Raw genomic sequence first — 128424 nt, 5'->3', positions numbered from 1 at the left:
CACTGTCTGTCCCACGCCGTCAGCGGGCAGCACCCCACGATGCTCATGGCAGGGCCACGGCACAGTCCCACCGGGAACTGAATCCAGAGCTACAGCAGTGCCTCCATGGGATGTCCCCAGAGGGGGACCAGAACCAGCCCCAAACCCTCGGCACCCAGCGCTGCCGGGGCGAGAGGCAGCAGGGAGCACAGGCAGGGGCTCACGGCGCAGGCAGGCAGCTGGCAGACGGGAAGCAGGGCAGGGCGCAGGATGCAAGGTGGGATGCAGGATGGGATGCAAGGTGGGATGCAGGGTGGGACGCAGGGTGGGACGCAGCGCGGGGTGTGGGATGCAGGTGGGATGCAGGGTGGGATGTGGGATGCAGGTGGGACGCAGAGCACTCAGGGCACACCCCGGAGCCTGTGCAGGGCAGAGCGGGGCTCCTCACGCCCCCGGCTCTCCTGCCGGCCGAGAGGCGCCTGCGCCTCGCCTTGCCCAGCCTCAGCACCAGCAGCCAGGCTCCCACCGGCAGGAATTATTTCAGGCTGGTGTGGACGTGTGTCTGAAGGCCCTGTCCTCACAAAACGAAGCCTGCAAAGGTACGTGAATAACATCAGCGCGTGGTGCATCCAAAAATCGATACGATGCTTCCCCAGTCTGCACACAAACTCTGCACCTAGCTAGCCTGCTAATCACTGCTGAGCTTCATTTCCCAGCCACGTGCGAGTCTGCTTGAGAAAGCCGTGGGGAGCTGCTGAGCTGCGGGCCTGTGGGGCAGGGGCAGGATCTGTGGGGCAGGGGCCCTGCCCGGCGTCCCGAGGGGCGTCTCGGGCTGGCGGCAGGCGGCAGAGCTCACGACAGCCCGCGGCTGCGGCCGCGCAGGGACGGGAATCCAACCAAGCGAAACCTCAAGTCACTTTTGATCAAAGTAATTTTGCTGCAGCTCCGCCAACAGGAAGAGCAAGGGACGGGGTGGCTTCTCGACGCCACTTCCAGGCTTATTTTCCATGCACGTGGTGACTGCGCCCTCCAGCCTGTGCCTGTCCCCCCAGACGGGCCCGTCGGTCCATCCACACAGCTCTGCCGAGCTCTGGGTGCAGATGCAGTGTGGCTGGGCTGCTGCGTGATAACCCCCAACTAAGCAGACAAAAAAGATTGTTGACGTGAGCTGGAGATGCTGAAGAAGCCTTTCCCCGTGCAGAAGGAAAACACAGCTCATTTCTCATCTCAGGCCGGCACTGAAATTGTAGACGAGAGCAGTTCACAGAAGGAAGAGGGGCAAGTAAGACTTCGGGAGGGAAATTCCAGAGGAGTTTCTTCTAGACCTGCCCACCCGTGGGTGCAATGGTGCATCGAGCCCCCCGCACTCACCCCACGGCCCCCCCGGGCTCCGCAACCTCCGCTCCTGCCCCGGAGCCCCGGGAGCCCGTGCTGGGACGGCGGGAGAGGGACGGCCCCTTGTGCCATTCAGCTCCCTGCTGCGAAGAGAAACTGAAACAAAGACATTTTTTGTTAAAGGCAGAAACCCCAGACTCAGGCGTTTTCTGAGACTTTGAACCCGTACGCGTTGCTTTCACCGATGGGTGAGCAGATTGGGGCTGGGGAGGGGTAAAGACAGACAGGAAGGAAATAATTAAAATATTTTATAACACCCAAAACAGGGTTATTTTCAGGTCGTGCTGCAAGTCTTTTCATACAGTTCTCCACAGCCATGTCTGAAAGGGAAACCGACAGGCACCTTGATGCCGGGACGGTGCCAGCCCTCAGAGCCCGGGGGCTCCCGGGCGTCCCAGTTCCCCCAGCTCGCCACAGGGCCAGCCCCGGGGGAGATCCCAGTCCGACCCCCAGAACTCACCCGCGGGGTTTTGCCCTGTAATAGAGCCCGGCTCTTTTCAGGCTCCCTTATCCCCCTCCTTTTGCTACCCTTTCAAATTTTACAGCTTATTTCCTTTCCCCGTTCGCCCCAACAGCAGGTTTTCTCCTCCCCGTTTCAAAGCTGCTGCCCAAATCCCTCCGGACTGGCTCAGACTGTTCACATCCACAGTCAGGGACCAGGAAATCCCACTTGGCCCCGAACACGCAGCGAGAGCCGGGGCCGCCACGTGCCCGCGGGCAGCAAAACCCTGCGGGTGCTGCGGGTGCCCGACTGTAGCATCCGGGAGAGCAGAACCACGGCCTTGAAACCAAGTTTGTGATAAAAATGATGGTTCCAGCTGGTGGCAGCAAAGCCTAAAAAATAAAGGCCGAGCAGGGACGTGCTCTGCCCGCAGCAGGGACCTTGTCTTGGGGGGCTTGGGACAGAAACGGGGCGCAGGCATGGGAAGCCCAGGGCCCCGGTGCTGTCCCCACACTGTCCCCGGGACAAACCTGCTCCTGGGGACAGGCTGAGCGCGGAACACGTCCGTGAGGGACGGCCGTGGGTCCTGCTGCGCTTGGAGACCAGCCCCAGGGACGGCCTTGGCTGGGGACACCGGTGGCACTGGGCTGCAGGCTGGGAACACACCAGTTTGCACACCCAGTTACACACCAGGTCACGCACCCGGCCTGGCCACTGCCCACAGCCCAGCTCATCCCAGCAGAGCCCAGCAAAGCCGGACCCAGGCACGGCCTCGCCGCAGGTCCCATCTCTTCACCATCAGATCCCGTGGTCCCACCCAGAGCATCGCCATTCCCTCCCTCACCCCCCTCACGAGCGACCGAACCCTCCCGTCTCGTACCGCTGCACGCGTTTATCTGTTAACAGCAAAGAGGTTTGAGAGGGGAGGGTCAGAGCTATCCCCAGTTTGGAAGAAATGATGCCATCAGAAGGGTTTAAGGGATTACCGTGTCCTCCCCTGCGCGGCTGGACAGCAGCGACTCATGGAAAATCAAAAATCATTTGTTAGTTGTGTCACCCCGCTACCTTTCTGACTCCTATTTCATGCTTTAAAAAAATAAAGAAACAACCACCAACATGCCAGAAGCCACCCGCGCCCCCCAGAAATCCATGGAGACTAATTGAAGGTTCATCGGGATGGAAGGGAAGCAGGCTTCACCCCGGCCGTCGGCAGATTGAGGACGGCTCCCGGCTCCCCTGGCCGGTCCCGGAGGAGGCAGAGCCCAGGGAGCAGCACTGGGGCCATCCCAGGACGGGCCGGTTTTGGGGTCTGCGCTGCGGTTTTGGTTTAACGCAGATGCGGGGCAGAACCCCCCACCCTGCGCAGGGGGGCTGGCTGAACCCCTGCCAGCCGCAGCCGGCACCGGGCTGGCAACGGCACATCTGCAAAGGCAGATGACCAAAGCACCGTGACAGCCTCAAACTGCAGTCCCCAGATGAAAAAAAATTAATAAAATATTACTTTGTGTACTAGAGGCACAGGTCTGTCCCACCTTGCTGCAAAGCAGACCTGCAACTCTGCAGAAAAATGAGGTGGTTTTTTCCCAGCAAAACAAGCTTCTGCAGCAGAGATCTGAGGCACAGGGGGCAGAGATCACCGAGCAGTCGCTGCCGTGCCCACGGCGGGTGCCCAGCCTGCTTTAAGGCATTTCCATCCCGGCTTTCCAGCTCTTCAACCCCTGCAGCAGCTGCTTTTATAGGGGACATGGGCCCAACCAGCACGGGGGAAGTGGCCGCCCAAGCCCCCTCCTCACCCCGGTCCCCAGGGAGCGCAGGGATGCTCCGTCCCCGGGGAGCGCGGGGATGCTCCATTCCCAGGGAGCACAGGGATGCTCCGTCCCCGCAGGAGCTCAGCCCAGCGACGGTGGGGTCGGTTGTCCCCAGCTGACTCCCAGCACAGCCCAAACCAGCTCGGTTAAACATCAAACCTCAGCATAAATAATTAATCCCTTGAAACCTAAACAAAGAGACTCCAAAATAACAAACGCCCGACACCGTTTCCTCACCGTGCTCTGAAAAATGCTCATTGAAAAACTGAGATGGGGGAAAGCCAGTAATAATAACAGTCCAATCCGTAATCTCAATCTTAAATCCTCTTTCCCAGAGACAGGCGGAGGCCCATCCTCTCCAGGAAAACGATGAAGATTAAGCACTTTTAAATCAGGTCATTGCAAGGGAAGTTTGTGCTCTGCCAAATCCCATGGTTACCGGCAGGTGTGTGCGGGCCCAGGGCGAGGAAACGCGGGGCTCTGCCTGCGGCTGGTGGCACCACACTCATGCCACTGGTTCTTCAGGTCCCCTTTATCGCCCTGCTCCTTCCCCGCTGCGATCAAGCCCCCCACGAACCACACCGGGCGTTTCTGTCTCCCGCAGATTCCTCCTCATCTACTTACCAGTGCCAGGCGCCATCCAAAGAAAATTCCCAAGGGTTCCCCAAAAGCCGCAAAGTCGGTGTCGCCCGCCGAGGAAGGCGCCCATGGGCGATGCTCATCCTCCCCCTCGCTCAAAGCCAGGCGCCCGCAGCCACACACTCGCTCCGTACGTCGTGTCAGGATTTCCACCATACCCAAAACATTTATTTCTCCAAAAACTATTGCTAATGACAATGGATACATTTTGTTGCCCCAGTATGGATTTAACATTTCCAACACATATAACTCCTAGTACTGTACAATACTGTACCAAAAGGAAAAAAAGGATGTACCTCCATATTGTACAGAGTTATATATACAAAGTACAATTTTACACAGTTTAATATATACACCATATATATATTGGTGTAGAAGACATGAAACAATGGAAACTGTTTTAGCAAGAACATTCCATCCCACCATTAAACAACTGCTGTTAATAAAAACCCAAACCCCAACACACCGTACCAGCCCGAGCCCACGACTGCAGGACTGAGGTTTCAGACCAACAGAGAAAACAACGATTTCTAGACTTTGCGACCGAACTTTCCCACGTTACAGCAGAACCACGACATCACTGCGATCCTTGAAAATGCGTCAAAGAGATGGTTTTTGATAATTGCCCTGTTTTGGCTACACGGAGCTGGTCTTTTGAAGAACCTGCTGCTCCCAAGTATTGCTCCAGCAGTTTGGCACACTCACGAGTCCAACCCCTTTGGACTTCGGTTATTCAAATTACAGGACTCTGCCCGGAGAGCAAGGCTGGTGAAGTCCGCTTCAGAAGTAAGGTTACTACAGTGCCTTTACAAGGAAGGGTCCATCTATTATTTCCATTGCAAACCGCTAAATATTTACCCTGTATGAAGCTTGGTAGATCAAGTATTAGTACAGTAGGGAGCTGCCCTCCCTTGCCGCCTTCACCTCTTTTTGGCCCATCGTTGAAAAACAACGCTCTCGTCTCAAACTACATTATAGGAAGCACAAAATATAAACGGGAAAAAAAACCCAAACCAACAAACCAAAACAAACCCCAAAACACCTTAAATTTTCCAAGCCTTGAATTGCTGTTTTGGCATCTCTAGATCCACCAAAATAGATTCCTAGAACCAAGCCTGGAAAATAATTCCTCTGCCTCTGGCGGGGCGGTCGGCAGAGACAGAGTGATTGAAACCTGCAGCCGCCGGAGCATCCCGGCCCCGTCCGAGCCCGGCGGGCACAAGGCAGTGGGTCAAGTATTTTTTTTATTTTTTCAAGTACCAGGTTGTCGGACACACACACAGAGACAAGCAGAAAGCTGATCCCGAGTGAGGATTATCTTCCGAAGTGATATGTAAGCTCAAACCCCAAAATTCAGTCCAGAGCACCCGTAAGTGCTTGGTGTTTTCCCAGAGCCGGAGAATGGGAGCATCCTGCAGGGAACAACGTTCATCCGGGAGAGAACATCACCCCCTTCCACAAAGTCCTCTAGTGCTACTGGGCTGCTAAAGGAACAGCTTATGTCTATAACTGCATTTGTGGGATGTTAGCCAAGGCCCGATAAACCCACAAAAAGGCTCATCAGTTTTGTGAAAATTAGAAATCTCAAAATAAATCAATCCCCAGCTTATTAAACTCATTTTTTTGCTCTGGGCAGGCTCCTTGGTGATGGGAGTGCCCAAACTTCTGTTTTCCTTTCAGTTTGTTGGTCTTTTTTTCAAGCAGTTTCCCTAGCCCGGGATAAATGTGTTTATATTCGCAGCACACCCCTCGCAGCCGGGGCTCGGTCCTGCCCAGCGCGGACATCCCCGAGCCCCCGACCTGCCCCCGCACCAGCAGCGCCCGCAGGGGAAGGGCCAGAGGCTGCTCCTCACCTCCAACAGGGGCCAGAGCGCTCAGCCTCTCACCCCGTCCATCAGATAATTGCCTCGATGGGTACTTTTCCACCATTACCATTGCCTTACCAGCAAACTACGCCCTGCTGAGAGCATAATCTCATTTAAGAATTCCCTCAACACATATTTCATCGGGCGCCAGAGCGTTCCCGTCTATCAGGTAACACGCATGTAAAGGATCTGACGTGCTAACTAGAGACATTTATCTCTATTGAAGGACACCTCTCAAATGCTTAACAAACCCCCAAACCTAGACAACGTTCAACCAAATTTGAGGTTTTGACACACAGAAGAGAAATAAGGCAGCAAACTCCATCTGCAGCGACCTCTTTTGGCTTAATATTGCTAGAGCTCTTCCAGGCGCGCAGGGAACCGCCGGGCGACGGCTCCCCCTGGACCAAGTGCAAGGTGGGGAACTGTAACAGATGGAATTTCTTGCCAAACTCCGAAGTGTTTTGATTCAGTAAATAAATTTATGAGAACTCGGTTACCTTAACCTACTTTTGTGCAAGAACAATCTTGCCTTTAAAAAAAAAAAAAAAAAAAAAGTAAAAAAAAAAGTCAACAAAAAGTCCCAAAACCCAACACATGAGGTATTCATCACAGGAAACCCAAAGACTCTTTTTGAACAGGTATCAAAATACATACATATACAACAATTTTTTTTCTGCTGTCACAGTGCACTCTAATTATTTAATCATTTTCATTGCCACAAAATATCCAGTACAGATAAAGTGAGAGAGTTTGCTCATGTCCCACTGCTTTGACATGAAGAACAAATTTACAATTTATAAACTGCGAGCCTTTGGATTACCTTAGAGAGGCAGAAATTTAAGCAATCGTTAAAGCACACTGCTCAATTCCCAACTAGGGAAATAAAACATAAAAGGTTAGAGCTTCAGAAACTATTAAGATTGATCACCTAAAATCGTATTTTATTTTAAAAGTTTTGCTTTGGATTATTTCAATCCAACATCTGATGAACAAGAACCCTTTGTTCATACAAAGCACTATCAAACAGACATACGTTATTCCAGTTATCAAACACTTCTTGTCTTTATATTTGACACAAACATTACATAAAAGTCATGAAAGAGGATTTCCATGGAAGAGCTAATCTTTCTTCTGAGTATGAAGATATGAAGTAACATTGATGCCTCCCCAAGCAAACCGCTGCGTCGTGCTCGCCCGCCCCACATCGCGCTCTCCCACACGATGCCCACTGGTTGTGCAGGGAGCGGCGCCGACATTTCCAGTTTCTCCTTCCCACCTCTCCTGCAACGACTGGTCGTCAAACACTCGTGGCAAACGTTCTCTCAGCCTTGTACGTTCACAGAGTGAAGCAGACAAGCTAGAATTTTCCTTTTTTGTCATTTTTGTATTCTCCCATGTGCGTGTGTGAATCCTCTGCTGGCTGGGCAGCCCCAGAGCAGGTGGAAGAGGAAGGACGATCTTCAGCCTGCCGTATTGCTTGCTGTTAAGTGTAAGTGTCAATCACAGTGCACACCAAAATTCCAGTTGAGTTGCTCAATATACAGGTTATCCAGCTAAGCATATTCCCCTCGCCAGCAGGATTGTCCCAGAGCTGTGGATGCTAGAGATAAGCACAGTAATTCAGATACAGACAGGTGCTGTTACAGTAACCTGAAGTCGTTTTTATCTCCCAAATTCCATTCGTACTTCAGTTCCTCGAAGGCAGAAAGGAGCATCTCCTCCAAATGTGCTGTGCGTGGCTGGACACTTATTCTTAGAAACATGAATGCTAGGCATAAAAATATAAAGAAAATAAGGCATTACGAATGAGTCGAAGAAAAGTTACAGAGATCCTGCTCTTGACACAGATTAGCTTTGGTCGTTCGTGACCAAAAAGAAAACAAAACCAAAAACTCCCTACTTAAAGTAAATGCCAGAAAATTCTGCCTGAGCAAAAAATTACAAGTTTAATTCTATTTTTCCCCAAAAGAACAAATGACTCCTTGGTGGTAGAAGTCCATCAGAACCTGAGAGCAAAGGTCGCCGGTCGCACTGTTGGGGATCTTCCCCTGCGAGAGGAACAGGGTAAGGTCCGGTGACAGTCACACACGTACCGCGGGGCTTCCCGGCGGGAACTGCTGCTACAGATCAGCGCAGGAAACAGAGATAGCAGCGTTCTCACTGAAATCTTTCCGGTGTTCCCCAGTTTTCATATGTTCTTAATTTAGGGCATAGAGAAAGTTGGTCTTTTCAAAAACCATCATTAATATGGATCTATTCCATGTGTAGAGATGGGGGTGTGCGCGTGGGGATGGACTGGGCCACAGAAGAACCCCACTCATTTCTCTGAGTAACATCCTAAACGAATCAGAAAAAGTACATTGAAGAAACTGTTCTTAGAAATGCAAGTTTTGTTTCTTCTTTTTTAATTACTAAGTGCCAATTAAAATGACAATGCAGTCTCAAAGGAAGCGAAGTGTGAGAAACCCACAAATTTAAAAGAAACTTGGCTAAACGGGAGAGGAAAATGACTTTTCTTATCTTGTCCATGCCTGAATTTATTTGATGAAAATGTAAGATGTGCAGCTTGTTTTTAAATGCCAGAAAAGTTTGGGAACAAGGTGAGCTGAGGGTCAGCCAGAGTCTCCTCTCCTGCAGGACCGCGAGATCTTCTCTACCGTTGTAAGTGGCACATGCCTTTTTTTTTTTTTTTTTTAATTAAATAAATGTTAGCATTGTGGAAAATTCTCAGTAGAGTACAAAAGAGTTCATGCAGCCTGCTAGCGGCTGAAGCATTTGCTGCCTACCATATAAACACAAATAACTAAGAATTCATTCACATCCGCGGAGTCCTACGGAGGCATGCCAGTCTACCGACGAACACGTAGGGAAGCCACTCCAGAAGCTGCATGCTGTCACATCCCTGTCCCCAGCAGTGGTTCCTACACCGCTCTATAAGAGCGGAGATCCCTAAAGCAGTTCACAGCGGTCACAGCCACCGACCGAAGCGTTTGCAACCAGAAAGAGGGAGAAGGTACAAAGTTTGAGAACTTCTGATTGAAGTTTTTTTACAGTGCTCGTAACTGGGATTTTGGTAAGGATCCATCTTGATACACGATGAAAACAAGAACGTGTGCGTTAGTAAATGAACTCCCATCAGAGTACACTCAGTTTTCAAAAGTTAGCTTGTTTTTACATTCGGTCTCCCGAGACTACACACCACATCATAGCCTATGGGCTGAAAATTACACTGAAAAACAATAAAGCCGTTTTTAAATATGGGAGAGCAAAGGGGGAAAACAGCTAGATTGTCCATAAGCAACAACCGGGCTCTTATGCTCCTAAACCTCAGGAACATGTTTGTTTATATTTGCACAGACACATATTACGTATAACTCCACAAAATCTAAGAGTGTTCCAGAGTAAACTATTTTTCATGACAAGTGTCGACTAAAGGATGAGGCTGGATGGCCAAGAGCTTTGGCCCCGGGGGGAGGAACAGGGGAGCAAACAAACAAAACCAGAGGATGTGATGGAAGTCGAGACAGACCCTTAACCACCGTGGCACCAGCGGGCGACGTCATAATAATAATAATGCACAAGAAACAGGCATGTCCAAGCTCCACGTAACCAGTGGCACCAAAACATGCAATAGACTAAAATCTATCCTATTGTTTCCCTGTGATAAATGGAACACAGAATATATAAGTCACTACACCAGTATTCAAAACATGATGCCACGAAATATTTCTTTCGGTGGCCAAACACTTGAACAAGGCATCAACTAGAAACCAAGATCCAACTCGTCGCTTGTTGTGTGTTTTCCTCCTCAGCTTCACAGTGACCCGATATTGGATTTCCTAAGTGTGGCACGAACTGTTTTGCCTTACGAACATCACTGATGGGGGTACATGGGACGAGGTTGTTACCGCTTAGTTTACTCCCAGGAAGTGCTCCCAGCAGTAAGTAGCAGTTCACACCTAACCTTCATCAGAAGTTCAAAAAATTAGTTAAATAGGAATTTTAATGTCTTTAACAGAGTCTCTTCATGTGAAACAATACAGTTATAACCACAGAGCAGCATCGAGTTTATCAGACAGTACAGGACTTGTCAGTAGGCTGCTGAGATGCAGAGGAGGCAACGCCGGGGCTCGTGGCATTTGTTTTGGGGAAAACTGTCGGCTTTGGCCGAGTTGCTGGAGGTTTCACCTGGGTGGCCATTTTGACCGACTTCACTGGCCTGAAGGTGCAGGGAATGTCGCCGGCTGTGCTAGCGCTGCGCTGGAAAGCTGGTTCAGTGTCCTTGAGGATCTGAGTGTGCAGAGGGCTGGAGGGTTCCGAGGTGGGGGCCACCACTGGAGATGTCTTCAAAGGCTCCAGGGTGTCGAGGACAACATCTGGCGTGTGCTTGACACTGCTTTGCCTCTCCAGCTCCCGCAGCTCATTCAGAGCAGAGTTCATAGTAGCTTCAATATCCTGCAAACACAAAAGAGAAACCGAGTGAGTAACAGAACCCAGACACATAAATACAGAGATAAAAGTCAGTCTTTGAGAACGATGTATTTGTTTTCAGCCCGTAAACACCAACACTCAAACCAACTGGCGGGTCAAGGACCTTTAGGTGCGGAAGTGAAACCCCCGCCAAACTACACAGCGTTACACGCTGAAGCCAATGAGCGGTAACATTTTCCATCAACAGGGAGCAAAATAATTGCTAGCACTTTCTCAATGCTAATCTGGTCCTTTGCTGGTCCTGATGCTGCTTGGACTTCAAAGACGAGTAAAATCCCAAAATGCAGCAACAAACAGAAAAACACGTGATTCAACGTATCAGGATCCATTCTTGCACTTTATTTAGCACGTGAGAGTGAGGAGAGTAAATTCTTGGAAAACATTGATGATTTTGACACCGGCTGATGGGCCACACACCGAATGCTGAAATCCTTGTGTTCTTGCTGCCTCACGGTTTTCCTGCCATCCAAGCAGTCTTCCCTTCTCAGAAAGGTATTACATGGGACTCAAAATTGTCATGTTTTAGAAAACACAGAAGACATCAGAAACGTACATAGAAATTCAAGTTGGCACTTCTCCTTCCTCTTATAAAATATTACAGTTATTAACAAATACATATAAAGAAACTTTGAGAGAAAAACGTGGCTTTTTTTGTTCTCAGCTGCAGCAGGACCTACATGTTTGCTACAGCCTGTGCTGCGGAGCCCACGGGGGCACGGAATTCGCTGGAGAGCAGCAGAGCTCAGCCTTTCTGTGACTCACAGCTTGGCTACAGCTTTTTAGCTTCCTTAGAGGTTTTTCAGGGGGTGGGGAAGGTAAATCAGTCAAGGAATGGTGGAGGAAACCAGAGACAGAAATCTGACACCTCCCAGTCTATCTTGAGGCCAGGCAGATTTTGCTTATGAAGTTAGGGAAAATATGTAAAATGCATGATGATTATTAGATGGTGTTTGAAGAGATACTACAGGGCAAAGAGAAACACTAATTTAACACAGCTTCCCCCCACTGTTCTCCCTCCCGCCCCCGCCCCTTTTCTTTTTTTCCCCAAACTCTTCTCCAGTGAAGACAATGGAGTTAACATTCTGGCAGAAAGAGGAGACAGAACAACTTCAGTTAGAGCTTAAATGAAAAAACAAAGAAACTGATTTATGTCAACCAAAGCCTTGGAAGGACAACGAAATATGAAGACAACAAGAACTGTATATTATAACTCCACTGGAATAAACGGGCTAAAGATATTCATAGTGGCAAAATGCAACTTTCCATCAGAGCGCGTATCAGATTTTTATTTGGACCTTATTCATTACTTGGTGTTGCTGTTTTGTCAATAAAAGCCATGTTTAATTTTCACATATCTTCCCCCAGCTCTTTAGAAAGCTGCGAGGTCCTGCAGCAGGCAGAGAAGTCAGGTCTCCCAGGGCTGGCTTTGTAATCGGAGCCCCCAGCATTCCTTGGCTTTAGATAGCCCCGTGGCACACTGACAGCCGTTGGCAGGGGCAACACACGTGTGCAGGAACATCTACCAGCTTGGAGAGGGAGAAAGGGACGGTCCTTCGTGGATGAGGGAAATCTGTAACATTTACATCATTTGGCCCACTAGTAGCTGCCACTTGTCCAAATCTAAGTCTGACTGTCTTGTTTTCTGTTCTGCTTGTGAAAGTTGAGATGTACGGATGCAAGACACTTAGGGTTTGGTTAACAGCAGCAGATGCTGTGGCAGCTCATGGTTCCTGACACCGGGACGGGACAGACCTCTGTGCATGGTGACACGGAGAACATGCAGAGATGAAAAATCTGTAATAAACTGGTCTGTGGCAAAACTAGCAAAGATGAAGAAAAATACTAAGGACACCCTTCCCTTTAAGCTGCACAGAAGGAATCTGAGCAGCCGGTTTCCTCGTTGCCTGGTTCAGTGTGTGGAGTTAGTCCCAAAGCGGAGCCAAAGCGCAGCCGCGTACGCACCAGGAGCCTGCCCCCATTTCACGGCACTTGTCTAAATAAATAACTAATGAAAACTAGCAGTATTATGTTCAAAGTCAGTTTGTAATCACACACTGAACCCTGTGAGCATATAAAGATGCCACTGTGAGCACAGTACAACTCAGCAGCCTGCTTGTATTTTGACTGCACTACTACATATGCTTCCAATGTCTAACCACAGGCAAGCTTGCAAGACTGACAGGAGAATGTTCAATTGACACTAAATACTTTACTTTTCTCATGTCTTGAAGTTATGATTGTTTAATTTTTTGCTGACAGCTTTGGAATCTGTGTAACTTTCTGAAAGGGACGTTTTTATTGTTGAAACCAAATTCTGAATAATGAACGGGGCCAAGTTTTTATGGAGGAAAGACCTGACTATCTTCACTCATGAAAGCAGCCTCAGTGACTGACACCAAGTGAGGCTGAGGGACTAGGCTCAAGCTGGGGAGTAAGTTAATATTGCACTGCGAGAAGGGACACGAGATTAAATCAGACTTTGCATTACAACATCTCATTGTATCCAACCTCCTTTAAGTTTCCAAAACAAATCTTTAAGGCAAAGCACTCCTCTTTACCTGTGCAATAACCTCAGGGTCCATGGGCCGGTGGTTGTTGAAGCTCTTGGACCTCCCTGCTGTCACAGTTTTCCGGATCTGCGGGCTGTCTATCCTGTTCTTCAGAGACGAGTGTCGGCTGATAGAATTGAGGCTGCCGTGGCCACTGATGGAGCATTTATCCGGCACCTCCTTAGGAAGACTTTGGCTCATAATGGGCTGAGATGAGGGTCTGGAACCGGCTATGGCTCCTGGGGAGGCTGGTTCTGCCATTGAACTACCTAGTCCGTGGCTGTCACTTTGACGGAAGGCTCTTCTGATGCTGCCTGACTCTGGTTTCTTTCTTTGCCTTCAGTCACAAAAGCAAAACAAGTCAATACAAGCAGGTACACATAACGGGCTGTAATTTGAAGATATCCCCCCAAAACAACACAGAGGACAATGGGAAGAGACATAAAGATACCCAGATTACAAATACACCCAGGATTTTAAGGCGTCATTGTGAAACAGTGAAATTATAAATCATTCCAGTTTAACACTTCTAACAACAAGACTGAGTTTCTGGCAGCTGTGCACATTCACAGCAAAACCAGAAAACTTGGATGGAATGTAATTAACTTGGTCAAGAAGAAAAGAATTTGTATTTGAACAAAAAAAACCCTCTGTGCCATCAACAGGTTTTGATGATGTGTTTTTATTACATGAGAAGAGCAGAGCTACAATTTTTGACTGGAGGACACAGTATAAGTCTACTAAGCTCCTGGCCCAAGGCATCAAGTTGTTATTTTCAGAGATTGGCAAGCAAAGAACCCCATACTTCGGGGTTAACGATCATTTCCAGTATTTGCTGGTGGTAATAGATGTTTCTTTTTCATTGCTTTAGCAGGACCATGGGGCATTATCTCTGTAGGGCTACAGATATACCAAAAGATGATGTCAAATGGATGAGCTGGTCCAAACAATTTAGTTTCTACCCCAGCACCATGCGGTCTGACAGCACGATTCCATTCAAATCGTATGAATGCAGCAGAATACTTTATGCCATAGGTCTGAAGCTTGGCATCCATTATACAGGGAAGGATCCGTTTATATATAGCACCAGCCCCATGAATAACTGCAAGAAAGTGTTAACTCCAGTAGGATTTTGGCATCCAAATAATAATTCAGTGGGTGGCACAACTGTCATTGCGAAACCATCTGATTTAATTTTGCTCAAGTCTGTTCACACATAGGTCAGAAGATTCATTCCTAAAGAAAAAACAACAAAATGAGTCTTATGCTACTATTGCTAAATATCAGTTTCCCTACTAAAGGGAAAAAAAAAACTGGAGTGGACATTACCCAGGCTTCTTACAAACACTACATACAACGCTACCAAAACCAGCAGATGGTGAAGCTCCAACATAGGTCGGATCATTATACAAATCTTTCCATAACCGGCAGAACAGCATACTTCAATGGCTCAGGCAATAAATATCATAAAAGAAAGCCCAGACCCCAAGGTGATGCAGATTAACATAGCGTCACTGGTATCAACGGAGCTCTGTTGACACCATAAAACTAAGGACCAGGCTCTGTGTGGGACATCAGCAGGTCCAAACCTTTAAAAAGGATGAATTTCTGCTAATGCCTTTCTACACTACGTTCTGTTAAATTAACTGAAGGTTAAAAATATTCACTCCCATAAAACTGTAATTATCATAGTAATACCTTCACTGCACAATAGAGAGACCTTGGGCTTTTTTTTTTTAATATGAAGGAAATCATCAGAAAGATAACGGGGATAAGTCTGCTCTAGAAGAATTAAATAACAGATAAAGAATTTTAGTCCGGTACTAGCTTAATTTCTCATTTTTTTTATTATGTCGAGTGTTGGCTAAAGCAATGATTTCTGGTTGAGGAGGTAAAGTCAGAGCAACAGGGAGGTGTGTTGTTTCACTGCAAGCATATGGTTAGTAACCTAAGGTGAGAAGTGCTGGAGAAATGAAAGAATGTTACAGGAGATGCCAGATGGTGGGACTTAAGATACGTCATTTAGCACAAAATGTGACACTAGTTTCTGAAGAAATTGTCCCCCACCCCATAAAACAAAACATCTTAAATGTAAACGAGACATAACAAATCACAGAACGTAACAAGGAATGGGAACACACAATTATAAGAACTCACTCCGCTATTCCCCTCCCTTTCTTTGTGTGCTTAGCTTATAAAATAGGACATATTTGGGAAAACGGGAACAGATGGCACCTTGGGGACAGGGAAGAGAAGCCAGTGGGATTTTAAATGAGCATTGGCCACACTGGTGACAGAGAGAGGACAGCAAAATGTGAGCAAGTTAGAAGAGAGGGAAGCAGAGAATAATGGTGGCAGCACTCATTAGTCAACCTTTTTCAGGGAAGGAAACATTATACTGGACTCATCACCAAGATCTTTACAGTTAAGTAAAATAATGCAAGGCTGTTCTTACTTGTTGATGTTTGCAAGGTAAATATCTGCGACGTGACCCCCACTTGGGCAACTGGCACCAGCTCTAGCAGTCACTTTTTCTTCTGGTGGCTCAGAATTTATTTCTATTTCAGACTTCGGACTGGATCTTTCAGAGATACCATCCTCACTAGGAAGGAGGAGGGAAGGAAATCACAACCAAAATAGGACCAACAGCACCGCATTTCACATACAGCACTGTGTACATAAACATACATACAGGACAACAGCACTGTGCTAGCACCTTTCTCTTAAGAATCATTACGTGTCTTTCAAATGAGAGCGCCTGATTTCTACAAGCATCCTGGAGATCCCAGCTCTGCCTCTTTAACAGGCTGGCAGCACCAGAACAGTTTTTATATCACGCCTCCACATTGGTGGACACCTACGCCTCTGCGGAGCTCTGCTTGTTTCAAGAGGACTCCCTTCTCGCAGGGAAGGTGGAAGGACGAACTCTCCCCACCTGGTGTCAGCACCTTGACGCAACCACTCCATTCCACACCTAAGTTTTAAGCAAGCCCATCTTGCAGATGGGCTTAAAGTGTAACATACGTGTCTTGAACGACGATATACTGATGAGGAATAAGGCCGTCAATTCCATTGTGGCGTCCCTCCCACCAGTCATCTGAGGCCCGCTGATAGAGTAAGAGAGAAGCTCCTTTTTTAAAGGACAGCTCTCGTGCAGTCCTGCCAATGTAGTCGAACTTCGCTATTGCTTCTATGGGCTCACACTCTAGGAGATAGAAGGGAATAAACAATAATTCACTAAACACTTGGGCTCAGGTAAGTATTCAACAGTTTAAACCTACCATAAAACAGCTTATGATGAGAGCATGGAAGAGGATGAAGTGTTGCTTCTTAAGGCAGCAGTAAGATTCAGAGGGGAACCCCTATAATACGAGGATGGTGCAATTTCAGCATTTACCTAATCTCTGCGTGGGGGACACATGCACGTTTCCCAAGTCATAAACCCACTTACGGCAATTCAAGTGTACAAAGATGGAAGTGGCAATGGCACAATTAGTCTCTCATTAAAATAAAAAAAAAAATGTCAAAGCTGGGGAGCAATCGTGTATGTTTCAGACAAAAATCTGCCTGTGGTACGCCTTCCTCAAGGCAGCTAACCTAAACCTCCTGGGCAGGCAGGCAGGAGTTGTTATTAGCATTTAGGGAGGGGAAACATCCTCTGATTCCACGCTGCTTCAGAAATAAAGCATCTATTCAGAAGGAAATTTCTGCTGCCTGTGAGGTTCACCTGACCCAGGAGACCGGATTCTGGCACTGTGGGAGGCCATGCTATTCATCCAACTGTCATGGAAGCTAACGAAAACATTCAGTGCCTCCACCGCTGCGGTTTGTGCAGCGATGGGGAGAGCCAGCAGCTCCCCCAGGGTCGGCAGAGCCGAGCACGGTGGCACGGCGCTTGGAGCTGCACAACATGCTCCAAAGCTGACTGCTCCCACTCAAAACGCTCACACAGGAACTACAGTCGTGCCGTGTCTGCAACCAGCTGCTAATCCGGGTCCATGTAGGACTCTGATGTTGTACAGAGGGACAATATGGGCATTTAGACACTCGGGAAAAATCAGTATGAAATTCACGTGGATTATTTTTTAAGACTCGGAAAAATCTGCCTTTGGTTGAGTCTAAAAATACGTTAAGCCAGCTCCCAATTCTAGGCAGACATCAGGGGAATGGAGATGAGCTCAGCCGCACGGCCCCAGTGGACTTCAGCCTCTAATTACTTTAAAGGAGCTTTAACTCAGCCAAGCAGTCCACAGAAATTGAGGCTTTTTCCTGGGGAAAAAGATTTGCAGTTCCTCTCCAGGACAAGGAAAGATAAATCATTTCACTCTGAGGTCTCCTCTGCATCATGGGAAGCTTCTGCAGTGCAACAGCCAGCCAAAAAGGACTGGGAGGCCAAATGTGAGCCACAGGTTCCACAATTATTCCTTGCGAGAGCAGACACTCGAGAATTAGGTCTCCAAGGCCGCCCGTAGGCAGGCAAGGTAGCAACTGGGCTTGAGAAAATCTATAGGGTAGGTCCATCCAAGCAAGCTGATGCTGCAGCACCACCTACCATCAGCTGGTCTGAGAGAGCAGAGCAGAAGCATCCCCCAGAGAGCCCCACCAGCATCTGGAGTCACAAAGTGACCATGCGCTGAGGGTAATCAGCAACAGGATCTGCTAGATAGACTCCCCAACAATTAATTTCTCCATTACTAAACCAGACAGCTCAGAATTCTGTCAAATCACACATTTCAGGTAAGGCTGTGGCCAGCCTCACACCAACCCCGTTATCAGCCCACAGCAACCAGTGGGATATTTCCAAGGGTGAGACACGCCTGGCCCATGTCTGAACTTGCGACAGCCACCGTGCTCCAGCCTCCCCAAAGCACATGGTTATCTGGTTTTGGCTCCTTCTTTCCTCTCTCATTTTGCCTCTGGAGCCAGCTTCTTCATAATACTAAAAACCCGATAATGCTGTTTTTTGGTGTCCCCCTCCATTTATGAAGGGGATGGGAGTGTGGTTTTGTAAATTCCATCTGTTTCATTAAGAAGTGTTTATTGTTCCAGATGAGTGCAGCACTCAGGTTTCTTATGTTTCCAATTTGCTTTTTAGGACTCTGGCTTTTGTCCAGAGAAGTGATTTTGGACTCTAATTTCCAGTAGCTTTTTCCTACTACACTTATGCTCACAGAAGAAAACTGTGCGAATAAAGAGAGCAATAAGGCTAAGCCAAACAATCACCCCTGCCAGTCTGACAGCCTGTGCAGGAAAGCAGCAGTTTAAAATCTTTCCACTCATACACATAACTTAATGAACACACGACCTGCTTGTCTTACAGCATTTCTGACCTCTTACGCCTGTCTCAAAGCGGAGTGTCCACTCACTCGCACGGCGAGGCTGGCGGTGAAGAGCAGGGGTGCTCTGCAAAACACCACCTCTCCGCCCACCCCAACACCGATTCCTTCCTTCAATGAAGATGAGGGGATGACAACTAACTTTGGGAGGATTAGTGCCAGCCTCACAGAAGAGCTAAGGGAGCAAGTGCTTGGTCCCATCTAGAGACTGAAGGAGTGAGAAAAACCTAAGAACATCCATCCCACTGAGTTGCGGAGCTGTGTGCTGCCTGTTTGACGAGTACGCCCGAGGGGTGACACTGCACAGCCCAATTAGAAGGATGTAAGACTCCGTAGTTAACCGAACCTTGCTCCTCCCTCAAAGAGATAGAGGCCCAGCTCCCTCCTCTGCTTTGGTGCCAAACGCTCCCTCCCAAATGCTTCCTATGGAATATTCCATGTAGGTTGCAGAACTCCATCCAAAACGCCTCCAAATTTTACCTTGCTCAGGGGCCCCAAGCAATCTAGTTCCAGAGGCTGTAAAACAGTGTCCTTCTTTAATCTCTTAACTGCTCATTTTCCCATCATTGTGCGCTCGCAGCTACACGAGCAATCTAAAAATCCCATACAGAAACAATGCAAGTATACTCCATGGTGTTTCAGCCCGTAGACTTTAGTCCCAGGCCTTACAGATGCGGATGAGTTAGCCTTTCCTTCACTACAGCAATGAAATTGCTCCTTCTTTAGGTACCAACTCAAAAAGGACACGTTTTCATGCATTTTTAAGAAGCTAACACTTTTCAGAAAGAGCACTTTTCTTGAGAGACAGCAAACTCATGGTTCACTCCCATATGCTTTAGGTTTCCTCCCAACAACCTTGGTGAGGAGTCGCCGTGACAGGGCTTGACCTTGCTGAGGGAGAACTGATTTTCCAGCGTTTCTGGCAGTGCTGAACATTTTTTACTTTGTTATTGGAGTATGAACATCATGAAGCCAACAGGACCACAGCGATGCCATGGGAAAGGTTGTTAGGCAACTGCTGGAGCAGAGAGAGCAAAAAGCGGCACAGGAGCACATGGCAGAGCCATTGAGTACATTACTAAAGATCAGCTCAAAATGGATGTCATCTAATTTTAAGGGACTGCTACCTTCTTCCCACCTTTACAACTGAGACCATTGCAAGTAACACCATCACAGAATGAACTCAGACAATTGCAAGGGGCCAAAACTCAAGAATAAAACCATATTCTGTTCTGTTTTGGTCGGTTTGCTTTACATGCTGGTCAGTATTCTGGGGATCACTGTTTCGCATCAGTAACGTAATCTTTTCATCTGCTCTGGATGGGGCTCCCACGAAGCTGTCTCCCATTGCAGAAAAAGTCGTTGGAACTATCCAGAACAGAAATTCAAAGACTGCAGTATCCCTTTTTCCTTAGGAAATATCGTGAAATTCTCAGTGTTGTCCCTTTTCACCATCAGACAAGAAATGTAATAGTTTCCCCAAAGAGATCCAAAAATTATCAATGAGAGAGGCCGCCAGGACCCTCTAGTCTAACAGCTGGTTCCCAGCAGAAGACAGTTTTTGATTTTATTTTGCTTGCCCCCTTAAAACAGAAGCACCGGGGCTTAAGGCACTCACAATTCCCTTGCCAAAGGTACCGGAAGGGGAAATGCCTGGCACAGGCAGAGGGGAGCGGGAATGCACGCTGAGATGTATCCAGTCTTTGGCTCCATGCTTCCCCCACGACGTCCAACTCTAAGATCCTTCTAGGGTACAGATGAGCTCAAACAGTCACGCAAGCGTGGAGTGTGTCCAGGCCTGCTGCTAAGATAAGACACCCTTGAAAATGGGATACTTCAAAAATAGTCAGGTACCTTCTAAAGATTCCTGCTGATCCCACACTTTTTTACTTATTGGCATCAAATGCTGCATGTGATGTTTCAAGTGACTATTCTGATCTAAACTCCACTTTGCATCTAACTTTGAACTTAAATTGCAAGGCACTATCTTCTCTGCCTCCCCCACAGCAGGTTGCACCAGTTAACCAAGGAGTTAATAGACTTTGCATACCATCATCACTGGTGTGGTGCTCAGCCATAACGTCCTGAACCGAGTCTTCTGTTGAGGCTCTCTCCCCGTGAGGACTTTCACTGCAACAAAAGGAAATGGAGAAGATGCTTTAAATTGGCAGAAACTGAGTTTCCTCATTTACAAAAATCAAAGATAACTTAACTAGGAACATCCCTATCGGAAGTCAATATCTAAGTTCTACTGTGACAGACACTCTGTGGATGCACTGACACATACTGAAGTCAGTATGCCTAAAAATCAAGCTAAGTTCTTATTTGATCAAGCAAACTGAACATCTTCGTTAACCTTCTTGTATGTTATCAGGAAAGTCCAACTTCAGATCTTATAACTCCAACCTGTGGAAATGTTCAGAAGTCAGATAGCAGCAGCATGTTGGGTCTAGCTCCTCTCTGCCATGCCAGAATTATTCCCTCAACTGTATTCTCCATTGCTCTAATTAGCTCATTAGATGACTGATGAGATAGCTGCCACTTCCTGGGGGAAATTATTTCTCAATTCATAATGATATTTCCAGGTCTGAGTTTGTCATCTCCCTCCTTCCCTTTTATCACAATCTTAAATTGTCCCATTCATTTCACTGAACGACTCCCATAACCAGATCAATCGCCTGGAATCTTTATTTACAGAGCACCTGGACCACCAAGAGTACTCAGTTATGTTTTGCGTGAAGAAAAGCTTGGAAAGGATCAATAGACAACAAGTGGCAACAAAGGTTGTGTTTCTGTAAGAAGCTAGGCGAGCAGTTCCTGCAGGACAGGAGCAGAAAGGAAACTGGCCAAGGACTCGCTGCCTCTCGCAGGCAGCTCCGCAGACCTGCTGCCAGCTGGCAGCGCTGCCTGCCCTGCCTGCTCACGCTCGAGGGAAAAAGCACTCGCTCCTCATCTTACCAGACGCCGCTGCTAAAGACAAAACGTGTTTGCTGCACTCTTACACCGTAACTCGTCGCCCTGGTTTGAGGGCCAGGACAAATCACCTCCTTAAAGGTGATTTTTAATTCTCTTCGCACAGTAATAACTTCATCCCTCGTTTTGGCCTTGCAATGGTTAAAGTGATCATGGATGTAACGCGCTCTCCCTTTGGTAATCTACCTCCTGTACTCTTTTAAAGGAGAGAAAAAAAAAAGAAAAAGGAGAAGGGGTAAAATGTTTAAATAAGTCTGGTGTCTCATTATGCTTAATCCACACGACACGAAGCTTCCCCACCATCTTCTGAGTCAGTACCTCAGGAATCAACCTTTCCCATCCTTTGCAAAGCCTTTATGCTACTTAATAAAGTTTACAGAAGAATTTGAAGCCAAATGGAGGTCCCAAGAGGAACACAGCATTGAGGGCTAAAGTTTCACGCAGACTGTGAAGTAATGTCGCGTCCAGCCAGCACTAAAGATCCAAATACTGCACAAAGACCACATGCCTCTTCCTACCCGTGCCTCCAACAGCACCTTCCACCAAAAAACCTGTCCTTGCTGCAGGCTCCGTCTCTCTGTCGTGCGAGCCCCGGGATGCTGCAGTGGGAAGCGTTAGGCTGCTGGGCTTCACCCCGAGGGCTCTGAAACCACCAGAGGAATGCAGTGCAAGTTGAGCATCTATAAGCTATATTCTTCCCTGCGATTCCTGTGTCTCACTTGTCAGCACGCAGGACTCCTGGCCTCTCCCCGTGCAGCCTCAGATGGACAGACAGATGCAGCACAGTCCCAGGCTTGACTCAGAGGCAGTATTTCAAATATGCCTGCAGCACAGCCCCGAATGTGTCATAACTCTGAACCCTGCCCTGCCCTCCTCTGCCCCGGGCTCCTCGGCAGCCGCCGACTCGAAGCGAGTGCCGGCAGGGAGGTGCAGAGCACGCGAGCCGTGGCTCCCAGCCCGGGCAGCCTCCACACCACAGCACCGTCTGCCAGGTCCCTGGCACGAAGACGACTCAGCCCCGTGAAGTGGCACCAGGAGATCACAAACGCAGCCGGCTCCATTCCCCCGACGAATCAGCCGAACGACAAGGATTCACTCCGCTGCTTGCACGCTTTGCGGCAAGGAGCCCTATGGGCAATAACTAACAACTAGCTAAATACCAGGGCTATGAGAAGGCCTGAATGGGAACCACATGCTTCTCCTGACTTTCAGCAGTCTGCCTTGCCTGCTTCTACCCTTCTCTGCTTAAGAGGGTCTCAGGTCAGGGTGGTTAGGAAGGGCAATGAAGAAAAAACAAATGCCTTCAGAAAATTGGTATTACCTTCCAGGAGATTTTGCCTCCTACATAGTCACGCGAAGCATCGCCTGTGCCACAGAGCGTGCTGAGCAGTTCACATTTTTATTCCCTTCACCTTAAGGGACAAAACCTCTTGTCAAAGTTAACGTGTTTCTCGAAGGTCAAAGATTCTTTGTGTGTTTTTTTTTTTTTTTCTTCTCTACAATTCTTTCACATATAACATCAGCTAAAAACATCAGAGTGAAGGGTAAAACTAAGAGAATTTCCAAGAGTGCCTCTGGCAAGTCTTCTGCAGACAGCAGTTAGTCCAGGGGAGCCTCTCCTCATCACATGTACGTGGAGAGAGCCGAGAGTTAAAGCTACTCTGAAACAAGTCGGGCAAACAAGGCTAGCTCTGTCACCAGAGTGACTTCACTTTTAAATCGTGTTTATTTTAGTATATGAAAATAATCATTTGCATTCCTGGGACACTGGAGGAGGGAAGGAAGGGGGGGTGAGAAGCAGGACACAATTTAACATTCCTCATTTTCAGAGGGAGAGATCAGCTTGGCCAGTAGGAAAGAAAACACCTCCTTTCCTTCCCCCACTCCCCAACCTTCCACCCCAGATGACAGGAGCCGCTCTGGCTGAATTGTTTCCAGATGTGGCTTTCAGACTGAACACGCGGACCGGCCTCTTGAGCTTTAAGCTGGATGGAAACGGTGATTTTGCATTCCTCCCTCTTCCCTCCCCCACCATCGGTGCTACCCTGAAAATTAAACCATGCCACAGCTTTCTAGGTTCAGTTGCAAGTGACCCCTGTGTCTGACGCAAAGGCACTCAAGACAAGCAGAAAAAAGGCAAAAGCAGGGAAAAAAAAGAAAGAAAAAAAGACAAAAACCAGATTGATTTTGGCAGCTACCACACCAGAACATGCAAGAAAATCCCCACACAACCTTGCCCTTCAAGAGAAGTGAGCTAGGTTTGACAACTGAATAGCTACTTTCTACCAGCTTATTTCTTTTGAGCTGATGAGTCTCCAGAGACACCAGAGCCATCTTCTCTACCATAAAACAGATTTTTGAAAGGCTGGGCCAGATGCTCAAATCCAGAATTAGACAACGCAGAACGCATGACTGTAGCATGCTAATCCATAAATAAATATCCACCCGTTCATTTTCTCCTCAGTGGTATCCATCATACCAGTAATCCTCGGTGTTTCCACCTCTGCTATAGACTGGACCCTCCAGCTCCCTGGGTCCTGGGAAGATGTTCTCATGTTGGATGATGATGGTTTTGATCAGTTCATTGACATGAGCTTGGCAAGAGACTTGATCATGACCTTCAGGCACAGACATCAGTGTTGGCCCAAAGCAGATGGCTAAATTGTAGGGATCCATCATGTTCTCTTCACTGAACTGAGATAAACTGCAAAAGACAGAAGTGGGGAGGAGGGTTAAGAGCAGAAAACATCATCATCATAATCATAATCTGCTGAAGAATGCACAGCTGAGCTGGGAAGCTTTGCTTTGGTCTTTTTGCCGTTCAAAGCTGATGGGCTGGCACAGAGATGTTCTGGGTCTGTGTAAAAAATGAAATACCAATGGCACTTAGAGAGAAATGAAATAGAAACCCCAAAGGGAGTTTGAAAGCAAGACTACAGGAAAAGTGCTGACTTCACAAAGGTAGGACATTCTTCTTTAATCTTCGTCTTTTATTCTTCTGTATTATTGTTGTTCATAGCCCACTTGCAGCCCAACACTCAATTCCAGAGTTACTGCGGCACCTGCTCCTCGCACTGTGGCTCAGATCACAGGCAGCAACATTAAGGCTGGTTCTGCCATCTATCACATTTACCCCACGTACTGCACAAGGCCACGGTGCTCTCAGGGATACTCACTGATTGAGGAACGCAAAGAGGTATCTCATTACAATCAGAGTGGTCTTCGGCAGGTTCAGGAGCACCTTCCGGATGTGGAGCGCCCGCTCTTGTAAATTATCCATTGCTGAAAGGAAGAAAGAGCAGAGTCATCATTATCATCATACCCACACCTCGCCACTGAGGCCAAATGCAACCAGTATACTATGATGGTTCCTGTGCGAAGTACCGAGAGGGGCAGGCAGCAGAGCAGCAGGAGGAAGGAAAAGGCAGCCCATTTTCCCGGATCCTCCAGCGCTGCCTGGCATGGGAACACAAGGGCGGCAGAACCTGCTGGCAAAGCCTTTGACAAAGAAGGTCCCTGAACACGTGAAACTTCTCTGCAAGTTCCTTCCTAGCGTGGGAGCACTCGATGTCATCTGTTTCAATAGTTCTGGCACAATAGCTCATTCAAGTTAGCTGAGAAAGGTGGGTGTTTAAGAAAGAAATTGTATAACACTCAAAGGAAAATTAACATAGTTAAAGGGTGAGGCAAAAAGCTCTGTGTGCAGCAGCCTACTGAGAAATAAGTGGGCAGCATAAATCATCTCGGAAGGGAGAGCTTATTTGGAAGCAGATTTTTCTTTTCATATAATGTGAATTCAACTCTGTAAATGCATTTATCAGGAGAAGAAAACCACGAGCCATTTTAGAAGCAGTTATCTTCTGCTTTACTTCAAAGGCTGCCACCGCAAAGGCCATTTCACTACTTGGACAATAGAATCATTCTTCGATGCTGAAGGACATGGCAATAGTCAGGCCATTTAAAATGAGGTTGCTCACGTACAAAAAACACAAACAACTCTCTGCCCACCAGAACCACCTTTAGAAACCATCAAAAATGTTAACAACTGGACTGTGACTGCCCTCGTATTCTTTAACAGGAGTCAACAGATGGCCTGTCGTGGTTATGAAGCTAAAAGGTGTATAACTGTTACCCCGGCAGCTAAAGAGCAAGCAGAAGCATGGCATCAACACACCGGCAGCATGTATCCATCAACGCCAGGGAAAGCAGGCAGGGAAAGAAACCCTGCTGGCGATTCCCGTTTCCGAGAGGGCATTTCTGACACCTTCTGATGAGACTGTTTTTCAGAAATGGAGGTTTTTGGTTTATTCTGTTTTAGAAGAATCCTGTCACGAAACACTGTCTCAGAAAAATCCACGACACAGCGCTTAAAATCTATTCATTTCTATCTCCTTGCTCATTCATTTAAAAATTGCTATGGGAATGAGCATGGCTGTAACCAGGGAAATGTCCAGACTCTGGCTAACAGAGACTAGGGTACCAATGCAACACAAACCCAACCAAAGTAACCATAAAAGGACTATTTTGGACCCAAGGAAAGGGGGAGGGGAGGAAAGTGGAAGGTAAGCCTGGAAAAAATAATCCTATTTCTTTTCAGATCTTTATATACTTACTGACACAGGCAATCAGATCATGAAAAATATCCTTGGGGAACAGAGGATGCTCCAACCCTCGGAAATAGAGCTTCAGAACTCCTGCTATTGAATCCATGTCATGGTCATTCTGGTCCCCAGCCAATGGATCTTCCCCTTCATGACAAGCAAAGAAAAACAGGTGAGAAAAAAAATCACAATACTGGAGAAAAGAATCAGACTGGAAGGATGCACCTCAGCTGGAGAAAAGGATTTATGCAGCACAAAATTAATCCCACCTACTCCAACTGTACTATAACCAGTGTGAGGTAGAGAGAGCTCTCTCCTGTGCACCGCAGGCGAGAAGGGACACCTCTGACAGCAACCCCAGGAGCCCTGGGACAGATTTCTGTCCAGCAGATCCCAGGGTGACACAGGAGCACCTGGCTCACGCCCACAGAGGATGGTGTTGCTCCTGAAGGGGTAGTAACACTTCCAGGCTCTAAACTCCAGATGTTTTGGTAGGGTGTGAACTCCACAGATCCACCACAGAGGTGAACATTACAGGAGTCCAGGAGCAGGTCTGACACTGAGGTGGATTCAGTCCCACCAAGAGGCCATTGCGCATCGTGCGCTTGGCTCCGCAGGATGCAGACGTCTTACACTGACTGGCTGGGGGGGGGGGGCGGGGGGGAGTGTAATAATTTGTCACCGCAGATATGCCACAGTTTGTCTGTATTACAGAAGAAAAGATGCCCACTTAAGGAGTTGTTCCCTAGGGAAAAGTCCCTATCACATATAATTAGATTTAATGATGGGGCAATCCTCAAATTGAAGCTATATATATCCATTATGTGACTGAAATTACCAAAGCTTGCCTATTATCTTAATAACACACAGGATAATAAATGGGCCACTACAAACCAGAGTATTATCCTTGATATTAACTGCCACCAAGGGTTCTGGATGAAGTAATAAACTGCAGAGACATTATTGTTAACTGTGTCACTTCTGTATATCATATGCTTTACAGAGACAAGTGAGATGAAGAAAAAAAACACAACAAAAAACCACAACCACCTTTTTATTTCTGCACAGTAGTGCTGGAACAACTGGCTGTTTTCCCAAGATGACTGGTATTTCCTTTATTTAAAAAAAGAGGTCTTTCATTCTGATGTCAAGCCTTACCTACAGCTTACGATACACATTTCTGTTTCCTCTGTTCTTGAGGATTTTAATTCTCAGGTAGATGGAGATGAAGACAGGTGAAATTAGATGCCATGTTTCATAGATGCTGCCCATGAAACTCCTGTCTTCCCCAAAGCAAAATAAACTTGCTATGCCTAAGTAATTACTGTTTGTCTCTTCCATCAGCAAGTGTAGAAACACACTAACTATACTCTTTTAGAGTGATGTATTCAGGGAATTAACACGAGCCATGTTGTTTCCAGTGACCCGAGCAAGAGTCGGGGGACGTGCTGCAGGGATTGCCTGCAGAGTCCTCTCCTCTGAACCTGCTCTGCTGGGGAGAACAGACAGCCAGAAGCTGATGAGTCAGGAGGCTCCCAGTTGCTCTTTGCCTCTGTATGGAACGGTTCTTCCCATAGAAAATCACATCTATTAAAAGCTATGTCGAGTTAACAGTGTCTTGAAATTTACTCTCTCACTTGCTGATATTTAGAATAACAGATAGCCAAGCTATGCCTCAGGAACGTGGAAAACACGGCATTTCATCCTCTACCCGCCAAGCTATTCACAAAGAGCTGGGGGGAGAGGGTAGGAAAATGCAGTTACACCTGGTAATGAAATTCTCTATTTCCTTTAGTGTTACAAATAATCAATAAACTATCAGACATGAGAGAAGATTGAATTCAGAATATTTATTGTACAGGCACCCTACAAGGTATAAAGCATAAGGCCAAACAACTGAGTGTTCAAGGTTAATGAGGACTAGAAAAGTGTTTGGGCTAGACTCAATTAGAAAACACAAAAATCAAAGGACCAAAATACAGCAAGCTGCACTGCAAACGTGCCATTTCAGAACATTTAAACTAATTGTCCTGGTTCCGGGACACTAATACATTTGGCAATAACTTCTGAGATCCTCCTTACCTCTCTCAAATGCATTTTTTATGTCATTTACTTCAACTTGTGACCCAGACACTCGGAATATCCCTTCATGCTGCAAGCCTGTAAGACAATAAGAGATGTTGATAACAGTAAGATAAGATAAGCTGGCACCTTCCTCAGCTACATCATGTACGATAAAGGAAACATAAGCATCACAGGCAAAAGTATGCCGTTTTAAAAGCCATCTTTCCCTTATATGTCCAAGCACATACAGAATATGTAAAAACAGAACTTGGCACTATGGAGAAAAAATATTAACCCTCCTTTGCAAACTGACAGAATAACTGGGTTATAAAAGCCACGCATGTTATCTTTTACCCTGAAGGATCCCCAAAGGATTTTACAACCCAGAGAAAGTCATAAAATGACGGGATGAAGTAAAATATGGCTAACTACACAATGAAGCAGTTTATTTTGCAAGAGCGATACCGCAAAGGCCCAGAGCAAATCAGCCAATTGAAACGGAAGCATTTAATTACCCCAGCATGACCTGCTATCGAGGGTTTTAGGATAGACTTTAAGACATTCCTGCTAAAAAGTAAGCATTAGCAACGTGATTAAATTCAATTATCAAGTAGGCGAGATGTTCCAATATACTACCATCGTAACCATTTCGTTGGTACGTATAAGATGAGCAACAACCGTTACAAATCAGCTAATGAACAAAGTATACGCTTCACATAGGGAAATTCACTCCCATTCATTCAAGTCTTTTAACTGTGGACTTTCTGAAATGGGGAATGTTGCAACATCTTTGCTTCATTTATAATAATGGCTATAAACTAATAAGCTCTCTTGAATGCACCTGTGGCCTCGTCTTCTCGATTTCCATGAGTATTTTTATCACAAGGCAATGAAACCTTTGCAGTACGTGGCTGTATCTGTAGCTATGAACAGTGAAAAGAAACAATCCCAAGTGCAGAGAAGCAAGAATGAGAATGACATTCATCCCACACCTACGCAGCAAAACATTTAGAAATGTCAGGCTACCTCCAACAAAATCCATTCCTGCAATGTAAGTGCGTCAGGCAGGCAGCTTTATCATTTCTTCTGCCTAAAGTGGATTTGTTGTATAAAAGCACACTCCTCCTAATTACAAACCGTACCTGCAAGTCCATGATTTGACATTCAGAACAAAAATGAGTTGAGTCTGTTGGAAAATCCTTTTGTTGGGGATCTAAGCTAACCCAGGAATATGAGTCTAAAAAATAAAATCTCCTGACAGCCCCAATTTGCTTCACATTGCAATGTGGCTTCAATGATTTTTCCAGCAAATGTCCAAGTACGGCCTTAATGAAGGATTATAGCACTTGGTTCTTCCAAGTGATGATGAGAATGGGACTCTAGATTATAGTTTCTACAATGGTAATTAAACAAGGAAAAAGAAACAGGGCCTACTATCTGGCTCTGTGTCTCGGTTAATGAAGATAAATTCAACCTCTTTCTACATATGTTAATTAACAGCTGTTTCACATGCTACTAACAAATGATATCGATTAAAAATGAAAACAAATTACAATAAACATATAAAATCTTTCACAGCATTCAAGGCTGTGAAGTTACCCTTCGAAACAGGTATAAATCACCTCATTGTGTCAATAAGTAAGCAATTAATTCACTACTTGACCTCCTACTTAGGGTATCCCTCCTCCTCTAGGAAGAGCATGATTATTGTGGGTGAAGGCCACATCTCAGGGCTCAAAGCGAGGGGAGGGGAGGCATGAGTGGTATCAGAGGACGGGAACCTTATTTTACAAGAAACAAAGGGATATTGTCAGAAGAACATTTGCAAGGTCAGTTATTTGCAATAACCATTTGGAAAAGTGATCACACATACAATACCAACGATATAGCCAAATGCCCGCGATAATTTCTTCATATTGCACTCTCTAGGATTCCTTTGCACAAGCACCATGTCCTGAGCTACTCTGAATATTTTTCAGAAGGCTCCTATATCATCATTCATTTTATAGAAAGATGACAGGATACCTTTTGTCCATAAACTCACCATGTCTGCTAATGAATCGTATGCAGCTCTCCACCACCAGGGGAATGGCTTGTGAGGAATCCTGCACAAAGAGAAATTTAAACAAGTGCAGTCAGAATGCAGAGTGATGGTAAAAGTGGAGGGTGAAAAGGAAAAAATAAGAATGGAAAGCAGATTTATCCTCTCATCTGCCATATTCTGCTTCCACGCGGTTCCAGATGTGTTTAGTTTCTGGACTGATCACCAAACATCTCAAATATGAGCAATTTCAGGATTGCATCAAACTCCTCCTATTTTGTCACAAGCATTTAAAATAACTCATCAGTACCCTACGGTCACAGGGCACCATGCAGGTACCTGCTCACGGAAAACTCTGTCTTCAGTCCAAACACAGTAACACCTTCTGGATTGCTAGTTTCCACCTTAAACAACGTTAACTGAGACTTTCAGTATGGAAATAAGCCTTGACACTTCCCCCGTCTCTGCTTCACAGCATCACAGATTACTTTTCAGACAACTGAATTTCTGCAATGTCTGCAGTTATTCCTCCCATTCCGGGGAGCAGCAACTAAGCCACAGAAGTGCCGAGGCTGGCTTAAGGTCAGATGCCGGTGATTAAAACTACCACGTGATTAAAACTTCCAAGTTTCTGTTTTGATGTAGCCTCTTCTACAGTAGTTTTGGACAGCAATGCCTCTCATTTGTATCAAAATGCTCACTTGTTAGAATGCTAGGGTATCACACGTCAATCGGTTCAAAAAGATGACAGTCTTCTGCTCAAATAAATATATATATATATAAAAACCAGTACAACCCTTCATATATATATATATATATACATGTATGTGTATATATATATATATATATATATAAACCAGTACAACCCTTTTCCTAACTTGTTTAGGTTTAATATTTTTTGGGTCTATTGAAGTGTCATAGAACTTGGTCATAGAGTGACAATAATTTCTCTACTAATTAGCCATAGCCAGCTGGAACTCGTTTTCTATACGCTGAACAGAACAACCCCAACCAATTAAGAATACTTCAGAAGCCATTCTGCCACTCAGCGGCCCCTGAGGACATGCTTTATTAATAATCATCCAAACAGCATTATAACCCCCCCGACTTATTTTTGAGTTTGACAGTAGGAACTCAGAGAAACACATATTCCCGGTCCCCAGCAGAGATTAAAACTCTCAGAGCAGTTATGTTTTAAACTGTTAGGTCAGAAGCAAAAAAACCCCATTTAAACCACATGCAAGTGATTTATTGTAGGTTACTGCGAGCCGTGGGTTCAGTGTTTGCAAACAGATTCATTTTTAATTTAGGTTTCCAAATCAGAGACTCGAGTCAGTTCTACTTGAGTCAGAACATGCTTCTGAGACACCTCAAAAACTACTTGTGAAAATGGCAATCGAGACACATATATACTTCATTTTCAGCATAGGAAAGGATCATTTTTAGAGCATAAATAAAAGAACAACAATTAAGCTCAGAAAATAAGAAAGGTTTGATTCCACACACCAGAACCACAACTTGCTCTCTTACTTGATTTCCAAAATAAAGAGATCCTAAACACTACAAAGCAGCACCCCAAGACAGATGGTAGGAAATGAAATTCCAAGCCAAATTTTGTCTTTACAATATCAACAAGAAATATTTTGTTTTTCCCCCCCTATCTCAAAGAAACACATTTTAGCTCATCAGGTTCTAAAAAGTAACAGATTATCCCCCACAGCCAGGGAGACAAAGCATCGCTGTTGTAGGTCATTATTACAAGAAGGCACAACGCGAGCAGTTACTGGTTTGATAGCATTGCAGTGGGACACCAGCAAAAATAAAGGGCAAGGGGACAAAGAAACAACAGCACGAAACCCCTAAACCACGACTGTCCAGACAGCTCAGGGCTGTTTGGCATTTTGGTTCCAGGTCTGTCAAAACACAGAGTAAAATTGATTTTAAATTTTGTCAAAGAAAATGAATCAAGGCTGTGGATCCGTGTTTAATTTATTCCAGTTACTGAACAGGCAGATGCCAGTCCCACTTGAACAAGACTGAAAAGGAACATGTAAGAGAGAGATGGAAGGATAAAAACATTTCCCTGTTTTCCATCTACCCTCCTCTCCACAAACACACACCTATCCCTCTTCTGTTACTTAAGGAAATATTTATTACCTGCTTCCTTATGGTGGAGCTGCGCCGGCCACTGGGGAGATCAGAACCGCCCATTGGTGCAGGAGGGAAAAAAACACAAACCAGAAAAGTCAAGATAATCCTCTACTACCATCGTTCTCCTTCGTTCAGTGTTCCAAACCACGCGGATTTTGGAGGAGGGAAGGAGCCAGACGTACAAGTCAATCATGACGACTTAGTCTCATTCAATTTACAGAACTTCAGAAAGATTTTAAGTGACTTTAAATCACTAAAAACCTAAGATTGACGCAAGGGAGTCCACTGCTTTGACAAAAGATTACCCTTGACATTTTAATTCCAACCACATGGAAATCTGTTATATAGGGCTCCTTGTTCAAGACGAAGTTTGTTATAAATTACACATCGCTGTTCTCTGACAGGGCCACTCCACAGAGGGGAGAAGCGGGTGGGAGCATCCTACTGGGCTGGTAACAGCGGCCATTGTGGAGTCTTTAGTATGGTTTCTGATAAAACTTCAAATAAATAAATAACACAACCCCCCTCAAACACCAGCACGCACTGGCCAGGCTACACCATTCCAGTATAAGCTGTGATGGTCTCGTTTACTTATGTTAGTAAGCATTAAATGTAGAAAATCAGGAAAAAGCCTGGCTTTGCCAGGATTTTTCCCCCCTCAAAATTTATTACTGGGGTTTAAAATTCCTATAGTTTCTTGTAAAAATGAAGCATGAGATAATAGTAGAGAGGCCTTAATGTATCATTCAAGCCAATTCCCTGCTAGGGCAGATGGCTCCTGAATTATAAATAAGGTGATTAGAACCGTGATTTTTAAAAAGACTGTACAATGTGTTAATTCAGGGGAAACTCCTTTTATAAAAATCAAAAACACTGAATGAAAAAAAAAGAAATCAGATTCCATGGGCTGTCACAGACAATAAGGTCTATTTTAAACTATTAGCAGTAATGATTCTTTGATATTTAAAATTGTTTCATGATGAATAATATTTTATTATTATAGATGTCAGGCTCTAATTAGGACCTGTCAGCTTTGCTTTGCTGTAAGGAATGTGAAAAGTAGTAATGACTCCAGATCGGTAGTAATCACCTTCCTTTTGTGAACAAGGCAGGATGATGCACAGCCCTTACTCCAGCTCCTCGTGCCCAGCGGAGCCCTTGGAATCCATCAATTTGGAGATGGAGATTTGTTATGTTTTATAAAAACCCCATCAGGAGAAGCTTACTTATGGTTCTGTGACTGGTCCTAATTATAAATGAAAAGTTTATTCTCCACGAGCTCTGTACTGTTGCAATCCAGTTCCACGGCACCGCAGAGAGCATCAATGGGATAAAGAGTTTTCCAGTTTACGCTACTCAGCCCCATACACCAACCACGTGGATAAACCCTGCAGAGCCACAGGCCCATCTCCCTTACTGAAATACGAGTGCGTTTGTAAAAATCTTAGTTTGAAGAATACTTTTCTGGGGAACAGTGCCAAGTTAAAACAGTTTCTCACACCTTCCCGACCCGAATTAAATGCACTGAGGCAAGAAAAAGTGCAAGACTTCCATCTATCTTTTTTTCTTCCCCTCCTCTGGTTATTTTTAATCCCAGTAAGTTTCCCAACCTGTTGCAACAGGCAGCCCTGCCAGCAGGTGTATGGTCACAACTGCGGCAGCAGCACAGGGCAGCAAGAAGCAAGAAGTGTTTAAGCAGGCACAGCGTCAAAAGAAATACTCATTACTTAGCTGACCAGAGGCTACTAAACATATGTACAGGCTGTATATGCATATGTATATGCATAAACTCTACCTTGCACTGATGGAGGTAATAGTAACGGCATTTAAAGCCATATTAACTAGCAGGAATTTGCTTACGTATTAGCTAAATGAGTGTCTTTTTCTAACAGATACGTATCCTGGGCTGGTAACTGATCTAGAACAGTAGTGACCAATTTGCATCAGATTTTCCTTAAAAAATGATCCCCTGAGCCGCACCTACCTGGCAAGGGAGCAGTCAGTCCGCTGACCTGTTAAGAAGACAAAGAAACATAGCATTAGAAGAGAGGAATGGGAAAATACTTTCAATGGCTTTGCAAAGCCAGTTTTGGAAGAAGATGGAGGAGAAAAATCTGTGGGAGAGGGAGAGGGCAGCTCTGGGGCACGGGACAGGGGCTGCCCCCCCGAGTAGTGCTGCTGGAGACCCCAGCGAGGCCCATCTCCAACCGGGAAACCCAGCAAACAGCTCGGGCTGCCTGAGGACTCGTTCTTTGGAAAGTATTGTTTTTGAAAATGAGTTCCCTGTGCATTCTAATTGTTGACTTCTGCTGCCAAAAAACTGGGCTTGTCAACCTCTCCCTCCCTCCCCCTTCCCAGGGGAATTAGTGGGGCGAGAGATTATACTTTATAAAGCCACTTAGTAAGACTGAAAACATTCACGGATTTGTTAGCCCACAGACTGAACGTGCTGGCATTACGCTATTTTGGTAGACAGACGTTTAATGATATTTTCCACAAACATATTTATAAAAACGTTCCATTAACTTGCACTGAGTTTGCGAGGAAGCAGCCAAGCTAACGACTACTGCTAATGCAGGCAGCGTTTTAAAATAGCACAACGAGGAGTAAGAGAGACAGAAAACTAGTGAGTGCCTCTGGGAATTGTACAGGCCAGATCTTTTGCTGGTACAGATCATCATCAGTGAAACCACACTGATTTACAACAGCTGAAAATCCACCTTCCCTCCAGTTGTCTTCCTGCTCCTGGGGAGATGGAAGAATGAACGAGGGAAATGTCTAATTGCTGAGGGCTGACAATTAGTTGCACACATCTCGATAGCCACTTTCCTCTCCCCACGTAAAGCCAAAACAGTGCATAATTTACATGAAAATGTTATTCTGAAGCAGAATTTCCAGCCATCTGTCCCATTTTCATCATAGAATATTCATATATATAAATTACACGGCTGTGGCAACATCAAGGGGCTCCTACATTAGGGTGACAAATGTGTACAGTAGGCAGGGACATAATTACTTGTAGATAGGAAGAATTGCTGCTATTTTTATTACTGGAACTTGTCATCTTTAGATTAAGGTAATTTGCAAGAGGACTAATAAATGTCACCTGAGGATGGGGCAAAGAAGAATAAAAATCGTTAACAAAAACATGAATTTTCCAGGGACTGAAGACACGCGGCTGTATGCACATTTTTCAGTAAAGCTCCTAACCGTGCTCCAGGGACTTGTGAAAGGAATTTTATTTGCCCATTTCCCAATTAAGTGACATTTTATGGATAAGTCTAGGCACGGTCCCCAGTTTGTACCATTAACCTGCTAATGTGGTTTTAGAGACGCAATCTACCTCCCTCTCTCAGCTCCTTTTGATCTCACAGATGACAAAAGTGACTTTTTTCAGAAGCTGCTGGAGCTCGCCCTGACCCACACGGGGTCCCTTCACAGAGTGACTAAGAAAGCTCTGGTTTGCAAAGCAATCACAAGAAAACAGAAGCAGCCTTTAAATCTACATAGCAATACAGAAATTGCATTTAATTTCCTCTTCGTTCTCCCCCCCCCCACCCCAGTTGGAGCTGGGTTCAAGGGGCAGCAGGTTAAGAGGAAATCGGTCTCGGTATGCAGAGGTCAGCTATGATCCAGGAATGGGATTAGTCACAGGGGCAGCACGGGTGTCATTTGGAGATATTTAGAGGCAGAATAAAAATACCCTAAGGACACAGATCTTTGGCTTCATCCCCCTTTTCTACAGGACAGCTGAAGAGACGAGCAGCTTTGAACAATAAAGCACAAAACAGTGACAACGTCCTTTCCTTACCTTCTAGCGGTTTGGGTCTGATAAACATGAAACTCTTAATTACTGTAGCAATAATTTTATTTTTATAGTGCATTTTTAAACTGAAAGCAAAGCACTTCAAAGACCACATGCTGTTTAAGTTTTCATTCGGGAGATTTGCACACCATAAACTGTGGGGAGCCCAGTTAAGTTACATATCAAACCACGAGCCCTGCTCCAGCATGTAAACCCAGGAACGAGTCGAGCCATTTTTTGACCTGACATTTAGACTGTTAAAACCTTCTCCTCAGCAAATATGAGGCAGACAGGTTTCTATGGAAACTTGGATGCATAGTTTAAACATGTTTGGCCAACAGGATTTGCCCATACCATGAAGGGAAAGAAATCTTCCTTTGTTCTGACACTAATAGCAAATGCATATCCAGTTCTTCTACTGCCCCCTGACTAATGCCCTCTAGATTGGCAACATACTTTACATGCTCTGAAATTTGTTTGTTATTCTCCCAATAAAAGCCCAGGCTCACATACATTAGTGTGGTCTGGATTGAACCCACAGAGGTGAGAAGCAGCTGAACTACCACACAAAGGCAACTTCTGACCAGGCAATACTTCCCAACTCATCAGGAAACTGTAAATCACAAGGTCTACCCCAGCAGGGATTATTAAGTGAGAAGCAGAACGTGCGTATACAGGGAGAGGACAGGATGAACGAGCGGGTATATGCTTCACTTTAACAAATAAGCGATGCACATTAGTGATTCATTAAGTATTTTCCGTTCACCATTAATCAAGCAGCCGTGTAGGTCATTTGGCTTCTCCATCATGCAGATCGGAAAAATAAATTCATAAAACATGAGTATGTCCACTTTGCATCAGTAATCCCAGCCCATTACACTCAGCTGACTAATTCAATCAGTGCAATAGCCTGGTTAATAGCAGCGAGGAGCGGGTACCACACTCACTTTCTCCCAGGGTCTTCTGGAGAAGGTCGTGTTTGGCTTGGAGCTTCGTTATCAGGTTCCTGCCTTCCAGATACTCCTTCATTTTCTGTGAGGGAGGAAAAAAAACCAAGACCATGAGGGGACAATTCATTTCTTCGATTGCATCTTTAGGTTAGTGGATTCTGAACACAATGCTGAAGTACAGAATTACACTGAAATTTACGGTGCAAAGGATGAACTAAGTCCCCCTGGTTTATCTATCCAGGTAAATCCGAAGCTCGGTCCCTACGTATTTGCAGTGCAATTTCTATTGTTTCCCTGTGGAATCAGCTGAATGTTTGGCATCTTTTAAAAGATCTGAGGAGCTGTCATGCCTCTCCTCTCCAGACAGGGTGAAATGGAAATGCACTTCCCTCGCACGTCACAGGCAACTGAATGAGCAATCTGTTTTAACAAACTAAAAGGCTGCTACTGTGCTTATTCTCTCACTTAACCTCTCTCACCCCACTTTACTTGTCAAATAGTGTGTCTGCCTCCACGCTGGATGATACACAGGGTTGCAGGGAGGGGCACGGGACAAAACAAATAAAGATATTATTTAAGTCCAGATTTGTTCTCTCGGTGAAATATTATACAATCACGCAGTCATTTTCCCACTTCTTTCTGATTTTTCACAGCTCTGCAAACGCTAGTTTTTTACAGCCCTTTCATCTCTTACTTTGCAGTTCAGCACAGCCTTATTTATCTTCACCGTGCTGCAGTGCATAAAATACTCCGCTGTATGGTAGCTGTCCACATTATAATTAGGACGTGTTTACACTCAAAAATACATAAATAGCACATAACTCTTCAAGTATCACAGACCATTCTTTAGAATCATGCGATTTTTAAAAAAAAAAAAAAAAACCAGCTAGCAAAACGAACACAAAGAAAATATTCTCATTTAATAATGAAATATTCCTGTTCTTGTCTTCAGTTTTCCCCAATTTCATCCACTTTTTCCCAGTTCTGCTCTAGTACTGCCATATTAGACTGCAAATCCTTAAGGTGAAAAACCAGTATTTTAGCTAAGAGAATGCCTGGACCCTGCTTGTCCTATGTAGGTCGTAACAACAGCAGCCCCTGTACAAGATGTAAAGAACCAAGACGCAATGTATAAATACACCCAGGTAGCGCTGAGGGTGGGGGGAAGGAGCTAAGGAAGATGTCACGGGGGGGTCTCCAGCAGCTGTGTGTCCCAACACGACAGCCAAAAACGCCTGAGCTGGGGCTTTAATTAACTGTCGGGAGTTTGTGTTTTATGTCCCTTTGGTTGACAACATTGGAAGAAAAGTTTCACAAGAATTAAGTCCCTTTGGCAAGTCTCAGCACTTCCTGCTTCCTATAGTAATACTTCAACTTTTTGTTGTTGTTTTAGAAGAAAACAGGAAGCATGATCACTGTGGCAAAAAAGAAAATTAACCATATTTTTTGCAATTTCGCCGTAGAATCTGTTCGCCAAGCACCAACTACTTAATCAGTTAAATCTCTGCATCAAATTTTGACAGAAGAAAACAAGAAGAGTATAAGATGCCAAAATAACCAGAGAATTTGAAGTGGGGATTTGAGGATAAATCTGGTTCCGGGAGGTTCTGAGCTCCCCGTCTCTAAGTCATGATCAGGCGAGGAGCCAGAAGGGCTTGAAGGCTCAGCTCCAAATAGCTCAAACAGAAGCTTAAAGATCAGCAAATCAACTCGATTTGGAAGCGCGTTCAGGCTCCCTTTGAAGCAGATAGGAAATCTTCAGCTCAGCCGACTGGTGGCCGTGGCTGGGCACAGGGCAGGGCACGCTGCTGGCACCCGCGCGTCCTCCGGCTTTGCGGCATCTGCCACGGTCACATTACGAACGTCTCTTCCCCGCAGCCGGGTACCAACAATTGTTTTACAGGAGAAAAAGAGAAGGTTCCTACCCAGTGCACTATTTCATGCGTCCTTTCTATTTCCTCATGCCTAACATTCTGTACCCTGCCTGTAACCAGCACGCTTATGAAAAAATAACTAATTTCAAAATAAGGCTTCAGGTCTTTTTTTTCCCCCCCAGTGAATTACAAAGATCCACTAGCATTTGATTTCTGGCTTAATAAAAACAGTTAAAAAAAATAAAAATCAAACTATGGGAGAACGACTAAGGATTTCACTTCTGGCAGAGCACAGCTGGAGTCAGACTAAGTACAATCAGACACAAAGGAGCAGAAATGTCCCCAAGTCGCATTATTTCCAGACTGTAAAAAATCAGAGGTGAAGATCTGTTGTTAGCCAGAGATGGTGAGCATTCTGCACCCAGCACCTCCTCAAAACCGTGCAACATTAACACCCCCTCCAAGCCCAAACTCATTGCAGTATTTTTCCAGTGAGAACCAGTTGCAGATGCCATACATAAAGTGCAGTGCCAGCTAGACCATACCTGCCTGCCGCGTGGGAAAGCAGATTTTATGCTTTTAAGGCTATAAAGAAAAACAGTTTCCGTCACTGTCCCACATCCTTAACTGTCTCCAATCTGGAAAACTCAGCAGTTTTCCTCCCTCCCTCCGCCCCCCAAGAACGATTTCAAACAAGGCACTGGAATGAAGGAGCGGGTGAATTAGATCCCTGCTCCCCTGCAATGGGACGCGGGAACAGCGGCACATTGACACAACCAGCACGACATTTCTGGAGGACTGATTAGCAGGGGAACTTTATATAATACTTACCCATGTCTTAAGGGTTTGCTAATAATAATTTTACATTAATTTTTAAAGCATTTCACAGAATGAGCATCGTACTGGGTTTTAATCTTTCTAGAGGAAAAAATAACATTTCAGCTAAGAACTAAAATTACCCCGTTTTAGACGTGAAAAGAATCAAATCATTCTTTCCCCCTTTTTTGCTTCTCAGGTAGGGTGGAGTGCCAGCTGTGTGACAATTAGCGGTACGATCTCGGCACTGACAGCATCCTCACGCTGGCTCGGAAGCAGGAGTGTAGCCATGGCAGCGGCGGTACCCAGGCGCCCAGGACACATCCCCGCGTTTCGGCTCCCTGAACTCACTGCTGCTTCCTTGCTTTAGCGACCTGCCGTAGCTCGCTGCTAAGTCAATCCTCACTCCTATGCTTTTCACTGACACAGGGAGGTTTAAGCTTCTATTCTGAATACAAATCTTCCTTCAAAGCCCTAAAAACAGAGCCATCTTGGCACCAGTGTGTAATGATATGCCTCTAGTGGAAATAACAGCTTTTATCAGCACAGAGATACTACAGTCAGTGCTCCTTCAATTCAATTCCCATGGTGGCATCGCTGTATTTACCTAAGAGCTCTGCCTAGCTAGCAACGCAGTACATGGAATTTCCAACTTGAGTTATATAGTAATATGTAATATTCTTTCAAATTAGTATTTTACTTTCAGTTCACATCCCTCAGCATTTAGCACATCATAAGGTACGAAGGGATTGAAATCTCTGCTCTGCACTACACCGTATTTTCCCCTACACAAAGAACGCCTCGCCCATGTTGCTGCACAGCTCTGCCCTCACACTCATTAATACTCATCTGAGCATTTTTTCCTACACTGAAAAAACTGCTCCTTACAGATTCAAAGCTTGAAATCTTTATAAAGGACATTTATAAGTCCGGTCAATAGTAGATCAATCGAGCATTTGATCAGGCTGGTCAAAGAGGGCCTCCGTGTGACAGCTTGGTTCTGCTGGTCGTTATTTCACCCGCGTTGCGCCCGAGGTGACAGACTGCACCTCTGCTCACTGAGACAGCCCCGCTCTCCTGCTGGCACCTCGCTGCTCTGCGGCAGGACGCTAACACGAGGAAATGGAAAAGTATCACATCCAAATAGAGCCCCGGGTTCCGTCTCCTATTTGAACTTACAATAGCCCCTCTCTAGAGAGGGAGCGCTTAGAGTTCAATTAAAAAATCATTTTTCCAGTTTCATAACCCTGGGTAGGGTGGTCAATCCCTTCTTAATTGAATCGGTTTCTCCACCCACTTTTCTCAATAGCCAGTTTCACCTTCTACAAAGGCTTTTTAATTTTTCTAAGTCAAGGTCTGAAAGAAACCATCCTGCCAGCTCATGGAATTCACACAGAAGCTTCAGACTTTTAATCAGCAACACCATTCTTGGAAGAGGAATCTAAAGGGCAGTAAATATAGCAAAAGATGCTCAAAGGAATGACAAAGTAACCGGGATAAGAGGTATGCTTTTCATATGCTATTTTGAAATATTTTTTAAATAGAAGCGAATTCAACAGTTTAACATAAACCTAATTTAGGAAAAAAAACATATAGTCTAGTATGAAATTCAATATAAAAAGCTCTTAGTATCTTGTAAAAATGCATCGACACAATTAAAAGCTTATGTGAGCTGAAATTGCAAGATGGTAATAACAAGAAATGAAAGAGCTGAACATTCTCTTAGTCTGCATTATTTTTGAAAATTGATATTTACCAGCTATTAGGTTCTTTCTCAGACAATTCCTTTTTAGATGCAGAAGAAATCAAATTTTACGCAGTTTATCCACAGACTATGTTTGCATCAACAAAGGTATCCCAATATATTTGTAAAGAATGCAAAACACCCGTTTTTAAAACCTAATGTGCTTACTCTGCTTGTCCAAAAATCAATTACAGAACTATTTTTGTAAGATGATAGCCTCATTTTCATTCTCTTGTGAGTATAATCCTAAATACGTTATATGTGCTCGTACTGAAAATTAACTCCTTACTGTGAAATAGAACTGCTCTGTCTCCTGCTGGTTGGCCCGTCTCTTGGCAATGCTGGGTTTGCTCATGAACGTTTCCGAGACAGTGGATTTAACAGACTCCATAGAGTTGCTGTACTGAAAGCAGTCGGAGACATCAAAGTCCTCTATCGTCACTATATCCTGGATTGTCTGGAGCGTAGCTTCCATAGTCTTTTTAACCTGGCCAGCAAGAACAAGAGTACTTAAAAAACAACAATAGTGTGTTGCAAGTGAAAGAGCGCGGTAGTAAGTACCCTGGAGCATGTTACTAATAAACAGATATTACTGGTTTCATGTCCTGTGTGCCATAACTAAGGTGCAAGTTTTGCTCATTAGCAGCACAGTCCATATAAACAAAGGGCTGGCAGCACACGGAACTTGCCAGGAGTCGGAAAACATCTGTAATCTTCCAGGCTGGGAGATGTAAGGAAATTTAACCTCAATGCAAATAGTGCTGGAACAAAGATCTTATAATCATCTTCTGTAACCGTATCTACTAGGCATCAAATGTTAGACTTTAAAAACAGGACTTTGAGTCACCACTGTGAATTTCCACTGAAGGCCAGAATCAACTTCCTAGACATGAAGGAGTTGCAAATTTTGCCCAAGGAGGAATAAAAATGCTTGAACACAGAAGTGCAGGTTAGGTATTTTGACCTGTTCCCAAACAAATGCAATTGATCTGGTCTTCTCCTCTTCAATGACCAATCAAACAAAAACTAGCTCTTAACTTAAGTTATGCAAATTCACTGTCTTCACTTCAAAACATTACATTCCCCTTTTTCTATCAGCTATTTAAATACAACTTGTGCAACATAGCCAGCACTATCAACTTAAGGATGGGAAAAGAGATACATGGAGGTATTTTAAAGGATCCTCTCTGTGCACCCAGTTTTCGTGTGAAATCACACACGAATATACTGCTGGCCTCGGTTGCCTTATTCGTGAATTTTACCACAAGTCTTCATAACACAGGATCACAGAAAATAGATTTTTTTTTTTTTTTTTTTTTCTTAACTAGCCCCACTGGAAATAGTAAAAAGGTTGTTGATTTTGGTTGCTTAGCTCACCTCTTCATTTTCAATCTTAAGCGTAGATAACCTAGACTGCAATTGCTGGCACCGCTGCACTAACTCGCTCTGGACCGGTTGTTGGGCACAGAGCTGCGATTCCTGGAAGAGAAACAGCACCATTTTCAGACGGCTAGGAAAAACCCCCACATAATCAAGAACACTGCAAATAGTTCATTATGTTATTATAAACAAACATCCTATAAAGTGTTTTATTTTAAATCTTTGTAGCCCTCGATTTGGAGCAGTGGAAAAGGCCTGTGTTCTATGAAATTGCAGTTCGCTGCCCAGCTGTGCTGAAAAGGGAGCGAGAACACAACATCAAAGAAGAACTAGAAAAAGTTAGCTACTTTCAGTAATGTAAGCTTGTCCTGAGTTTTGAAAGTCTGAAGGTCCTCTATCACAGATATTAGGCTAAATCACACCCTAAAACCTCAGGGAGAAGCAAGCGCGTTTCTCAGCAGACCAAGAAGAATTTGGTTCGATATATTATCCAGACGTCCAGGGGGTATGAGTGGCCGAGCTTGCTCAGCTGAACTACCCGTACACTAGAGCAACAGGTACAATTCACTATTTAATGAATGCAGTGAAATAAAAAAGATCAGGTTAGGGACGTGTCAAATATGCCAGAACTGTGGGCTTCCCTGTACTGTTAAGAATTAGTCTTATTTCACAGCATGAGGCAGCATTTCTTTTAGTTTGGTATTTGGTGGGGTTTTTTTTAAAGGAATGCATTGACCTCATTGTATAAGGCTATTGTTTAAAGACAGAAAGTGGAATTGGAGTTTTATCCCGCACATGCACATATACCATCATATATTCAATCTGGTATGTGCAGGACCATTGCAACACGACCATCAGCCTGCGTTTATAAACACTCATTCAGCCTTGAGAAGGACCAAGATAAATGATTCAGCAAACGCGAGCTGTTACTGTCTGCAGGTAATTCTTTTTCTTGCCACGATCTTACAGAATATTACCAAAGCACAGAAAACCTGAGAAAGGTCATTTGTAGTCTGAGGGTTTCACTTAAGAGGGAACAGACAAAGAGAAGCCTTAAGCAGCAACTGTAAGAAGAGGCTGGCTGCAACAGACCGTCCTTACAGTCTTTCCTTAGTGTTCAGGAAGAGAATCTAGAAACCCAACCAACTGACCTAAATTATTACATTATACATGTGTTCCCATTTAGATTTGTGAACCGGTTTCAGCTTGTGCGACTTTAAACAGTTCCCAGATGGGCAACCACATCTTGATAAACCTATAAAGAGAGAGATTTCCATTGCCAAAAAATCAAAGTCCTCTGACTGCCTTGTCTCATAATGAAGATGCATAAAGCACCACTATAAACCATTTGTGCTCTACGATTACACACACAAATGCCTAAAACCAGCAGCATTTAAGTCTCTTATCTTGTTGCCCATTCAAATCTCTAACTTCAGAGTCTGTCTCAGGGCGCAGCGGTCAACGGTGTCTTGAATGAGAGGTTAAAACAGTGTTTCCTGTCTACATTTAGTATTATACCTAATGAAGTATTTTTCATCTTCAGTAGCTTTGATAGTCAAAAAGTGAGAGTCAGTCGTATTCAGACATCCGTGCCATGAGCCTCTGCTTAATCTTCTAATCAGCTCCCTTTTCCAAGGCTTCCTCGTACCTCCCAAAAATAGAGGCAAACAGGTGGCCTTTTAGTGGGTCTGGCTATCAAAGGCAGGGGAAGCAAAAAGGCGAAGCTGCAAGTGTTTACAGAGCTGGAGCCGGAGGAGGAATATAAACTGACCATGTCGCCCATATGCGGCTGAAACTCGAACTTCATGGGCGGACAGAAGACATTGTTGTACATCTCCATCAGGCGCTGCTTATCACTGTTGGCATCCAGGTTCTCAACAGCGTTTTCAATGGCATCCAGACCCTCGTGCTTCGACTGCTCCAGGTTTAGCTCAGCAGACAAGAATGTCCTGAGAGCTCTGTTGAGGCTAGCGTGGTATCCCAGGTCACAACACTGCTGGAAAAAGACACACAATTCCATATGAATAAGCGAGGAAAGTCTGTAATGGAAATTAAAATGTTTCCAAAGCCAGAAGTTATGTAAATGGATAACAAGCCGTGGGTATTTTATCACCTTCTGGGTACCAGAGTGGTCACACATCTCTCATTGATTGCAGAGGCAGCTTGACCAGGGCTCCTCGGCTGGCCCTAAACAGAATTCTCAACTTCTAATCCCATACAAATTTCAACATCATGTTATAATTAGTCTCCAAAACAAGTACAGCTTAAACTATTATGACATTTCGCCGCGTTCTCATGGAATACTAGAGAGTTCATTTCATGCTGTTAAAAAACCAAAAAGTAAGCTAGAAGTGTGTACGTTCAGTGGATTTCTTTAGATTCTAACCTTACTTTCAGGGGTGCTGATTCCCATTGAAAACACTCCAAAAACTTTAAATAAAATTATTCAAAGAAAGAGGAAAACAATGTACTAAAGTACTACCCAGAGAAACAACACATAGGATTTGGATCATCTGGAAAGGTTAATCTGCATCTAAATTATTCCACCCAAGATACAGAAAAGTGCTTAATTCAGTGTACTTCAGGAAGCACGAACATGACCTGAACATCACAGGCATAAAGAACAGAGTCATCCAAAAAGCAGGCAGCGATCAGTTGGGATGACTTCATTGCTGGGGTGAAACACAAGAACAAAAAAAAAAAACCAACAAAAAACAACAAAAACCCAACTTTCAAGCAGAAAGTGGTCGTGGTCAAGAATTTCCTGGCTCTTACTGACACTGGATGATGTCACTGGAAGACAATCAAGCAGCTTCATCCCCACCATGGCCACGCAGCCAAGTCTTAATGTTTCAGAAGGGAGAAAGGCGCTTTTCATTAGCTGATCAGAAACAGCCTGAATTTTTCAGACATCTAATAAAGTGAGCGAGAAAGGAGCCCACCTTCTTGGAATTACAAGCAAGATTACATAGGCTAGGAGGGCATCCAGAAAGAAAGAGACCATCTGCGTGATTGCTGTGCTGCTCTGTAAGCAAAATTCACATGAAATCTCCCCCTCACCCATCATTTGGGTCTCATCACTGTCATTGTGTGCAAACGCAAAAAAAAAAGGGGGGGGATGGGGGGAAGGAGGGGTTGAGGGAGAGAGAAGAGAGCGCAACTACTGGACCATTCCCTGCTTTCAGAGAATTTCTGTCACCAGGCACTGCTCGATGCCTGGCTCCTGTGCCAACAAGCTGTGGCAGGTGTGGAGTCTTGTAAAAAGAGCTGCAGTTGCTGGTTAGGCTGGAGGCAGAGAATTAAAGGACATTACACTCAATCAGAAAGAACTAAAACTAGCCAAAAACCCCACAAAAGACGCTTGATTAAGAATTTGCACGTGTGGAGGCAGTCTTGGATCGACAGCCACTCAAAGCTACTGCTCTTTTGCATGCGCACGACAGTGCCATCCTCGGCACTCACTTGGGGAAAGCTAGTCCAAGTTGGGCCAACAGTCCAGGGTTAGGATCAGCTGGGATTTAACAGGAGCAGTCATAGAATCATAGAATCTTCATGGATGGAAAGGACCTTTGAGATCATCAAGTCCAACCATACACAGACCAAACCCCCCCCCTACAATCTCTGCCACTAAAGCGTGCCCTGAAGTGCCAAATCTAGACGTTTCTTAAACACCTCTAGGGATGGTGACTCAGCCACCTCCCTGGGCAGGCTGTTCCAGTGCCTGGCCACTCTTTCAGTAAAGTAATTCTTCCTGATATCTAACCTAAACCTCCCCTGCCGCAGCTTCAGCCCATTTCCTCTGGTCCTGTCATTATTCCCCTGGGAGAAGAGGCCAACAGCCACCTCTCTGCACCCTCCTTTCAGGGAGCTGTAGAGGGCAATGAGGTCTCCCCTCAGCCTCCTCTTCTCCAAGCTGAACATGCCCAGCTCCCTTGGCCTCTCCTCATATGCCCTGGTCTCCAGAGCCCTCACCAGCCTGGTCGCTCTCCTCTGGACACGCTCCAGTGCCTCAATGTCCCTCTTGTACACAGGGGCCCAGAACTGAACACAGCACTCGACGTGAGGCCTCACCAGTGCCGAGTACAGAGGCACGGTCACTTCCCTACTCCTGCTGGCCACGCTACACTATTCCTGATACAAGCCAGAATGCTGTTGGCCTTCTTGGCCACCTGGGCACACTGCTGGCTCATGTTAAGCTGGCTCCACCAGCACCCCCAGGTCCTTTTCTGCTGGGCAGCTTTCCAGCCACTCTGCCCCAAGCGTGTAGTGTTGCTTGGGGTTGTTGCGACCGAAATGCAGGACCTGGTACATGGCCTTATTAAATCTCACACAGTTGGCCTTGGCCCATCAATCCAGCCTGTCCAGGTCCCTCTGTAGAGCCCTCCTACCCTCAAGCAGATCAACACTCCCACCTAGTCTGGTGTCATCTGCAAACTTGCTGAGGGTGCACTCAATCCCCTCATCCAGATCATTGATAAAGATATTAAACAAAACTGGTCCCAAAACTGAGCCCTGAGGGACACCACTGGTGACCGGCCGCCACAAAGATTTGTCCCCTCCTCCTGTGGGCCAGGCAGCTGCACAGCCAGCCAGAGCCACCAGCTTGTCCTCCTCCAGCACAGGTCTGCTGCTGGCAGGATGGGGGAGTCAAATGGGACTCAACACTTCACACCCTACCTCACTCAGCAGCAGGACCACACTGAGACAGCAAAGTTTTTTTTAGCTTTATGTTATTGAAGCCAGTGACAGAAGACATTTTTCAGCCCACTCCCCCACTTTTTAACATTTTTGAAAGTCCAGCATGCCAGAGTTATAAACGTTATCAGTCTTGCCATCCCTTTTCTGGGTTATATAAATGTTTGATAGAATCATTCTCCAAGGAAATCAATTTTTTATAAGAATTTAATGATAACTCATTCAAATTCACTTCCCGACATGACAGCTGATTAACCCTTTGCCAGCTGGCAGTCTTCAAAGAGGCCCAATATAGAAGACTTAAGGAGAAAGAGCCCTCTGTTTTAAAAGGCAGTTTACATTTGGAAGGGAAAGTATGAGATCCTGGAGTAAGCAGCAATAGTACACCTATTCCTAGAAGAGTAAAGTAAGCTTCAGGACTCACACATGCCTTTCATCTTTTTTTAAAATTCTGTCCTAGTGACCCTTTCATAAATATGAGTTAATACAAACTTCCCCATTACTGTAATATTTCATTAGCATCAAAGAGCTGTCTCAGTCCCCAAAGTCAGGAAATTCAAAACTACTGGGCTATGTCAGGAACAATTTATTGCTCTCAACTCACGATGAAAAATTAACTCACTGTTATCCTTCCATGCGCGTTGGAGGAGGAGCACAATGTGTTGTATAAACACGACAAGTTTAACGCTATTTGGCCTTACACAATCTACTTGTAAGTAACTTTGAAGATTGCTTTTATGTTATATTTTAAAATTCAGTATCATCAAACGATTAGATCAAGGAAAAGAATTAAGACCTGGCTTAAAAAAAATTTTTTTAGAAAATCACATTTTTATTTAAGTCAGATGCTTCAGATAACCATCACTGGTTATAATTGTTAATTTTCGATCCTTCAGATCAAAGGCATTAGTAAATCTATATTCCCTGCGTCTGAACAATGAGATAACTGAATTCCATCTCCGGTGCTCCCAGGCAAGTCCCACATTTTTCCATGCCTTCTGAAAACAGAGCTGATCATACTTTTCTTTAAAAGATTACGAGAACTTGCAATGTAGTGTTAAATTGAATGCTTCCAGGACCACAAGGGAGTTAAGATGGGCACGGACTCACCCAGAGTCACGGTGCTCCTCTCCAGGAGCAGTGACAAATCCCTGAACTGCAGAAGTTTGGCTGCTTCTCTTGCCCCACTGCCCACCATGGCCCAGGGACGGCTGGGAGCACTCAGCGACAGGAGCACTCCCCTCGAAGCTGCATAACCCGGATTTGTCAATGTACTGCTTAAAAGATGTCAGGTCTGTGCTTAAAAATTGTTATGGGTTTATGAAACCCAAATGGATTCTTTACTATATATGAATTTGTGAAACTTCATGAAACTGTACTAAGAGCAGTCTTTTAGCAGACAACTGAACCAGGCACATCTGCAGTAACTGGGGGAGGACTTATAGATAGGATTTTAAAGAAATAATTAAGACAATTGAATTACGCTGATGCAAGTGAAGTTAATCCCTATCTTGCACGTTTCAGTATGAAAATATATAGAAATATCACGTGTTGAAAAAACAAGATGGCACAATTCAAGTTGAGCAAATGTTAACCAAAAAAGGTCTCCTAAACAGGCAGCGGTATAAACAAAACGTGCCTCTTCAGTACAGCAATTTTATAAAACGTAACATTTTGAAATAACAGTATTTTTCAAAACCATCTAGCACTGACAATCCTGACCTCCAAAGGACAGGTTTAAATAAATACCTAGCAGAAGCGCACTTCATGTGATTTTATGATCAGCTGAATAAATGTATTATATATGCTATTAGGTATTATAATAGCTGACTAATTAATAGTGATCTGAGTGCTCTTTACTGCCTGTGTCTAGAGACACTTCTGTTCATTACTCCCTGCTCCTACAAAGAAAGTTCCCTTCGGGCTTTGCAGTTGAGTGTTTCCAATTGCGGCGGCAGCCGGCTGCCCTTGGCGAGCAGAGGAAGATCCAGCAGCCGTCAGTGACCCCGACACAAGGCGTTCAGTGCATTTGGTACTCGAGTTCTGCAGGTCCAAGTGGGTAGTTACGTATTTGTGAAAAATCTTGGGATTCCTAACTGGCTTTCAGTTTCTGGCTAACAGTTTCCTGAGAGGGAGATTTTGGGTTTTTTTGTTGTGCATTTGACTAAAAGCAGAATTGATGCCCCCTGAATACTGGGGACATCGTTCAGCCGCAGAACAGAGGGCTTGCAGGTAGCTGGGGAACAAGCTCCCTCCACCTTCGGCTCCATTACCAGTTTCTGCAGAGACCATGCTAAGGAAAGGGGGCACTGGTTTCCACAGCTCGTTTATTTCTTCATCTCTTTGCGTAGACAGAGAGACTGCAGAGTGGCAAAAGCAGTGGAACCTCCAGCGTTATTGACACTCCTCTGACACCTCTCAGAACCAGACTGAAAGCGCTCTGCAGTCCCAGTGACAGAAGAAATGCATCAAGGTGCTGTAGAGATGGTGGGTTGGGGTATCAGAGAATGGAAAATCTAAAAAGCAGGAAGGTTCACCCCTCTTGTGAAATATGCTAGAGAAAGCATTAACCTTGAAATATATGGAATTTTTCAAAACAAGTTAAAGGCAGCTTCAGAAAATGGCTTTGTCCTCATTTCTTTTACCAACTGGTATACTGTTCTACAGTTAACATTCTTCTTTTTATAAATGTGCTTCTGAGTTATAATCTTCAGAGTTTGCTTAAAATAGTAAATAGAAAATGTCAAGCAACAGTGTGATACTGATACCGAGTTTCATTTTAACTAAGCAACTCCTCCTTCTAGACATTTCAATGCCAGGTTTCTTGTACAAGCTTTTATCTGTGCAACAGACTCCCAGTAAGCCACCTAAGAAAAGCTCACTTAACAGCTTAACCACCAATTATCACACCTGGTGTTACTCTCCAAGCTGCCCCCCCCAGACCATCACTCCACAGCTGCACGGAGGTTACCGGCTATATAAGATGTTGAAGGAGAGGCACACGTGAGGGTTAATGGCAGTGATATTCATTGCAGGCACCCGAGCAGCAGCACTTACATCAATGAGATCAGACAGGTCATGAATGTAATACTTGAATACAGAGGCGTTGGTGGCTTCCAGAGCCAGCAGATACTCGTTTCGTGCCTTAATAGCCTTCAGTCTATTTTCTGTGTACTTCGCTTGGCGCTAAAAGAGAAACCAAAAACAGAACATGGTTTGAAAAGAGGTGCGGCAGGAGCAGTAGCATTCCTGGTAACCCCACCGTGCACTGAACAAACCTTACCCTGCTCCCATAGTTTTTGTTCGTTTGGATCCCAGTTTTATCAAGACTCAAAAGAATTTAGATTAACTATTTAGATGTTTTTAAGCATCACTATACTAGACGGCTTTGCGTTTAAAGTCTTCTGTGAAACCAGACTGTGGGTTGGAGAAGATTAAGGGAAGACTGAAGGAACAAGGTGGGTTTCTGAGGTTATGGCCCAGCGCCAGCACTACCAGGGCGGCTGCTAGAAGCCCATAGGTAGTCTGAGGGCTGCCACAGGCACTCCACCTCTTCCAGCAGAAATCAGGCCCAAACTTGGTCCTTTCAGAGCCTCAATCAATCCAAAAATAACTCTTCACCTTTTACCAGCTTGAATCTTAGCACTGAACTACTCAAGTGACCGACCGATTGCTAAGGCGACTGGTTCTGCCCGAGAAGTCAGTTTGGAATTGCGTGTCTCCCTGTAGCACCTGTCAGATCTTAAGCTGGCACGAAACGGCAAACAAAAATCTTGTACTCTGTACAAGAAAAACATATGTTAACCATGACTTCGAAGGCAGCAGTTGTTACTTTCATACTCTAACCTTGTTTTAGCTTTTTGTGCCATGCCTGTATAACCTGGGATTATACAAAATGCATATCTGACTGTCCTAAAAGAAACCTGGTGCCAGCTTTTGCCTTTCCTAAATCTGAGTGTTTAAAAATTGTCCAAAAACTGAGACTCGCATTTGAATGTCACAAAGGAGGGAACGCAGTAGCTCCTGTGCTGCACTACAGCAAAGCCCCCTCCTCAAGCACTCTACGCAAGCTGCAGCAGCAACGCGAGAGAAGTACCTTCTCCTTCATTTTCTCTATTTTTTTGACAGAGCTTCGTCGAACGTGTTTTTCTTCGAACTTGACGTTGGACGTTGAGTCGGGGGAGCGGGGCGTCTGCTTGTCCTCTTGTTTCACTGACTTCCCAATCTGCTTTTCTTCCTGCTTCTCTGCCTCTTTGAGTTTGCTCTGAGCACTGATGCTGTCAGCATTGTACATATGGTAGGTTTTCATAACCTGCAGAACATGATACACAAGAGTCAGAGAGCACCACAGTTCAATTTGATGAGGAAGAAACGTGTCTCCCTAACCAATAAACAAGGCATAGAGATGTTCTGCCTTATTTTATCTGCATGACCAAGTCTTAGGGAGAACAGCAATACATGTGTCCGGAAAGCTCACAGGATACAAGGGAGGAAAAAATCCTAAAAAAGAAGTTACATGCTGTGACGCTATTTTTTAATTTGCCCAATGCACTCCCCAAAACTGTAAAGTTTCTTTAACAAAATTATTTAATAATAGCTGTCCATCATGTTTATATTAAATGCAAGATATTGTACTAACTAAGCAAAGGCATTTGGACAGTGACCAGCAAGTCAGACCTGGTTGCGAAGTTAGAAATATCTAAACCAGCAAAATAGGGAAATTTCACATCTCAAAAAAGCATGAGAGAAGATGCACGAATGAAAGCGTGGCTCTCAAAATGAATCTGAAATCAAAGTGGATTATTTTGCAGCTGCTTCTTTGTTTAACTTTGGCATGCGCTTTCTTGTACAATCAAATAAAGGAGTCATAAAAACCAAAAAAAGATACAGACTAAATCCAGCCTCCTTACTATTCAAAGAAAATTATATGCCAACGTTGGCAAATGATAGCTTTTCATCAGCAGGTAAGGCTTCAGAAGGGATGCCTATCAGTCTTTCATCTGGATGAATCAGTCCTTTAAACATCACAAGTCTCGAGGAACTGTATGCAAATCAGTAGTCTGAGCACAATGCCTGCAAAAGCAACTCAGGTTCTATTTATTTAAATCAAATTCGATACATAAAAGTACTTCTGTCCACCTTACGTAATAAAAACATTAATAAAAGAGCATGGTTCTGTTGCTCAGGGATACCTGGACCCCGTACTATATGGACAGCTTTTATTATAGCCCCTTTTTTATAAGTAAGTGTAGATAAATATCCCCCAAAGTCACAAAAAAACCCATTTGTTTCACAGGATAATCAAGTCTAGCTTTGTGTTAAGGAAATAGAACCAAAAAACAAAGGGTATAATATATAAACTAGCTTTTTTTTTAATGCACAAATGAAAAGCAGTTCAATTCACATACCAAAGCAAACATCATAATGATATAATTTTGACTGGGTAGCAAAAAATGCACAGTTGCATAAAGACACCCCAATAGTGTCGTTCCAGCATTAATAAAGACCCCACTTGCAAATCATGTGATTTATTTCAGATGAAAACCCATTTATACCTATTTCACCTTAGTTTGAACCATAACATAATTTTACATAAGTAGGACGCATGCTCTCTCTCTATGCAGTGATCAGCAAAGGTTCTCAAATACAAAGAGACGTTGTATTTAAACATGAAAGAGAATGTGAATGCAGCCAGTATTAAAGAGAGACTTTCTGAATAATTTACACACACACTTTCAGCTCCTGCATATGCTTAGACTATAAAGTAGGCATTTATAATAATAGATGCAAAGTAGTTTCTTTTCCTCTATCACTGAAAGTGGAACTGGCAGAAAGCAAGAGAAGCAGAAATAGAAATCACAATTTTAACGATTTTATCCTGCTGACAGTGCCACATCGGCAGCCACAAGCTCTGCCCGCCCCACGCCTGGCGATGGGGTGACTGCTGGCTCACTAGTGCCGGCTGAGGGCAACAGCACCGTCAAGGACCGACTGCACAGGACAATTCAGGACAAAGCCTGGCAGGTTAACAAGCCTCTATGTTTTATCTGTGTAGGGAAACTAAAGGCTTTGTCCGTATCCATTTTGCCTGAAAACAGGATTCTGCCAATGCTTTGGATACCCAGCAGAACAAGAGGTGGGACTATTTCTAAAAGTACCAATAAAAGCAATCCCACCAGTGACTAAATTGTGTCCAGCAAGAAATATCTTTTAATATGACCAGCAAAAGTGCTTTTTTCAAAGGAAAAGAAATTTTCTGTGAAGAGACAATTTAAAATTGTCCCCATTGGACAATAATCCCCCATGGATAAATAGATTTCCAGTTCCTAGTACTAACATTAAAAAAGTTAATACCCTATATGGCGTTATTTATCAAAGGCTGAATTCTGGAACATGTGCCTTCCACTGATAGAGAAATTATCAAGACTCAGTATTTGGCTCCATGATCTGTCAGAGCCTGGCATGCAGAAATTATTACTTATGTCTGTGTGAACTCCACTAACCAGCCACCTTCTCAACTTCAGTGCCAGGTGAACTTGGGATAGGAAATAAATCTCAGCTCCTAGAAGTCTGTGTTTAGAGACAGACCTATATTTTCCCTTAGTATCCCACCCAAGTACATGACTCAAAAGTTGAATCAGATTGTGCCCTCAATTAAAAATAATTTCTAGAGTGGGCAGTGCTGATGACAGGCCCTCCCTGCTACACTTACAAACCACCTTCAGACCTAGAAGAAATTGTCTGCCTTTCAGGAAGACGAGCACAACGCGGTTTGCTCACGCTGCTGTAAACCAAGGCTGCCCTAACTACAGCCACAGCACAGCGAACCCCAGGTCAGCTTCCAAGTGCCTCCAGCTTCCACCATACGGCTCGTCCTTGACTCCCTGTCGAGGAACACAAACCCTCTTTGCCCACAGAGAAGACTCAGCAACGCTAAACACTAGCGAAGAAAAGGAGGAAAACCCTAAACTGGATTCAGTGTCTCACCTCTTCAACTGCCATTTCAGCAGCAACAACATTTTTCCTACTCCGGAGCTCCCTTTTTTCCTAGAAGATTAGTCTGACTATTTGGCCTCGATGCTCTAATGAAATAATTTTCTTCTATACATTTTGTTGATGTGGGAAATTTCAGGGAATGCCCTGCTAATACTCTAGCATTGATATTAATGCTGAGTTTCATCACAAGGTTGATATGGCATGGCTTGGGAAACATCCCTGGATCATCTTTTGAAAGAACACGTACCTCAGCGTAATGACCCAATCTATCATTAAAGAAGGATGAAAGAAAAGACATTTTGAGCGACAAAACCATGTGTAGGTTCTGCTTTTAAAAGAGAACTAGCTCAGTAACAGCTGCAGAAAGCAAAAATTTAATCAAACAACAGGCTTTTCCATTCATCTGTGTGAGAAGAAAAATCCCCAAGCAGCACATGAACTTTTATGAACACATTCCTTCTCCTTCCCGAGGCAGTGCCTCTTTCTTGGTGTCTCCAATGGATATACTGAGAAGCAGAAAGCACAGATGGAAGACTATTACTCTAAAGGGAGCTGTTTTGCTGAAAGAGTTGAGGAACAAATAAACACAGTGTGTCCCCCTGCTGAAGCTGTAAACTGCCTTTTGTACGCTCAGACCACACAAAACCATGGACTGAAAATTTTTAGCGTATTTAGAAATACTTCTAATATCTCTTTTTAAAACCAACACTGCAGCTAGTAGCAGGTGTGCATTAAGGTGAGGTATTTGAGATGTGGAGCCAACACTTACAGAGCTGAAACAATATAAGGACAGAGTGAAAAAGTGAGATTTATGGTGCTCTACAGACTGGCGAACACAAGCTGCCTCAAACTGCAAAGACTGCAGACGTTTATCAGTCTTGGGGCTTAGTCTCTGCTGTAACAGCAGGCTGGGAGAAGTCAAACACTTCTTCCTTCTGCCTGAAAAGATGCCAAGAAGTCAGTTTGATTTACCGTGTAGAGTTCATTCAAGACTTTCATCAAGTCTTCCTGGAGCTGCAATCCCACTTCCTTGCTCTGCAACAAAACAGAGAAATGAAAGTTAATTGGGGAAGACGGTAAAAAGGTGGAGGAGGGGAGCATGCTCCACATCTACAAATAATTTAGGCTCAATTAAGCAGCGCTATTTACGCTAGCAAATCCAATAACCGCTCAGCCCAGAGCCACTTATGGTCAAATTGTACAACCAGTATTAATAAACTGAAATGTTAGATATGCACAGTCAGAAAAGCCTTACAGTACGGAGACAGGGTAATTTCCAGAGAACATGGGATTTTCAATATTACAAGCCTGGAAATACATAGATTTGCCCGTTTCAGCAGGATCAAGCACAACTATGAACATAGAACAGCTTGGTATGGAAGCCGAAGAAACACAGGACAAGAAAGCCAACAGGAATGATCTTCCTTCATTGAACACCGTATCACAAATCAGGCAATACTTCAATTTTAATCAATTATTAAATCAATATTAAATTCAGTTATTACATCTATTTCATGTATTTGCTAGGACAACAGTCCCTCTTAGATACTTTTGGATTCTGGAGTGGAACTGGCCGGCTGAAGCAGCAGCGTCCGTCGCAGAGAAGTTTGGGGGAGCAGGGAGATGCGCTCAACAGCAGGGCTTTTTGCCTGTTGGTACTGCAGGAGATGCTTTGATCCAACTAGGGTTTGTGCTGACTGCATTTGAAAGATTATACCGACCCGCAGTCTATTTTTGAGCACAGTGTTAACATCACTGTATTTATTTTTTTTAGTTTTGTATGATAAAGACAGAGTTTAAAAAAAAATAACAAAACCTGCTTTCAGGTGCACAATCTCTGCTTTGAGTCTCTGTGAGATTTACCAAAAGTTTACCTCTTCTTCCACAAAGACCACAATAGCCTGCTGCACCCTCAAGCCTGCTCTGCCAAATGTTCCTTTGCCACTGTATTTCATCACAAAAAGAACCACCACATCAACATTGGAAGAAAAATAAGTTCCTCTGACAGGGCTTTACACGTATACATTCCCATTTCCATTCAAATTTTCAACCAATATGAGATTTACCCCAATAGGCAAAGGCAATTTTTTTTTTTTATTTTTTTTTTTTTAAACAAGAAGGACTACAATACAATTTAACCATATCAATACAAGTCATTCTGTCCTGGGGGACACTCACATTAGTGAGCTGCCTAGTTAAACCCAAGGCTGTATGACTCATGAGCTTGTTTCTTTTACTAAACCGGTAGAATGAAAAGAAAAAAAAACCAAGGTACAGAGAGACGTGACTGGGTTGTCAAAACCAGCTGACACCCAAACTAGCCTGCAGCCAAGTGTCAGATTTTAAAAATATATTTACTTTATTTAAAGTCCTTGCTAGGTAACAAGCAACCAGCACTTCTATGCTGTGTGCGACTGGACTCACCTATTGCATGAGGAGCTGGTGCTGGCACACGGTTGGCTTTAGCTAATAGAGGAACAGATAAGCTCCTGCTTTTCTAATAAAGACACCAGAATGTCCAGAGATGCGCATCCGTAATTCCCGACGGCCGGCCCCTCTGTAGGCAAAGCCCTCTTTGAAGAGGTGTTTCTGCACGCAATGCTGCTTGTATGCAAAGGAGGGCGAAGCAACTTCCTTAATGAGTTCAACGGCACTATTAATCTTCACTTCACTACAGACAGGATTTCACGCTAAAACTCTCACTGCTCACATTCTGAAGAGCTTCCACGAGAAAAGCTGAGAAATACAGACACATCAAAAAGCCCGTGGAGCCAGCGATTGCTGACACACCTGGCAAAGCCACGCAGAGATGCAGCCACACGCTCCATTCTTGCCATCTCCAGCTGCCATGGCGCAGCACACAAATCCCCTTTTCCTATAGCAGGAGTATAAATGGATCAAGAAAAATCTCTGTATTTGTAATACAATTCACATCTTTCAGCCTACAGTTATTCAAAGGGCCTAAAGCCGATGAAGTTGCAGTCAGACCCAAACAGATGTTTCCCTTCTTTGCTGCTGAAGGCTCCAAGAAGTGATGTCCCAAGTGTTATCCTGTTCACCCCAACAGGCTGCTGAAATGATTTTAACTTACTGCTTCAAACCTGTGAAGTGGCACACATTATCACGCTCAACCATCCCTTTGAAATTCCAGGTAAATTCGTACCCATTCTGGTGGGGAGCTGGTTGTCATCCCCGCCTTGTCGCAAGCAGAGGCGATTTCCACATATTATAAAAATACCAGAGCTGGTGGGTTCAGAGCATTATACAATGCACCCTTTAAGGAGGAAAAAAAGGAAGAGGAGGTAAAATGGGAGAGATCAATCATCCACTCTTTGTAAAGCCAAATATTGTGCCAAGAACACAACTGAGGGGAAAGCTCCCTCAAAAACCCAAAACTTACGGATAACGGGCAATTATTTTTTACACAAAGTGTGGTGCAGCCCAGCACAGGGGGAAGAGGCCTTTAAGTCAACCTTGTAAGCTGGGTACCAAATAGGGGGAAATAGGGGTGGGGAGAGACGTACAAAACAGAGCTGCCTCTGTCAGCCATCAGACAAAAGGTGTCTCTTGGTCTGGTGGAAGGGAAAGAATTGTACCAGCGGCTCTGGAGAGTGCAGGGAAGAGCTACGGGGACGAGGTTTATCCCCAAGGTTTTTACTGGAACATCTCCCCAAGGGCCAGAGAGGCAGGAGCAGACAGACACGCTGGGATCTGTGACCTTGTCAAAACCAAAAAAAAACAGCCACACACACAATATCCAGAGGGAAAGGACTGATCCATCTCCAAGTGACATCCACTAACCATGTCCCTGCTTGGGCCGCACGGGAGCCAGCCAGCTTCAGCAGCTTGGCTCCTATCAAATGTCTACCCAGAAAAAAATCACAAGAGTCACTAGTGTTTAACGACCAAAATCTCAGAAATGCAGTCTTAGCCTTTGCAGTTCAATCTTTAGTGTTTTCAAACCTCTGTCTGTAATTTCATAGCTCTAATCATTCTGAAGTGCAGGAAAGAGATAAAGCACACCGAATTCCACTTTTTCTGAGGTTTTATTAATAAAAGACATCCAGGTAAGTAATTGGAGAAGCCAAGGAATAGAGCAGATGTCTTGTCTCTCTAACATTTCTATTCACAAAAAAACAGGCAGGCTTAAACACTCATAATCTAAGAACTATGTTTTCTCCCCATTATCCCACTAATTTGAAAATGCAAATGCTTCTACTGCTACATGTAACAAGAATAACTTTATTCAGTTTCTAGATTTTACTCATTCACAACCTACTAAGGCAGTGTTTGCCTGAGCAAGCCTTCGTGCTCTGCATGGTAGAAGTATATAATATCTTCTGGGTCAAGCAAATTTGATAGGTTCAAGATTATTTATTCCTACAAAGTTCAGGAAAGGAAAAATAAAAAGAGGTAATGCAGACAAACCCACATTAAAGCAGCATTTCTGCTTAAGAAGTCAAGAAAAAAAAAAATACATACTGATAATTTAAAAAGCAAAACGAAAAATATTATATAATTTAATTTTAAGTAATCTTTTTTTTTTTAATATTGTCCAGTTCAGCAGTGCTCAGACTTTATTGCGTTTCTGAGGTGATAAAGGTTTTATTATGGACTGTTCATGTCTGCTGTGACCCATTCAGACCAGCCTGGCATCACGCCGTTGGCAGCGCCACGGGACGTACAAGCGGGACCATCCCAGGTCAGGTCCTTGGCATTTTCATACGCTCCAGGCGCACGTTCCAAACCTGCTCCCCAGGAGGCCAGATGTGCTACTGGAAAAACAAGAGTCTGACACAAACGCTGACAAAGGGGAGCATCCTGGTTTTATTTTGAGGAGTCTTTAATTTAAAGAAAGGAATAAAGCTGGTGATTCCCCACCTCTAAGAGAGTTTGCAGAAACAAGATCTATGGTTTTTCCGTCTCTGAAAGCAGAAAAAAAGCCGGAGCTGCTGCTCATCACTGCAGTGAGATGGGTCGCCAAAGACTTTATGACTGCGTTTTTCTGAACATTGGAGATGATAAATGAAAGTGACTGGCTGGGTCTGTTTTAAATGCCCTGAGCACTGAACTTTTCACACAGAAGGAGCTTTTCAGCCGCACGCTTCACTGTGCTGCTTAAACGGCCTGCACTGGACCAATCATCTGCCTTCCACCCGGCTCCTTTCAGCCCATTTGCTTATTTCTTGCATAAAATTGCTCATTCGCTGTACAAACTGCTGAAGCATCAATTATGCGAAATAGATTAAAATGAATATTTTAATGCATATTCAGGTTGAAGAAGAAAAGAAGTGTAAGTGCCAAATTGTCAAATCACAAAACTCTTTGTGCTTCCAAATGAGCTCTCAAGAAAGAAACTGCCAGACTGCTGGACTGGAAAAAACCTTACATTAAGATTAAGGTAAGATAGATCACAGGTGTCACGAAAACAAGAGCTGTGCAATGAACACTGTTAATTTAATGCTGCTCTCCATACTGATTCCACCAAAATGAAAGGGTTTAGGAGAAAAAAACCTGAGCTAGTTGACCTTGATAAATGAAAATATCTTGGAGGAAGCAGAACGGTTAGCTTGGGAAAGTCAAAAGAACATGCCCTAGACATTAGCAAAAAAAGTTGCTGCTCAAGTGCCGTAGAGGGTGGTGGACTTGACACACAAAGAGAACTTTTCTGAGGTCCCACAGGGTTCAAAGTGCATCCAGATTAAAGGCTTCTGATCTTAACCATTGCCATACAGGCATAAGAGATTTGAAGATCATGCTAGAACGCAGCGTGGAATTGCAAATAAAACACATGCCAAGGCAAAACAACAACACAGTCTCTGCAGTTGCAAAAGTCTCCAGGTACCAATTTCTATTTCAACATCGAATTCTATATTATGTTTTTCAAAAGCTAACAGTGTTTAGAATGCTTCATTTTGTAAACAATCTTCCAGGAAAAAGCAATAAATAAAAGCAAATCTGATAAATTTTATTATTATCTATTCCTGGCTGTACCTGTCGCTGCTTAACAAGCCTGAGGAAGGGCTTGTGCAACAAAATCTTATCTAATTGGCTCCGATAATAAACTGTGTGCATGTGGGGAGGGGGTGTCGCCACAAACCTTTTCTGCTTCTTACCCCATCAGGGCTAAACGCTTGTCCTCTTGATCTGGGAGATTATCTAGTTGGACACACATCATTAATGCTCGTGGAAGCTGGCATGGCGCGGGAGCCCACCGCAGGCCAGAGGCTGGGGACAGAGAGAGCAGGGCTCCAGCACCACCTCACCTGCGCTGCGATGATAAACACAGCCTGCCTCTCCTCTGCAAATCAGGAAAATTAGCAACAGCACCCAAGAGAACAAGAAAGTTACTCCAGCAGGGTGACAAGAGTAATTGCCCAGAAGCGCTAACTTGCAACCTCAGTATTTTGCTCGCAAGCTGCCTTTCTCAAGCCTTTTCTTCAGCCTAAAACAAGAAAGTAAAAGCTGCCCCAAGCGTGCGTGCACATACACACACATACACGCTCACACATGCACACATACCCCTTTGTTACACCAGGGTGTACACGCACCATGTGCAGAGCTGTAGGTTGCTGCCACCCCTCGCTGGAACATAAATTCCCAGCACGGCGTGCCAGCTTCTCAACGGCCTCTTTGTTCCAGCCCTCCTCCCCTCCACCTCCCCTCTAATTTAATCAAGATGTTTTTGGGATCTACTGCAGCACTCACTTGGCTGTTCCGCATTCCACCAAACATTAACGACTTCAGCTTCAAAATATTTAGGGGGGATAATAAATATGAGAGCAAAGGAATGCTGTCAACATTTTATGCCCCGGATCTCAAGCTTCAGCAACGTAGTTCCAAATCTGATAGAAAGATGGTTCGGCTTCAAAACAAACATACCGTGAAGTTCACGAGATGCTTTCCCTATAAACTCAACAACAGCAGGGAAGCACTCAGACACCATTGGTGGGTGAATGCGTAACACACTGAGATAAGAGATTTTTATCTAATACGATGCCTAAAATTATGTCAGCCAGTGACAGGGCTGGAACTGGAACCCAATCTGCTGATTCTGAAGACCGCTCTCTAACGAGACCATTTCTCTACATTTTAGAAAAAGGAATAATTAAATATACATAGGTGGAAAACAAACATTGAATGTTCTAACATTTTTTGAACCGACAGTGGGAGTTGGGAGGCAAGCGGATTGAGTTCTTGCTGGGACCAGTGAGGAAATTTGCAGAAGCACAAGATCCTTTTTATTCCTGTCTAAATCAAGGTGACAATACAGCATTAGTTAACATCTAATTATGCATTAGTTAACATCTACTTACAAAGTTTGTTAAAGAGGAGGCTTGCCAGGTAGAATTCTCCAAGATCATACATGTAGCACTTAAATAGAACTCGCTAATTAAAGTTTAAAATTCTTTACAGGTAGATTCTTGATAATGTTCTTTTTTTCTTTTTTCTTCTTTTTAACAGGCCTGCCTTTAACTCATTTGCATCCAGTAGCAAATACGATTTATCACCTTCATGTTCTCATCTAAACAATCAACTACCTTTCAACTTTTATGGAAAGAGTGCTCAGCCATTATCGCATGGTCCCACAGAACAGGAATTCTGTAAAGACGACTTTTAAAGCTTCAAACTCCACAGAATTTAAATAAAAGCTAGGAAAACAAAAGCTATGCCATACAGTATACATGCATATTTTGGGTGATAGATCATCAGTTTCCAGTTAATGATCCATTATGCATTGGTCAGTCCTATTTAAATTACAGTTGTATTTTCTAGTTTTCTCCACCATTTTGCTAGTGATTTGTTTTACCACTATGTCAGTAATAAGGAATTTTCCTTAGTACAGCGGAATACTGTACTCTGAAAAGCCATTCCTACATGAAACCACGTCACACCGCTGCCTCCCATACTGGGCCTAAACGAGTTGCTTCCAAAACAACCCCCGCTCCCTTTTTCTCCTTTTTATTTTTTTGCAGAATTCTGTGCTGATCCTATTGAATCTTGGCCTTCGGGCCCTCAATCACAACAAACCGAGCAATTTTATGGCTGAGAGCATTCATTCTTGTTGTGAAGCCACCTACATTTGCCCTCATTGAACGAGCCACATGTGAAACAGACTTCCGAAGGTGGCACGACCTACCAGCAAGCGGCGAAGTCCTGTAAAATATTGGAAGTAATGTTCTGCAGTTCTGCTCAGTTTTAATGCTCTGCACCACAGCTTTGTGCCACCGACTTTCAACAATACCCTTTTTCAAACTGCCGTGATATATCTCTAGGAAAAAACGACTGGTGGGATCAGAGTCAGCTGAGTGACCTGAGTGTAAAAGTGCCATTACCTTATTCCTGGCTGACCTGAATTCGCACAGCAGCAACATAAAGGCGAGTGTACTGGGGTGGTGAAAGACAACGTCAGCATGCAGGAAATTAGAAACAAAATGTAATAACAATGGACTACTTTCACACATTCAATAGGGCCAAATGCAGTGTATTCCTTGCCCAATCCATAGGCAGAAGTGACATTTTTAGCCTGTAACATATGCAGTAAAATTCCTCCAGCTGTAGCCTTCAGTGTTCAGTACCTCACCCTGGGCAACAGGCTCTGATCCCGTCATTGCATCTGAGCGCGTACAAGGTGTTAGCAGCGTAACAGAAACCATCCACTCCAGTTAGAGGCGGCGGGTATCACCTCTCTAACTCAGATTTCTGTACTGCTAACGCAGATAAGAGCGCCAAACAAATTATTTCACTCCTCCTCTCTTCCCCTGTGCCACTTGTCCTAAAATTAAGCAGGTAGGAAAACCGGGAGATTTCGTTTCCCCAATGAGAAATCAGAAAGTATCATTTCACAATGGGCCTCTGTGTCCTTTAACTTTTGGGAAAACAGTAAGAAATCAGCATTACTATTTCCTAAGGCACCGGTAGACGCAGTGGGTAAGGATGCAAGTGTGAGAGCAGGGAGACGGCGTGTACTTACCAATTCTGCACCTCTGTAACAGTTTTAATTATGGCATTTATATATTTACGTGTTTACACTGTTATATATTTTTATATTTTTTTATATACATATTTTTAGAAGTGCCCAGCCTTTGGCCAGTGCATTTCTTTCATGTGTGTGGCTTTTCCATGTGTGGCGTGTTTTAAGATTTTTCATATTCTGGTACCAATGCAGCAATGAGACACACTGCAGCTGTAAAGTAGGTCATCTTAAGCACAGACCCCTTAAGAGAATTAATAATTCTTCTTCCTTGATTACTGCAAGGCTTTTAACCAACTCATTGTGGATTTTTCATTTCACATCAAACACTGAGCAGTGTACCAGTAGATAAACTGCTTTTTTCCATGATCAAAGGTATTAAACAGGAAGCAAATTTCAAATCCTCGGGTTTGTTTTCTTCATTCCTTCTTACAGGGTTTTCTCCCCGTAAGTATCATATGTGAACTTGATACAATAATAAAGGAAAGGAATGCTACGTTCTCGAAGCGAGATCTGTAGGGCAACCAGCCCTCCCTGTCCCCCCACTGCCTGACACCGAGGACGCGTCCAGCCCAGCAAGGCAGAGAGCAGGGCAGGAGAGGGTCGGGGCTCCGAGCACCTCCAGTGAGCTCCAGTTAACGCCGCTGCAAGGAGCCCTGAGGTAAAAACAGAGCAGAAGATGCATGTTATAAACACAGTAGGACCACTGCTGCACGGAAGGCACACGTAACAGCACGGCAGGCAGATGCTGAGAAGGCACCTGGCTCCGTTTAGAGGCAGAGCTCTAGAAAGCAGCCGGTAACAGCCACTGCCTGTCCTGAGGCCCCTCTAGACAAGGGAACTTACGCACAGGCAGAATAAATCTGCCTTTCTGCCTATCAACACTTTCCAATCGTTTCACAATTTTGTTATGTAAAAAAATGTCAAATTGAAAAAAAATAAATCAGTTTGTTCAGAAACTACTCAAACTGACTGATGCTTCTACAGTCCATTGTCTTAAAAAAATTATGTTGTTGGGGTTTTTTTTCTTAAATTTGAACACGACTATCAGTCTGCTTCTAGGGAAATCTCAAAGAGACAACACAGAAAGAATGATTAAAGGTACCAAATTAAAGAGACTGCTTCTCAAAAGCCTATACCTGTATAAATAATACCAAGGGAACCCACTAAAAAGATACGTCCGTAGGCAAGAAAACCTGATAACCGCGCGAGGAACAGAAAGGTTGTACCATGCAGCGAAATCAAGGGCCACATTAAAACAACAGGGTGATGGGGGGACAGAGTGAAAAGGGAGAAGAGGGGAAATCAAAACAGTAACCAGCTCAAGTAGAAGAATATTTTAAATACATATATATAAATATAAAAGAAAAGACTCAAGTTGAAGGAGGATAAGCAGGGAGAAATCAAAGGAGTGCTCTCCACAAAATTAGATGGAGGAATGAAGAGGAGCAGGCATGGGAACAGGCATTAACATCAAAGCAGGACAGTCCTCCAGGAGAGGGAGAGGTGACCAGAATAGCAACGCCGGGTGGCACACGGGCTTTAAACTTCAACCTTGTACAAGAGCCAGGGCTAAATCATTAACTGCTGGACAAATGAGAAAATATTACCTCTGTCCCAAGGTGTAACAATTTGTTATCAGGACAATTCCACTGGTTCCCCCCCCAGTTTTATTTGCGAGAGAGAGAGAGGTTATTTATTTCACCATTTATCTTCCTTTTCTTTTGTCGTCGTGCAGAATTGCACTGACACCGTTCCTGGGGCCAGGGCGCCGCTGAAGCTGAACACCAGATCCCCACCAACGGGGATCCATCTGTGAGACTGCTATAGCAGCAAGCCCCTTATTGACAACATCTTTTACTGAAACATAAAAGTATTTCCTCAGGAGAAACTAAAACAAAAGGCTCAGAAAGAGTCCAGTGCTCAAAGAATACCTACACCTTAGGTCGCACATTTCCAATAAGATATAAAACCCCGTTTGGTGCAAGCAGTCCAGCGCTCAGACACGTAAAGGATTTGCAGGGAGAGCTATCCAAGGAAGTAAACAAATCCAAGCGGCAGGGAGAAACGGGGCTGACACACACTGTACATCCAGCACCACTTCAGTGCTGGCTTTGGCAGCAAACGCGGCTTCTCTTATCAGCACAGATACCTTTGAAGTGGCTGGCAAGCTCCCAGCTAACAAACAAATAAGACCCTCCACATCGTAACAGAGCCCTGGAGAAGGACACGAACAGGAAAACTGCATGAGGCAAAGCCACAGACCATGCAGGCTTCCCATGACACTGCAAATCCAAACACCACAAACATAAACCCTCTGCAAACCCATGTGCGATGCAGGCACCACCGCTTCAATTTCCGAAGTTCACTGATTTCAGGACTGACCCATCCCGGCTCCACCATCACGCTGCTGTGCCCTTCGGATAACCGGTGCGAGGGGTCCAAGGGTGAACACAGGAGAACGTGGTGGAGAAACCTCAGGCAGAGACAGTGGCTGTGGAGCCAAGCCCCACATTGCCACCAACACCGATGCTCTGCTGGATGGGGTTTGCCCGCCTGGGGCTCGGCGCTGCTCCGGCTGCAGCACGCCAGCTCCCGCCACTTCCCTCCGCATCTCACTGTGCTTCCTTCCCAGCGCAGACCTTATCACATCCACCCAGGCCCTTCGCTGCCTTGAGGCTGGATTAGGGCTGCACGCTGTACTTCTCTCTCTCTCCTTTGAAAAAGCTCACCACTTCAGACAGTGCAAGATACAGCAGCTCAAGAATTCAGCAACAAAAGCAATCTTAAGTGCATCCTTTTCACCTTCTCTGCTCACCTGCTCAATCCCAGCAGGATACAAAGCTCTGATTCAAGAAAGCCTTACGTTATAAACGGCCCAAGAAAAGGATCTCATGCCTCAGGATTTTATTTCCACTGCCCTCAGCAATCAAGGATCTCTGTATCGCTATCCTCTCCATATTTCATACCATTATTTACAACCCAGTGAGTAGTTCCTAAATGTAAGTTACTAGAGCACCTGCAAGGCAGCCAGACACACATATAACTTTTTTAGAAGGTATTTTCCAAACAGAAGTGTAAAAGATAATGTTCCTTAGACTTTCAAATAATGAAGCGTCCTTATCTTTAATGCAGATTCCCCACGTAGCATGAGACAAGGACAGAGAACTCCCAAACCAGCAGCAAGATTGGCAGCACCATTCCAACAGCTACAATTTCTATTGGAAAACAGTAAAAAGCAAAACACCTGTGTTAAGCCAAACCTGAGTGCCCCGACAGCATCGCAGCTCAGGCTCTTCCTTCTGCAGGCTGCATTTCATCAAACTGCAGGGCATTTTAGCTTGGCTACACTGCATGCGTTAGACCAGACAGGAGATAGTGTAGAATCAGTGAACAGGCTGGAATGGCCACACGGCACAAGAGAGGCAGGAAACTCCGGTCTCCAAAGTCATACAGCCAGTTATTTCACTGACGTAGCTCAGTTAATTAGATCTGTGTTGAAGCTACATAAATTTGCCGAGATGCAGCACCGCACTAATTCAGCTCTGCCATTCAGAGCTCATTCACATTTGGTTTCTGATTGGGACCTCCGAATTTGCCTTCCACAGCTTCATGGAAACTTTGCAGCATGGCACCGTGGCATTATTTTCCATGTAGCTCGTGTATAAACTACATCTGCTAAGAAGCACTCAGTTTTCTAAGCTATCACATACCATGGTAGCTCTTCTCCATTAAAAAAAATGAGAAAGGATGTCTCAAAAGTTTAAAAAAGGATGGGAGAAATTAAGGGGAGAGGGAGGAGAATATTCTTCTAGATTTTCTCATCAATCGGACTAATTTCCCTTTGGACTAGCATGGTTTTAACTTCTGGTTAGAGGCACAAAAATATAGGCCACTGCTAAATATCTCACCGAGTCACCTAATTATTCCCCCTCAATACAGATACCGATCAGAAAGGCATCCCGGCTTTGGCAGGGACTTGCTGAGCAGCCCTGGATAAGTGACTCCATCCACTGGTCCCTGGTTTTTCATCCAGGAAAAGGTACCATTTGCCTGCTTATGGTCCAGAGCTATTCTGAAGATTGATTGTATATTGGGATATACAGCGTACTACAAGCATGCTACACAGGGGTTTTATAAATGGGCACCATTTTTTTTTTTAATCCCTGGAATATAAAGCTGCTTTGCAATATTTTAACTGCACACCACAGCTGTTTTCTAGCCTACAGTAGCTTTTGTGCCAATTCACACTGCTTCTTGCTGCTCAGGAAGGTAAGAGATTCTAGAGAAAAACCACAAGGAGCGGCAGATCCAAGTTCAGCCAAATTTCTCTATTTATCAGCTGCTATCTTATTCAACTACGTGACACTAGATAAGACAGGATGCAATTTTTGTTTTTAACCACCCAGCACAAGTGGAATAGTAATCTAATACCTGCTTTGGCCTTCAGCCAATTTGGTATGCCTGGCAAACAGTCAGACAACAAATAGTTGGAATTTAGTAACAAGTGCCTTTTGTTTGCGCAAGTTAATACGGAGTTTGCATTTGGTCTGTGAGAAAGAAACCAGAGGGGGGGTATTTTTTTATGGTCCGTTTTTTATTAGTTTTTATTCAAGTCCTACTGCCCAAAATAAAACAGGGCAAACCCATGCTTACACAAGAGGCTGAAAATTAAGATGCTCGTTTCCAGCCAAACTGGGATAATATCAGTTTCCATCTACTACTTTGCCGAGGCTTTTTCTCAGCTACTTTCCTCAAGCACAGCCCTTGTTGAAATTCAGTGGGGAGATTACTTATCCTTTGGAAGGATTAGAGGAATTGAAGAGTAACTGCCATTGAATAATCCCATGTAAGTATCTAATCAACCATAATGTAATTACCAGAAAGTTTTAAAAGGTCAAAAAGGCCTTAGTGTGACATTACTTGAAAAAGAGAAGGTTCCTTCTCTGCTTGGGCAATGTCTCAAAAAAAGAAGTAGAAGAGAAACAGAGTGTAACACTTGAATATATTTCTCATACTCCATTACTAGCCATTAAAAACTCAAGGAATACACAGAGGACAAGGAACACAACAGTGCACTTGCACTTATTTTCATTCTCTTATAGGAATCAGTCACCACCACACGCAAATACCTGCTGTAAAAGAGCAAACGCATCCTGCTCTCCAGGTAACACACAAGACGCTGCTCCTTCAAGTGCATCTTGACACGAAATACCACACACAATATTTAGCACTGTTCATTTTCTAGCAGTCTAAATGGACTGCATTGTATAGACTCTCTTTATCAGTTAAAGCAATGTAGTGATGTTAAGAAATACCTGAACACTATTCCTCAAGACATTTCAAAAGACTGTCAAGACCAGAGTGAAAAGCCAAGGAGGCCTCTTATTACTGCTGACTGCTCCTAAAGAGATTTTAATTTTAAAGTCACACACTACTCACATAACTCTCTCTTAATGTAACAACTGAAGGCAAAAAGACAGACATGAAAGTACGCCAGTATTTTTTATCAAAAGTGTTCCTCTCCCCTTTCTCTCTCGGAGGCAATGTGATTTAGGATGAGGCTCCGCAAAAGTATTCTTTAGAAAGCTTGAGTCCTTCTGCAACTGCCGTCTCTAGGTCTTGCAAGAGTAGAAATAGCTCTGCAAGATCACAATAAATTGCAAGGGGGTGGGGAGTGGCGGAAGAGAAATCGCTTTCAAAGTTCAAATTGCAATGTTTTTAATATGTTAACTAGCAGATGTTACAGCCATTGACAAACCTCTGAAGAGATGAGGCATTACCATTTAATAGGTGTTACGAAGCTTCCATATTGTGTTTCTTCAACTGGAAGAACAGATTCCTAATAGGAAAATACCCTCCCACACTGTCCCACCTTTTTTTTCCAGGTGGAAATCAAGGGGAGAGAAAGGGGACAAGGCTAACAAAAGAGACCTCAGCTGCATTTTTCTCCCTTTTGCAGACAAGGACAATACATCCTTTTATTATCTGGCATAGTAGGAATTCTCCTTAATTTTTCTTTTAACAGTAGTTTCTCCTCTACAGTGGATATAAATCTGTCTTTGGAGACTTGTTCTTCATTATATTCAGAGTTGAAGATCTGGAGGGTTTCTGATTATTTAATAAAAGTTTAAAAGTGCATACAAAACTGCAAGCAGGTGAAGAGGAAAAAAAACCTATGGCCTAAATTTAGACCAATGAATCTCAACTAATTGCTTTCAGGAAAATCGTAAAGTACTAGAACAAGAAAGTAACTAGAGAAACTAGAGCTAAGTCAAGCACAGCTATACATAAAGAGGAAAAAAAAACCTCAACATGTGTTAACCACAGTCAATAATAAATCAGTCCACCAGAAGTAATAGCTAAAACTTTGTATTTCAAAAGGTCCAAACAAAAGAGACATGCGTTCTAGCATTCCGTTACCTTCTTGAACAGGCGCCCCGAATCCTCGCTGACCTGGACAAAGCGTGGGATGATGTTGTTGAGATAGATGTCACTGAGCGTGGTGTGATCCCTGCTTTCCCGCTTCACCTGATTTAGCAGGAGATTCCAGCAATTGACTGGCGATAGCACATTCTGATCCTTCCTAGAAAGGACACAAAATAGAAACAAGAATTGGATAGGACTACCTGAAGCGGACAAAATGATTCTGTTCACGATGTTCTGTATCTATAAACGCTAGAAACCCAGTTCAGTACATGTGGTTCTGCCGAGGGAGAGGAGAGCAGAGAAAGGCTCTAAAATTGCTATTGTACATACAGAAAATATGCTCTCGATTACACACACACCACATGGCCATGGGCTTTTGTCCCCCAACAAGCAGATCAGGCAAGTGCAAGCTACAGTATGCCAAACGTAGGCTCTAATTTTTTCTTTTGAATCCAAGAATTTGTGCATAAATTGCAGTGCCTGAGGGAGAGTGATGGCTCCAGTCTCTGACAATAGGTTTCACAGTGCCCTCTCAGGCAGTTGCGACTTAACCACAATAGAAAGATTTCAAGCATCCAGTTAGCTAAATAGCATCTGCATAGGAAACAAAATGTTATGTTTCATGTACAAACACAATTATGTGCAAACATCTATCTCTGTCCTGTGCAAAAGAGAAAGCACCATTCATACAACAAGATTTATTTTCTCATCTTTGAACTTTCTTCACCTTATTACGGCTGATTCACTTTGCACCCTGCAAATAAGCAATACACAGGGCAAAAGGGGAGATGAGAGGAACCTCCGTTTCTTTGGATCAACATGTCACCTACTGAAAGGAGTAAGTCATTTCCTAAGGCACTGTTTCATAGTAGATGAAAGGAGGACATTAGCAGTGATTTTGCATGGTCCCGCAGCAGCGTTTGGAACTGGCAGACCCAGGTGAGTCTTAACTACAACATTCACTTCCCTCTGTTTGCCATTTGTTTACAGTACAATAATATTTATTTAGAAAAGAGACAGTCAAATCCTTGGTGGAAAGCCAAAGCTGCTCTTGATTACTGTATGCAATTGTATCAGATTTCTTTCCTCTTAAAAGAAATGCAGTTTAATTTCCATTGAAAAAGGGAATATTCTGCACTTAAAAGGCCAGCAATCTCTGCTGCAAGAGATGTCTGACATTGTGAAAATTAAGCCATGGCAGACTTTCATTACCCTACTTGACATCAGCAGTTGGATTTGTAGTGCAGTATGGATAATTTTAGATAAAGAAGAATAGTTTCATAACAGCTGATCTTGATGCTTTGTTTCTTTTCCTTAAAAAAAAGAAAAGCTCAGGAAATGACTGCAGCTTGTGATCTGGACTGCTTCGAGGTTTGGAGCGTGCGTGTATAGTGGGAGGTGCTATATAAAGGTATATAAAAAGGATTCTGGGCTTTTGGTTCTCCTGGTGTTTTGAGTAAAAAAAAAAAAAAGAAAAAAGAAAATAAAGTGTGAGAAGGCATAGATTTTATTTAGAGACAATATTTTCTCTTGTATTCTTGCATCCTGTATTGCAGATACTGCTGACGCGCAAAACCAGATGGAACGATCAAAATGCAGAACTGTACAAGGTTGAAACTGCCAGATGTTAAGCTATATAAATCAAATAGTTGCCCCCCGATCTGCAATCAGTGTTTGCAGCATACCATTTGTTTTGTTAATATGCCAGCGAGCTAATTTGTAACTGTGAGACCCAGCTAATAGAATTGTGAATCTACGGGTATGACGAGGCTGCAGCCAGCCCTCGAATGGCACCCGCGCAGGTAAGGAGCTGTACGCTCTGCTTCCTGCTGAAACGGAGATAAAAACTGCCACCACGAGAGAAGGTAATATACACATTAAGGTGGTTTTTTTTTATTTAGGTGAGACAAGAAAAAACACACAGCTTTCTTCCACTAAAGAGAGGGCAGGAGGAGGAAAGGCATCTCCAGAAAGAGCTCCTCCAAGGAGCAGCGCAGGGTCGGAGGTGTACACACCATCTCTACCAACAGACAGGTAGAAGATGGGAAGCAAATTAACTAAGATAGTATTATGGATGGTTGTAAAGAGAATTTTTATGAAGAACGGTATTAAAAGATGTTGAAAGTTGGTCGGTTTGCTCCTTTACCCCAATGATATCAAAGTACTTTACACACTGACTTAGTATTTGCTCTCTAAAGCTGGATTCACTTGCTACAGCAAGAGAAAATTTAACAACTAGCACAAAAAGTCTGGCGATGAAACTTAGGAACAAGAAGCTCAGACTCTCCACCAGTTGATCTTGTTCTAGCTGTTTGAAATCCTGCCTCAAAACCCTTAACAGCCTGTTGCTACTTCATCACTTTGCTGCTTCACTCCTTTCCTAAGACCAGTGCAGCCACAGATCTCCTCTGGGCAGTCAGAAGTCATCCAGCTAGCATTTGTCTGCACAAACTGCCAACCCAAAAACACCCAGCTGTTCTGATCCTTAGTATCTCCCATCACATTCTCCATCTCATTATGAATTTTTGCTACCTACTCCACCAGAAGCACCTGGCTGATCACAGATGCCCCCAGCGAGGCTCAGTCCAACCCCACCTTGAGCAGCTTGGAAGAGCTGTGAGCAAGGACCAAGAATTATGACTGCAGACAAGAATACACGGAAGGGAATGGAGAGCAGCATGGTAGGAGTGCCATGCTTTCCAAAGAAAACTGAAGCACCAAATGGGAACCAGAAGAGATGCAATAGTTAACTGGACAATTCCCAGCTGTCCAGGCTGCCCTACCACAACACCCGAAGCTATTCTAAGGCAGCACATAGCAGGAATACCAAGAGCCCATGAAAAGGATGGTGAGTAAAATTGCTGGTGTCTAATGGCGCCAGATGGGTTGTTGACACACTCCGTGTGGTTAGACATGAAAGGCCATTCCTGCAGGAAAAAAATAATCGCAATCCCACATGCTTCCAATCCGCGACCGGGATTGTCACCTTCGGGTCTGCACAGCGAGTGCCGCACCCTGAGCTCAACCTCATGCAACCACAGCCCTGCACGCTGCAAGATTTTTTTCCTTTAAATTCCTTTAATTTCTTGGTGTCTGTTGGTTTCGCTAACCCCTTCAGTACCTTGGTAAAATCATCTGTCTTGCTTTTGTACAGGTTCAGTGCTTTCACAGCAAGGTTTTTTACAGGACACGAGGCAAAATCTCTCCTTCCTTATTTTCTTATGACAATTTTTCTAGCACTGGCAGAACACAGATAAAGGCAGGTCTTAAGACAGAAGTGAAACAGAAAAGGAAAGAGGCAGTTACTTGCTGCAGACCTTCCCAGTAGCCTTTAAAACTACACACACATTAACTGTTAAAGCACCTCTAAAAACACAGTATTTTCTGGGGTGGAACATGGCAACAGTTTTCACAACACAGAGCAGAAGTTATACAACTGTTTACAACAGACCCTTTTCTATCATAACCACAAGCAGATGGCAGAGAAGCAAATTGCTATTTTCATTAACCATTTCAATTCTCAAAGGAGCTGGCAAATATACTCTGCTTCCAGTTTCATGTCACCACAGAGGAGGGATGAAAAAAGGAAGAAAAACAGCAATAGGGACCACTGGGTATAATCAAGAGTGAGCTCAATTTCCACAGATCCTGCAGAATGACCGGAGTCACTATTCACCCTTAAGAAGTAAAATTGATGAGATCAACCCAAAACTTTAGGACCTGGATATGAACCTTCCCAAAGAGCTGGCGATTTCACATTCACAATAGCTGTTTGACTCAAACTTCCCGCACAAGGAGAGGAGGAGGAGGACGAGGAAGATGCCAAGATCCAGGTTTATTTCAAGCACAATTTATACTCATTTAAAGATTGTGTGATGATAGTGAATCTGGAGAGTTTATTTAGGCTAGCCTAAATTACACCAGATCACAGCAATCAAGGGTGTTTGGGAGCAGGAAGAGGAAGTTGTGCACAGATTTTTTTTAAGGAACCACAAAGTATGAAGCTCTGTGGTTTCTCGGGTGTTATCTTGATCGGGTCCTGTGCAACTTCCACTTCAAAGGTTTCAGTCGATCTCAAAAGATCATAAGGGAAGATTGAGTCCCAAGTATCTGAAATGTTTTAATTAAATTACTCATTCATACAAGGAACTCTCAGACAGTCCAAGATTTATCTGCTTCGAGGCAAGCAGGAGAGAGCGACAAAGGCCAGCAACACTTAGTTGGGCATTGCAAGGTAACCCCGTTCAGAGCAACAGCAGAAAAATTACCTTAAAAAAAACCCCTCCTCCCCCACCAACTGGATTAAAAACAAAAAAACCCCACCAAAACAGAAAGCCAACCCCACACCCACAAACCAGGAATAGGAATATTGGGTTTCCATAAGGAGCAGAAGATGAAGGAATGAGTCAAATGAGAATGAAAATATTACTAAATAGGAAGAGAGAAACATTTAAATTAATATAGGCATGTCACATCATCCATGTGAACAGATGACTTCTCTGATCTTCCTTCCCTTCAAACTGAGGTTTTTAAAGCAAGTCTCCTGGTGGTACACAACAACAACAACAAAAAAAAAAAAAAAAAGAGAGAAGTTTCCCGTCCCACCTCCCTGCTCCCCCAAAATAATCAGGATCTGTTTCCTAGAGGTGTGCAACAGCCACTTCCAGTACTAGTACCTCCTGAATAGTGCTCTGGATCCTGATTTATTTCCCACTCTGTAGAGTACCCTGCGTACTGCTGCTCCCAAACCGCCAGCGACCTGCCAGCCCAGCTCACCTGAACTGCCTGCTGAAATTAGGTACGACGTGAAGGGAGAGATGAAAGAGTTATTTTCAGATCTGTGCAACTGTCAAACTGTCAGAGCTAGACCAAGTGTCAGAGCAGAGGTAATTGTTTCTGTATATACTTTTTCAAACCTGTCTGAATTTTTCCCTCTGCAGTGTGCTCTGTAAGAGTAGCTACGATCATACCAACCAACGCAGTGCGATACTGGGATCACTGATATGATGAAAAACAGCACAAAGATCCTTCCTGGGGTTGTACATCAATTTTTGATGGTCTTGTATTCCCAGCTCTTCGGGTTCACTGAGGTCTCTGAATAAATGAACGTGTCATACTTAGAAAAACCTTACAAATGTTGTTATTTGACAAAAATTCAGAAAAAAAAACACATTCAGAACTCAGCTCCATCAAAAAGAATCACAGGTCAAAATATTTATCAATTAAAATTAAATAACAATAACAACAACGTAACCGAAGTCCATGTGACCCAAATGCTTTTGTTGATACCTCCCTCACAGCCTGCATCATCTCTCCTTTAAAGAAATCATTTCACTTTAAAGAAAATTAAAGTTGAATTGCAACATTTGATTTCCCCTTAAAGTGTTCCTGACACAGCTCAGTGTTAACTGTAAATTTTGAGAATTACAAGCATGGACATACACGCTGCTCCCTGCCCTTCTCTTCCAAAAGATTCCAGTTATGAACATCTGTTGTTTACAAGTGCTCAGCCTGAAGGTTGCCAGACTTATTCTGCATCTTCTACTTCAAGGCAAAGGCTGCCAGAAAGCCATCTGAATTTCATGCTGGGATATCCTGGACATTCAGCTCTCCAGCTGACAATTGCTATTCAGTATCCTCCTTCCAAAGATTATTCTGACATGGCCTTAAAATAGCATTGTCTTTTCATTTTTTTTCTTCCCTTTTTTTTTTTTTCCTTTTTTTTTTTTCTCTTTTTTATTTTCTCCAATTTCTCCCTTGAAAGGAATCACTCAAGTTTGCCACGGCTTTCAATATTGTTAACTGATTATTTGAATAGGCAGATGCCTTTAGAACAAAATCATATGAAATAAGAGAACTGAAGTCTGGAGTTCAAGGCCCCAGGGTTTCGGGGCAGCGGGACAGAGCCTTCCCCCGAGGATGGGGGTCAGACCCACACCCAGCGCTGCTGCCTGCAGGGACCCCAAGACGCAGCATCAAAGGCAGACACCTGCTGAGATCGGTGCTCAGATTTAACTGCTACACAAGAGACCTTTCGTTAGGCAGATCTTTAAGGAGCGATGACGACACCAAACTTGTGACCAACAAGCTCTTGTAACAACAGGAGTTGTAAGATTTCAGCTGTGAAATGCATTTTTTTTCCTCCAGTCCTTACATCTCGCGCAAGGATATTTACTAACAGGTACTGAAGAAGCCTTGCCACATATATATGGTTTTTATGACTATTCTCCTTAATAATCCGTTCTAATTGAAAAAACATTTTTAAAAGAGAATAGACAAAGCGAGGTCTAACAGCCATGGTAGAGTAGTTAAAAGCAAGTAAAACCTGGGATATATCCAACTGTCATCAACTTGTATGTCACCTTGGCTAAACCAATCTGTTCCCCGTCTTCGAAGATATAAAATGAGAATAACATACACCTACTCCTGCAAATCATTTTAAGGTGCTCCAGTAAAGCTACCTTCAAACTATGCAATGTGCAAGCACCCTTTAAGCCCATCACTGACTATACAGTTTGCTGTCAAGACCCAAGCACCTACATTTCAAAACCCATAAGAAAAATGTAGCCACCCGATCAGCTTATCCTCTGGTGCAGCCACATCTAAGAAAAATAAACCCCATGCAATGCATTTGTTAGAAACCCAACACAAGCCCGCACCTCACGCTGCCCTTTCCTGTAAGCGTGTGCTTTTACCAGCTCGGAGATGGATGGTGGAGGAAGCCACACAATCCAATTTCAAGGGTCAGACTGAAGCCTCCTGCCCTTAAGAGCATTCCCTTAAATGAACACATTGGTAGCAACTTGGCAATGACATAATAGCTATTGAGTATGAAAGCACATGCAAATTACAGGGTTACTGCCTGACAGATTTCCTCCTTGACAGTGTGTTATGAGATCTAAAACCGGCAAGTGACATGGTAAGCAGTCACTGAATGATATGGTACCTTCCGACATAATTATCACGTTATCGAAAGAACATGCTATTACTGTATATTTATAGGGTCACAGACAGGCAATTACAGAGTAGCCACCCGCCTGTGCGCATCTCGTAGTCATGTAATACCAGGCTCCTCAGGAGGAAAGATCTGATACTTGGCTTTGATCAAATGGTCTTTTGGGGACTTCCAAATGGGATTACAGCTTCAGCGTCTACAGAAGAGACACCAGCGAAGTTACTCGTCGCTATTCAGACAGAGCAGTGTTGGGGATAGGTAATTATAATTGGAATTGCTTCCTTACTGATCCCCTGTGGTATTCTGACACATTTCTGACTGTTACAGCCAGCAGGCAGAAATGACCAAACCAGCAATAGATGGAGCTACCCAGACAGACAGCTTTACCGCTGTGCGCTCTGACAAATACTGCCCACAGACCCAGCAGACTCCTAGTTATTTTTTCCCTTATTTCTACTCTTGACCGAATTAATAACTTGCACATTTGTGACTCAAGCCTTGCAGGGGTAACATATTCCAAGAACAAGATGCTTTTCTGCCAGGAGGTACCTGCTGCTAATGGCAGCGCAATCAGGAGCCCAAGCAGCGTTACCCCTCTCTGCAAAGCAGTCAAATGGATGCTCAGTAACGGGCTTTGGAATATTCATCCAATGCCCTGAACTTGACCAGAAACGCATGGACATTTAATTCAGAAATTCAAGCGAACGTTTTATGAGCTTATGAAATTTCTCCACATCCAACTTTATAAAGCCTACCTAAATTACAAACAGCTCAAAAAACAGGGGCATGGCTCAGTGAGGAAAATACATTAGAACAAACAAACAAAAAATTTAAAGAACCTGCAGTATGAGAGCCAGCATATTTAATTCACATGAAGCATGACACATGTAGGATTCTGCTCAACTATGGTAAAAACTTCCACATTAAAAATTCAATGTAAATCTCAAAATAGGAAGTAAGCTATATACACCTTTCCTAACACTGAAAGCTGAATACAAAAGTGTTTCTGATGTTTCATATCATGTAATATAAAGGAAAACACTTCAATTTTCATGAAGAATAACAAAATAAACAGAAAAAGACCAGTCACAATACAGAAGAAAATTATAGTTCGAGACATTGTTTCTTTAGTGCCATCTTAAAGGCGAGTGCAGAATATGTGTAACTTATAGTTACAAGAACACTTTCACTATAAAGGAAAAGAAAAAAAAAATACTTAAGACAATTACAGCTCTATAAATACGGAGAGTAACTCTTCTCCAACCTGTCAAATGGCTATGCTTGGGAGCTGCGCTTTCCCAACAATGTAGCACAATGCGCGTTTATAAATGAGGATTAAAGTAAATGACATCAAAGCTGTACAGAAAGGAAACTAAAATGGTGCCTGCTTAATGGCTTTCACAAAAAGAGCTTCTAGTGGAAAGGGAAAGCTGATACATCCCCACATCCTCCAAACACAGCAACAACAGAGAAACAAAAACACGGATAACGGCCAGCCCCAAACAATACTAAAAGTGACGCTGCACTTTGGGCGGAGGCAGACCCAGATGGATCCTCTCAGACCGATCTGTCCAAAGCCGAAATGATTCAGCCCCCAAGGCTGCTTTTGCTCCGTGTTTTCCCAGCTGCTGTCCTGACAACAAAACCTGAGAAGTTCGTGTGCTGCCCAGACCAGCTACAGCAGCCCCGTGGCCCTGGCTTTGTGCTGGCCACCCCCTCACCGCACTGATGCCTCCGTGCCATGCAGCTGGCACCAACCCCTTCGTCACCCCCAGGTCCTCTCCTACACCCCTTCCTGGGAAAAGCCCCTGGGTCCCTTCCTCCAGGCAGGAGGCAGCAATAAATCTGAAGGATTTAAATCCATGAAACCACGTTCTATACACGTTAGTCATCCCAACTCAAACAGTTAAACAGGGAACAACCAAAGCAGTACGGTCAGACCTACCTGTAAATAATGTTTCAAGCAGGTGCGATGATTGTCTGTAAGGACATCTTTAAATTTTAATTGAGTCCCACCAGCTTAGCATCTAGGGATTCCCCTTCCCAAACGGTACAGCTCTATTTGGAAGTACTATTGGCCACATTCCTCTACTGTTTAGAAATGATAGTAGCAGAGATACAACACTCTTAAATCCTACACCGAGTATGCGCAGGACATTGAAAACAGAGTGCTGCAATGGCAATTCACAGCATATAACAGATTAGAACAGTTACTCTTAAAAAAAAAAAAAGCCACTGACACTGAAGGAAATCTTGGCTATGTCCATCAAATCTGGTGTACAGCTTTGTCCACCTTCCCAAAAAAATTACTCCTTTTAGACATGCCAATTTTTACCATTCTACCCCCTATTGACAACACATGACCTACCAGGAATTACTGAAATGAAGCCAGCAACCAGGCTATGTAGAGACATAAAATGGGTTCTGTGTTTAACACAAACTTAGGAAACATTTTATTCTGACATTCACAACAGCGGTGGTACCTACAGTCACTGTATCAGCTCTCTTTTTGCATTCCTACCCTTGCAACCACATCTACAGGGAAAAAAGGGCAAAAACAAAAGGCAAATACTCTACTTGAATTGCTGGTCTTTGGTGCTCCTAGTTTTAGCCAGGAATCTCTCAGCCAACTTCTCCAAATTCCTTGAGTAATCCATCTCAATCTCTGCCTTCTTGCGGAAGAAATCCTGCAAGTCCTGCAGTAACTGGACCCGAAGCTCACACTGTTGGTCAAGGCATTTCAGCTGCTCTACCAATTGGGCACGGATCTCTGTAACAAATAAAAGCACTAAAGATTAAACAAAATCCCATTAGAGAAAACACCATAAAAATTCTCCAGTAAAATATAGTTAAAAATATGGTCCCTCATTAGTCATATGTTAGCAAAGCTCCATTATGATTAACTATATCCACAGACAGAAGACGATTGCGATTGCATCTCGGATGCACCGGTCACAGGAAAGCCATCCAATAACCTGCACTCCGGTGTGCAGATGTACAAGCAAAGCTTTACTGCTGCAGAGTGCATCAATTACAAGTGTCAAGTGCATTTTTGGCATCAAGAAGAGGTGGTCACTGCCTAAAAATGTACTGAATCTCAATCTGGAAACAGGACTGAATGCTGCAATACCCCACGTCAGCTCAGAAAATCACTTCAGGGAATTTCTATCAAATTCCTTTGCAGACTACTCTTGATGCAGAAACAAGACGTTGCGCATACTGGGGCACTCCCCAAAGGCACCAATTTTGGATTATTCAGTTAGTTACTGAGTCTCCAGCTGTGGCGCTCTCATTATAACCCAAGCCATCGAAACAGATAAAGACACCCCTTTGGAGAGCCAACATGAGAGCAGTTCCCCTTAGGGAATTACCTCCAGGAAGACTAGTTTTCTTTTTAAAATATCTGCAAGTAACATATCAAAGTCTAAAGGACCCATAAAGCACACAAATATAGGTGTTAATATTATTATTATGCATAATTATTACTGAAGATATCTATTTTTATTAACACAGTATTTTACATACAGTTTTCAAACATTTTACAAATATGAAAACTTCTCGCATTAGCCCTGTAAGCCAGGGTGTTCTCCTCCTTATCTTACTAATTCTGAATTTGAGGGACAGAATAGTGAAATGTCTTGCTCACAGTCAAACAGGGCAAGAAAACATAGCAGAAGCGTGTCAGTCTCTTAGTCTAAAGATGCAGAAATATTCAGTGATGCAGGCAGTAGAGGTTATTTGGCTTTTATACAGGCAATAAACTCAACATGAAAACAATAAAATACATATTTTCATCTAAAGGTTTGTCAGCACTCAAACTTTAGAGATGCCCGCTATTGACAGACGGTTAGTGTTGCTCTTTCCAAAGGTTTTCAGAGATGTGTTGTTCCAAGCTGAATTCAGAATCAGCAATAGAGTAAGGAACGTTCAGGTCTTCTGCATGCAGAGCTTTGTTTCTATCTCTGCATTGTAACTGCAGGCACCCACAACATGGTCACCACAACTGAAGATGGGCAAGTATCATTTTCCAAATGCAATTTTTTTAATCAACTACTTCATTGCTAATTCCTGAGATACGCAATACTAGAGGCCAGCTTGGCCTCCTCTGTATGCTTGTCCCTTTGCCCAGAAAAAGCATACCATCTGGACCTCCGAGCGCTTTACTCTTGCCATGCACTATGGGCATCGGTTGCCTTGAATTGTGCTTACATCTCCAGGAACAAACCGTTTCAGGGGGTCCAGGATTTGCAATGAAGAAAGCATGCATCCTTACTTTAGGGACTCCAAGGCATGTGTATACAAATGCATCTCTTAGTTAGGCTTGCCAAAAAAACCCCAAATAAATCTGAAAAAATATGGAGGTTTCAAGCTTGAAGATGACCTTGTGTAGCACTTTGATTTGGCAGTACCACTTCTCTGAGACTGTAGTACCCAGGGGCTTCTGTAGCTTTCACTGCGAGGAGAAAATACAGGCAGCAAGGTCGTAACACAGAATGAAATGGAGTAGTCAAACCTGCGATGTGTGGGCAAAGCTGGTCAAGTTTGTTTTTTTTCTCAGGAGAGAATTTTAGAAAACGGAAAACTTGTGTCTTCATCAGGAAATACAACTACAAGCAAATACACAGGCCAAACACACATACTTCTTTAATCAAACCCACTTCAGCATGCCTGTTTCCCCAGGAAGCCCCATTCCACATCCCACTCCAGCCCAGGACGGGTACAGCAGGATGGGTGCAGCCCAGCACCCTGCGCTCCTCCGGCAGAGCACGGGGAGGCATGAGCAACGCCAGGTAAAACCTGCCTATTGCATTTCTTGCAAGTTTGAGAGATTGATTTCTTTGTTGTTTGCTTGGTTCCAATTAGCAAAAGTATCTCAGAGTTTGCAGGGGCTGGGAGGGGCACAGGGAGAGAACAAAGAGCACATTAGATCTGCTAGTACTTATTTAAAAATTTGCTGCTTGATGCTCAACATATGCTATGAAGATATATACACACACACACACATATCTTCTCCATTCAGCTCGATCCCCAATTACAAAACTACTAATGGATTTGCAAAACTCTGTATGAGTGTCAAGTTCAGTCCCATGCAATGCAAGCAAGACATCCCCATTCTACCCGTGACTTTGTCATTAAGACTTTCATAAAGAAAAGCAGGTGAGGTAGATAGACGATAATAGCACTAAAGTGTGCAGTAACGTACTGTTTCCTCGCTGCAATGAATCAAGCTGCCCAGTCCTTAACCCAACACTCATCTGCAGGTCTGACATTCAAGAAAGAACATCCTTCAAGGCAAGAATTAGTAGAAAGCTCACCCTCCCTTTGTGTCTTCTCCTCCACCCTTTCCTCAACAAAAGGGATGGTCCCAACATAGGAACAACTCTATGACCTTTTCAGAAGGCACTGGGCAAAGACACTAATTTTAATAAGCTGCGGCTTAGTTCCTAGACCCATGAAAAGGTATCACACAGAGAAAATACTTGAGCAGATCTGGGATCTTCTGCTAAGCAGATAAAGAACGAGGCACAGAATTCAAATGCTGCAAATACCTTCCTTGTATATGATGTATTTGTGCATTTAGGGCTTGATCAAATGCACAGTGTTATTTCTCAGAAAATGTCAACTACGCTATTAGCATGGATGAACAGAGGGCACCACATTTAAAAAGGATTGGGACAGGAATAGAAAATAGCAGATACAGCTCAGATAAGTAATGGCTGGCCACCTCCCCTTCCCTGTGCTACAACTGATGGATCTTTTACCAGGGCAACAACTCGGCAAACTCTGACGTTCTTTGTCAGTCACATTCTTGATTGAGAAACTAGCTCCAGGAGAAAAAGCAGAAATACAAAGGACCACTTCCAAAAACCTCATAGTTCTCAAAGACTAGAAGATCAGCAGAGCACGTACACAAAATTACAATGAAGCTCAAGCTCTTGGTTCTCAAGGTGGGACACTTCACACACAGCTCTCCTGCTAAACAGCAGCAAGAACTAGTAACCTTCTCCTTTAGTAAGAAATGTAATATCAGCACTTTTTCTTTATAAATAAACTCAGTGTTTTTGAGGGGAGCAGTGACAGCTGATCGGGCTGCCCGGAGGGGAACAATAAGCTATTCAGCTCCAGCTTATCCAGTCTGTGGCGCTGGGCTGGAGAAGGGCAACCTTGCTCATCTTTCAAAAACACACCACACAGTACTTTGCCACAAAATAAAATCAAGAATGCAGGAATTTCCTGAGGCTTTCTAGAGTATAAAGTGTCTGCTTGTTTTCCCATTGCTTACACAAGCAAAAGATATTTTTTTTTTAAACTTACTCAGAGAACGTACCACGGCAGAGTCAGAGGCTGCATGCTCTAACCCGCGCGCCACTGTATTATGCAGGACCTTTTTATGTCTGCAGTCACAACAACCACTTCAGTTTTGAATTCACTGCTTTCGCATCTTTTAATTTACACAGGTTATTAGGTTAACAGCCACTTTAAACACCAAAAAGCCTTCCACCTCCTTTCCTTTTCTAAAACTTGTAGACCTCAGCGATCCCACCCACTGTGACCATTCAAGACAAGGAACAGCATCCTGAAGACTGTACGCCCGCTGCCAATGCTTCAAGTGCCTGAAGGTGATTGAGCACGTTTAATTCAAGGTCAGGATGCCTGTAGTAGAATTAGGATTAAATACCGGGTATTCTTATTCTCACGCTAAGCCTTGCCCTGTATTGCAGAATCCTTTCTATTGTATTTCAAGCTCACGTGGATGATAACTACATAATTAAAATGTCCCTGGTAGCAATAGAAAAGTTTTCCAACCATTTACTCACTTCCATCACCAGGTCATAAAGTCACCTAGGTCACAGAAGGACAAAGTATCATATAATGCTAGACAGTTGCATAATTTTACTTTTATCCTTTTTGCAACTACCTTTTCAACATTCCCTGTAGCACTCGGCAGGCATGTCTAGTTTTTAATGAATTCAAAGGGTAAGGAAGGATCTTCAACCTTCTGTATTTTAGTCACATTTGTCATTGTCAACATTTATAATCCATTTGACTTTTTTTTCCCCCCTTTTTAAACTTTGAAGCATATAAAGTATTGATAGGCACAAATGATATGGCATTATCATGAAGGTAATCGTCCCTGTATAAAATGCTGGTATTCAAGTGATAGGGCCTCTAATACTTCCATAGAAAGGTCATCACCAGTAGTTTTTTCCACCACAGGCAAGTTAAGAGACACACTGCATTTTAAACTACCGCCATACCTGGTTGTATCTTTAAAAAATATGGATGATCTTCATGAAGTGAGTATTCTTGCTTGAAAGAGACCACAAATTTAAACTAGATGAGTGTCTGGGTGGCTAGTTACATGACCATTCTGAGGTGCCAAAACACTCCTGGCCCTAGAATCTTTGAGAAGGATCCACTAAATGAAATTAATAGCATGTTATCCTTCAATTTTAAAAAGTGATACTTCCTTTACACTTGAGCAGATTTTAAGAATTGCGGTGCAACTCTACTCAACAGAGGGGGGTTCTCAAACTACACCAGAGGAGAGGGTTTCCAAAAGCTGCTGGCAGGAATTTGCACTACCATAAAACAACTGCATCCAGAGCAGGCAGATTTATACACTCTGAATGGAACTATATCTGGCTCTTCTACAGCATGCAACATTCAGCTTGTGAAAAAGAGTTTATCAAGATGATTTTTTTTTTTTAGGCATAAGCATCCTAAAAACTAGAGTTGGAATTACAGAAACAAAGGAATTCCTGTACCAACGTGTTCATTCTTCAGTAGGTCATGCACAGGGCTAGAAGGATGAACTCAGACCCAGGACACCTCCTTGCCCGGCCATCTCATGCACTCTGAGCAACGTTCCTGCTCCAAGCAGGATCATCTCCCTAGGCAGGGTTTCAACTCTTCCAAGTGATAAGCTTCAACTGCTCTAACTGGATAGCAACACAGTGAATCACAGCCTGCACAGCACAGAGTACCGGGAGAAGGCACGAGCAGCCTGAGCTGCTTTTCAGTATCTAGCTACATCTCCACGTATCTGCTCTGTCGCTTTCTCAAGATGTTCCCACCCCTATCCCAAATGCCATGCTGTATAAAAAGATGACAAGCTTGGGAAAGGAGTGGGATGACAACAAAACAGAACCACCAACCCCCAGCTCCCGCCCAGATTAAACAGCAATCCTCTCACCCACACAAATCCGCTCCAACTGGCAGAGCTGAACTCCAAAACCGTCTGCGCTCTCGCCTCAACTGAGTGGTCCCCCATGGCTGAGGATGGTCCTCCTCCCATGTTAACACCATAGAACCTCAATACAGGAGGCACATCAAAATAAAGCACAACAGAATCAAACCACAACTGGGAAGGTGGAAGTCAGCAGATTCAAAACCTTCACATGTAGCTCAGTTACCCCTGAGTTTTCAGGACCCTCGCCCAGCACATAAGAAGCAATTACGCTGAAGGATTGGAAGTCACCAAGCATTAAATTGCACGCATGGCTCTAACACAATCTTATCTTTCAGGCTACTCAGCAGTGTATGAAAGACAAAGCAGTCCAAAATGAGCAAAATCTCCACTTCATACAGAAGACTGAAGCAGTAATTTTAGACCTGGCGTCTTGCCTGCGATGAGTTCCTTAAATTCCCATCTCCAGAGAGCTGCCACGCACCCGGGTCCTGAATGGCAGGGTAAGACAGCAGCGGCACAGCATCCACCTGCCCTTCGCCAGCCCCATGGAGGTTTAGGTTAAGATTACAGTTTAGTTTGAAGTTAACACTCCACTCAGTTTCAAAAAATTAAAACGAACCAACACTACAGCTTCCAGTAAAAGTTAAAACCATTTAAATTTATAAACTTGAGAGAATGCTTTGGATTATGTATTTTGACATATTCCCAACACATTACTAATTGCTCAGAATCGTTCACATTTCCCCTACCATCATATATAAGGCTTTACTCCAAAAGTGAAAGACTTTGTAGTTTGGTGCAAACAGCCTCAATTTTTTTTGTACATTATTACAAACAGGGCTGTGACAAACGACAAGCCCAACAACCCTTGCTATGGCTGGGAGGTTTCATGACTTAGAAAAGCCTTTATACAGTAACAGCAAGAATTTCACAGAACGAACTGCGTTGCTAGCCGAAAGCTGTTGATCATCGCAGCCTTAAAAATCTCCACTGGTAATCTAAAAACTAGGCTTTGAAGTGAAAATGATATAAGAGGAAGAAATACAGTCTTTTGTTTAAGACCAGAGCCAGAAGGGAGATTCAAGTTCAGGTTCATAATCCTGTCAAACTGCATGCCCTGGAAAAGGTAAATTTTCCTTAAAAAACAGGATATTCCTTACCCATTTGAGAAATATTAGCATTAGGTAATACAGGTGGGCAAGAATCCCTCATAGTTACAAACGTATGAACAGAATTGTAGGAGTCACTAGCTGAAATTCTTTCTAATACAGATTGATGAAACTATTTTGACATGCAAGATGAGCGCATGAAGTTTTGCATTACTGAAATAAAAGCAGAGGACGCGAGACATACCTAAAAGCAAAAATTAAGGCTAGTCTCAGTGAAGTACGGAGGACACTCATCTTTCATTTTCATACCTACATCATAATATATTTGCATCACTAATTACTTGGGTCTACCAGCTTTTCTAGGCACAACAGAAGTGTCACTTAAGGGAGCGAGGCAGCTGATGCTTTCTGCCTTTATTGCAGTTGTGTAATGCTTCCATCACAATGAGGAGCTTGGAAATTTTATAACTTTAAGCACCCTTCAGGTAGAATCCCATTGAACACGAGAAGCCTATATGCTGGTTTTCCATACCCATACAAAAAAAACAAAAACAAAAAAAACCCACAACAACCCACTCATCTGTAATTCACAGACTGCAAAGTGATGCAAGGCTTCAGATCTGCAAAGCTTTTAAACAAATGCTCAAGATTATGCAATTAAACATGTTGACAAAGTTGCCAAGGCATTTAATCCAGGCAGAATTCAAATTAAATATTTAGATTTTTTTGTCTAATGAAATAGCCACAAAAGTCTCCCTTGCTATTATCAAAACACAGTCCATGATGTTGACTTTTCAGGGAGGATGTTTGAAAACAGAATCCAGATTAAATTACCCTGTGCAGGGATGCACTGCCCTGATTCCAACAGCAGAGCGTGGGTAACTCCTCCCGGGCGCAAGAGCAGGCAAAGTCCTCATCTTTGTAACTAACCCATAGTGTGCATCAAAACCTGGAGAAAGGTAACATGTCTGAGTCCATCAGGCAATATTCTATTTTTATGTTCTACAGCTGTTTATTCAAAATAAATAAAAGCTTATCAGCATATTTAAAATAAATGAAACCCCAGAACCTAAATGCAAGCAGCAGGAGCATTACAACTACTTCTGCCGACAGGAAGTTTCACAGCTATTTTAGGATTGTCCGTACTCAGTTAAAGGTTCCCCCCAGATGACATCAAGCCAAAAAAAAAAAACAAAACCTCAGACAAACCTTTTCTTATGCTTTCCCACTTTCTGAATGCTGGAAAAATACTACGGGCAAGTAGTAAAACTACATTTTATCAATGGTGTGCAGCATGGATTTATGTAATGAAGCAATTTAAAAGTCATTTTGACACATTAGTGTCACTAATTACTATTAGTGTAATCAAAAGCAACACACACACACACCCCCGGTTCATATTTTCGGTACTCAGAAAACAGTTCGAGGTGACGATCTCTTCATAGCCTCCAGTAATGAACATCCCAAGCACCTGTGTGCTCCGGGAGGCAGAGATCGCTTTGGGCCCTTTAAGCAACCTGAAATAATATGTTCTCCAAACAACTCTTTAATAGTTATTTGAGCAGCTTCCTCTCATGCCAGGTGACGAAGCCAACACTTGGCCAAAAATTTGGTGAACATTTTTAACGTAAAGGAGTTTTCCCTGCTGTAAATGCCATTTCCCCTCCTGGCCCAGGGCACACCAATTCTCCCTGAAGCACCAGGCTCCCCGGTATTTTTCATCACACTCTCGTACTGACCACTCAAACCTTTCTCCCAGGAAGAGGAGATTCTTTCCTCACACCCTACTGTGTTCATTACAAAAAGAGGCGGTTAGCAGTGCAAGGAGCCTGGATGTGTGCTCCCAGTTATAGGAAGTCAACAACAGATAATAAACACAGTAAGGAATACAGCTAAGCACATGCTGGACACATTTTCAATCAAATTTCTTCTGATTTCTCATGAAACCAAGGCTACCGCTAAACTGTAAGTTTCTGGATCCTTTCTGGGAGCAAGGACAGGAGTGGGGATTTCCACCGGGTATTGCACAAGGCGCTCAGGCTCCAGGGAAGAGCAGTTTAACTCCTGCCTCCCCACCAGCCCTGGGACCTCTCCAGTCACCCCCAACCACCCTCACTTTCCAAGATGGGCTGTGCTGTCCAGCACACTATTGACACCACTATTTAATATTTTAAACACCACGAGAAATTACGAAGGAATTAAATATCAAGTCTGGGGAAGGCTCATGAGCAGCGATCATCTTGGGCTTCCCTAGGGAGCATCACTGCGAGAATTAATCAGACTGACCAAAAAGTGTGGGAAATGTGCAGAAACACCCTTCAGAAAGCAGGTTAATTCATTTGCAAGCAATGAGCTGCCTGGGCGTGGAGAGGGAGGGAGGGGAGCCAGGTACTCATGGCTCTTCATTTCAAAACAGGAGGAGATTTGAATGAAGAATGCTGTACTGCGGTGTTTCATGCTGCACAAAGGAAGTTAAATTCCTCTGTAAAGGGAGAGGCTGGCACTTGCTTTCAACAGAAATGTCTATTTATTCTAGACCGGAGATCCATCAGGAAAAGACAGCAGAACAGGTCCGTGAGACAAAAGCTGACTTCAGATGCTGCTGACCTGGCTGAGCTCTGGTACCACAGGGGACACCAGCTCTCGCTCCAAAGTTGGGAAACCCCCAGCCCGTGTCTGCAGGACACCTCTGCCCAGGACCAGCTTCTTTCATTTCTTGATGCCATCATGAGTGTGCTCCACAGAAAGCAGTTCGGAAAACCGTATGTTATTGACAAAATCCAGGAAAAAATTAAGAAAAAAACCAAGCAGCTAGAACTATCTCCCAAAATTACCGTGAAGCAGGAGATGTAGGATCATTCTGTGTTTCATCATTCTGCAGTGTGCTAGTATGTCTCCTAGCATCACACAAAACACCCTGAAAAATTAGATTGTAAAACACAGAATTATCAGCATTAGCTTAGGATTCCGCTCAGATGTGACAAAAGACAAAGTGGGCTGGTTACGTCCGTTTTGCTCAGTCAGTGAAGAATCAGCCTCGGTCTATGCCATTAGCTACCTGACACCAGAAGAAAAATTTTATATTCCTGCCTCCTGCGGCCCTGCTCAAGGCTTTCATGCCCCCATCTTCACAGGCAATGTTAGGTACCTGCAGAGCCACTGGCTCTCTCTCTATTGTCCAAGTAGGACAACTAATTTCCATTCCAAACACCCGTACTCCTTTAACAAATAATTACGCCTGTGCCTTACTTTCTCCATTTATAAAGCCTGGCAGGAGACCTGACAGGGACTCTGGGAACATGCAGTAAACCTCAAGCCTAAGCGGCACCCAGCAGCTGCAGAAACATTCATTTCTCGCTCCACAAAACACACCTTTCAAGTGACGGGTGGCAGAACATTTTCCAAAAGACCTCAAAAATATTTGGGTGTCTATTTTTTATTATTCCCCCCCAAAATTTGCCAGTACTCTAAGTCAGAAAGGTGAACTTTAGGGTTAGGAGAAAGGCGGTTTATATTTTTTTTTTCTTCTCATTTTGAAAACTAGTTCTGGCATATTTCTCCCAACTGTTGTTTCTCAGTTTCTACTGTGCTATCCTGGCATATTTTAGAAATAGTTTCTCTTTGCAGCTCCACAGCAGCCCTTCACGACCACTGTCCTTCCTCCTGAAGCCTGCTCCCCTGCTACACAACAGAGGAGCTGTTTAATACCAACAGCTCCAGCCCCAGACTTTACATCTGTCTCCCTTCTAACTGAGCGTTAAGATTTCCTCTACCAGTGGTGATTAAAACAGAAGTGAAACAACTGCTTCTTTCGCCTTCCAAAATTTTTTCTCGAAGGGTTTCAGCTGCATTATGTCAAATATTGTGAGGGGTTTATTTTAATGGTGGAACGGTACTAAACTGAATTGAATTATTCATCAGAAACATGTAATGCGATCATTATTTCTGGCATTTGCCATATGTTCTTACCGCCTCAATTCACTTCAGGAATCCCAAATTAAACTCACTATATGCTATACATCACTAGACTACGACGTTCATATGCACACACACATAGAAACGTCTATAGGTGAGAAAGTAGCATCCACACACACAGACACATGAAATCCTCCATAGTGCTAACAGTTTCCTTGGGAAAACAGCCCAGGCATGGACCAAATTCCCCAAACCCAATTTCCAGCCGCCTTTAGTCCTACTGCAAAAACTTAGTTCATTTGACATTATAATTTTCCATTTCTCTATCTGTCAAGGGTGCTCCAAAGGTTAAGAGAAGTTCGTAAGTGCTGAAAGATACTGGGATGCAAGAACCCAGAAGCAGTATTAATATGAAAATGATTACTTCTTTCCAATTCATAAGACCTGATACTTACACTCTTACGCACAAGTATTTAATGCAAAGTAACATCTAGCGTATTTTTCAAATCAATAAAATTGCTAGAACAAGAGTGGCAATTTACGACTTACACATTTTAATCTCTGCAATGAAAGTAAAATCCTTTGGTGAATTATGTCATACATTTAGAGATACAAACGGAATGATTAATGCTGGCATCTAATTTAATTTCACCTCAGGATTTCTTCTCCTCCCTCTCCTCTTTGGTAACTAACACGTTAACATGCATAAATGACGGAGAAATAAATGAAGAGGAACAAAAAGGGACACCTAAACACTTCTCAAGCACAGCACAGTAAACTAAATTTCCAAGTCACCTCCAGGAGATGCCAGCCTCCATGGCTGTCTTAGGCAGCTAGGGGAAAGACAGATAAATGTGGGGTTGGTTTTTTAATTGCATCAATGATTTTCACCCTTGCTTTGTGTTCAAACTGACATTTTAAACAACCAACACCAACTTACCTGGAATATTTCTCAAAGATACAAAAAAAGCAAACAGGAGGAGGCTTCACTTTAAAATCTGGTAACTATGTAACAGAGAAAGATAACCTTGGGTTAGTACCACTATTCCAGAGGCATCCTGAAGCTGCCACGGAAACAAACCTTTCCCTGGTCCCACAAATACGCTCCCCTCACGGTCCTTGGTCTTGTGTAGATAAACCACACTGCAGAGCTGCTGCAGTCCAAAAGCAGACATAAGACCTGAAGCCCTCCCACCTCCTCACATGCCTCCCGACTCCTGTAGCGGAGGCTCCCCAGGATCCGCGAGGCTGGATGTGCTCCTGGCCGACGCTCCCATCGCAGCAGGGATGGACCCACCTGGTCGGTCACGAATAACCCAGCGAGTGCCCAAGGCAGCTGCAGGCCAGCAGCCTGGAGACTTGGACAAGTGAACCATGAGGGATCTCTGCAGCCCTCCTCCTTATATTCCTGCTTCCCTCCCCGCTGGAACACCGGGTAAGGCTCTCAGTCCATCGAGAAGGAAGACGACTGTCCAAAGAAGTCAACAAGGTGAGTCAAATATATTTCAGCCTGACGCAGTCGTCACTGCCTCCCTGTCAGTCCCGGCAGAGACACTGCCGTGCGTGTTTCTGGGAGGTTTTGAGAACCATTAATTAACCATAAACATTCCAGGAGAGCTGAATAACAAGCATCATTACAGACATTTCACAGATGACTTCAACAAGATCAAAAAGGTCCGAGTTATTTGCCCGCAGTACCAGTGGACACTGATGACAGAGCTAGTTTCCACCAGAGCGGCCTCTTATTTTCCCCACTGTAATAACTAACACCTGCCATTAAACCAAAACCATTACATAAAATCAAAGTAATGTCTCTCTAAACTGGCATGAGAGTTTACGATAAATCTGTCTTAACTGTTTACATAAGAAATCAAATTGGAGCATTGTTTTTAATTCATACATAGCACACCGAAAAACCAGCTGATATAAGCCTAATCTAAAACCACAAAAAAAGTTTATGTAAAAAATGTTGCTCCAGTCTCCCTGCTGCTTTCTGGCCGAGTCTTTGCTCACATTCATAAGATGTTTACACCAAGAATACCCAATGAAAGCAAAAGTATCCCGAGCAGGCTTTTCCTATACAACCATAGGAAACACAGAAGTCATTCCTTTAGAGTTATAAATATTCAGTTGTGTAAGTGGAGGACTGTTGTCTTTAAAGGAACTTACATTTTACTCTATAGCACCTCTCATAAAGAGGGAAATTAATATTTGACAGAGCCTGCAAAGCTCGAATTATATGAATCATCATTTTTCTATCAGTTTGTCGTCAGCTACAGCAACACCCATTCATCAGCACAGCTTAGACCAGACCAGGAACAAGGAGACACTTATTTTTCATGTGCATTGTCAGAAAACTGACACTAAAACTCAGGTCCTCCTTTTTACACACACAGAGGCACGCACACTTTATCACTTAGAAATCATTTATATGGCTCCAACTTTTACAATAAATGACTCAAAGTTCAATAAAAGCAAACCATACCACATATACTGTTTCGAAGATGTATAAGGTTCTAGCTAGTTTTTGCACAGTAGGTAACTTCTGCAATAAAAATAAAATTAAAATTCTCTCTGCTCCCTGCCAGTCTCCCCTGGGGAAAACCACCTACTTCTCAGAAAAAGCTTTTTCCAGAGAAACACAGATGCAACCCACCACACAAATTGCAGCCATTCATTAAGATGATTATGTAGAAATATGACTAATAGTCAAAAGAAAAAAAAATAATTAATATATATAACTTTGAATCAGTTGAAGCCAGAATATGAGACACAACCAGGTACTAATCTGGATTCCCAGTACCGATCAGATAATAGAATCAACAAAGTATTCCCTGAAATCAAGCACCCCGTACAGCAGACATCAAGTACACGTTCACTGAAAACTACAACGTTGTCCAGTGTCATTTCCTTCCACTTCTGAGAAGTCAGAAGGAGCTGGTTTATCAAACAGATGGAAGCAGGGACAGAGGGAAGGAAATAATCCTGCTCTTACAGAGCATTTGAAAGACTGGGCAAAAATCAGAAAAAACACACTTGTTACAAATATCTGAATAAAGTTGCACAAAAGTTAAACTGTCTTCTGTACGCCTGGAAGGACGAGGAGGGGGAGCACAGGCAGGGAAGCTCTGCTTCAGCATCCTCAACATGCAGGAGAGTCTGCAACCAGGAGCTTTACTCTTCAGATCATGTCAGGTGGCCTTTAGCTCGTGCTGACGATACCCAGAGAAATGGAAGAGCATAAGCACGTCTGATAAACTGAGGCTTTGCCCGAAGATCTGCCTCCAAGCCTCAGCTGGCACAGGGAGATGGGCACAACCACGAGGCACAGCAGCGATGGTGTATTTCACAGAAAGAGTGGAAAAAAAATCACTTGGATATACAAGACTACCTCTCAGTGCACGTCCTGGCTTCCCCTCACATGTGCAAGCACAGGAACCTTCCCTGACCTCTCCACTGCACCTCAGGAGTTTTCACACCCGGCCAAGTGCTCTGCTTCCAGTCCTGAATATTTGACTTCATTATTTTATCTTCAGGGATTTGGAACCCTTAAGGATCTGCACTACAATTCTTTTTTTTTTTTTTCCCCCCTCAATTTTGGACTGGACCCCCAAAAGACAATACTGAGTTTAGTCATTTTTAATTTTTTCATGGCTGTACCATGTCTCCTCCATACAGCTCAAGCTCCACCTGGGCCCCGATTAGCAACTCACTTCATTTTTCACTTGCTTAATGCAATTCCACAAAAACAATTCAGTCCCTAGAAAACACCACCAAAAAATATTTATTTTTTTTTTAAATAAGATTTATTAAAGCCATTTGGAGAGGAGGAAACCAAAGCACACGTAACCCGTTCACTGTTGCAATTCAGATACTGGGTGTGACTTATTTACCCCGACTATTTGAAGCTCCAGCCATCTGCCAAAAGGAGCCCCTGAACGACGACCGCACAGCGCCAGCCAAGGTCAACATGGAATCCAGGAGCAAAGCATTCGGCATCGGCTCTTCCGCCAGCCTCGCTACAAGGAATGTTTATGTTGGTTCATTTACCAGTGAGTTAAAACAACACACCCAAATAAACCAACCAACCAAACAGCCCAGCACAGAAATATTAGAAATAGCTAGGAGGCTTCCCAGCGCCAAGTATTTTATGGGCCAGTCATTCTCAGTTTCAGTGTGAATTCAGGTTCAGGTTACTTCAAGACATCTCTCCATCCTCCCTCTGATAAAAGCACTTTGAATTAGAGAAAGGAAACATCGCTCCGTAAAACTCCTTCAGTGGCACATGAGTTTATCCAGAGATTTAAGCAGCCCAGGAATATCCATGTTTCTCACTCTCATTAAAATGCCAAAGATGGTGGAGCATTTTGTTTGGGTTTGGGGGATTTTGTTTTGGGGTTTTTTTTTGGAAATATATATACTTAAGAAAAGCCTACATCAGGAAGGGCTTAACAGTATGAAGCAAGAAAACAGATGGTGTAGTAAAATCTCCATTGATAAAGTTACATGTGTAACTTTCAATAAAACTTATTTAATTTATATGCTGACAACACCTCAGATAACTTATGAAATCCAGTTATTGACATCCTTGAATTATGAATTATCAATACAAGGCATTTAATTTTCTTTTATTGCTCATTATGTGTATAAATCATTAATGCTACAGGGCTGTGACTGACATTTGTAAATTCTCATAGTGGTGGACCATTATTATCAAGAGACATTCCTGCGAAGAGCCAGGACAGATGGATTTGTTATCACCATTTAAAATCCAACACTTTCGCAGGAACATGAGAATGACTTACAGTGGGAAGTGAGCAGTGAAAGCCTCAGACGCTCTGGTCCTATTTTCGTTTTCAAGAGAATGAATGGTAATTTCCCATTAACATGAGAGATCTGTTCTTTTACTGCTATAAAGCCATCAGCTATCGGAACAGAACGTGTAACCTTATCAAAGCAAGACACTGTACCTTACAGTCTGACTCACACCAAGACCATCTGGACAAAACTTTCAGACAAGAGCTTTAAAAAAACCCAATGTCTTGAAACAAATTGCCAGAGAGGATTACACAAAATGATGTGTCGAACGTGTTAGAGATGGCCAGAAAAAGCTTTGAAAGTAGACAGAGGGTAGGAAATGTGCATCCTTCTGGGGTACACTTATGACTTACCTTTTTACATTCCAACATTTTCAGATATAAAACCCAAGAGCAGGTAATGCACTGGGGGTTAAAGGGAGCCTTTTAATGTCTTAAGAGACATTAAAGGATCAGGTTGGCATTTGCCATAAAGAATCAGTCCCCACTCCCCTTAGGTCATTACCATGTAGAAGCAATTCTGGAACCTCCAACCCATCTTCATCAGCTGCTTTTCCAAGCTACACCAGCCATCTCCTCACACCAGTGTCATGCCACTGTTTCTTCTTACTAGCCACAAAGAAGAAATATGCAGACCCCAGGTGTTCTTGTTCATTTCTACCTTGATATCCCCTGACAGCAATCAGCAATGGCTCCAGCTACTAAATAAAACCCCAAATCTTAGACTTGATTATCCAGGGTAGTTTTTATCCTTTATCTGCCAAGGCAGATGCACTGCTCCAGATAAAACACTGAATATAGTTCACTTCACATTTGCCTTTCCCATTAATGGGTCCATACGTCATTTGCCAAAGGACATACAGATAAAAAGTCAGCCAAACTTTCCACTACTCCCACTGACAGCTTAATTACTGTCTCAAATTTGGAGCAAGCCATGACAACTTTGCATTTGTTTCCACACTTCATTTTTATGACACTCCAGCATCTGCAGAGGATGCTGTAATTAAAAAGGAATAAAATTATGTTCAAAAAAAACCTGGACGCAATCAGCTTATTTGCCTGAAGAAAATGGATTACATAGCAAGTGAGCAAGTACGGATGCTCTTCAGCAAGAGCGAGGAGTCAGTCAGCAAACTTTGAAGTCTTGAATTACATCCATTACTGAAATTCCAAAAAAATAAAGTTTGTGAAAAGCAAAACAGGTGCTCTGTCTTCTTATTAAGTATTTCATTGTTTTAAGAACCCTGGGCTTTTTTGTTTGGTAACTTCCAGCAGTCTGTTGGCAAGTTACTTTTAGGGAGAAGTTGGGGTTGAGCTTAGGGGAAGGCAAAAAGACACCATGTAGAAGAAAACCGAAAAAGGACAAATCAAAGTGTATTTTTGCTATTAAGTGTCTAGCATCACTTCAATAGGAAAAAAAAAGACACCAGTAAATGCAGTGGAGGGCAAGTAGTGAAACTGCAGTATCATTGTAAAGGAAGCAAGAACACAAACGTAAAGCGCTGTGAGTACTGACACCACAACAACCCATTTCACTGCAGGACAAACGCCTACCCCTTCCCTCTCCTGTGTTTACAGAGCACAACTGAGACTCCCGCCCCAACCTTGCATTCTCCCTTGTCCTTCCCTCCTGCGTCTGCAGACAGGGCAGACTAAAAGGAGCTGTACAAAACCCCCCTGCATTTAACAGCACTGGGTTCAGCAGAGCTGCCAACGTTACATTTGGCTGTCCCGTAGCACGGCTGGAAGTTTACTGTGTGTTGGACTGGGAACGCCATCACACTAATGAGATAAGCATAAGGCATCAATCGTCGCAGCATTCCTACTTACAAGTAACTTACACTGCAAGCCAGAAGTGCAAAACCTCCTCAAGAACAGGATGTCCAGCTTTTAATCTCCTTCTAAAGTATAGCTAAGGAACCACTGCATGGGAAGGAAGTCAAGCCAATCAATCTGTAGACAGCCTGATAGGTTCCAGCTTTCCACCTCACCCCACCTGAAAAACTTCATTTTTAGCCACCGTGACACTCAACAGCACTCCCATACATCCTCGACGCTGATGTACAGAAGGACAGGGCTGAAACAAACAGCTCCACATTTGGAGCTTGCATCACCAACATACTCAGCAATGCAAATGATCTTCCTCAAACTCAAGAGCCTGCTGCGGAAGAAGCCAATGTGCCTGGTGACAGCAGCTGCTTCCCCTACGGCCGAGCCCAACAGCAGGCACTGGAAGCAGAAGCCTGCAGCAGCTCTTACAGAAAGCCCCGCTCTTAAAAGTGAAGTTGTAAGAGAAACTACTTTTCCCTCCTATTCTTTGTAGGGAGGATTTTAGACAACGATACTCCAAGAGAAGAGTTTCAAAGCAAACCCCTGTCAATGCAGATCACTCTAAATAATGTTATGGTTTAATGCCAGCAGTTCAGTTCAAAAACTGTATTTCAGCACAACTGAAGGGCTGTTAGTGCAGGACCACCTGATGGATACAGTCTCCTGACCACCACATACTTCACCCTAAGTGTTCATTCTTGCTGCAGCATACATATCTATCTAAATTTTAAGTTTAATATTAGTTTGTACTTTCCTTGATTTCACAATATACTCAAAATAGAATGAACAGAAAATTCTTTCCTCAAGAGGTTTCAGTTCCCTCTTTTCGAAAACTGCGTCAATGACTTATGACAAAACTGTTCCTTGTCTGACACATTCAGATCTCCAAAGCAAACAATTATTCTTGGGGGCTCAACTTATTTTTTAAAGTCAAAGATCAATTATCATTAACTAATGATACAAAACTGCTGACCAAAACTGAAGAAAACAGGATACAATGCTGATGGAGAAACAGACCAAGATTTCACTCTATAAACAATTCAGGTAAAGAGCTATTAAAATTATATTCAAATAACAAAGTTATAGTCAGTGCTGTGGGATAGTTGAGATTGTTTCTTAAGTATCAGATACGTCATTTCAACAGACTCAAAGTGACCGGAGGGCTTGCACTAGGTGTTCCACCCTATAGCAGCATCCACGAAAAATGCCTTTATCAACTGCGAAACTGGCAAATTTCTCTTCTAGGACCTCCTCCTAACACCAGAGAGAGTGATGCTCCATTTGTGTAACTGCTGCTTTTTCCCACTAAAAGCTTGGGAAGATAAAGGGAAAAGGCACACTGAGGAAACCAGACTTGAAAAAGGCACTTCATGCAGCATACTGTGAAAAATACAATGCAGCTGTCTATCTATGGCTTCAAATAAGATTTTATTTTGCAATATAAATATTTAAGCACTCTCTCTTTCCCTGACCCATACAATTGTCAGAAATTATGTGCCCTTGAACCTGAGGCTCTCTCTTACATCGACCCATCTGTGGAGATGCGTAACTTGAGTAACCTGTGCCAGAGAGACTGCGAACAAACAGCGAACTACTGTCTTGCAAAGAAGTTGCACCTGCTCAGTCAAAAAAACCTGCTCCTTAAAAATTAAGGCTTTGTTACTCCTGAACAGAGTGATGGACTGAGTCCGCAAAATGCCAAGAAATCCTCTTCATTTCTGACATGAGTCAAGGTTAAGATGAACTCTGCTTAGAGCCCTGGGAGTTTTCAGCTTTTGAGGAATACATACACGGATCATCACCTTTCTTTTCCATGCGTGAACCTCCTTTTGAAAACAGAAGCATTAACAAAAAGGTATCAAGACAGTCATATTTTGAACTTGCAGTTGACTCATCTTTGCAAAAAACTGTCAACTTCCAAGCACTCAGTGGGGAAAATGCATACAGCCTGTTAGATAATCTTAAAGATTATCCCATGCAAGCAGAATTTTTAAGTCTGCTTTAAAAGCAGTCACTCAGCAGCCATTTTCCACCATAACCTCCACTGTCTCCAGCAAAGAAAGAGAGCAAGAGGTCTTCAACGAGGACTGTAAGAGAAGGAAGATCCTGAAAGACCTCTGTCTCTCCGAATTAAAAATATCACTTGCACACAATGGCCCAAACGCGATGCAGCGTCTACGGCTTTTCATTCCGGCTATTGTAATCTAATAATAGCCCTGCAGAGCCCCCACAAGCCAGTGCTGGCCGTATTGTGTGCTCTCACTATCCACCTCCCCATCGGAGAGCTATTTAAAGTGTAAAACAAGCCAAGTTTCTCTTTGAATGTCAGCTCTGTGACCGGGAAGTCAGAGGTAATGCAGTCTTGGAGATCGCTGGATTTTTTAAAATTCTACCCACAAATTAAGCAGTGCAGAGTGGGTCTCGTATTTAAAAGGAGGAGTGGAGGGAAATCTTGCTCAGAGAAACGCACCAGTGCGGGTCTGGAATGACAACACGTGTGTCCGTAAGCCAGCACCTTCCCCCAGGAGCTGCTACTGCACCCAGGCCACCACCACCTTCAGCCTGGTTCAGGTTTTAAGTAGTATCCATGATAAATAAATGCAGAGAACTATGGAACAGAGACTGCGCAGTGAATTGCCCTCATATGGTAAATATATCCCAACTACAACCACTGCCTCCTAGTATACCTACAATACAGCAAGTCATTAATTTTCTATTGAATTATCTGAAAAGGTTTATAAAAGTACTAAAACCCTGCTAGGCTCTCTGATTCAGCACCATACCTACGCTGACAAAGATGACGGGTACTAAGTAAATCAGGCAAAAAAATCACACAGCACATCAGTCACAGAAGCTGAAATCAGAAGCAACGGCTGCGCCTCTGCTTTCCAAGAACGAGACAACACTAACTCACCTCCATCATTTGTAAGGAAGTCAAAATATATCAAAACCAGTAGGCACACACGGGGTATGAATGCCATTGCCTAGGGATACTGCACACATCTCAGCACGACTTCATGATTATTTATGAAGTGATACTCCATTCACAAAATAAAGCAATGTACTTGGGTTATTTCTATAAATATTAAATTTTTTGATTTGTAATTGACACAGAAATATCAGCTGTTAAAAAAACATGTTACTTGAGCCCCATCACAGCCTCAATGCTAGTAAGACATCTGCAAAAACCCAAAGCAAAATTTCTTCTTCTATCTGCAGCCGCCCAGAGCCAAAAGCTCCTTCCAGCTCCAGTGTGGGTCCAGAGGAGCAGAAAAGTGATTCATCCTCCCACTCTCCATCCAGGCTCCTGCTTCCTCACCAGAGCTGCCAGGAGGAGCCGGAGCCCACCACCTTTGGCAGCGTGGTGCAATCCATCACGGAGCCAGGAGCCACTCCCAGCTCTTCCGACAGTGTGAACATTTGGTGACATTTCAATTGCTACGAGCAGGGAATGAATTGGAATTGGGACCCAAAAACGATGAAGGCTGAGTCATCCACACTGACTTCTCACTCATTAAAATAGATTTTACTTATTCCCAATTTGCAGCTCGCTACATACGAACACTATATTAAAGAAAACATAATTGAGGAACCCTTTGGTAACCAAAGAAAAAAGCCAGTCCCCAAAAGTGAACTCACCAATACCCAGCTCTCTTCCACCTACTGTGGTCACTGGACTTCTCACTTCATCTACAACTGTGCCAACGGGAGAGAACCGAAACCTCTATCCAAAACAAAATTACAGCAATTAAGCCATAAACAAGTTGCTCAGCTTGATAAAAATGAGTTCAAACCCTGAGTTTGTAACATTCAATGGCAGTTTTAAGCCCTCCTAGGGAGGAATCACTGCTCGCTGTTAAAACTCTCCCAAGGCCTGAGTGGATGGTTACAGATCTGATGGACAAAAAAAGCTGCATCTGGCTGAGCAAAAGAACTAAAATTAACCCCCCCAAAAAACCCACACCAGAAAGTTAATAGTTGGTGTATAAAAATATTAACTTAGGCAATGAAAGAAACACAGTCTGCACTATTAGTTTATTTAAACTAACCACATTATTAACTAATTTGCCATCAGTAATAAGAGACATACCCACTGTCACCACTACGCAGAGAACATCCATTTTGTAAAGCCTGTTAGTATGAACAGTCTAACCTCAAGCCAAGCTAAGGCACGTAGAAAATGAAATCACCAAGGAGCCAGGCACTTGCTAAAATTTTAAGTCCACCCTAATTACCAACAAGGCAAAGCGGATTTTTCTTTGCTCTTGACACACTCCTCCCTTTCCTCAAACACATCCGATTGCTTTGTATCTTTATTCTAGTCCCAACTGACAGGAAAAAGAAAGCATTAACACCTTCATCTGGATTAAGAGCATTTGGGAGCATTGAGAAAGCTCCCTGAAAATGCAGGTTTTAACAAGAGCGGCCCGCAGCAGCCTCCCTGACCCTTCTCGTGCTGGACAAAACTCAATGGGTCAGAAAGCAAGAAGCTATTCCCAGCACGGTGCCTGAAAACCAATGAGAAGGTCTCTGCAGCGCTGGGGCTCTTCTGTTCACTCTGGCACAACTCCTCTCCCCACACACACAAAAAGGACATCCCCTGGGACCCAGCCAGGCCATTTCATGGAACCAGAGCGTGTCATACACAAGAAAAGGACAGGGAGTCAGCCCCCAAACAGTTTGCCACGACAAGCGTTTCCTGTTTGCTCTGCCACCAAGAGAAATATTTAACGCTCACAAACTTTCTTATATTTAAACTGAAAATCTTCTCAAAGCGCTGAAGTTGAACTTCAGTGGGAACAGTGAAGGTTTGCTCCAACGCTAAGTACTTCTCACAGATGTAGGAAAATGTCAATGGCACCGCAGTACAAGAGGCAGTGAAATGAGCATCTCTTTCAATATTCTCAACTGGCCTCTCTTCTTGGCAGCTTAAAGATTTAAAAATTCTAAAATATAAATTTGACGTCTAGGACTGGCAGCTTAGTATCTTTGCCAGCACTAAAGTTCACATAAGCCTTTAACTCCTAAAAATAAATCTCAAAGAAAACATTCATTCAAGACTCAATCCCAGTGGACCAAAGAGAACTTTGGAAGAATCATAAAAAAACTGGCACTTAAAAATAGAAAACCTGTTTGTTTATGTTAGGAAATTTCAGGGGAGTGTTTATTTCCTACTTATTACTCAAACCATTTCCCAATGGCAGAAGTCAGGGAGGAAGAAAAGAGAAGGGAGAAAAAAGTCAAAAGAAGGGATACCTACAGACACAATTCAGCTACCTGACAATCCAATTCAATGCTGCACAAACTTTGACTCATTCATGGAACTATTTTTGACACCGAGTTTAATTTGACTACCGAGTTTAATTTGAGCGGTGAGCTGCATTCCCTTGCTCCCTGTTCCCACTGAGACCAGTGAGTGCCTCTGGACTTAACAGCCGTCTCATCCAAAACAATGCTGGGATTTGTCATTGCATCACCTCCAAAAACCCAAAGAAGAATAAAAAATAAAAAAGTAAAAACCACACATATACAACTATGCAATTATCTCCTCTGTCCAAGTAACTTTTTTTAAGAAGAAGGGGCACATCCTTTCCAGCCACGCAGGCTGCATTGCTACACATAAAAAAAAAAGAAAAAGAAAAACAAAGAAAATAAAAAAAAGTTCAGTGTTCTCTCAACATGTTTCAAGATCTGTAACTGAATCCCATAAATCTCACTGGAGACCTTGATTTAGGTCATTTTGAATAACTCACTACCCTTTAATCTTTTTACCTACTTTCAGCCTCCTTGGAACACAATGCCATTCAACTGCACAAGATCTGCTGAAAGACCTAATTCAGCAACCCAGAGAACCCAGACTGCTCCAAACCGTCCCAATCCAGCCCCAAATGCAGGGGGATGCCTCTGCTCACCCAAGGGGAAACAGCACCCACAAGGCTCTGACACCATCAGACTAGTAAAAGTGCTAATTTAGACTGGATGTTCTTCCAATGATCATAAAAACATGTAAAGCTATTTGAAAGGAATATGGATGGAATTTTGAAGAGGAAAGAAAGTAAATTGTTACTACATGCATGTTTTAAATACACAGACAGTTATGCCCACAGTTATACCCAGAAATAATTTACTTTATTTAGCTTCAAAGTAGACAAGGAATAATATCTATAATGCTTAAAATATGCTACAGGAAGATTCAGGGTAAGAGAACTCTGCAAAAGACAACCCTGGCTTTCAGGCAGCTTTATTTTATTTTTTTTTAAATATCAGAGATACAAAAGTTCTCAATTATAAATATTGTGTATGATGTATTAACATCCTCACTTTCACTAATTGGCAAGTGGTCATCACAAAGACTGAAAGACAATTTAAGATGTTAAGTGAAACAGCGGTTTAGAAAGTGATGTAGTAATAAAGCATGAACCACAAGAGACTTATGATACAGCCAAATAGCTGTTTAGCACATTGAACAGAACAGGCATTTTGTTCGGGCTACTAAAAACAAACTCACCTCTCCCAAATAAATACTTCATACATTGAAAGATAATAAAATAAAAATAAAAGAGCTTTCCACATATCTGATGAAAACCACTCTATGTAAAAGAAATGAGAGCACCTGTGCTCTAAGAAGTTAATGGTCAACAGATTTTAATATTATTGCCATAAGCTAAAAGCATACACAGTGAGACTCCAGGAGGATCTTTGTTTTGTTAACAAAATAAGCTTTTCAAGAAACACACTACTAGAAGCCAAAAATATAAAAAAAAGAGACAGGGAAAGAAAAGGAACCTGTTCTCCTTGTACATCAGAGAGCCCTTAATGCAGAGAGTTTAATTTATTCTTACTATCGCTGTCAAAGATTCAAAGTAGTTCTGTAAGCGTAACCTTTCCACAACAGACAGCCCGGGCAAGGCTGGCCGAATATTGATCACTTTCCAAAAAAAAGGAAAATGCACTTACTCTTTCCTATAGGTACATGCAGCTGTCATGGTCTGCATGCACCTTGCTGTGTAAGGTCTCAAAGCAACCTCCTTCTTGAAAGGAGAGGCAGCGATAAATGAGCTGATAAACATGTTTAAAGAGTCAACATACAAACAACTTCTTACAGCAAGGACAACAGCAAACCTTTCACAAGATCCAGAATCCTTAAACTAAAGGTAACAGCAAATTAGCAGCACTTTGATCCCAGCCATAGCAGCTGGCCATGCTGCGCTGGGTTTGGTAGAGGGTGGGGCATGAACGAGAACTATTTGCGTGAAGCCTAATCATAAAACCACTGAAACGACGCGAGTGAACTGGAAGAGGCAACAGGGTACAGAGAAAATTATAGCTGATCTTTCAGCTCACAGCAAGTACCTATTATGGAACTTCACAAGCTACAGATGCTGTTTTCTGGAGAAACCTCCAGCAGCAGAAAACCCCCATCCTCATCCATCCCGTATGGGTTAGTTGGTCTGTTGATCGCAAGCTCCTTCCCAAAATACTAATGGAGCCTTCTCTGGCAGTACTGCGGTACTCCTACCATGGGTGCTTCTTACGCTCCAGCTAGAAACTAATCGGTAACAGTCAAACACATTTATAAATTACAGCAAGAATGACCAACTGTTAGAGTATATGTTAACCAGAAAGTAACTTGAATTTTCAGAACAAAATAAAACAAAAACTGAAAACAAAACTAAACCAAAACACTTTCTCATTTGCTGGCAACAGCTGTCACTACTTTCAACACATAAAAGATGATTCTACCTGTAGGGATTTTCCAGAGAAGGCAGTGCCAGAATTTATTCCCTTGTTTTAAATCTGAAAGGAACCTACTACCTGAATCTCCAGCAGCATGTTGGGGGGAGGGGGAGGGGGGGCATTTTTAGCCAAGATTTTTTGGGAGAAAGAATGAAATGTGGAGATTGGTGGATGCAAGCACCTCTTTATAGCTATCTTCTCTCCAGTTCATTCTGATGGGGATAGGGGAAATAATTTGATTTAAAGCCTAAGTAAAGATTAATTCCTTAAGTATGAAGGCAATGCATATGTATGTGTTTGGCATTAGACAACTAGGCTAAATAAAAGGATTTCTCTTACACTTTTGGGTAAAGTAATTTATCATTACAGGCAGAAAATAATCATATAATGGAAGGTAACAACAACATATGGATTGATAAAAGATCAAACCAACCTCAGAAAAAATACAGGCAATCTGGAAGGGATAAGAGCGCATGGAGGGAGTAAAGGCAATTTAGCAATCAGTAACAAGCCCTCACACCACACAGGAAATAAAATCAACACTCAAGGGGGCAAAGAGCCAGCTCCAAGGGGTGCTCCGCTCAAGTTCTGAGTTTATCCAACAACCCTGGTCAGCAGGGCTGGCATCTTTAGTAACATAATAAGTTCCCTGCTAAGAAAACTTACACGTTTGTTTAGCATAGACAAAACTTTGACTTGCAAACAGTTGTACTAGATTTACCAGAAACTAATAATGTCAGAGCTCTGATTAACCAAATAGAGATTAGTGTATTTAAGCCTATCCTAGCATGTGTGTGGGTGCTGTCCGTCTATTTTTTCATATTTTTTTTCATTTCTATAGCACAACTCATGGAAGCTCACATGAGCCAAAAAAAGAAAAGGAAAAAAAAAGAAACAGAACAAAAAGTATCCAGAGTTTTTAGACATTCAGCTCCAGGGGGAAAACACAAGAGCGCAATTTCATTCATAGCAAGTTAAGTTTCCATCCAAACATCATTACTGTATCCTGTGACCTTTGTAGTGTTGCATTTGTTCCTCCCTCCATACAGCACAGAAACCCTTTCCCCCTCCCTTTTCCAGCTGCACACTTTTAAGTCGTTTACTGGCAAAGTCTTTTGTTCATATTTCAGCATCTTTCTGCAGCACTGGAGTCCGCCCCATTGAGCTGGGACACAGACCAGTACAAGCAGCCCCACTATGCAGCAGAAATACTGGTGATTTACCCTTTTTAAAAAAAACAAAAAAAACCAAACAGGTAAATGGGATGAAGCAGGCAGGCTTGCTTCTTCAACAGACAGAGAGAACACAGAAAAGTGAAGAAGAGTTACTTTCATTAAAGAGACCAAAGCAAAACCAGGCTCCTTTCCAAAACCACTTCACAGAGATATTAATTTATTAAATTTCTGAATAACTGGTTATTGAACACCGGGGAAAAACCTCCCCGAGCTTGCTCTGAGCTCTGTATTTCTACAGTGCATAAAACACTTCATATGCTATGGCTCGTCATTATCATTCATTAATATATCCACTGCACACATTAACAAAAAAGAGACTTTTTTTTTTCCACAGTAATAATGTCTGCTTCTTATTTACATGTTTTCTGTCCCAAGCTTTCAAAGTACATCACATTCATCAGAAAGGACTCTTCAAAACACAGCTGAGATATACCTGCCTTATGGTCCGTAGAACTGAATTTACATCTACTAATGACAAAAAAAATAAATAACAAAGAACCCTGTCAGTGGATGTGCCAAATGCTCCAGCCAGGAAAGCAACCCTTTCAGAGGACAGGCGTATCAGCATCTCAGTGAACTTCACCCTGCCTTGCCTTTGTGCAGTGTGTCCAAATTCTGCCTTAAAGGCATATGATACCGCTGTGGGTTTCCAAGAAGGTGGAAGAGCATCAGTTTTCTAGAGAGCTTCATTACTGTTCACTGACCAACACTGCCTGGATGGATATTTGTAGTGCCATTGATAGCCTTAGGAGAAGCGAACTCGTCATAGCTGTGATTTCCAAGTAAAACACTTAAGACAGCCCTGACTAGATGAATTGGGATGAAGGAAGGAGAACTGCTGTTTTCCAGTGAGCGCACAACAGCCACCATCTGCCTGTGGCTTCCACCGGACTGCCCAAGGTGAGTAACTACATCTGGTAGCTGAGTGGAAGTTCCTTGGACCCATAATCCTGTCCCTATGTAAAATTTCTTCATATTTTAATAACAAGCAGTGCTAATGAAACATGTGAATAACTTTTTCTTTTTTTTTTTTTCCTTTTTTTTCTTTTTGGCTAAAAGGAAGAACATCACACAAAATGTATTCTGGACACCAGGTACTCTCAGCAGTAGAATAGCAAAAGCACTGCCCCAGTGTTAACCTGCATAAAGAAAAGGATTTTGTGGAATTTCCCGTAACACCCAACTTTGCAAATTAAGTGCTAATGAGCAGGAGCATCCTCAAAGACACAACAGTAATTTATCCCACTATATTCAAACCTCACCCAACAGGCATCTTAAATATTCCCTTAAATAAAGGCATAATCATACGTAACATGTCACAGCCCAGAAGGTTCCTTGAAATTGTCCATCAGTTTGTTTTCCTCCCGCCCTGCACGGATCACTCCCTCCCTGCTGAGAAGGGGAATGAGGGGATCACTTAATGCCTAAATATAATAGGTGACAGGGAAATGACAAACCCTACCTTATTTCATTCAGATCACTAAAGCAACAAAGAACAATTGCTGTGAAGGACTTACTACCACAAACTGGGTTTCCCCTTAAGATTTCTCACCACTAAGCCTCCACCAGCAGCAGACAGTATCATATTTTATTATTGCAATATCCAGACACACTCTGAACAAAATTGAACGGGCTGGTGATTAAAACATCGGCATTCACCACATGATCTGCAGCACCGTCCTCACCGTTTCTGGAAGTGGTGGAACAGGATGGATGGGAAATCGGGAGGGTGAGAAATGAGAAACAGAACAGCACCCCATCCATCATTACTAAGTCTCAAGCTGCAAATGCAAGGGAGGAAAAAAACCTTGACACATTATAACAACAGCTTAAAGCCCTGTACTCTCCTTTACTGTAGGGATCAATAATGATATGACCTGCAGCTGAACAAATGCAGCTTTTCAGCCTTGCCTCATGCCACCAGCATGCCATGCAGAGGCTAAAATCCAAAGAAAATAGAAAAATATCTTTCTAAATAATCCCATTTGTAGAATAAGCCCAAGTTTGTGCTGCCAATCATCCTCTCCCTTTTCAGGTAGCAAATAAAAGTTTCAGCAAGAAAAACGCATTCATTACCCTGTACAGTTTGCTTATGAAAACCCGCCAATGACACAGAACTGTTTTGATTGACTGAGGTTTAGGATCTTTGGTTAGAAAACAATCGATTCACTTGTTCAGAGTGAGCAGTTTAGCAACTCTGGCAGCTCCAGGTCTGTCGGGAACAGACACCCCTCCCTCGCGGGACCATCAGAGCATGTCCCTGCAGTGGGACTGGAAAGCTGGCCAAGGAAAGAGTCAGGGACTAATTCCCAAACAACAACTGATGTTATTTAAAGTAGATTCAATTTGCAAGCACTCCCCATCTATAAATTGCATAGCTCCATGGCTTACTCTCTGCATGAAAACCGTTGTCTAATGACAGTGGTACAAAAACAAATCAAAAAACCCTTCCCTACTTAAAAGAAGGGAAGCCAAAAGGCTCTTCCTGGAAAGTCCTATGATTTAAAAAAAATAAATAAAATAAAAATCAAAAACCTACTTCAAAATTAGCAGGACTGACCAAATCGCCCTGCTGCAGCACTTCATGACTGTAGATTAAAATCCACTCTTGGTTTACAGTTAATCTGTTTATTTGGCTCCTTCTCAAGAGTCAAAAAGCCACGAGCTGCTTATGTGCCACAGGATAAGGCAGCTCCCCTGGCCTAATTCAGCTGATTTCACAGAAATAAATGTGAAGCAAAAGTTGTTTCTGTGGCATGCTGAAAACACTTAAGACCTAAGAATTTTTACACTACATTTAGCAACACCTTGAGAGACAATGTTGGGGAAAATGCGCCCGTTAAAGGAGAAAGGGGAACGCTATGAATGTTTTGATAATTTGCTGCTTGTAGTTCATGCCAAAGATTTACCGCACTAGCCTGTGCCGCATGCTGCTGCATACAAAAGGGTGCACACTAGATTAAATTGCATGGCTGTGCCAGGCGTATCAGTGAGATTTATACCCCACCACAGCTCACATTTACATTTATACTTGCTTCCATTTCTGCTGCCTTGCTTGGTTAAAGAACAGCAAATGCTGGGCTCGTTTCTGCTGCCATACTGCCTGTCCCCGCAGCTGCACGCTGCCATCCCAGCACCATGCCCAGGTTGCTTCAGCGCTCCCAAATAACTCCAGCTCTTGTAAACACAAGATCCTTTTACATTCAGAATTGCAGAGGAAGTGATTACGTTGTTGGGGGTTTTTGTTTTTGTTGTTGTTTTTTTTTTAATTCCCAGCCCCTTAACTTTTTTCCCAAGCAATGATTAACTCTCACCATATCAACTGAGAGTAAAATGACTGGGTCAGAAGCTTTAGAGTTTAACAACAGCAAATAGTTACCTTGATGGGAAAAAATAATATTTTAAATGGTTCAAATCCATTTGCAGCATCTACTTGGAAAAAATACCAGCTGAGCTTCCTTAACACAGTTACTCTATATCCACATCTCTTCAGAGTTTCAACACATTAAGAGTTTAGCTGACCACTACCTAGAGATTTCACAAAAAAGAAGGTCCTGTTTTGTCTTTATAATATTGCTCTTCTGGAAGAAAAGGAGAAAGTAGAAATGAAGAATGGTCTCTAATGATGGAATTTCAGATAAGTCAAGACGCTGTCTCCTATCTTCTCCCATACTTTTTTTATCCCTCAGCAAATCAAACCATAACTCTGTATTTGCTTCCACTGCCTACAAAACATTGCCAATATTCAGAGAGCAGGACTCCCATGATGTTGTAGACATTTTCAAAAAGAAAGCATGAAATCTGCAAAAGTCATACAAAAATGAACTAAATAAAGTCATAAGTAATGAATATCAACTGTGCATGGCATAGCAAAAGCTGTTCAAAAGAACATGTGTTTAAACATACTTTCCATCTCAACAAAGGTTTAGATTTTTCACTCTTCATAAAGACAGCTAAAAAAGTTGACCAGGCAAATTGGTTCTTCCAAGTAAATTCCCAAAATGGGCAAAAATTAGTAAGCATTAAAAAAAAAAAAAAAAGTCAAGCCTTTTAACTAACAGAAAAAGAGAAAGATACTAATGTGTACCCTTACCACGAAAGGAAATCATTCAGAGCTAAGGAAAAATGTCATGGGGCTCCCTTAGTTGTGAGTCAGGGAAAACTGGCTATCACTAGTAAACTTTTTATAGAAACCCTACTGGAGTTACACTGGCAGTTCCTTCTGCTTTCGGAAGAAACTGCAACACTTCAGTGGACTGAGGTCTTTTGGTCAGCTTTGGTCTCCAGCCTTGCAATACATGATGACTGTGCAACAGAGGGATTTTGGAGATGGAGAGGAAAGAAGGAAGATTCTACATTCTTTCACCTCTTCCCGTCCTCATTAATAATCCATTAGTAGGAACCGCACATAGGACAAAAAGAAATAGAAACTATTGCTGTAACATCAAACCAGTCTCCCAACAGCCCCTTCCCCCTTTCTGGCAGCAGGCTGCTTCATTGGCCCAATCCAGCCCCAAAACTCAAGGGATTAACACTATCAAGAACTGCAGAAAACCAGATGATCCTACAGCAATTCCATAGCCGGAGTTTGGAGCAAGTCATTGTTACAAACAAATGGAATCACTTACACACACAGAGTAATGATTAACTGTAAAAACCCCTTAAAAGGTAGTTTTACATTTTCAATGTAAATCGTAATCTCATATATACAAACTCAAATCTCAAAATTCAAAACTATTCCTCTCCACCACGTCAGGGTGCGTGGCCAAAAAGTCTATTTACACGGTGTATTAAATAGGTGCTCCCAAAGAAATGGCCAAGAGCTGAGTGGTAACTCCCCAAAGAACATATGTGGTGCTGGGATCTGCAAACACAGCAATAGTGTGCAGTGACCAACGTGGTGACAGGAACAGAGACACACACAAAAGAGAAATCATCATACATACGTAACGTCAACAGTACTGAAAATCCCCAGGTGCACTGATTTAGCAAAATAAATACAGATATTTCAATTTATTGATCAAAAAATCAAAAGATAGTTCTAAAAATACCTGCTTTCTAGACAAGCGCTGCATGTACAGTGTTAACAAGAAAACTTTCAACAGTTGAGAGAAATCACAATTTTGTTTCAAATCACTACCAAAAGCATCACACTTCCTATCCCCAAAATTGCAGCTGCTGCCCCAGTCATGCCTTTCACCCAGAGACCACTCCTAAGAGTTTACCAGTAGTAAAAACAGACAACCATCACTCAAGGTGCTCCAAAGACGTAGCACACAAATGAGATTTGTATGCAGGATTTAAGGCATTTTTAAGCAGCCTTTAAGGCAAAAGATCACAATCGGATCAAATCAACTATCGGCCCTTCAACCCAGAGATGAAAAAGGGACTTATCTGAAATTTATCAGCAATTTTGGGGAGATTATAAAGGAAGTGTTAGACATTATAGTAGCCTGAATCCCATAGCAGCTTTAGGCTTGCCTAAAGTTCCTCTTACCAACCATCTTCTCTTAGTTCAAGATGCACTCAGCTAAATAACTACGCAGCCACCTCTGTGCTGTGCTTGCTCCCGCTATAAACTACCTCATCTATTTTTCATATTCCTAGCGCTTTTTGGACTGTGCTGCAAGATCTGCAAGAGATGCATTTTAACCTTTCCTAGACTAGTCAAGGACAGAAGTGGCTTATGAACCCTCGCTGTGTAAAATATTTCAGTATTAAATTTCTGTAGCCCAAACCATGAAGCTATTTACTGAAGCTTTATACAAACTAATTAAATATAAGGCTCTCATGGGACTTGAGGAGAAAGAAAATAAGAATTAAGAGATAAATCATTGGCTTTTCTTTCCTCAGCAAATGTACACTCCAATTTAATACACTAAACCAAAAAACAGTCTGACAGTCCTTGGTCGGGCATAGATAGGCAGCATCCAAATCTCACATGGAACACACTGCACAGCATAAATTAATTATCTCTGCTTTACCGCAACTTGCACAAAGGAATTGGGAGAGACAATCCAGACAAGGGGATGAGCTTGAGATATCAAAGGCTCCATATGGAGACCACAGAATCTCACTTTCCAGCTTCACAGAACTCATAATCTTTGTGAGCACATGGTACAGAAACATATCAAAGCAGCACTTCCCTCCCCTGCTGACCCCATGTCATCTTGTCAGGAGAATTCCTACTGCATGACACGCAGCCATTTCAGAGTTTCCTCAAAGAGAGAAGCGCTCTCAACAAGTCTTGCGAGAAGAGCCCACTGACACTGGTAACCTCTCCGTTCCTCACCAATGGCGTGGAACATTCCAAGTGCAGACGGCACAGCCACGCATCCAAACACAATACAGACTTTGCCTGCATCGTCTAAGGCAAAGGACTCAAGGTCAATGCAGTTGTTGGGGAAAACCACCCTGTCTGGACACCTCAGCAGGTTAATTCACTCCTGCAGAAGACAGCAAGTTTGTAATTTAACCTCCAGATAGTACAGACCACGGGATCACTGGACAATTCTGGTTGGGAGGGAGCCAGAAGGTTGTCCAGCCCAATCTCCGGCGGTCAGCTATAAGGTCAGATGAAGTAACTCCAGGCTGTATCCAGTCTGGTTCCAGCAACCCCCAAGGATGGATGCACTGCACCAGTACCTACAGCCTGCAAAACACGTCCTCAACCACACTGCACAAGTAATTAGGAAGAAACACATCTCTCCCTCAGTGTCCCCTGACCACCGCACAGTAAGTTTGATATCTAAGAGGTAAATAGTCTTCGTCTTCAGAAATTCATTTCATCCTCATGTTGATGTCCCCTGCCATTAGCTGTATGCACAAACCATGAAAAGAGCTAACTCCAATCCAAGAGAAGCAAAGAACCGGCTGTTGGAAGAAGACAACAAATACCTACATCTCCCTGCCATGGGAGAACTCAAAGTTTCACTCATCAACACCTTGTCACCCCTACACACCTTTTACAAGAAAAATTACCATTCACTCAGCAACAGAAAACCAAAATTTTGCATAACAATGATCTATGAATCATAACCAAACTATTCTTTAAATAGTTTTTGATTAACAACTTAAGACTATTACATTTTTAAACAAAGCTCAATCATTCTATTACTAATTATTTAAAGTGCTTAAGCACATGTTTGCAGATTAGTGGTTTTAATGAAGCCTCTAAACACAGTTTCCAATGCACAGCCAGAAAGGAGTGCAGAAAAAAACACAGCAAATGCCAGCAAAAAAAAAAAAAAAATAAAAAAATCTGAGTTTTCTCATCAAAGAAGCAGGTGATACTTTACAATTTATGTAGCACACCAACACCTGATTCACCTCACTCCCACAGAGACTGGTTCATGGCATCATTTCACAACACAAGAGAAAAGATACCAAATACTCCGTAACCAGAGTTAACACCATTTCTATGCTGGTTCCCCCAGGTGAAGTCAAAATTTGATCAGGACACCAAAATTTTTATGTAATGGCATATTTAATGAGTAGGCAGCACCACACTTCTGGATTTAAGCATGTCTTTAGTACCATCTCATTTTCCCACTGTGGCAGAGAGACCAGCACATCTCTGGAATTAAGAAAAACAAGAGGTCTTACTGCTCCTGAGTTTTCCTGTAGAGCCAAATCACTATCCAACTCAGAACCAAGGGATCTATGAGATGTAAAGCAAGTTTTGTGAAATTTTCAGAAGAGCTTATAACTTCAAAAGTCTTCCCTGAGATACGATACCTAAAAGCAGAGGGATGACGATCCCAGTTGTCAAAGCAGCTCCTGAAGGGTTGAAGTCAGGTGGAGAAGGGAAGCTCACCCATACTTTGAAACAAATGAGGTGACAGGGGAGAGGATTGTTACCGTACTGTCATGGGTATTTTTGAGCTGTTTGGCCCACCTACACCTCCCTCTCAAGGGAAGGCAGGAGATGGATTAGCACCTTCCATTACCCACTTCTGTAGTCCCCTGGGCAGGGAAAGCGGAGCTGCGAGGGATGAATATCTTGAGACAAACTCATAGCTGCCCTCGCCACTAATTCAGGAAGGAAACCCCCTTTTCCCAGCTCCTTGTGATCCATTTACAGAGTTCCGCTCTTCTTAACCTCACATATTTAACATTTTATAAGGCAAAAAGCAAAAAAATCTATATGCCATGACAACAATTCACTTTTGGGACCCCATTTGCAGGCTGAATTGACAGGTGTCTGCATAAGCACCTCCAGAGGTGAGCTGAGTTTTGGCAGTAACGGTCTCTGCACACAGGGAAGGCTCCTTTCCATTTTACCCATTCTTATTGGTCTGAGTTATGAAAAGGAACGGAAACATTTCTTTTCTAATGCTTGAAAGAACTGAGCAGTGAGAAGATGCGCTTTACTAATTCTAAAGCTTTGTTTCTTGTTATTGCATCCAATTCACAAATATTGTGACTACAAACTGGTATCTATTGGGCACATTTTGATGGGGTAAATAATGAAAGAACATATAAGCCTCTAATTTTACACTGACTTCAATTCCCATTTCCATCAAAGACAGCTAGAAAACAGGAATAGAAACTAAACTAGTAAAAAAGAAACATGCTCTTCTCCATTTCTAACTTTAAGAACCCAAAAATTAATAAAATAAAATAAATCAAAATAAACTCCTACCTAGCTCTGTATTTGCTCAGACAAGCATTTTTAACATAAATGTCAAAACTACTTCTAGTAGGGTCAGTGTAGTACATGCATCTTGTAGGACAACACATTTTAATGATTTGCATCCAGTGAGCAGCCCCCCCAGTAGGAAAAATAACTAAGTACATAATTGCAAAACAATATTTTAATTGTCAGTTTTAATCTAGGTTTCCTACTCAGATTTAAATCACATTTTTTAAATCGCATTGATTTAACTCAATCAACCCTGCCCGAAGGCCATCTTTCCTGCATGCTATGAGCATACCAAGCAAGTTTTAACCGATTAGATAAATCACTAAATCTCGTAACTTCCTAACAGCGATACATCAAGCCATACACAAGCCACAATTATTTTTTTTAAATAAGCGCTATCTTGAAAACTTTACAGAAATAAGGAGCTAAGTATACATTTCACCATCCCCCCTTTTTTTTTTACCTAGGGCACATGATAGCCTGAAACCCAGCCAACTGAATTCTGCAGAAGACTTGCACGATCATTGCAAATATGCCTGTGACTCTTTATTGCCTTCCTTATGACGATGGGAATAACACTGATGCATTAGTTCTATTCAGTTATATATATACACGTATGCATAGATATATATATGTGTATATGCACACACACTGCAACCTTAAGGTGTTACACTCAAGAGCACAGTAAGAAAAACCAGGCAGTAACATTATGGACTCACCAAGAGCAAAATCCTGAATAATGGAACTTTCTAGCACAAACAGCTTTACAGGGACCCTCAGCACAGTCCCCGTTACTACCAGTGGAAATATGCTCTTCTGACATTACACAGATTTTTAAAAGATTCCCCTGATAGGAGGAGGATTAAAAAGCAATTAACTGACTCTCGTATTTCAAACGCAAAGCCATATTTTAGAACAGCAGACACAAAAATATGGATCTCTCAGAATTCAAAGATTCGTTATCTTCCGTAAAAAAGCCCTTACTGCGATACCTTAAAATGGCAATACCATAGTGGGAACCTACCCCATGGGGGCGAGAAAAAGCATTGCAAACCCGATCCAGCATTCTATTATGAAAAAACCCTGCAAATTCCAAGCAATCTGCAAATGATTTCCCCCTTCCCCACCCAAACATCTACTGCAAACTCCTACAATTGCAAGTCAGGACTGCAGTAGCAAGAGAGACGAAAATAAAACCATTCCTACCTTTAACTTGGGTGTCATATTCAGCTATGATCTCCTTATCCTTTTTGAATTTTGCTGGCGACGTCATGTTTCCTTTTCCAAAAAGCTTAACCTCAGAACAGATCCACCAGAACACAAGACAGAAACGCAATTTTGCTCCTCTCAATGCGATGCCTTGATTTTCTGCTTGTCCTCCCCCCAACAAAAAGGAAGAAAAAAAAAAAAAATCAGTCCATGGAGAGAGGGTGTGAGCCAAAGCACAGCAGCAGCAAAATGCAGATGTTAAGAGATCAGTGGATGGAAAAGGCAGCAGTTTTGTCTCCCTGCACCAAAACCTTTAGCAGCAGCATCAGACTAGCGAGATCCTGCAGCCCCCAAAGGCTCTTCCTGATTGCTAACGTTAATAGCACAGCCAGGGAGTGGAAGTCCTTCCGCACAACATGTTTTGTGTGGGTTTGGTTTGCCTTTTTTTTTTTTTTTTAAAACGGGCTCAGAGATGATGCAAATCAAATCCCAATACGAGAGAAGAAACGGAGGACAAGAAGCCGTATTCTTTGGTTTGCCTGCCTGCAAATGCAAAAAAAAAAAAAAGAAAAAAAGAAAAAAAAAGAGAGAAATATATATATTTAGAAAATTACAGCTTGCAGCCAGCAGTCACAAGATGCGCGGACAAAATTTGGGATTGAAAGAAAAGCTGCCCTGACATTGCAAATTGTCCTTTAAGCAGCAGCATGAGGTTAGAAACGCAGAGGGGCCAGGTAACCGAGGGAAAACGCTTACAGGGCGGCCAGCCCCGAGGGGAAGGGGGGGAGAGAAGGGGCTCACTCGGGAAGCGGCGTCCCCGGGGGCGGGAGGGGACCGGCGGGGCGGGGGGCGTCGGACAACCGGAGCCCCGCGGGGCTGTAGCATCTCCTGCTGCCCCAGCCCTCAGCGGCACCGGGGCAACGAGCTCGGGGGCTGCCCGGCACGGCACAGCCCTCCCCGCCGCACCGGCCCCATCCGCAGCTTTTTCCTTCGGCAGCTCACGGGCTTTTGGGAGATTATTTGGGGGTTTTTTGGGTTATTTGGCGTTTTCCCGGCGCGGGGCACGGGTCCGAGCCGGCCCCGCAGCCCGGCGTGTGCGAGGCAGACGGGAACCAGGCGCCACACAACTTTTCTCCCGTTTTTTATTATTATTATCTTTTCTCCCCTTTTTTTCGGGGGAGGGAGGGGGCGAGGCTGCAGCCCCCCCCGCGGAAGATGCGCGTATGAGAGGAAGAAATAAATAAACACGGCACTCGCCGGATCCGCATCCCGCCCGGGAAGAACAATGAGGGCGGCGGGGAGAGGAAGCGGGTGGGGGGGTCCCGGGGGGGGGGGGGCTGGGGCTGAGGGACGCGGCCCCGCGCCCCGCCTCAGGGCCGCGCTGAGGGGCGGCTGAAGGGAGGCGGCGGGGCCGGGTGGCGGGGGCAGCCTGCGGCCCCCCGGTGGGCTGGCGGAAGAGGGGAGGGGGCCCGGCGGCCGGGCGGGGCGATTACCTGGGCGCTGTGGAGCCGCCTCCCCGCCTCCCGCAGCCGGGCGTCCTCCGGCCGCTGGCGCCCGCCACCCGGTTCCCCCTCACCGGCCCGCTGCCGCCCCGCCCCCGCTGCGCGGCTCACCCAATCGGCGCAGAGCGATGGGCTGGAGCGACGGGCACTCCGGCCAACCAGACGGCTCCGTCTCTCAGCTGGGCCCACCCCCCTTCCCGCCGCTTGGCACCCGTAAGCACCGCCCCTCCAGGACGGGGTGGGCGGGGCCTGGAGCAGAGCAGTAGCCTCCGCCCCAAGGACTGCGCAGGGGCGGGGTGAGACATGCAAAGAGCCTGCCGGCGGGACCAATGGGAGCAAGGCAAGGCGCGCCCCTCCACCAATAAGCAGGCGGTAGGGGTGGTGCCACCCGTCTCCTCCAACGGCCTGCAAGCAGAGGGTGGGCCCCGCCGCTGATCTCCACTAATCAGACCGGGGGGCGGGGCCTCCCGCGCCCAATGGGAGAGTGAGGTCGGGAATTCGAACTGACAGGAGGGAGCGTGGCCGTTGGCGGCGGCCGGGACCGGAGGGGACGGGAGCGGCGGCGGGGCCCGGCCCGGCGGAGGCCGCCCGCCATGTCGGCTAGCGGCTGCACCTTCGAGGACCGGTGCGTGGCTGTGCTGTGCTGCCGCTTCTGCCAGCAGGTGCTGAGCTGGCGGGGGATGAAGGCCGCGCTGCTGGCGGACACCGACACCGACCTCTACTCCACCGACATCCCGCCCTCGGGGTAAGCACTGGGCCTCGGGGATGGAGGGGGGGCGGCGGGGTCCCTACGGAGGGGCACGACCACAGCCCCGAGGGCCCGCGTGGCCGGCCCGGGTGCCGCAGGCTGTCAGCCCCGGGGCCGCTGCCTGCCCTGCCGGGGCTGGCAAGGCCGCACCGCCCGCACCGGCCGGCCCGGGGCCTAAAGGCCGTTCTCAAAATCTGCTTGTACCAGGAAAACGGCCCCAAAGCGCACGATTCAACCCGTTCCTCACCCCTGGAGGTGTACAAGGCCAGGCTGGATGGAGCTTGGAGCAACCTGGTCTAGTGGGAGGTGTCCCTGCCCAGGGCAGGGGGTGGGACTTGCAGGACCTTTAACTCTAAGAGATCTTTAAGGTCCTTTCCAACCCAAACCATTCCATGACTCTGTGATTTCCAGTTCCTCTCCCCAGCTCCTCTAGCCCTGAGGAAGCCACAGAAGGAGCAAGGCCAGCCCTCGTCTGGCAATTTCATCCATTCGTGGGGAAGCCGCAGGCTCAGGGACCCATGGGGAACTCCTCCAGCTCCTCCCGTAAGCAAAGCTCGGAATTTGACAGGAATCTCTGTAAACAGAACAAACCTGATCTTGCACTGGCTCCAGAACAACTCTCCTACAAGTCAGTTGCGCATTGCTTTCCCATAACAATATTTGAATACTAAGGAAATAAGATTGCAAAACAACATGTTAATAAGAAAGTATGGGTTAAAAAGAAGATAAGAAATCAAAGGTTTGGTTTTAAATGTCCTAGCCTTTAAGCTATTGTTCTGTAGTCTTAGCTAAGATTTGCCAGGAACTAGGGCGATGTCTATAATCAGATTTCTGACTGCTAGAGCCACGCAGCCAGCAGCCAGGGGCTGAGCCTGCGAGCGTTAGTGAGCACTGAGAGAAGCAGTGCTTTCTGGTCTAATTTGAGAGGACTTGCAATGTCTCAATGGGCATCTTTTTGTTTCCGTATGAGTATGACTGGTAGCCAATAGGAAAAAGGAAATGCACGCTCTTAGGGAAGTTTCTTTTTTAAAAAAAAAAAAACTAAAAAAAAAAAAGAAACCACACAAGACTGTAACGGTGACATTGCTTGGTTCTGTCTTCAAACCTGTATTATGAAAACATTACATGTGTAACCACTGCCACATCTAAGCTTCTGTATTTTCACTTTCTTCCTATCTAGTACCGTTGACTTCACTGGAAGCTGCTATTTTACTGAGATCTGCAAATGCAAACTGAAGAACATCGCCTGTTTAAAGTGGTAAGAATGCCATTCAGTGGCACTAACACCTCCCCAAGCATGCCACAATACTGTTTAACCTTCTCACTGTAGTCTACTGCAGCGCAAGGGTTAAGGGATGAATGAACAGATTGCATACTCTGTTTCAAATTTAATGTTGCTTGATAGAAACTCAGCCCACTACTGGGCATGGCTGCCAGTCTATTTCTGTGCAAGTCTCAAGTGGAAATGTGACAACCTTGTCACAAGCCTGAGTATATGGGAAAGCTTGCATGCCACCTGCCTGATTAAATGTCTGCTTCAACACTGAGATAATTGTGTGAATAAGGCCGCAGTAAGAAGTAGTTACTCATATTCTAATTAATAGAACATCCTCTTGGCAGATCTAGTTGTTGCTAGCAGATGGAACATGCTGTCACTAAAGTTCTTGGAGTTCTTTTATCCTCTTTATTAATGCCTGATATTTAAGAGTAAAAACAACAACTCTCAATTAGCTCACAGTTATTTGAGATGATCCTTTCGGCTTCATCATCATGACTTTTACCTAGATCAGATTTAAACGGTGGGGCGTTGTGATAGGAACACAGTATTTTATTTTCCAGACAGAAGTAGACAAGCAGAAATATCTCACCAGAGCGCATGACTGAGAAAACGGAAAAATTCTAGTTTCTAGGTTTCAACTGAGAAGAGTAGATAAGGCTTCGATACTCTCTCGTGCACAGTGCTTCTGTACAGGTGGATTTTGTGTGCGTGATGAACGTCTACGTTGATTCCAATGGAATCATTGGCCTTCCAAAGAAAAAAAAAAAACCAAACACCACCTTTTGTTGGTATGTAAACTAATCTGGATTACACAATTTAGGTTACTAACTGGTTCTCTATGCCAAAGATCTAAAACGTAGATATTCTGTAACTCCTGACAGATGTTCCCTAAATATTTAACATGCTTGTTTAACTATGTTCCCTTAACTTGATCTAAATAAAAGCATTCCATAGTGGTCTGGTACCGTGGCTATTTAACATTAGTTTGAGCTGCAAAAGCCAACAACATCTATCTTTTCATCATTATTTCACTTGTCTTTCTAGCGGTAACATTGTCGGTTATCATGTGATTTCTCCCTGCAAACCTTGCCTGCTGTCCTGTAATAATGGCCACTTCTGGATGTTTCATAGCCAAGCAGTCTTTGGCATCAACAGACTAGACTCTTCTGGTAAGGAACACATATGTTTCCTTCTCTTCCTTAAAATCTTGAATTCTAAGTCCTCCTTCTAATGAGGCGTCTCAGTATAGTTAAGGCATATGCAGGGAGTGTAACATATGGAGGCATAAGGCGAGTGTTACTGTATTGCTAATCTAGCAAACTACTTTGGGGGTGATAGTTGTAGCTACTTTGTAAATGAAAATTTCCAAGTGGAAATTTATCTTCATCAGAAAACTTAACCTACCCCTTTTGTGGACAGAAGTCATGATTTTCTGAAGCAATATTATAAATAGTATAAACACAGCCAGCAGCTGCTATTTATAGCGGTATGTATAGTTTCACTGTGCTACTAGGCAGCTGTCCAACAGGCACCCTTTTTGGGTGAGTCATGTTGTCACTTTGACCCTATATAACTGAGTCCTCATTAGCTCATGCTGAAGTTACAGCTTGCGCTAGCTCGTTTCTTCAGCTAGGTGTTGTTTGGATGCCAAGTGTCTAGCGTAATTTGCCTTGAGTCCTCAGGAATGCAGAACATTCTGACAAATCATTTCTCCTCCTTGCAGATGGGAGTAACTTATTGTCAAAACCTTTCAGTGTCACCTGTGTTTCAGATCAATGCATTTAAAAATAAATCAGCCATGAGGGGATTATCAATAGCTACATGAATTAGCTATATAAATACGTCTGTGGGCAGGGACTTATTCTTTGAATTATGCTGTAAACAGCAACCCTTACAAGATCACTTTGGAAGAAAAATAGGAAATAGTTTAGATATCATGAACATAACTTACCAGGTTTTGCAATGATTAGAGTAGTTATTTTCTCTGAAAGAAGACAGTTGTGCAACTTAAAAATAAGGTCACAATCCAAAAATACTTTTTTTTCCTTCCTTTGTCTTCTTACCTCCTTCCCACCAGGTGTGAATGTATTGCTCTGGGGCAACTTGCCAGATTTGGAGGAAAGCACAGATGAAGATATGTCCTGCATCTCTGAGGAGGAGTATATCAGATAAATGTTATCTACAATATACCACAGTATCTTCCATAGATTTGTTGCATTGCTGTTTGGTTTGGATTATTTTTTTTCCTGCTGGCCCGTCAGAGCTCAAACAATACAGGAAACCAGGAAATCTGGAAAGCAATCCTAGAAAAGGAAGGTATCATCTTCGTCTTTCACCGTAGCCTTCCTTAGACTCCTGAATCTGCCTAGCGTGTATGTTCTGACTAGAGACACGCCTTGGTTAGATCTGGAAATGCAGATGGAAGGTGCATTTACTGACGTCTAGGTCTCTCTTGCTTTTTTACGTCTAAGTCTCAACAGTTGTTAATCCTTCTTAACTGTATTTTTTCTTCTTTCCTAAAACAGTATTCAAAGAGCAAAGTCTTTCAGCTGCTGTAAGTACAGCTTAAAAATCTTAAGAAATAGTCAGTTAATGAAGTTCTGAAAGAGCTCTGCTTTTGTGGTCAGACAGACCATTGCCCAGAGCTTCTGTTCTGAGTATACCAAGTTGCTGAATAAGTGGCTTAAAGTATTGGAGCTTTGGGTCTATCATCTGGCTTCTGCTTTTAGCAGCTTGTTCTGAGCATCTGAGGCATGCTAGGACGCTCCTGAATGTGGACTGGGCAGCTATCGTACAGAGTCTTCCCAGCTTCATCTTGCAGTACTTTCAGGATCATGTTTCTGTAGAGACCAAGTTGATCGTCCCTCCCCCAGTGAAACCTAAATACTGGAGTTACTTAATGTCTAGTAGAACTTCAAGACTACACTGGAGTTTTTCTTAAAGTCAACAATAAAATCCATCCAGTTTTATGTGGGTCTTTGGTTTTATCCCCTTATAGGGTAGGCATCTCTCCAAAACAGAACTCAATCATCCAATTGTGTCTTTTCAGAGAAAGAAAAAAAGAGATCAGGTTAAATATTTGGTGATCACACCTAACCTTACATCCTGAAGCATACAGACAATCTGGTTCCTTTAAGAAGTAATGGATTCAAAGCTTATTGTCTGAGTTGGTACAGCTATAGTATTTAACTTATGAACTAAATACTGTCCCCTTCGGCTAGTCACCTGAAGGATCACCTTTAGAAAATTCAAGGTACAATCATATAAGAGAACAGAGTACACTTTTAAATTCGGATTGATGCTGAATAAATCATTCTGTAGTCTCTTGGAAGAGGTGCAATGAAGGTAGATCTGAATTGTCTTAGTATTTTTGCTGTATGTTATATATTTCTTAACTAATTGTACTACCTCTTCTGCATTGTTTAAATGTATATTGGAATATATATGTGTGTGTGTATGTGTATGTCTTGTTTGGACTTCCTGTGTTATGTCTGCTCATTAAATAAAAGTTCTGGACTACACAGTCTTCTGGGCTGTAATAAATATGGATGTGTAATGATATCAGATAATCAAAACAATTAAATAGTATCTTGGACTTGTATTAAACTAGTTGAATAATTAGGTTCTCACTACTGTGGTTTTGTTTTAGACACACACCCCCCAAAAAAATCACCTTCTTTTTAGGTTAACAAACCTGACCGTTTCTCGGTCTTAAAAGTGTTTAGTCAGTTAACTCTTCTTTAACACAACATCCCATTTTTTGCCAGTTTTCTATGCTACGTGAATTTGATCATGTTGTGACTACAGCATTAAGCTGGCAAGGTGACATTTCACACAAGTATTTTTCCAACAGAATTCATGAGCTAAAAATACATCTGATTGTTTTTGTGTAAGTAAGCAGCACAATAGTTCAAATAAAATTCCCATAATATAATCCTGCTTTGTTGCAAGTTCAATGCTTGCCATTTATAACCTTCACAATTCCGAGTCTATTCTGTGTCAGAGCTGACTGTAGAGTTATTCTCCCACCGACAAGTTGAAGACTATAATTTCTTCAAGTCAATAATTCTGTTTTTGCTCCCTATCTGTTTGTACACACGGAACTGGAAGTTCTACTATGAACTTCTTTAATTACCCAGGCCTGTTTGAGCTAGTTCATCTCACCCAGGCATCAGCTTGAAATCAAAAATGAGCCAACTTTTAAGTTCAGTCCTTTTTTTTTTTTTTGACAATAAAGAAGTTGTAGGTATTATACACAAAGTAAACAAACATCATCTATTGCCCCAGCTGTCATGAATGTTACCAAACAAACTAATCATGTCTAAGGTTACTTCTATTTTTTCTATCTGAAATTAAAAGAACTGACTAAGCAGTCTGTGGTAAAGCCACTGCTCCTTATTCACAGGGCCCTGGTGTTTTGGGTTAAGTTTCCAAGGATCACGCTGTGTAGGGAAATACCTTCCAGGTTGATAGATATATCTAACACTAAACAGCTGGCACAAAACCAGATCAATATTTCTAGAAGCACTCCCGAGTACTTCACCCCACCCAAAGCTTTGTTTGAAATAAAACAACTCAGGTCGCCGGGTTTTTTGTTTTCTCTGTACTCTTCGGCATACAAGATACATATGTTGTAGCACAACCCTAGAGTCTTGTGAGTCATTTGGAAGGCGATGGTTGCAAGGCATTAGGTATAATATTAAAAAAGATAACTTCCAGAATGAATATATCAGCAGGATTCAACTTCCCAATAGGTCTATGGTCAGGCTGATACAGAAAAGCTGGTGTCATCTTTGGTAAGGATTCTACCGTGAAATTTTACGTGATCTTTGCTGTACAGCCAATGAAGCCAAAAGCAGAGCACAAAGCTGAAAAACAAGAACCAAGTCCTAAGGCCTTTCTCTTCTGCTCCTTAAGGTAAACAAGGCAAGTAATTAAATAACTTTAGTGTCTCTAATCAGATCTGGTTTTATCCAGAAGGGACTGAACACCAGGCAAAGGGTCTTAAATTTTAGACTCGCAGTCAGTGCTTCTGCGAGACTCCCAAAGTCTCCTGGCACTGGGAGCCCAGCCGAAGTCCAGGCAGCAGCCCCAGTCCCGTGGTCCTGCCTCTACCACGGGGTGTCATCGGTCACACGAGGTACCGGGCCCCTTCCCAGCAGCTCCGCAGCTCTCAGATGTTGTGTAATGCAGACTTGGAGGTTCAGGGTCACAGACTGGTTTGGATGAAAACATTGGAAAGTAGAATTCCAAAAGCCACTGGGGATAAATAACTTTGATTTGATTTTTAAATCACAGAGACCTGTGTAATCACGCTGCCATCCATGGGCAACCATGTTCTTTCCTGCAATGCATAATCTGCACTGCACAGTACTAGCTGGAGGGGTAGAAGAAAGTCATAGCAAGACAGTGATAAATTGATTCCCCCTCATAGTAAATAAGGCTCGCTAGAAAAAACACATTTAAATATTCTTCCTTATTCCAGTACAGATTAATGCCCAATCATGATCTTACATTTATGTAACACCATTCATCCCAAAGTGCTTTACAATGACAAACAGTTAAGAATTCTTTTACCGTTGAACTGCAGCCAACTGCAGGATGCAAAGCCGCTGCCAAGTAGACAGCATGCTGCAAGGACCACGGTAAGCATCATTCTGTAATGAAATTCGGTATGTGATCTCTATCAGTACAAACCGATATGTTGATTATTGAGGGAGGTTCAACTTGAAAGACTCTCTCTTCTTACACGGCCTGGAATGCAGCTCATCCACTTTGAGCCAGATGACAGATGGGTCACCTCTCCCAGGACAGAACCTGGAGTCCCAGGGTTTGAATCTGAGAAAGAGAGTCCTATGATAAGAGACAGAAATTACTAAGCTATCTTTTATTTTCTGCTCTTCTCTCTGGCATGCAAGAGCTGGCATGCTTTTTAAAGTCAAGTAAAATGGTCATTTATTATAAATCACCCAATTATTTTGTCGTGAGAGGTCATTGTTACATATTTTATTATGTTTGCAGTCTGTGTGGTTTCTGAAAGCATACCCCAAGGAACAGTGCATATCCCAAGTAAACAGCCTTTGTGTGCTATTATTTGGATTAAGGGAGTGTCTACGGGCCGGTATAGTATAACCACGGGTGCCTATTGTGCAAGAAGCTGTACAAGCCCAGCGACCCGTAGACTCGGAGAACTTGCAGCGTAAACAAAGCACCCAGGGGCCGGCAAGGGAATGGCGCGGTGGCTCCATCAGGGACCAGAGGTAAAGCCCGAACCGGAGAGGAGACTCCTTACTTCCAAGACTGGAGCAGAGAACCGAGCCATGCCTGCTCCTGCAGCTACGGATCACTTCTACTCCAACAGGCATTTCCAAGTCTGTGAATAAATTCAGGTCTCCCAGCACACATCTCACACTTAAAGCAAGGATGCTTCTCCACACCAGTGTTTCTGGATTTCTACTGCATTATTAGGACTTTCTCTTGCTCTAGCACACAAAGCGGCTATAGCCTCTAGCCAAGAATCCATAAAAGGCCTACAAAGAGAACAGGTTATTCCAAACCTGTGTAGCTGCAGCATTCACAGAACAGAGAGATGTGCTCTTCAATTTATGCGGTGCGCAAGAATGACGGGAGAGAAAAGCAGGATGCCTGCCTCAAACAGCTCCCGTGAAATTAGCTCCAAGCTGTCGATGCACCACCCAAAACTCCCTCTTCTCATCAGGAAATATCAACTCTGCTGTGCTTTGAAAAAGCATCAGCATTTCCAGGCAGCTGTTAGCCGGGGGGACATTTTAGCTGCTTTGCTGTCTGCGGTGTCTCCTGTCATCTTGCATGCGTGACACAAGCTTAACAAAGTGAGTCTGCACTCTATTGATTTCTCATTAGAGAGCACGCCTCACGTTTTGGACAGCAATGAGGGGGTGGGAAACCAACAACAGGGAGCAAAGCTGGTCAAATAGAAGCCAAACGAAATCTCTGGTGCTTCACTTCTTATGTCATCTGAACGCTGACAGCTTGATGTCTCTGGGTACTGCCACACGAGGGAAATTAGCACCATAGCACTCTTCGGCGCTGCCATCTGCATGTCAACGTATGTAGAAATTCGTGCAGGCAGTTAAGAAAGCCAGACTGATAAAAAAGACTTGATCTTTTGCATTTCTCTGACTACGCTTATTTCCTGGAGGAAAGTGCTAATTAAAAATAACCCAGTATCGCTCCAACCTAACTGCAGCCACACTAGGATTCTTCCCTGCTGTGCCATGGCAGAAGCTTATTAGTTCATCCCACTCTAGCATATGGCCTGGTTTGGAAGAGGAAATTTCCACTAACAGAGGAGACAATGCTGGAAATACAGGTGTTTTGGGGCTTTCATCCTAACCTACATGGGAACATAAACCCAAAGAGAAACTGGTCCGGTTTCTACTAGGCACATCTGACAGTTCCAGACACAAAAGCAAGATAATAAGAATTAAATTTGGAAAAAAATTAATCCGATTTTGCCTCTTCCTATCGCCTGTCTGCCTGTCAGAGCCGATGCCACGCTCCAGCAACAGACTGCCCAGAGAAGCAAGGTGCTTTGGGGAGCAAAGGCCACTGAGAAAACTGGGAAGACAAAGCTCACACGCCCTGCGTCTGCAGCTGTGAGAGGTTTTGCCAGTAGCTCTTCTTTTATTACCAATTTATTTTTCTTCCTTTTAAAAAGCATAAGTATCTATTTAGTTCTGAGACTAGCAAAGCTTCAACAAGAATGAATCTGGTCTGTTATTGCTGCTGTGCTCATAGAGGATGCCCAGAAAGCGTTTTCAGCAGAGGCTGGCAATGGAAGAGCTGCGAGCTGGCGTGCAGCAAGCTGCTCGGGGTGAGGGGAGTGCCAGGCTGCACTGCCCGTGTGCAAGCTAGAGACCCAAAACCATTTGAAGACAGGATCTATCCCCAAAATCGGGCTAAGAATGCACCTCCCAAAACCATGTATTCAAGCAAAACTATGTGTTAGGCTGCTATGCTAGACACAAAACCTAAGCCCTTTCAATTACAGAATTTTTAAACCACTTTAGAGCCATGTGCTTTGACCAAGTCACTTATTTTCTTGATTCATCACTCTGTAAGTGGACATAGAGAGAGAAGAACAGGGTTTTAGACCACCAAAATACCAAAGCTGCAATAGTTTCCTCACAGGGCGGTCAACGGAGCCAACACAATCCGAGAATCATTTGGTTAAAAATGCAGATGGATTAACACAGGGTCACATCTGAGGGAAGATTGTGAAAGCTATTGCAGCTTCACCCCAGCATCCACTCAGATGTTAACGAGCGCCTAAAATGTTTGGAAAAAATTAGGCAATCTGCTCTTGTGCAAAGGCCCATCACAAGACTTTCCACAATGTCGCTCTGCTTATGTTTGGACCCCAGGTTGGAAACGAATTTTACTCTGCTTCAAATTTTACCCAAAGTCCAAATTACTTTCTTCATAGCTTAGAACTTAACACTCAGACAAATCCACTTTTGCATCTCACCTGCTACCAGAAGGCAGCATTTGTAAGTGTCAGAAAGTATATGTTCAGCAGAATATGTCCATTATTTTATTCCAGTCCTTATGGGAAATCAAAATTCAAAAACTGCTTAAAAGCACCTGGCACTGGCCACTATAAGGAACCTTTTACCTTATTAACTGGATCCCACTCTGATTTGATACAAACATGCCAGCGATGCCTGACCTTGAATTGCTCCTTACCGTTGTGCCACTCTGATGGAAGATCCTCAGCAAATCGAGCAGCACTTGCTGTAAGTCAACCACCAAAAAAAAAAATCGTAGCACTTAATAACAAGCAGCTTTCGGACAGTGGCTGGCGCTTTGATAACAACCTGCCGCTCTCCCTGCATCACTTGAGCCCCCTCTCGCTCCTGCCAGGGCGTTCAAACCGTGGGCACTGATGGCTTTGGCATTAATTGTAGCGTACGTTGCCAGATCTGACGGCAACGCAGCAGAACTTTCCCCTCCCAGTGCCTCGCCGGGGCATTTAAAGCGGTCACATCTCCTCGTATGCTACAATGGGTAGCAAGAGGTGCCAGGTGGATCCAAGCCTCCCGTTTTCCAAAGCCCAAGGGAAAGCAGCGCAGTTATCCCCATGCTCTGTCCCTAATAATAAGTTTGATTTTGTAGACTGTGCATTCTCCCTGGCCTCCCTGCAGAGATCAAAGACAGCTATGTTTGGGTGTGTGCATGCACATACATGCGTGGAGAAGACATGTTAATT

General features: G+C 43.5%; 2 protein-coding genes across 6 annotated transcripts; one reads left to right on the top strand and one right to left on the bottom strand.

The window, feature by feature from the left end:
• Window positions 1–8826: 8826 nt before the first annotated feature.
• SRGAP2 (SLIT-ROBO Rho GTPase activating protein 2) lies at window positions 8827–117227 on the bottom strand. 5 transcript variants are annotated; one of them, XM_074563983.1, is made up of 23 exons: window positions 117139–117227; window positions 115643–116188; window positions 79533–79725; window positions 69995–70157; window positions 55570–55632; window positions 51698–51913; window positions 50659–50787; window positions 44678–44902; window positions 42904–43005; window positions 41816–42013; window positions 37090–37174; window positions 34322–34349; window positions 32344–32374; window positions 30190–30250; window positions 28164–28241; window positions 26094–26228; window positions 24657–24762; window positions 23960–24184; window positions 20558–20637; window positions 16196–16376; window positions 15627–15773; window positions 13181–13508; window positions 8827–10586 (listed from the first exon to the last, which is right to left on the bottom strand). In XM_074563983.1, the coding sequence occupies exons 2-23, from the start codon at window positions 115707–115709 to the stop codon at window positions 10203–10205; spliced, it is 3225 nt and encodes a 1074-aa protein (XP_074420084.1). In that variant the 5' UTR covers window positions 115710–116188; window positions 117139–117227; the 3' UTR covers window positions 8827–10202. The 5 variants fall into 5 exon arrangements, with proteins under 5 accessions (XP_074420084.1, XP_074420086.1, XP_074420085.1 ...); XM_074563985.1 differs by having other exon boundaries at window positions 44678–44899; XM_074563984.1 differs by having other exon boundaries at window positions 115643–115813; window positions 117139–117211.
• A 412-nt stretch (window positions 117228–117639) lies between these two features.
• FAM72A (family with sequence similarity 72 member A) lies at window positions 117640–122711 on the top strand. Its single transcript, XM_074564150.1, has 4 exons — window positions 117640–117892; window positions 119076–119153; window positions 120219–120343; window positions 121252–122711. The coding sequence occupies exons 1-4, from the start codon at window positions 117741–117743 to the stop codon at window positions 121344–121346; spliced, it is 450 nt and encodes a 149-aa protein (XP_074420251.1). The 5' UTR covers window positions 117640–117740; the 3' UTR covers window positions 121347–122711.
• Window positions 122712–128424: the final 5713 nt, after the last annotated feature.

The sequence above is a fragment of the Larus michahellis genome, chromosome 21 (genome assembly GCF_964199755.1).
Source record: "Larus michahellis chromosome 21, bLarMic1.1, whole genome shotgun sequence".
Classification (NCBI taxonomy): domain Eukaryota; kingdom Metazoa; phylum Chordata; class Aves; order Charadriiformes; family Laridae; genus Larus; species Larus michahellis.
Note: the sequence above shows the minus strand (reverse complement) of the source record. Positions and strands in the feature narration are given on the sequence as shown.

Coding starts and splice junctions, on each gene's coding strand:
- SRGAP2 (XM_074563983.1), bottom strand. CDS start 115,709: ATGACGTCGCCAGCAAAATTCAAAAAGGATAAGGAGATCATAGCTGAA. Junction 79,726..115,642: donor ATATGACACCCAAGTTAAAG/GTAGGAATGGTT, acceptor TATTTGTTACAG/AGATCCGTGCCCAATTGGTA. Junction 20,638..23,959: donor GGAAACACCGAGGATTACTG/GTATGATGGATA, acceptor CTTTTGTTGCAG/TGAAAGTCCTCACGGGGAGA.
- FAM72A (XM_074564150.1), top strand. CDS start 117,741: ATGTCGGCTAGCGGCTGCACCTTCGAGGACCGGTGCGTGGCTGTGCTG. Junction 117,893..119,075: donor ACCGACATCCCGCCCTCGGG/GTAAGCACTGGG, acceptor CTTCCTATCTAG/TACCGTTGACTTCACTGGAA. Junction 119,154..120,218: donor AACATCGCCTGTTTAAAGTG/GTAAGAATGCCA, acceptor TTGTCTTTCTAG/CGGTAACATTGTCGGTTATC.